General features: G+C 39.6%; 17 protein-coding genes and 1 non-coding gene across 25 annotated transcripts; 10 read left to right on the top strand and 8 right to left on the bottom strand.

The window, feature by feature from the left end:
- Nucleotides 1–2,798: 2,798 nt before the first annotated feature.
- LOC135649406 (pantothenate kinase 1-like) lies at nucleotides 2,799–30,035 on the top strand. 2 transcript variants are annotated; one of them, XM_065167718.1, is made up of 18 exons: nucleotides 2,799–2,911; nucleotides 3,075–3,214; nucleotides 3,348–3,467; nucleotides 4,802–4,842; nucleotides 8,781–8,897; nucleotides 9,390–9,509; nucleotides 9,603–9,697; nucleotides 9,775–9,868; nucleotides 15,087–15,218; nucleotides 18,169–18,281; nucleotides 18,486–18,615; nucleotides 19,852–19,974; nucleotides 20,070–20,164; nucleotides 20,237–20,330; nucleotides 23,166–23,291; nucleotides 26,400–26,512; nucleotides 26,714–26,909; nucleotides 29,609–30,035. In XM_065167718.1, exons 2-18 carry the CDS (start codon nucleotides 3,085–3,087, stop codon nucleotides 29,756–29,758), a joined length of 1,989 nt encoding a protein of 662 aa, XP_065023790.1. In that variant the 5' UTR covers nucleotides 2,799–2,911; nucleotides 3,075–3,084; the 3' UTR covers nucleotides 29,759–30,035. The 2 variants fall into 2 exon arrangements, with proteins under 2 accessions (XP_065023790.1, XP_065023789.1); XM_065167717.1 differs by lacking the exon at nucleotides 2,799–2,911 and having other exon boundaries at nucleotides 2,965–3,214.
- Nucleotides 30,036–36,755: 6,720 nt separating this feature from the next.
- LOC135648891 (uncharacterized) lies at nucleotides 36,756–38,347 on the bottom strand. Its single transcript, XM_065166897.1, has 3 exons — nucleotides 37,321–38,347; nucleotides 37,158–37,237; nucleotides 36,756–37,068 (listed from the first exon to the last, which is right to left on the bottom strand). Exons 1-3 carry the CDS (start codon nucleotides 38,230–38,232, stop codon nucleotides 36,975–36,977), a joined length of 1,086 nt encoding a protein of 361 aa, XP_065022969.1. The 5' UTR covers nucleotides 38,233–38,347; the 3' UTR covers nucleotides 36,756–36,974.
- A 642-nt stretch (nucleotides 38,348–38,989) lies between these two features.
- Nucleotides 38,990–45,808, bottom strand: LOC103999185 (E3 ubiquitin-protein ligase RING1). Of its 2 annotated transcripts, none has more exons than XM_009420852.3 (2): nucleotides 44,663–45,808; nucleotides 38,990–39,200 (listed from the first exon to the last, which is right to left on the bottom strand). In XM_009420852.3, the coding sequence occupies exon 1, from the start codon at nucleotides 45,695–45,697 to the stop codon at nucleotides 44,687–44,689; it is 1,011 nt and encodes a 336-aa protein (XP_009419127.2). In that variant the 5' UTR covers nucleotides 45,698–45,808; the 3' UTR covers nucleotides 38,990–39,200; nucleotides 44,663–44,686. The 2 variants fall into 2 exon arrangements, with proteins under 2 accessions (XP_009419127.2, XP_009419126.2); XM_009420851.3 differs by lacking the exon at nucleotides 38,990–39,200 and adding an exon at nucleotides 39,536–39,862.
- A 125-nt stretch (nucleotides 45,809–45,933) lies between these two features.
- TRNAS-GCU (transfer RNA serine (anticodon GCU)) lies at nucleotides 45,934–46,015 on the top strand. Its single transcript has one exon. It is a non-coding gene; the product is annotated as a tRNA-Ser (tRNA).
- Nucleotides 46,016–53,468: 7,453 nt separating this feature from the next.
- Nucleotides 53,469–54,535, bottom strand: LOC103999184 (cell number regulator 10). The gene is made up of 4 exons (XM_009420850.3): nucleotides 54,306–54,535; nucleotides 54,145–54,216; nucleotides 53,851–54,063; nucleotides 53,469–53,738 (listed from the first exon to the last, which is right to left on the bottom strand). Exons 1-4 carry the CDS (start codon nucleotides 54,469–54,471, stop codon nucleotides 53,662–53,664), a joined length of 528 nt encoding a protein of 175 aa, XP_009419125.2. The 5' UTR covers nucleotides 54,472–54,535; the 3' UTR covers nucleotides 53,469–53,661.
- A 4,301-nt stretch (nucleotides 54,536–58,836) lies between these two features.
- On the top strand, nucleotides 58,837–60,399 carry LOC135650129 (vacuolar iron transporter 1-like). Its single transcript, XM_065169292.1, has 4 exons — nucleotides 58,837–59,178; nucleotides 59,518–59,603; nucleotides 59,676–59,790; nucleotides 59,856–60,399. The coding sequence occupies exons 1-4, from the start codon at nucleotides 58,910–58,912 to the stop codon at nucleotides 60,154–60,156; spliced, it is 771 nt and encodes a 256-aa protein (XP_065025364.1). The 5' UTR covers nucleotides 58,837–58,909; the 3' UTR covers nucleotides 60,157–60,399.
- Nucleotides 60,400–61,388: 989 nt separating this feature from the next.
- On the top strand, nucleotides 61,389–66,571 carry LOC135650127 (E3 ubiquitin protein ligase RIE1-like). The gene is made up of 5 exons (XM_065169290.1): nucleotides 61,389–61,922; nucleotides 64,082–64,201; nucleotides 65,107–65,239; nucleotides 65,350–65,508; nucleotides 66,129–66,571. Exons 1-5 carry the CDS (start codon nucleotides 61,438–61,440, stop codon nucleotides 66,276–66,278), a joined length of 1,047 nt encoding a protein of 348 aa, XP_065025362.1. The 5' UTR covers nucleotides 61,389–61,437; the 3' UTR covers nucleotides 66,279–66,571.
- A 2,505-nt stretch (nucleotides 66,572–69,076) lies between these two features.
- Nucleotides 69,077–74,415, bottom strand: CAD1 (probable mannitol dehydrogenase). 2 transcript variants are annotated; one of them, XM_009420847.3, is made up of 6 exons: nucleotides 74,289–74,415; nucleotides 73,949–74,107; nucleotides 71,106–71,219; nucleotides 69,846–70,359; nucleotides 69,593–69,746; nucleotides 69,077–69,495 (listed from the first exon to the last, which is right to left on the bottom strand). In XM_009420847.3, the coding sequence occupies exons 2-6, from the start codon at nucleotides 74,071–74,073 to the stop codon at nucleotides 69,293–69,295; spliced, it is 1,110 nt and encodes a 369-aa protein (XP_009419122.2). In that variant the 5' UTR covers nucleotides 74,074–74,107; nucleotides 74,289–74,415; the 3' UTR covers nucleotides 69,077–69,292. The 2 variants fall into 2 exon arrangements, with proteins under 2 accessions (XP_009419122.2, XP_018673792.2); XM_018818247.2 differs by lacking the exons at nucleotides 71,106–71,219; nucleotides 74,289–74,415 and having other exon boundaries at nucleotides 73,949–74,097.
- A 701-nt stretch (nucleotides 74,416–75,116) lies between these two features.
- On the bottom strand, nucleotides 75,117–76,160 carry LOC103999180 (16.0 kDa heat shock protein, peroxisomal). The gene is made up of 2 exons (XM_009420846.3): nucleotides 75,754–76,160; nucleotides 75,117–75,666 (listed from the first exon to the last, which is right to left on the bottom strand). The coding sequence occupies exons 1-2, from the start codon at nucleotides 75,893–75,895 to the stop codon at nucleotides 75,371–75,373; spliced, it is 438 nt and encodes a 145-aa protein (XP_009419121.2). The 5' UTR covers nucleotides 75,896–76,160; the 3' UTR covers nucleotides 75,117–75,370.
- Nucleotides 76,161–80,688: 4,528 nt separating this feature from the next.
- LOC135650128 (plasmodesmata-located protein 8-like) lies at nucleotides 80,689–81,841 on the bottom strand. Its single transcript, XM_065169291.1, has one exon. It carries the CDS (start codon nucleotides 81,837–81,839, stop codon nucleotides 80,874–80,876), a length of 966 nt encoding a protein of 321 aa, XP_065025363.1. The 5' UTR covers nucleotides 81,840–81,841; the 3' UTR covers nucleotides 80,689–80,873.
- A 1,536-nt stretch (nucleotides 81,842–83,377) lies between these two features.
- Nucleotides 83,378–85,364, bottom strand: LOC135580791 (probable peroxygenase 4). 2 transcript variants are annotated; one of them, XM_065167058.1, is made up of 6 exons: nucleotides 84,998–85,364; nucleotides 84,827–84,931; nucleotides 84,661–84,746; nucleotides 84,260–84,354; nucleotides 83,749–83,874; nucleotides 83,378–83,677 (listed from the first exon to the last, which is right to left on the bottom strand). In XM_065167058.1, the coding sequence occupies exons 1-6, from the start codon at nucleotides 85,020–85,022 to the stop codon at nucleotides 83,527–83,529; spliced, it is 588 nt and encodes a 195-aa protein (XP_065023130.1). In that variant the 5' UTR covers nucleotides 85,023–85,364; the 3' UTR covers nucleotides 83,378–83,526. The 2 variants fall into 2 exon arrangements, with proteins under 2 accessions (XP_065023130.1, XP_065023129.1); XM_065167057.1 differs by having other exon boundaries at nucleotides 84,827–84,952; nucleotides 84,998–85,165.
- Nucleotides 85,365–88,964: 3,600 nt separating this feature from the next.
- Nucleotides 88,965–90,751, bottom strand: LOC103999177 (nudix hydrolase 21, chloroplastic-like). The gene is made up of 5 exons (XM_065166011.1): nucleotides 90,543–90,751; nucleotides 89,850–89,967; nucleotides 89,593–89,676; nucleotides 89,359–89,487; nucleotides 88,965–89,257 (listed from the first exon to the last, which is right to left on the bottom strand). The coding sequence occupies exons 1-5, from the start codon at nucleotides 90,614–90,616 to the stop codon at nucleotides 89,144–89,146; spliced, it is 519 nt and encodes a 172-aa protein (XP_065022083.1). The 5' UTR covers nucleotides 90,617–90,751; the 3' UTR covers nucleotides 88,965–89,143.
- Nucleotides 90,752–96,269: 5,518 nt separating this feature from the next.
- Nucleotides 96,270–97,352, top strand: LOC135648392 (uncharacterized protein At3g17950-like). Its single transcript, XM_065166049.1, has 2 exons — nucleotides 96,270–96,441; nucleotides 96,523–97,352. The coding sequence occupies exons 1-2, from the start codon at nucleotides 96,367–96,369 to the stop codon at nucleotides 97,045–97,047; spliced, it is 600 nt and encodes a 199-aa protein (XP_065022121.1). The 5' UTR covers nucleotides 96,270–96,366; the 3' UTR covers nucleotides 97,048–97,352.
- A 1,375-nt stretch (nucleotides 97,353–98,727) lies between these two features.
- On the top strand, nucleotides 98,728–103,559 carry LOC135648393 (uncharacterized). The gene is made up of 2 exons (XM_065166050.1): nucleotides 98,728–99,387; nucleotides 103,165–103,559. The coding sequence occupies exons 1-2, from the start codon at nucleotides 98,932–98,934 to the stop codon at nucleotides 103,318–103,320; spliced, it is 612 nt and encodes a 203-aa protein (XP_065022122.1). The 5' UTR covers nucleotides 98,728–98,931; the 3' UTR covers nucleotides 103,321–103,559.
- A 3,185-nt stretch (nucleotides 103,560–106,744) lies between these two features.
- Nucleotides 106,745–109,663, top strand: LOC135649116 (ABC transporter G family member STR-like). Its single transcript, XM_065167226.1, has 4 exons — nucleotides 106,745–107,095; nucleotides 107,176–107,355; nucleotides 107,431–107,699; nucleotides 107,827–109,663. Exons 1-4 carry the CDS (start codon nucleotides 106,745–106,747, stop codon nucleotides 109,430–109,432), a joined length of 2,406 nt encoding a protein of 801 aa, XP_065023298.1. The 3' UTR covers nucleotides 109,433–109,663.
- Nucleotides 109,664–110,142: 479 nt separating this feature from the next.
- LOC135649679 (ABC transporter G family member STR-like) lies at nucleotides 110,143–121,195 on the top strand. Of its 3 annotated transcripts, XM_065168313.1 has the most exons (3): nucleotides 110,176–110,907; nucleotides 119,899–120,477; nucleotides 120,720–121,195. In XM_065168313.1, the coding sequence occupies exons 1-3, from the start codon at nucleotides 110,359–110,361 to the stop codon at nucleotides 120,762–120,764; spliced, it is 1,173 nt and encodes a 390-aa protein (XP_065024385.1). In that variant the 5' UTR covers nucleotides 110,176–110,358; the 3' UTR covers nucleotides 120,765–121,195. The 3 variants fall into 3 exon arrangements, with proteins under 3 accessions (XP_065024386.1, XP_065024384.1, XP_065024385.1); XM_065168314.1 differs by lacking the exon at nucleotides 120,720–121,195 and having other exon boundaries at nucleotides 110,143–110,907; nucleotides 118,516–119,928; XM_065168312.1 differs by lacking the exon at nucleotides 120,720–121,195 and having other exon boundaries at nucleotides 110,170–110,907; nucleotides 119,899–120,591.
- A 5,051-nt stretch (nucleotides 121,196–126,246) lies between these two features.
- Nucleotides 126,247–130,432, top strand: LOC135649759 (uncharacterized). 2 transcript variants are annotated; one of them, XM_065168516.1, is made up of 6 exons: nucleotides 126,247–126,655; nucleotides 127,870–127,955; nucleotides 128,072–128,194; nucleotides 128,277–129,077; nucleotides 129,154–129,364; nucleotides 129,481–130,432. In XM_065168516.1, exons 1-6 carry the CDS (start codon nucleotides 126,340–126,342, stop codon nucleotides 130,041–130,043), a joined length of 2,100 nt encoding a protein of 699 aa, XP_065024588.1. In that variant the 5' UTR covers nucleotides 126,247–126,339; the 3' UTR covers nucleotides 130,044–130,432. The 2 variants fall into 2 exon arrangements, with proteins under 2 accessions (XP_065024588.1, XP_065024587.1); XM_065168515.1 differs by having other exon boundaries at nucleotides 128,069–128,194.
- Nucleotides 130,433–134,182: 3,750 nt separating this feature from the next.
- On the top strand, nucleotides 134,183–135,045 carry LOC135648486 (gibberellin-regulated protein 5-like). Its single transcript, XM_065166231.1, has 3 exons — nucleotides 134,183–134,429; nucleotides 134,536–134,566; nucleotides 134,656–135,045. Exons 1-3 carry the CDS (start codon nucleotides 134,367–134,369, stop codon nucleotides 134,835–134,837), a joined length of 276 nt encoding a protein of 91 aa, XP_065022303.1. The 5' UTR covers nucleotides 134,183–134,366; the 3' UTR covers nucleotides 134,838–135,045.
- The last annotated feature ends 1,288 nt before the right edge of the window (nucleotides 135,046–136,333 follow it).

The raw sequence follows: 136,333 nt of genomic DNA, 5'->3' as shown, positions 1-136,333 counted from the left end.
TTTAAGATAAATGATGAAGTTTTGATTCCAAAACTTTATGATCCAGCAGAGTCTTAGGGGTCAAAATTAGCTATGCTTTTTGAATACGTGGAATAAAGATTTAAACCCTGTCAGTGTCCATAACTGAGTTGGCAGAAATATGTTTAGTATGACAATCAATTTCCATCATCATAAATGATTTCGTAAAATTGTCATTGTGATCTATAAAAGTTACCATCATGATAAATGAAGTCTCTTTCAACCATGTTTAAGGCATGGGATTAAATTAGCTCGGATAATGGCTTGTTAGTTTGCTCAACCACAGCTCATGATCTATATAAATTACAAGTTCTCACCACCAACCAAAGAGTAAATGTACACATGAAGCTGCTATGTGTTCCTCAGATCAATCTGCTGAATATTATATTATACTATTTTCATTTGTTGTTTGCTAAGGGATTGGGTTGCCTCTCACTATCTTGGTGATGATATGAATGATGGAATTGGCTCTCATGTTGGGGACTGCCAGCAGAAGTCTTTTAAGACTCCCAAGTTTCTTCCCTAATTAGCTAGCATTTCCATTTACATCAATGTTCCCAACATGTAAGTTGACCTTGAATTGATAGTTAGAGACAATGTTGTTTACTTCTCTCAGGAACTATCAAATCAATTATATGAGAAGTGTTTAAAACTATAAAGTTTCTTCCCAAATAGCTACCATATTCATTTATGTCAATGTTCCCAACATGTAAGCTGACCTTGAATTAATTGATGAGACAATGTTGGTCACTTCTCTCAGAAACTAAGTCAAGTCAAGAATATGGAAAGAGCAGCACTCTAACACAGGTGTTTTGGACAACCAAGTTTCTCCCCAGAGAGAGCTAACATGCCCATTTATTTCAATGATCCCAACATTTAAGTTGACCCTAGAAACAATGTTGTTCACTTTCTAAGAATTGAAGGCAGGAGTATGGGTAGATTGAGATGGAGCTTTCAACTCTGTTTTTGTTTCTCAAAACATGACGACTCCTGCATGATGGATTGGAGTTCACTCATCATAATGTGTGATGAGCATGGCTGTGGCAAACAAGATAAGCTGAACATATCTTGAGCTTCTCATAGACGCCAACATAATTGCAGTTTATATCATTCAATATACATGCAATACTCTGTCACAGTTTCATTTAGATTCTTCCTGCCTTAACAAATATAGTTTCTATCACAGTTTTGTTTATATACTTCCTTCCTTAACAAATATAGTTTCTATCATTGACATTCAATGATGGTTGTTTTTTCTTTTTTATAAAGGTAAGTGAGAAGATCCTATAATTTTACTATTTAATATCTTCGATTTAGTTTCTTTCATGCTTGTATTATTATTATGATTATTATTATTATTATTATGATTATGATAATAATAATAATAATAATAATAATAATTATTATTATTATTATTATTATTATTTAAAATAAAATATAAAATAAATATAAAATCGATTTAGTGATTAATGTTGGAATGTTAGAGTTATTGGTATTGGATTCAGTGTATTCATTCCAACTAATAGAAAATGCCTCCCATGCAACTTAGTTTTCAATTAAAAAAATCTAAAAATTATTTACCAATTATAACTATTTGATATGGATAAGAAAGTTTCTCAAAATTTAATAACTATTTTCTTAAAATTTTTAATATAATATATTTAAGGATAGCCAGTGATTTAATGAATTGGAGCTTTTAGAAGAGGGGAATTTTAACTGAAGAGACAGGAAGAGGAATTTGAGGAGAAGAAAATAATAAAAAAAAAGGTTCCATCCAAGAAAAACTCAAAATGTATGGTATTTCCCTGAATTCACTGACACATATACCCCTGCAAGAAAAACTAATATATTTTCCCCTTAATATCCCTCTGAAAAGCCTAGTTAACCACCATTAAATGTGTTTAGTATATATATATATATATATATATATATATATATATATATATATATATATATATATGTATATGTATATATGTATATACATACATGTATGTTTAGAAATATGCTTATATTTTTAATATGCATTTGGATAAGAAGACTTGAGTGAATGTGTTTTTGTGAAGTGCTTTGAGTGATTGGTAAATAATGAATGAAAACTATATTTTAAGTATGTACTAACGTAAATGTTGTTTGACAAAATTATATTTTAAAAATATATGAAATATTATATGATAAATTTATCCTTCTAATATTTTAAATATTTATTCAAGAGTGAATACATATATTTTATTTTAAATTAATAAGTAAATAAAATTCATATGACCTAGATATATAATAAATAAAATTTTAACCTTATAGATAAATATAAAGAAAAGTTTTAAAAATAAATAAATAAAAATTTTATATTATAGAATATATAAATCATGTTCATCTTGGTAATTTTGTAATTTTAGATAATATTAAGTGAGGTAGCATTTGTAATGTAATATCCAGGTTATATATATATATATATATATATATATATATATATATATATATATATATATATATATATATATATATATATATATATATATATATATATATATATATATATATATATATATATATATATATATATATATATATATATATGCATTGAACCATATTTGATTTTAAATGCATTGGCAAACGCATGATGGGATGTGCGATAGATGCAGTCTGATTCTTCTTTCTTCCCCGCATTTACTTGCCGTCAAAGCGCGTCTGATCGCACATGCGTTAATTGGCTTCCAGAAATGTTTCATTCGGATCCAAAACAAGACTTATGCTATCCGATTTGCTGCAAGGGGATGTACTCTTTGACAACTGTCTTCGACCGTACGGTTGCCTTATTCAGAAGGGTTGTGTCCGTCGGTCAATGCTTGCAGCGATCGACTGTATTTTTCTGTGCATGTTGAATTCAACGATGTTGGTAGGTGCACCTTCTCGGTTCTTATCTGCTTCCTATTAATATGATGATGATGATGATTACAGAAACCCTACTTCCACCGTAGTTGTTTGGCCCGCTCCTCTCCATTTCGGATCCGATCCGCTGATCGCCAATGCCACCAAACTAATAATTGTTCTGTTTCCAGCTCTGAAATCATGGCAGGATGTCCCGCGAATCTCAACCTCGGCGGCGCGGAGATTCGTGGCGATCTCGACGAGAGGAATCCTCCTATCTTCCTCCCCAATCAGCCTCCGGATTCATCCCTCCTTGCGCTCGACATTGGAGGTAGCTGCAATTGATTTCTTGGCATGCTTTGGTATTTGAATTTTCGATCCTAGCGTGGATTCGCATAGTAATCAGCCTCAAATAGGAATCCCCCTATCTGAATTTTTTTGACATGATTTCTTGGTGACCGTAGGGACTCTGATTAAGTTGGTGTATTTCTCGGAAGGGCTTCTACATTTTGTGAAGTTCGAACGGAGGCGCCTTCATGATTGCTTGGATTTCATCCGGTCCAAAAAGCTTATATCCCCCAATGGTGTGATTTTATTCTTTTCCTTTTTACAATTTTAACCTTTTTTTTTCCATATTACAATTTTACGTAAATACGATAAAAGGGTATATAATATGACAGCATGTGATGCGCACGATCACGTCATGTTTTGTTAATACATTTTAGTTTAAAACTTTAGTGAAAATTCAATTAAGATGTGCCAGGAGTGTACAATTTTCCTGGCTGATCTATACGATTCAAAGCTTGGTTAGCTAGTATAGAAAGATCCACTAATTCTGCAGTTGAAGATAATATGAATGAACTAATGCAAGTAGCCAAATATCCAACAAAAATGTGTAAAATGGATTCTTTCACAAAAATCAGCATATAACAAGAAGAGAACTACTAAACCTCAGCATATTTACACAAGTGGTTGCCCTGAGTCAGTCAAATTCTAGTTGTCTCTTATGACCAATTCCAGAAATCTCAACCTGCTTCTACGAAATGATTTATCACAGTTCTTGAAGAATTCTGGACGACTGTATAACTGTATTTTGGCACTCTTTTCCTCGCCTTACAAGAGAGATGCATGTGGAAAATGGCATCACTGATTCACTTATATGCATGATGATAGTGAACCAAGTGGATTCTAGTAAAAATGAAGAGACTTGCAAAGCTGCAACATAGATATAATGAAGGACTGGAAAACGCATGATCCATGCTACATCATTGAGGAAATCAACAAATTGCTGGAGGTGTAGTAATTACCAATGGGCATATCAACTTCATAATGGAATAAGATACTGAATTATAAATGGTATCATTAAAATGCAGGATCTGGAGGAATCATCGAACTAGAGGGAGGATTCTTTGTTAATTCATTGATTTTCTATTAAATAATTTAAATGTAACCTAGCTCTAGAGAGAATTAAAGAATTAAATGCTAGTATATTTGGTAGTCTTGAGTTGGAAATACTCAGTGTTTGTACTTCTTAACCTGTTATTTTCATGCAGTCAAACATATCCTGTCCTGATAGTTCAGCAGACAAAAGGTCATGCTCATAAGTCATTTTTTTTTATGTACATCTTCACCTTAGCTCACCAGCACATATTGTCAGATATCCCCTTTCAGGGATGCTTTGATGAAGCCATATAAACTTGGTAAGGACCCAAGCAAGTTGTGTGAGACATGTATTCCCATGTTCTTCTCCAAGTATCACAAGCTTCTTTTTTTCGGTTTATATCATAATTTTTACAGTTAACGCAACCAGAATATGTTTGTTCTGCTTAGTGTTTTTATTGAAATTTTCATATGTCATCACTCATTAGTTTGTGATACAGTTTGCTGAATACTATTAAGTCTTAACTCATTTTGGCAGGTTTTTCTGCGGAACCATCAAATGGACATGCAACAATAAAGGTTACACACTTTTTTGTCTCCTTTTTGTATTTTTGTGATTGTCATTCTCCATACATGATTTACAATCTCCTTGCATGAATCATGATGGAGCAGGATGTTTCACATGAGGTTATTGTTTTATGTGTTACAGAAAGCAAATAAATTTTCCCTTTCAAAATTTCCATATAGAAATTTGTTATGTTACATGAAAAACCAATTACTAAATTATTTCAATTCCTTGTATAAATTTATTTTGCTTTTTGGAACATAAATTTTCTTGTAGAACCGGTTGTGTGATCGAACTAGTGTTTGGTGGGATTTGAAAAAATTGGTAAGGAATTTTATCTCGAGAAATGTGATCTAGATTTGACAATTCCTTTAACAAGATTAATTGTTAATTATAATCTATCATAGGATGTTAGTCTATTTTAGTGCTGAGTACTTTTATGCAGGATAGATACTGTTAGGATGTTGATACCAAGATTGTACAAGAAATTAGTAGTCAAACTTACTTTTGTGAGGGTGAGCATTTCTGTAACTGTAAGGTTGTTCTTTTACAATCTGGTTGGCCAAGGTTTGGATTCACAGAAACATTGCTTCTTGTAGGGGCCTACACTGACTTTCCCCAACATCACATTGGTGGATAACTCATGTACTATGTTATCCTCTTCTAGTTAAACTTACTTTTGTCTCAGAAATTATTCAAAAACTCCTGCATATGAATGTTAAATATTTTTTACTTATTCTCTTACTAGTCTTAGATAAGCTTAATATATTTAAAGGTAATGTAAGGATTATATTATCAGCGACATGTCTAGATAATGTTGTTATTTGTAGTGTAAGGTAAGGATTGCCGAACTGGTCTGTACCAATGTATCGACCATGTGTCGGTACGGCACATATCGAGGTGTACCAACATTTAATTGACCCAATATGGGTCAAATTTTGATATCATCATAATTAAAGACACTAATCACAGCATTAACATAATTAGTCCTCTTTCACCACTATAAACATGTCAAACATCCTAATAGGTATTAAAAACATTGAATTGACCCAATATTGATCAAAATTTGATTAAATCATCATTAAAACCACTAATCACAGTATTAAAAATCTTAATTAAAATCTAATTACACCTATTATATCATCACAAACATATAAATCACCTTAATATGCATGAAATACAAAGATTTGACTCATTAAGTGTCTAATTTCGAAAAAATAAGCATTAAACACACTAATCACAACATTAAGCTTAATTACTCTTTAATTAATACTATTCTATCACTAAAATCATATCAAACAACATATTAGACATTAAGTCATTAACAACATAGAATAGGCTTAATCATCTCATAAATCAATAAAAATCTAGAAAGAGAATACATATCTCTTGATTAGAGTGTTCTTCCTCTTAATCCTCCCAAATTAGCCTCCCAAATTTGATCTAATCCATAAATCATAGTTTTGTTGAGTTTAGGAGAGTGAAAATATGAGAATGAGAAAGAGATGTAAGTGAGAAAGAGTTTGAGAGAGTTGAAGAGATTGAGAGAGTGAAATGAGTTGAAAGAGTGGGGAGGAAAAGGTTTAAAAACCCTTTTCAATGGTTCAAACGGTCAATTTGACTATTTGAAATAGGGCAATCTCAGCCCTTGGTCGGTAATGGTCAGATTTTGACCGTTATTGACTAGTACAGACTGTGTATCGGATGATATGGGGTTATGTAATGGTATCGCCTAGTATACGGCGGTTCGCGTACCGGTTCCATGTTGGACCATTATATACCACCCGTACTAGGCGATATGTGTCGGTACAGCAAACCCTGGTGTAAGGAAACAAACCTAACACATAAAGCGAGTTATTTCTTAGTTGCTGGCTTTTAGATAATGAAGACTAAGGAAATAAGAGAATATTTTCAAAAGCAGCAAATGTCTCAATAATAAATTTTTTTCAAAAGAAAGTCTAGCATACTTTGATCCTTGTAATTGAGATGCATGACTATAGATTGCAAAACCACGTGGACTGCTGTTGATTTATCAGTTCGTTCAGTTGCTAGGACATGGACCAATCCTAACCAGATGGGCGGTTCAGGTCTGGTACATGGTTCACCTCCAGGTAAATCCTATAAACAACGCTTATCACCTAGTACAAGCCCAGTAACGAGTATGTATTGGGCGGTAAAAACATACCTGGTAGTGACTGTTCTTCTAAATAGTTTGGAGAAAGTTCGTTAACCTTTAGTGTTCACATGACACAAATTATGTGATATGTATGAAGAAACAAGTAAAGAGAAGTATCATGAATAATATATATATATATATATATATATATATATATATTTCATGTATTCAACGATAAATATATGTAGATTATTATGATTCATGCACCATATGCTAAGTGTAGTATGATATGTTCACTCCAAAGCCATATATTGCTGAAATTGTTGCATAAATTCAACTTTAAAATAACAGGTAGTTGTTTATATCCTTACATGGTTTTGTTTATTTTCCTTACTTAGTGTCTTGTTTTCTGGACACATTATCCATCATTTTTTTCACAAATGATAAGTGGTGAGAATATGATAAGACTCAATAGACCTTGTTATGAAACAATAAAAGTCTAACTGACATCTTCAAAATTTTCAGGTAAGGTTCCAAACCTTCAAGTTTTGTTAAGTGGATCTAGCTCCACTACCATTAGATCAATGTATTTTAAGTGTACATTATCCATCATCAAGTTATGTTCAAAACTTTGACAATTAAGGCAACACATAGTAGCAAAGAGAATGCATAAAAATAGTTTACACAGAGAATCTACTTAGAAAGACAACCATAACCAAGGATTGCCTTTTTGGGTACCAAACCCGTTTCGGCTATTTTTGGGACCGGTGAGTACCAGTCTATACCGGTATATTGACACATGGTATGCTGGTGTGTATCAGTGGCTTGGTGAAGAAGAAAAAGGGGGAGAAGGGGAAGGGGCGATGGAGGAATAGAGGAGGAAAGAGGGAGGAAGGAAGTAGAAGAAAGAAGAGAAGGAAAAGAGCAGAGTGAAGTGGCAGCGGCAAGACAACGGTAGTGTCAAAGTGGCAGCAGCAGCGGCGAGGAAGCGTCGAAGTAGTAGTGGTGAAGCGGTGATGGCAAGGTGGCAACATCTTATGCAAGAAGAGGGTTCGCGAACGCAAGCCCTAATCCTTTTTTTATTTTTATTTTTTAAGGCTGCTTTGGATAGGGCCCCACCAATTTTTTGAATTTTTTTATTATTTTAACTAGATTGCCCGAAACAGGAGGTCCACATATCAGCCTATGCCCGGATTGGTACGTACCATTTTGGGTGATACAGCAAACGTAGACCATAACAAAGAATGAAAATTATGACATTTTGTTCAGAAACAGACATATGCCAGATTGAACAGAACTAAACTTTCATTTGTATAAGAGAAACTTTACGAACACATAAAATAACATTTATAATGTTTCACCCCTGCCCATATTGACAATGCTAAACTTTCAATTATCACAATTGTCACTGACTAACTAGCCCTTTTCCTTTGTTTCTTTAGGACCTTATGCATGTAGGAATAATCTGTATAAGTCGGACTCACAACAATGGCACTCAATTAATTTTCATATAAATTTTGATAAGATACACTGGTGTTCTCAATTGGCATGCTCTTGAATAAAGAAAGTAGAGAGAATAAAAGTTGACATGATCTATGCTTTTTTATTTTCCACCATTATTGAGTCTCTTATCAAGCAATCTAGTAAAAATCTCTCATCTCAACTTTAAAATTGGGACACCTAGACATGTTAATAATGGTAATTGTTCAACATAGATTTTAAATGCTTAAATGCCTCTCTTATATTAGAATATTGCATTCTGTTCTCCTTTTAAAAAAATTGTAGCCGAGTGATTGGACCTGGTTTTCTATTAATGTGTTCTCAATGCTTGATTAGGCTACAGGTGGTGGAGCATTTAAATTTACTGGCAGATTCAAGGAGATTCTAGGTGTCAGTCTTGATAAGCTGGATGAAATTGATAGTGTTGTAGCCGGAGCCAACTTTTTGTTGAAGGTCTACTGCTGAAACTCTCATATGATTCTTGTGTTACTGATTTGCATTACAATATAGTAGTCAATTCTTTTACTAATGATTGATCAGGTTGATTATCCCATTAAATGAGCTGCGTCTTCTTTCTTTGTGAAATTGATGTGTTTTTGTATTAGTATTATACTTTTAGCATTGATGATAACACTTAGAGACTGCAGGTCTTCTCATTGCATATCATGTTGTACTGTTAAACATGGTGAGTGGAATGTCAGAACTCAGGTAAGCAAATTTAAAGCTGAATAACTCTGCTTAAACAACTAATGTATTTGTTATACTGCTCTAATCATAACTTTGTAGATCAGAATTTTTTTGCTAAAGTAATGTTTTTCTACTACTTTGCTGGTACTGTATCAGTCAAATAAGCATAAATGTTTCTACATGTATGATATTGGAACAATTCTTCAGGAGTTTTGATAGCTTCTTTAGATTAAATCATTAACTGTTATTTATGGGCAGGAAATCCCTGGAGAATCTTTTACACACATGGATGGGAAAAGGCAAGCTGTAGAAATTGACAGAAACAACTTATTTCCCTACCTCCTTGTCAATATTGGTTCAGGTGTCGGTCTCATAAAGGTAACTTGCATATGGTACTATTTTGTGATACTTCAACCAACCATTTGCTAATTGCATAAATCCAATAAGGTGTTTGCATATAATGGTATGCAGGTTACAGGAAACAGGAAGTTTGAACGGGTAACCGGAACACATATTGGTGGTGGCACAATGTTTGGTTTAGCAAAACTTTTAACAGGTTGCTTGAGGTAATTTTGCTTCCATCATATGCTTTTATTCAAAGGTTTTGATTTGGTTTTGAATCATGTAACCTGAATGTGTACAGTTATGATGAATTCTTGAAGCTGAGTCAGCAAGGGGATAATCTAGTACTTGACTTAATTGTGAAGGATATCTGTGGAGATTTAGTTAGTGAACAGGTATGAGATTATATAATAAAGTTTGCTAGTTAAAGTATGATGGCCAGTATGGTTGCTGTACCAGGCATATCATCAACTTTAATGGTTGAAACTGGAGGCACCGAACAGTAGGTCCACTGCTTGATACCCCTATCATTTTTAATTTTTCCTTGAAATTTATTCTTTTTATTTTAATTTTCTATCTTCTTATGCTCCTCTCTCTCTTTTTCATTCTTTCTCAGTCTCTTTCATGGATCTACAGTACCCACCCCACCATATCATTGCCAATACCCCACTGCATTGTTGCTTCCTCCTCCGCTTCTAGTGCTCCTCGGTTTCCTCCTCCTTACCTCCTGTCTCCTCAATACCTCCTCTGCGATTTCTTCGTCTCTCTCCGCTTCTCCTCCTCTACCTTTTCCTCTTTCAACTTTGCCTCTCCTTCATTCTCTGCTTCTCCCCTTCCACCTCCTCCTCCTCCTCGGCTCATCCTTGCCTTTTATCAATCCTCTTCCTTCCTCCTCTTCTCTCCTCCTCCCCTCCTCTCTCCCTTTTTCTCTTGGTCTGGGTGATACCAACTCACAGTAGTGTTGGGAGATGGGGTTTAGATCATGATTTTAGACCTTGTGTTTTATTCTCATTTAGCATGTCATTGTTTGTTGTGAACTTAGAACCAAGGTATGCAATTTCGAATAATGCCGTCCGGTACGGGCGGTATGTATCGGTCCGTCAGCTTATCGGTACACGGACCGCTCGTTACTAGACGGAATGAAATATATATATATATATATATATATATATATATATATATATATATATATATATATATATATATATATATATATACCAAGCGGTATATCGCTCGGTATACAGTTTCATACCGTACCGAGTGAACGTCGAAACTCCGGTACGATACGAAATTGCATACCTTGCTTAGAACAATCTAGTAACATGAGAAATAGTTTATAATCTTGTTAAGTCCAACAAATGGACCATGACCTTCATATATAGTTGCTTAACTGTTCCCAAACATCTTGGATCAGTTATACACAATTTGTTGTTCCCTAATATCTTGGATTGATTATATGGACTCTTTCTTTCTTTTAATATCTATTGAGGTCCATGAAACTGGACAATCCAATTGTCATCGTATTCTTTACTAATTATCCATTTGATCTTCTTCTACCCCTCCTATTATCTCTGATATCACTGTCCTTGTCCTATCAGTGCATTTGTGGACCCTTAATAGATGTTTTGGTCAATGTTTCTTGTTCCAGAGAGTTATCTCAACATCCTCATCTATCATAAATTATCCCTTCCACTATCAACTCTTACCAAAAAGAATAGATTGTTATATAACTGATTAGTGAAACTTTCATTTTAATCTAAGGTGTATTCTACATTGTACTTTAACATTTTAAATATCTTAATTTAGAGAAGTATTTTTTTGTTCAATCTTTGCATATGAAAATTAGTTCCTCAATCTCAAACTATAGTTCCTAGTATCAAGCTTCTTTTTTCTTTTTTTTTCTGAATTTACTTGACTGCATATTTTAGATGTGCTCTCTTTCTGTGATATAAGTTAAACTTAGATCCATCTTGGTCATTAATTAAATCCGTTGTCTACCAGAGTAATTTAGAGGTTCTTCTAGTATTGGTGATTATAAAATTTTCTTTAATGAAACTGTGCACTATGGGACTTCATCATAAACAATTCTAATTTTTATTCACCATGGATAAGAAGGTAAGGGACTTGAGGTTTGCTCTTGATACAACCCTGTAATAATAGAAATTTTACTCATTATCACATTTTCTTGTTTTTACAATAGCAAAAACTTGTTAATTCATGTTACGATTACAAGGATGTTTTATTCCTCTCTAGATTAAAATTTCTCTCATTATTTCTTTAATAACTATATTAAAATTTTCCATGTTTGTTAAAATAGTTTAAGATTTTTTACTTCTCTTCTATCTAAATTAACAACACAAAATTAATTTTGGAATAATTATCGTTTAATCTTGGTTCATTCACTCTCAACCAAAGTTATATATGATTGCCCAACTTAATTGCTTGATGAGTTGTGAAGCTCTATGTATCCTTTGTTCTTACAGTATACCCAAATGCTACACCTTCAATTGTAAGGTGGCATCCTTTGTAGTTGTTTAAATTTTGATTGTAACTACTTAAGCAAATTGATTTTCAATCTCGTAAACTTTTGTATGGATAACATCAAAAGCTAGGTCCTTGATAGTTGCATCTTATCTCATAATTATTGCACCTCCTTGATCTTAGTTTTAGCACTTAATAAGTTGATGTTTAACATTTTCTTTATCTTCAATTACATTTGGATTTTATCACTCGTTAACTTTTACACTTTCAAGATGCTTCATTACACTTATTTTCCCCAAGAACTTTAGCCAATTTTTAAAGTCTTTAGTCATCAATCTTCACACTATACTAATGTCAGCTTCTTCCAAGTTTCATCTATGCTAGGAAGTTGGGCTATATTATAGTCTTTTGTTAGGTTTGTTTGAGTCAGATCAGAGTTTGATTGCAATCTTTATAAGTTCAGAAGGTTTTAAATCTTAGTTCGATACTGGATTTGGTGATCTACTAGACTGACATAATACTCGTGTACTTCATAGTTCATAACACCTATTATTAGCTGAAGAAAATATTAAAAATTTAAATACTGATCAGTACCAGACCATATGGTCTGATGTTGATCCTTGCTTGGACCAGTAAATACCAGTCGGTACATGATCCTTGCTCAGACTAGTAAACACTGGTTGCTACAATACATATCAACCAATATTTGAAACCTTATTATTGGTAATATTTGGTGTGATTTTTTTGATATTTTATCCTTCTAAAGTATAAGATCTAGTGGATCTTTATTGTAAGTGAGTCTGTCTTAGACAAGTTAAATTAAGTAAAAACTCTATCTAATTATATACTTGCATTTTGAAGAATTTTAGTTAACTTAAAGCTGAAGGAATCATTTGTTATAAATGTCATTTAACTTCTCTTGTGTTGAGTGAATGGCACTGAGACCATATATGATGTTTAAGTTTTCTTCATCATTGAGCCCTTCTTTTGATTGGGCATCTCTCTCTTGTCCATCCCTATCTTTCTTGTTTTTTTTTTTCTCTTCTCTTCCTCTAATTCATAGGCTCTTTCCTCATTTCTCCATTGTAGATCCAAAGAAACTGCATCAGAAATACATGCTCCAGTGATTGATCAAACATATGGTCTCACCATTCTCTTCTTTTTAGCCCAGAATGTAAAAGAAAAACTTTACCAGAAGTAGAAATGCTAGTGTAGTATGGTTCAGAGAAGATAGGAAAGCAAGCAGGTGGATTGTAGCTCCGAAAGACAAACATATTTTTGTCCATTAGCTTTCATTCTGCTTCTAAAGCTTCAAATATTCTATCAACACATGGCACATGGAGATAATTGTTTCCTATGAAGATTCTTATTTCAGTTTGCCTGAACTGACTCACTTTTATGTAATAGAACTTTTTTTAGTCATGGTTCAAAATTTCAATGCTGGACAATTACCAAATATTAGTCCTTTGTGGCGGCCATGGATAGGTGGACATATATGATGGCCATGGATGGTGACCATGAGGGTCTCGGGGATGATGCCAACATTGATTTCGAGCTTGTAAGAAGAATTTGTGGAATCTTGAAAGCATCGATACATGTATGAAGTGGTCATGAGACAACATTCTAGAGATTCTTAATATTAAGACAATCCCTGATGTGGAGAGACTTGAACCATATCTCTGTATCATTAATTGAAGATAGGACACTCAAATATCTAGAGACTCTCCATTTCATTCTATGAACATAGAATATTCACATTTTAATACTGATCAATATATTGTGTTCGTCATGTAGGTCATCCCAATGAGGATGATATGAAGTGCTAGAAGTCATCCGACAGCAAGAGGGAAACAAGAGGTCTACCACATGATTAAATTGATGAATTGAATTCTAAGATTCGGAATCAAATTGTTCAATTACTAGTCAAGATGTTACAATGTAAGCTGCTTCTGGTTAAGGGACCAAATTCTTATAGTTTGCCTTTCTAAACCGAATTTATCTATCATAGATGAATGCATATCTCAAGGTCACAGAGATCAAATTTTATAAGGTTTGTTGTGTTGGTTGCAGATGAAAATTAGTTGTTCAATTCAACAGATCATAGTGCATGCACCACAATGCATTATTGATTGCTGGAGCTCCTTGTGTTGATCATGGACTTAGACATGTGAATATCTTAAGGACAAGATAGTGAATTATGCAAATCGATTACATCTATATTAGGTTCGTTTACTGTCTAGTTGGATCTAAGTTGAGTTCATTTGAGCTAGATCTGACTTTGAATTTTTTTTTTATTTCTAATGATTTTAGGGGTTGATTTTGATGATACTCTTGTTAAGTTTTGACAGTGATATTAAAGAATGTAGAACTTTTCACCATAGAAATAGGAGTCTGTCTTAGGTAGGTGTAGACTATGCAAACTTTGTTTGATTTTGTTTCCTTCTGAAAGAGTTAAGTTGGCTTAAGAGCCCGAGAAATCTAATAAATGGGCATTCAGCTTCTTTTTGAAACATGTGATTTATTTTGACATTTATTATGATTCAATTCAGTCATATCTTGAATTTTTTTACTGATTTTATATTTTATGTTTCTATTTTAAATTTATGATCTTGGACTAACCTCTCTAATGGCAATCCTCATGCTAAAATCTTAGTTGTCACTGAATTTGTTCACTAATGTTGTGGGTCACATTTAGTGTGTTTTGAAATGTATTATTGATGCAACATGTTACTTCATAATGATGATCTTGCTCCATTGTATTTGATAATGGTCTATTTTTTATGTTTGTTTTGACAAACTTTTATGCTAGTTCCCAACTAACTACTGTTTTGCTGCTGGGGACAGCTCTGAACAGATATAAAGTTGCAGATAAAAAATAGAACCTAATTCTATAAAGGAGGAAGACATGTTATTATATTATGTCATGGATGCTCAAGATAGTTATGCTATCTAGTAACGTATTGGATGTCATGAAAAGATGCTTAGTTTCATAAATTATCTGGTGAATCACTGGCTCAAAATATTATATATATATATATATATGACAAGTGGCAATTTATAATACTTATGGTGGTCCAACATCGTCTTTTTTGTACTTATCTAACTGGGTTATGTCTAACCAAATTGCCCCAGCAAGGTCTTTCTGCATCAACCCTTGCTTCAAGCTTTGGGAAGGTGATAACATCAAAAAGGACACTTTCAGATTACAAACCTGAAGATCTTGCTACTACATTGTTGAGTGCTTTTACTTATAATATTGCACAAGTATGTATGGCTTTCTCAGTTTATTGTATGCTTGAGTAAATATTTTCTTTTTGAGGAAAGGTTGATCAAGCCAGTCAAATCTTGATTTGAGATTATTATTCTCACCTACTTCTTTTCTAAACATTGAAATTAAGTTTTGATTAGTAGGTAGTATTTTAGGTTTATTGCATGTAATTCATGTTCCAAGAATTTTGGTACACACAATTTTAGTTTAACACTTTGTCATAAAAGCTTATCCAGTTTCTTGCACTTGATTATATAGTTTATCTATTTTGAACAAAGGCCCTTGCTTTGGTAAAACCTCAGTCAAACAATCAGCCTAGAATTTTCTTTGGCTTTTAGTCAAGTGTATGAGTCTCTTTATTTTTTTATGGTATAATCCTTGCATGCCACAACAATTCCAGAATGCAACAGAAATGCATTTGCCAAAAATAGAAACCAACATAATACCTTGAAGACTTGGACACTTTCAGACAACAAATATATTAGATTTAATGTTTTCTATCACACACCTTGTTTTTGTGTTAGAACATAATTATTCTTTTCTTGGCAACTTTTACAAATTATACCTCTATATCTTCTGTTTACTAGCTACTCTTGATTTTTTGACAGGTATTCTCTTAGATTTATCCACTTGAATTTGTGAATCTAAATAAATATTTCCATGAAAAAGATGAACTAATACATCTATCAATTCTGATGGCATATAGTAGTTCATTTTAACTAGTGGTTGGCCAACTAAAATATTCCACAAGGACTTGGCAGAAGATAAAGATAAAAGGAATTCGGAAATTAAGTATATGTAGAGGGTGGGCTTTGATACAATAAAGTTGTTCCTTTACAAACTGGAAAACAGAGACCCTCCCCACACCTCACATTGTGGGAGCATCGTGCACCGTATATGCCCATCACAATCTGGAGAGATGAAATGAGACCAAATTTTTTCTTTTTGTTTTCTGGCAGTAGTTCTGTTAGATATTGTTGAGTACTAGATATTGAAGTTATTTTGCAAGTATGTTAACTTTATCATGGCTGGTAAAAATTTTTCATGTCCAGAGAATCATCTTTCCTTCATAAACTAAATTGACTTGATTAGATATCAAGGCAAAGACAAGAACTTTATTTAATTCCATCATCTCCTTTATTAAGAATGGTTAATTAAAAAGTGAACCTTTGAAGATATTTTACTATGTATTTTTTAAAAGCACCTAATAGCTTTTTTTCAAGCTTCATAGTTTGGTGATACTAAGAAAAAGATCCTGCCAGATCTAATACGTCATTTTCCAACATTCTTCTTTTAAGTGTCTAGGAGCTAGTAATTGTTTCATGACGAAGCATGTACCAACTTGGGCGGTACATACCTGTTCGACTCTCCACTAAGATGCAGCTCGCTCGAGTCCCCATCGGCACACCCCGGCATATCATGTGTCGGTACACTAATATAGATTGGTATGTATGGTGCCAACAAATCTCCAAGATGGGTCTGGTACCCGAAATGACAAACCCTACAGCTGCAATAACTATATTAAAGGAATGATTATCTAGCTAAATATTCAGAAGTCTTTTGTTAAATTAGCATCCAATGTCTTATTGGAACTCCCCAAAAGCTATATTTTAAGAAATAAGTAGAAAAATGAATTGAACTATGAATTTTGCTCCCAAAACATGTTTCAATCAGTGAGTCAGCTGCAAAATAGTCTCCTACATGAAGAAGATTAAAACAAGGTGTCCCTATTTCCCATTTCCATTTTCCTATTTCCCAAAGATTAAAGGAGTTCTTTCTGTGAGACAATAAAACATTATTAGAGATTTGGGGAAGCATAATACTTGATAAAATATACTCTTTTTGTAATTTGTTGATGATACACTTCTTTTTGCTTGGCCTAGAAGGATTAAAATATTGGTTGTACAGGTATGTGCTGACCCCTAATAAATACCAAGTGTACGTATAATCTTGTACTTTTCTATTATACATCCTTATTTATTTATTTATTTATTAATGCCTGGTGGTTCAGGTCAATATATATAGTAGCATATATTGACCTACAGTCTAGTAGGTCATTGAAACTGGTAGTGCATCATAGGTAAATTTATGTTTGAGAAAATTATCTTTCTTGGCTATGGGAGTATCCCAATCTATCCCTAGGAGACCTACATACTGTAATTTCCAACTTCAAAATGTGATACAAGAAATGGAGGCTAAAGTCTCTATTTTGTGCACATTTGAAGGCTAAAACAAAATAAATTAGAAAAAAAATGAGGTAACAGAAATACATCCAATCGGAAAGATAAACAAAGAAAATAACTCTTTTTATAAGTCTGAAGTGTGATACAAGCCATAACTATTATGTGATTGTCCTAATCCATTCATAGGAAACCTACAAAGTGTAATTTCCAACTTCGAGCAATAAAGGAAATGGTAATCCCTGTTTTGTGCACATTTGGAGGCTCAACAGAATAAATTAGAAAAAAAATAATGAAGTAAAAAAAGATACAATCAGAAAAAACAAGAAAAGCAGAAAAATGAAAAACAACTTGTATATGTCCGGCATGAAGAATGTGATACAAAGCAAAATCTATTATGTCTGAGGATGATATCTTCTGTTCATCTTTATATCTGTAGATATCAGATTGCTTTTCTTGTAGCAGCATTCTTAATCTATCCATGTTTGAGAAATGATCTCTCTAGGCTATGAGATTGTCTTAATCTATTCCTAGGAGACCTACAGTGTAATTTCCAACTTCCACCAATATAAGAAACAATAATCCCTATTTTTTGAACATATCAAGGCTAAAGCAGAATGAATTAGAAAAAAAGTGTAGTAAAAAAGAATACAAGTCAGAGAAAAAGAAAGAAAGGATGAAGAATGTGATAAAAAGACAAAAATATTATGTTAGAGAATTGATCAAAGACTAACTTGTGTTTTTCTTTATGATGTGTACATTTCAGGTTGCTTTTCTTGTAGCAGCGCTCTTAGGTTTTAATAGAGTTTTCTTTGGAGGATCTTACATTCGTGGACATCCCAGCACAATGGACAACATATCTTATGCTATTAGTTATTGGTGAGTATTCTATTGTGTCTCTTAGGACATTAGTTAACGCTGTTCTTTGATCATCCAGCAATGATACTTGACGTATCATTTCTTTTTAATTTTACGTATTTTTACACACATGAATTTTTTTTGAGAGCAGCTTATAAAATTCTGAGTTGGAGCCTTGGAGGGATTATGTTTTTCGCCGGGCTTAGATTTTATTTTTGTGTTCAGGTCAAAGGGTCAAATGCAAGCAACTTTCTTGCGCCATGAGGGATTTCTAGGAGCTCTTGGTGCTTTAATGAGTTATAAGGAACTTGGTATCGAAGATATTGAAATGGTAGATGTACATTTGAACGATAAAGTAAGTCTCATTACAAATTAAAAATATATCCATTTTGTGTGGATATTCTCTAGATTATGTTTGTCATAGATTAGCATTGGCTGATGAAAACTGGCTTATGCTTAAGTTTATACTCGTTTCTTTAAGTTAGTTCATTTGTTGACATCTTTATTTTGACTGCACTGGTTTGTTCTGGAAAATGTCTTGGAAGATAGAGCCCCTCTCTCTGTAGTTTTGCAGCATAATATTTCTGTAAAAGTTTAAGTTTCAATATCCTTGAAGATATAAACAAAGTAGGGATTGAAATGTGGTTGTACTATCAAGATTGTTTGTATTATTTTCTTTTTTGCTCTCTTTATAGTACTTTTAGGCAATAATTGCTTCTGCTTCAGTTCTCTTGATTTTCCCTTCTATCTCAGTTATAGATAGTCCAAGTGCATTTTAAGATTCTTCCAAGCAAGGTTCGTTGTATCGTACCGTACCGACGTTTCGACCCGGGCTCGGTATGGTACGGTACCGGTATACCGGATGGTACATCAGGGCGTACTGAGCGGTATGCCCTGGTGTACCGAATATTTTTTTATTTTTTCATACTATAGCAGTGCTACAGTATAGTACTGTAGCACTGTAGCGATACCGGGCAGTACGCGTACCGGTAACCTGTCGGACTGGTACGTACCGCCCGGTATGGGCGGTACGCTTCGGTATGACAGATCTTGCTTCCAAGAACAATTAACAGTACCAATCTGTTTGATTCCAACAAACTGGACTCATTTGTTTTTGGTTTTCTGATTTCTTTAGTTATTGGTAATTATGCTAAACAAAGCAAGATTCTCGCTTAATTACAGCTTGTGTCAATGGGCTTGATTCTTTAGATTAATCAAGCTGAATGTGGTTATCAAGTGAATGATACCTTCTGACTCATAGTCCTTGCTTAAGATATTCCTTGCCATGTGAAACATGGAGCATTGACCATAATAACTTCTAGGTGCTCTTTGATTTACGATTTGGGAGTATAATATTATGTCTGTTAATGTTGTCCTTTTATCCCCTTTTTGTATAGAGCATGTTTTACGTACGGAACTGAAGCAATGAATGTTATGTTCTGCATGTTATTTCTCTTCTTAGTTGTCTTAATCGTTTGGTACTAATATTATTAGTTAAAACTTAAAAATATAATTGATCATTTCCACTTTAGGAAAATAAAGAAAGCCTTAGATATGCTCTTACATTTTAGTTTTGTCCCTATTTTGACAGGAAGATCAAGATTTACATGAACCTTCCTCAAATTCTGATGAAAGTGTGACAACTGACCCCAATGAACACAACATATTTCCATATCTTCTTGTCAATGTTGGCTCAGGTGTTAGCATGATTGAGGTACTTCTTTAATATGAATGAAGTAATAGTTTAAACTTCTATTGATGTCTAAGTTTTCTTTATAACATAGAAATTAATGCGAAAGCATGAAGCAGGTTATCGGGAAATGGAAATTTGAACGTATTATTGGGACACATCTGGGAGGTGGTACTATACTTGGCCTTGCAAGACTGTTGACAGGGTGTACAAGGTAGCGTTTGATTGAAAAGTTCCATTCTTTATATTATTTTGCCTTTATGTATTCCTTATCTCCTTTCTGCAGTTATGAAGAGTTCTTGGAGCTTAGCCAGAGAGGTAATAATCTAGCAGTAGATTTGACTGTTGGGGACATATATGGAAAGGAGGGTTATCCAAAGGTATATTTCCCTCAGTATCTTCATTATAAAGCAGTTATGATCTACTAGAAAAATAGGTGATTCAGTATTAATCACTAATAATGACCATCATCAATTATTTTTATCACTTATATTAACAATACAGGTGGCTTAATTAATTGCTCTATAAAAATTGAAAATAAAAAGCTCTTGAGACTTTCTGCAGTTTTTTTCGCATACCAAGTATTTCAAATTATATTGTAAATCTTCACCATATGAGATAGGGGTGAAATTCGGTCGGATAATACTCATCCAGATTTGTTTCCATATCCAGTTAGAGATGGATATGGTTGCATAAGTTCATGTTTTGTCACATTTGTTCTATATTTGAATATAGCTATCTGAAATTTTTTGGAGATGAGCACAAATATGCTTCAGGTTCCAACCTCTTCAAGTTTCCAAATATATGAATATACCTTGCAATGTTGAATTTAGCCAAATTAATTGTAGAAAAGCTGTTATTTGATAGGTTTGTCTATGCACACTATATGTACTATTTTTGCATGCTTCTTTTGCTTTTTGTGTTTGCTTTAATTTTTTTCCCATCTGAGAACAATGATTGATAGTTTTGAATAGTTTCTTAATTATCTATATAATGTTATCGCGGACTCATTTGAGACATATTTTAATCCCATTCCAATTTGTATCCATTATATATCCAGTTCATATTCGAGGCCATTTAAGACAGATAAGGTTGCATCATTTACTATGCTTTGCTATGAGTAACCAAATTCATATCATATTAAAAATGGATGATGATATGTTTCTTTTCTCTATTTAATCCATATCACCAATTTTTCTACTACATGGGGTACATGGCCTGCCATACTAATTTTGATATTTTGATTTTAGCTCCTTCAACATGATGTAATTTTTATCTCATATTTTGAATGGAGAATAGAGCTATTTCTCTGAACTTGGTAAATTATATCTCTTCTCATTTAGTTCCTATTTCATCTTGGTTTTGATGAAATTTTAGAGATGCTTGTTTAAATTTAAGAGATGATAGTGTAACACCCTTGATTAGTCCCACATCGAAAGTGGGCAAGATTAAGATTGGCTTATAAAGGTCTGATGAGTGTATTACTATAAACTTCAGCTTAAGCATTTTGGTCAGCCGACCTAGCATTTGGTCGGTGAGGAGTCCGAGTAGAAAAGGGCTACCCGTAGACGAAGTCAGTGGACTTGTCACGGCGTGGAGCCACCACTAGGCTATGCCTCACATGCACTATGCTAGGGCCTGATCTAGATTATGTTGGGCCTTGACGAGGACGTCAAGCCTTTGAGTGGAGTTGATTGTAACACCTCTGATTAGTCCCACATCGAAAGTGGGTAAGATTAAAATTGACTTATAAGGGTCTGATGAGTGTACTACTATAAATTTCAGCTTAAGCATTTTAGTCAGTGGTTTAGACCAAACGAAGTTGATAGGCTAATTAGCCCATCAGGCTCGGGTCGTGACAGATAGTGTCTTCATATTACTATTCTATTAACTTTTTTTTGGCACCCAGGATAACCTCACCCCAGAATGGGATAGAAACCTAGTAGCTTTTCAATCAAATCATATTTTGTTTTGGCCACCCCCAACTTAAATTAATGGTCCCAAAAACATAGTTTAACCTGAATGTCATTTTGTTTTGATGGGAATTTGTTTTATATCTTTTGCAACACTGTGATATTGAGTTTCTTTTGCCTGTTCATTCTGTCTCTAAACTTTTGATATTTCTTTTCCTTTCACTGAGAGGCTCTCTCATTAAATAAAATGTGATTATGAAAATTTTGATTTTTTTTTCTTTTTTGAGACTGATGTCGAGTTTCAATTGCCCAACCTACTTTGTGAATTTTTTAGACACCTAACTAAAGCTCATCCTACAGTAGTATAAGATATCATTAGCTTTTCAATTTAATCATGTTGTACTTTGTCCATCCTCGATTTTAATTGATGACCCTGATATCATGTTTTGTTGGGAATTATGACTGCCATATCTTCTTGATAGGAATTTGTTTCTTCTTCTTCTTTTACTAATTGAATCTCATTTGCCCCTTCTTTCTATGTCCAAACTTTTTGTTTTTTTTTGTTCTGTTTGTTTTTTTCTTTCTCCCTGGGAGATTCTCTTGTTAAATAATATGTTATACTTAAAATGCATAGGATGAAAACCTAGGAGCAATGGCATTCCGAGTACTTCAAAGGAAATATATCAAAAGTTAATCTCAATGTTCTTTTCCTTAATTAAATTCTTTCTTCAATGCTCCAAAAACAGCCAAACCCAATTAGTGATGTCCGCTCCACATAAATCTCTAAAATATTAATAACAGAATTCATGCCTATATCCCTTTTTTTCACTATTTTCCATTGAACAACTGAAAGAGGATCCTTCCTTGAAACACTAAACTCTTCAACTGTGACAGCCTTCATTTTGTCAAATGATTTTCAAGAATCCTACCCAAATAGTGTGAGATTATGGAAAAGCTAAAAGCTTATGGGATTGTGCTCTTCTACAACCTATATTGATCATTATTAGCTTATGATGGTCCTTATTGTTGGTATCCAATTCACCTTAGAGGCTAACATTAGTCCTTGTTTTTAAGTTCATAAGTAAGCAAAAGTGGTTGTTCTAGACTACATGACAACAATGACGCATTGGAATCAATCACAAAGAAACTTCTGTTTTACAGCACTTTTGCAGGTTCTTTTTAATTTTACAGATGTATATGTTATGAACCAAACCTAGCAAGTTTATGTGGTGCATCAATCATTTGTTCTTTTCTCTTATCACGTTTATCCATTGTAACTCACTTTTTCTTATAAAATCATAGCATGGTCTTCCAGCATCAACAACTGCATCTAGCTTCGGGAAGGTAACTTCAAACAAGCTTTCGGATTACAAAGCAGAGGATCTTGCTGCAGCTCTCTTGAATGCTTTCACATATAATATTGGACAAGTAAGTATAAGATGCTAGTCACAGCTGAACTTTGAAAATACCAGTAGGTTGATTTTACAAGCCCATAGGGAAATTCTTATTGGAAATAAGCTGTAAAATTTAGCTAGAAAGTAAAAAAGTGATGCCCAGAGGAAATAATCCCATATGCATCTTTCATCATATGTAACTTCTGTTTACTCTTGCATCAATATGGAAGTTTTCAAATTGAAAAAATTCAGCTCCCAGTAATTTGTTGCAAAGATTGTCATACCAAGCAGCTGTATTGTCAAGTCCCATGCTAGAAAGATAACAGTACATGCCATGCAAACCTGTGATAGAGGTGCAAACACATGACTAAACAAAATTTTTATCTGCAGTGTACTGATTGGTGCGTGGACATGCTATCTAGCATGGCATGCACTTTTACAATGCCTGAAAGATATTGGTATGCTTTCATGTAATGGTACAATCATCCTCGACTTATAGATCTTCCAGCTTGTGTAATTTACCAGTTCCTTGAAAAATTATCTTCGGAAAAATGTAAATCTTGAGATTTGGTTCAATAAGCTTAACATAATAGCGCAAGTCAACTGGCATACAAGTGATTGAATCTGATAAAATGTCTTGCATTTACAAACAAGCATGTTTATGTACATAAAACCAAGCTTTTAAGATTTGATACTAGAACACTACAAGTAACTTGGCTAACTTGAGAGGGTCTAGGAGAGAATTTGAGGGGAAGTAGGTTGGGAGAAAGGGAGTGAAAAGATACAAAACTAGGGTAGAAAGACTGAAAGAGGGTGAAAAAGGAATTTTATAGGGAGGTCAAACAGGCCCTTAATAGGTACCTGTTGGATACAGTAACCAGAGGTAGGCCAGGTAGACGCTTCAATAGTCTAAACCTGGTGGTAAGCCAGGTTGCTAACGTTACCACCTAGCAACCTAAGTTTCAGATGGGACCAGGAGAAGTTGCTTGGTTCATGTCCCATTCGTTGGTCGGACTTGTAAATACATGATGGTCTGATCAGTTTTTGAGATATTGCAGAAAACTTTGATTTCTTCCTAAAACAATGTAATAAATATGTTTTTTTTTTTTTGAATCATTGAAAAATATGGTCGACAAATGATACAATGCTGCAGCACCCTTTGGGTTCATTCTTTGGAATCTTTTTGAGCCAGATCAGCTCAAGAACTCTTTGAGTTCATTATGGCAATAAGACAACAGCTTAGGGTGTACCTTTTTTGTTCTATGATTTTTTGATGCATTTTCATTGTTAATTATAGTAACTCTTTCAGAGATTGAAGTCTTTTTAGACACAATGCTTAATAGCAGGAAATGATCCATGTAACTGATTCCAGACGCGGTGTTATGGCTTTTAGTTGTTGTGTATAGTATTTTTTGGGTTTATTAATGTGTAAGAGTCCTGATATGGTTATAGGACATGAGAGTTAGTTGCTTAGCTATTAGCAGTGATAATATTTGAAGTTTCTTAGATGTTAGTTTTGTTTTAATTTGAACAGTAATGAGATTACCAGCAAATTGTATATTTCTCCTGCAAGTTCTCTTCATTAACTATATATATTGATGTGAACCTGAGGGCTCAAACTTAGATGTTCTCTTTATTTTCTATGCAGTAAAAATTTATTTTTGTAGATAAATTGATATTTTCTTTGTCTTCTACACAGTAAGTTAATTTATTTTTGTAGGTAAATTCTTTAGCTTGTAATTCAGGAGGCCTTTTCTCCTCGAATTGGAGAAAGACTTGCTGGAGTCTTAATTTTGACATCTTGGTATTAAAGCAAGATGTTCTACCCAGCTTTTTGAATGTTCTTATCTTTCTCAACATCCAATGAGTGTTGCCAAAACCATATCCACCATGCCAGTGTCAACCACTGTCGTCACCCTAGTATCTTTGTGAGGGCTTCTTCATTCAACCAGCTTTGGGTAGCAGCGGATGGCAGAAACAGTTAACAATAGATGATACAATGAGGGTCTTTTACTTTTAGTGTATATATCTATATTTGAGGAATTATGCTAGACCAGTTTGGTTTTCGAAGCAGGATAAGAGTATCGGGGGCATTAGTAGCCATTTAAAAATAGGCATGTTTCTCGTCTTCTAGTTTAGTTGAATTCATATTAGTTTAGTAGTGATCTTAGAGTTGATAATTATTGGGAGGATTCTTATCGAAATTGAATCTGAAAAGCAGTTGCAAAAGGCCATTTTTAACAATTCACTCTAGGTAAATTGCATTCAGGTTGAAGATTGAGGATCTGAAATATAAATACATCTTTCTGAGTTATGATTTATGGCATGTGTTTCTTTTTAGTCTAATGGATTTAAATTGTTAAGCACTATGTGGTACCAATAGCTCTTGAAATTTTATTTATCAATTTTTCTTTGAAGATATTAGATTTCAGCAACTTATATACTGTAACATCCCAACCTTTTATGTCTAGTCTGGTGCCCATCACATATTCTCATTTGCAGCAAGAACTATGCTGCGTAGACTCCTGAAACAAAATTTTTAAAATAATTGCTACTACAGGCTGTAGCCATGCCAGGTTCAACAATATGCACGTGGAGAAAGCTACTATGTCCTTCTGAAACCCAAGGCACCTATTTTCCGAGAAGCTAGCTCCTCTTCAAGCTATTTACCTTGCAAATCATAAAATTCGTGCAAGGGGTCAATCTGTAATCTGAAAGAAACAAAACCTCATACAAAATAGTGGATGTTTTCCAGGAAACCATAACTGACTGGAGAAAACTATTTCAGGAATTCCTGTAAAAGATATTATCAGAGTCTGCTTAAATTTGTTAAAATTATAGTGGTCATCAATATTTTTTCTTTTTTTTTTTTCTGTTGCACATTCTCCTTGTCAAAATGATTTAGATTGGTGAATTTTCTCTTATTACTAAAAGAAACAAGAGACTTCATTTGACATTTTTTATTCTAGTGTTGCTTCATGCAAGTTGACATGATTATGTTACTTTAATGCAACTTAAGACCTGACTTTAGATTATTATCTTCTTTATTTTTCATCATACCTAACTGGTCAAGGTGCATTTCTTCAGCTCTCTGGCAATTTTAAGTGTGTTCTCTCACTTCTAAGCTATGAATCTGTTCCAGATATCCTGTTTTGTGGCAAAGCTCTCAGGGCTCAAGAAAATTTTCTTCCGAGGAACTTACATATGTGGTCATGAAAAGATTATGGACAAGATTTCTTGTTCAATGAAATATTGGTAATTCACCTTTATCCTTAGAGAATTGATTAGAGTCCTTTTTTGTTCTTTAAATATCTCTTCCACTCATTCTGTTAAATTTCAAATATTGACTACTAGTGTTAATATAACAGTTTCTCAATCATTTATTAGATTATATTTTTTAAGCAAATTTTTTTAATGTTTATTCATCATATATATAATTTTTCTAATATCCTTCAGGTCAAAAGGTCAGCTACAAACAACCTTTTTATGTCACGAAGGGTTTTTAGGAGCTGTAGGTGCATTTTGGAGTTATGAGAACATGGGTATTGATGACTTCGCAACAAAGGAAGTCATGAAACAAGTTTTGCTAGGTGCTCCTTATATTGGAGGAAACTCTCCATCTTCTTATTCACCAAGACAGATATTTAACAATGTAAGTGATGAAACAGAACTCGTTTTATAATTTGTGACATTGTCTTGCCAAATAGCTCCATTTTGTTTCTTCATAACTGGAATCATATTTAGATGGTTTTTATCATTTCTTGTATTATGTGCATCATATACTCCAAGCTTTCAACTAGTGCATATGCAATTATTGATATTCAAAAAGTGCAGAGAAGTAACTTGATGACCAAATTGTTAGCTAGTTGTAGTGGAGGACATGATACTTTTATCAATGAGTTCGTATTTCTGAGATTGTGTTAAAATTAGCAAATCTTAGGTATGCTATATCTTGTCTAAGTTTATAAGATGATCTTTGTTCCTTGATATATTCAAATATTGTTTAGATAATTTGTTTTTCCTCGTACCATGATTGTCGATCAAATGAAGATTCACACTGGGTAAGTAATGTAAATAAATGTCAAAAGTCTTTGTCCATGTTTTTGCCTTCATCGTCTCTTTAGTTGTATAAATTGTATCCCAGTACCTCTCTCATGAATGTCAAGTTGTTTTAAGTCTCGTTTTGAAGTTTGAAAAAATCCAAATTCTAGAAAATAGATTTACTATATAATATATATGGGTGCGAAATATGTTTCTCTTTCAACTGGAAGGCTACAACATGCTATATCAGATATGAAGTTATCTATGTTTGAAAGGATTTTATGGTGCCTAGATAATTCTTGATGAAATTATAAGAAGCCCTTAATTTACTGGCTTACATAATTATAACCAGGGGTCCTCAGTCATGTCTATTTATAAAGTTTTCTATGTTTTACAAAAATAAGTTGTAAGGGCATGTTTGGCTTAACTTTTGGAAAGGCCTTATCTAGCTTTTGAAGCAAAAAAAGATCCTTTTGCAACTGTCTGTTGTTTAGTAACACACTTTCAGTATGGCTTTTTGGAAAAGAAGTCGAAAATTGAGTTTTAGTATGAGGTCAAAATCATTTCTGGACTTCCCATGACTTTTGATGGATACCTTTTGATACCTGGTATTTGTTCAAACTGTTAAATATTGGTTTGTATGTATTGGTACGACTGGTATTTAAAATCTTATTTGAAAGCTTCTATATTATAGAATAGACATGGAATAAGGCTCGTGCATTAGAACTCCCTTTTTCTCGTGGTGTAAACCATGAAACAAATGAGTTTCACAGAATATGAATGAATAACTGGAATACCTTCTAGATATAGTTTTATTACTCTGTTTCTCTTAATTGAGGCTTTAGGAAGTGGGTGCCTAGAAAACTGTGGTTCAATAAATTTGAAAGAACTTGCTAATCTTCAGGATGAGTGTGGGTTCAATTTGTTATTTGTATCTTCTAATACAAAAGACTGCATACTAACCAATACAGTGCCGTAATGATTGCATGGTCTCGGAATTCTAATATCATAGTGTAGCTGAACTAATTACAAGTTTGTGCAAGGTCAAGATTTGGGGCCTTCCCAAATAACTTCTCTGAACTTTATATGTTGAAGTAAAATTATGCCTGTTCTGATAACAAAAAGATAACAAGCTAAAGAAGCAATTGAGAGAGAGAGAGAGAGAGGGAGAGAGAGGCTATACCAGTTGCACATAAATCTGAAGTTACAGAAGTTAGTGAGAAACTGAAAGTGAGGAAGTAAAAAGAGTAAAATATTTAAGAATCTTTGTACAATTAGTTACGGAAGTAGCATATGTTTGTTATGTATATTTAATATCTCAATTATATATTGATTCCCATTACTTCCCCAAACAATTCATGTAATGCTATTAAAATTTGCAATGTATCGATGGTTCTCTTGAGTTCACCATTCATCTTTTATTATTCTCGCTAACAACCTCTTCCTCTTCTACATTCTCTGTGCAAAGAATTCTAGGCTGTCGTAGAGTTCTTTGGTATTGCTGGCTGAATATTTTTGCTTGTACAAACACATACCTGAACAAGAGTGGACCAGCATAAAAAGGATGAAACTAATGCACTAGACTCTAGATTGTATGGTGTCAATGTTTTTTTAATATCATATAGGCAAGCCTCTTTAAGACCGGCTTATTCTTCTTGTTGCTCTGATTTATTTCTTATTCTTCTTGTTGCTCTGATTTATTTCCTTTGTGTTTCATCGTTTCTAAAATATTTCAAGAATTATGAGATCACTTTAGTGTAATTTTTGTGACAACAAAATAGCAAATGTTGGTCACACAAGTTTTTGCTATTAGATTCCAAGGGTAATCTATCTTAATAGATCTTTTGTTTTGTATTTTTGTTCCCCCTAATTTCATGTTCATTTTCTAATCCATGCTTATAGCAAGCTTTTGTAATTAGTAAAGTTATCTGTAAGATGATAAATTATCCATTTGTTTATTTTCTTAGCTTTAACAATTAGTAGGGTCAGGGTCTGCAGTACCGAATTGTACCGCCCGGTATGAACGGTACGTACCGATCCGATCGGTTGTCGGTACGCGGACCGTCGGTTACCGATCCGAGTGCACTGTAGTACTGTAGCAGTACTACAGTACTCAGCACACCTAGGTGTACCGCTCGGTATACCGTACCGTACTGGTACCGAACCCAGATCGAAATACTGATACGGTACGGTATTGCGAACCTTGAATAGGGTTATATTTTAAAGTAAAAACTAGGTACCTTCTTTTTTACTGTATATTTAAGTTGGGAAAATATGAGTAAAATTTCAACTTATTCTTTGCTTGTTCAGGGTGGTAGTATGAACTTGAAGAAAGAAGCGGAGAGGTTACAGAACGAGAACACAGAACTAAATGCTGAAGTGCAAAGATTGCGAAATGAAAATGCCGAGCTGAGAGCCAAGTTAGAGAAGTTGCAACAGGACAAATCGCAAAGCTCTTAGACCATTACCATGAAATTTATAGTAACCAAGCTTGCGTTCATTAAAAACATAGGTTCGGTGTCATATCTCGTCTTTAAGCTTTTAATTGTACTCTTATGGTTAAAAACATTAGAGTTGTGGTCTCTGGCGATATTCTATCAATTTTCATGCAAAACATATGATTTGTCTCATGTGCGTACTCAAGCTATTTTGTTCTCTTTTTTATTAAAGACATATGATTTGTATATCTCATTCTTTAGAGAATAATGGACAATGTTGAAGACTATTATTTGGTTCAGTTATCAATCTGGGAACCTCTTCACATTAATCCGTAGCTATTTTGTTCTCCTTTTTATTATTGTATATATCATTCTATAGTGAATAATGGACAATGTTGAAGACTACTATTTGGTTATCTATTTGGGTAACCTCTTCACATTGATCTGTGTCCAAAACGAGCCACTGTAGTGGTTCGATACGTTGCATCTCTTTCAATTGTTGTTATTTGGATATGACTTTTGACGACGGAAAATATTATTGATGTCTTGATCAGTATGGATTGAGTTGTCAAAAGAATTCAGCCTCCTCATTTCATATTGAAGATAAGCTTTTATACTTAGGTTAAAAATGAGCATAATATTTCGTGAAATATCCTATAGGGAGGTAGTCTCTAATTGCTCCCAACGAATTTCTCGTAGTTTTTTGTCTATGTGGGCGACAAAGGGGGGGGATAACCCCAAATTGCTTGCCTTAGACATGTTTTAGATTCTTGTTCACGTAAGTAGACGGATGGAAGGTCACCTAGATTTCACATAACGGTTACGTATTAGATGATGATTAGTTGACAGTATATTTTTTTATCATATATCACCCCCTCCCCAAGGCATGTGCTTCAGGGCTCTTATGAAAGGGGTTCGAAGTGCCACGTTTAGTTCATGTGACATGAGGACGTATGGGATCTCCTCACATGAGTCGGGTTTTCTCGACTCACGCTTTGGGCATATTTTGTCATGTGTCTCCGTCATGACAGATTTTTCTTCATAGAGTCGAGTTTTCCTTACTCACGCTTCAGGTATGTTTTGCACTATGCATCCATTATGACGGATTTCTCTTTACATGGGTTGAGTTTTTTCAACTACATGCCTCAAGCATATTTTGACTTGCATCTCCATTATGACGGAATTCTCCTCGGGTATATTTTGTTTTGTGCCTTTGTCGTGGTAGATTTCTCATGCAAGTCGGGTTTTCCTGACTCATACATCTCGGGACACCTTTGCCATGGAGGATTTCTTCTCACGTGAGTCGAATTTTTTTGACATGCACCTCATGTATATTTTGCCTTGTGCCTTCATCGTTGTGGATTTCTACTCATGCGGGTCAGGTTTTCACAACTCACGTGCGTCAAGCACATTTTGCCTTCTGTCTTCGTCATGACGAGTTTCTTCTCATGCGGGTTGTATTTTTCGACACTCGTACCTCGAGCACATTTTTGTCTTATGCTTTTCACGTTGCGGATTTCTCCTCATGTAGGTCGAGTTTTTTCGACTCACGCACCTCGGGCATATTTTGCTTACGCCCCAACTATAATGATTTTCCTAACTCACGTGTCTTGGGTACATTTTACCTTGTGGCTCCATCGTGATGGATTTCTCCTCACAAGGGTCGGGTTTTCTCAACTCACGCACCTCAAGCATATTTTGACATGTGCCTCCATTATAGCGGATTTCTCCGCATACAGGTCAGGTTTTCCCAACTCATATGCCTCGGGCACATTTTGTCCTACGCCTTTGGCGTAGTAGATTTCTCCTCACGCGAGTTAGATTTTCACGACACATGCCTCAAGCACATTTTTCCCTGTACCTCTATCGTGGTAGATTTTTCCTAATGTGAATCAGGTTTTCCCAACTCATATGCCTTAAGCACATTTTGCCCTATATCATTACTATGACATATTTCTACTTATGTAGGGCAAGTTTTTTCGACTCACGCGCCTTTCCCATATTTTGTCGTGTGCTTAAGCCGTGGTGGGTTTCTCTTCATGCGGGTCGAATTTTTCCTACTCATGCACCTCAAGCACATTTTGCCCTATGCCCCCCATCATGGCAAGTTTCTCCTCACGCGGGTTAATTTTTTTCGACTCACGCGCCTCGAGCACATTTTGTCCTATGCCTCTATCGTGGTAGATTTCTCCTTACATGGATCAAGTTTTCCCTAGTCACACACCACAAGCATATTTTACCCTAAGTCCAAGTTACGTTGTTGTCGATAGCCTCGGGAGCACGTTCTTGAGGAAGTGAAGCTTGAATTCCCTTGTGAGCTAAGCAAAAGAACTAATAAAAAGTGACTTCAGACGGGCGTGCCATTCTCGTGCCAAGCCTTTTAATGTGGTCGGGAACGCACGACACATCAAGGCGTTTGAAGTGCTATACAATGACATTTGAGCGTAGAAAGCGACAATGTGTTCCATCGGGTTAGCACTACCATCAAATGCCTCTAATGATGGGAGGCAGAAGTTTGTTAAGATCGATTCCTCCTAGATTTCCTAGGTGAATAGCGACCGACCTAAGGTGGGTTCAACTTGTTGTTCCCTTCTAAATTGTTGAAATTCTCATCGTATCTCCTCCAAACGTCAGTCCATTTGTCGTAGCTAAATTCATAGGGAATCCTCCATCAAATCTACCGACTGAGTCTCGGATTCAAGTGGGGTACAATGAAGATATAGTCCGCTGAACTCCATAGTTGAGGACTCTTGGGGCCGGTGATTCCATGGGCCTCGAGCACTCTTGGGATGTTGGCATCACATCGAGTGGAAGGACCCCTATGAGCATTGGTGCTACTGGTGATTGACCTTTTGACCATAGCTAAGCTAGTGGCATCGTTTGTTGGGCTAGCTACGGTAAAAGTGGAGCGACGACTTGTATCATGCTTATTAGTGTCTAAACCTACTAGGTGAGGTTCAAGAACACATCAAAAAGGTCAAGCAAGTGGCTCGAGGTCAACCCCAGGAGTGAAAGGCCTGAGTCGTTGAACAAACGCCACTAACACATCGACGTTTAAGCTAAGGTGGATGCGTCAACATGCGGAAAGAGTGACTATTGCCCCCCTTTAAGCAAAAGTACTATGGATTTGGCAAAACCTCATCGCTCAAGCATTCATTGAGAGGGTTGGTTGGTGAGCGTTCTTGTAACATCGGACCCTCCTTCTAGTGTCAATATAATGAAGGAAAATATCAAACATCTTAGTCAACCCAACATAATCCAAACTCATATGCACAAGGTTGCCCAAGGTAGCTTCGAGGTAGAAACGTAGCACTCCCAAGGTATCACCTACATTAAGAACGAGATTAAAAAAAGTTTCTCGACCCGATCCCGCTAATACTCGAGTTAGTAACTCAAAATCCTAGAGTGCAAGCACGAGTAATAAAAAAAAAGTCAGCCTCTTCACCTTGTATTGAATACTAGTTTTTATACCGGATCTCAAAGGGACATATTCCGTGAAATATTATATGAGGAGACAATCTCTAATCGTTCTCAACTGTCGCAAATTATCTACTTTAAACTCCTATCGATCGATGATTGACATACTATATCCAATCAACTATCTTTACAGATCAAGAGAATACCAATACCAATCTGCATCTCTTTTTTTTGTCATTACTTGGATATGGCTTTCTTTAAAGATCAAAGGAATACCAATTTAACAAGCAAACAACACCGTTTACTCGACCCACATTGAAAATGAACTCTACAATAGAATACAGGGCTTACATGACACAAGGCAAAAGTACCGCTCCCTGGGAAGCGTTTCCTCGTTTCGAAGACGATTTGGTGCCACTATTTAGTTCTGCACAAATAATGCGAAGAGTAGTCAGGAATCATACCAAGTGTAGTCCGCCGTCCATCTTGCAAGCGTCCTCGAGAACACTGTTTTGTTTTTCGAGGTTACTTAAAACAATGCGAAGTTCTTTTGTCTCTATAAAGCAGTAGTTCGTGTTGTTGTCCCTATTCATCCTTTATCCAGCCATGAATTCTCTCCCGTCCGTTCTTGGCAGGCATTAAAAACATACTCGACTCCTCCAATACTCCAATCAGAGTTATCCAAAGAGTAAAAATAAACAAACTTCTCCCATTCTTTACTCACGTCCTATAAAAGTTGGCCTGCTTTGCAATATCCACTACTCCTACCCCCCTTTCAACATGATTTTGCAGATTCACAATCGAAATCATGATTGTGGCCATAATATGGATCAAAGAAAAGCTTAAACTAGATTCAAATTGTAAATCATAAAATTGAATTATTTTCCTTTTCAAGCTTAAAAGTTTCAAACGTGGATCAACAAGAAACTAAATAATAATATCGTCTAGCAATAGTCTATTAAAACAAGCTTCATTTTCTTGTCACTACAAGTTAGCAGATAATCAAGAACGGCGACTAATGAAACTAACGAAATGATCTAATTGAATCTATATAGACATAATACATAAAGCATACATGAAAATTTCTGTTGGATTCAATCAGGGACAAGAAACCATTTGGGACCAGTTCTGATCCGGCCAAATGAAGAAGAGTTTCTATCAATAATATCGCCACAACATTGAATGATAGTGTTGCCAAAAACATTTAACATATTCAGAATCAAAACAAGAAAGAAAAGTTAACCATTCTCCTGCATAATAGTTTTTTTTTATTTTGTAATTCACAAATCTTGACAAGAACAAATATTAATGTATGATAAGAATATAAGAAATTTGAATTCATATAGGCTGCATTATATGAAAAATATGTAAAGTTTTATGACTTAATACTATCTCCATCCTAGCTCATAATTTTGATATTTCTTTTTTGTCTTGCAATTCACAAACTGAAATGAAAGTAACTTTGAATATATTTGCAATTTAAGAGAAGCTAGTAGAGTGGGTAAAAGATCAAATGAGAAAAGATTGACCATTCTGGAATCAAAGAAAGAATGATTAGATGCCAGTAATAATAATATTATAGGACCTTAATGGATGGCCATTCGACTTAATTTGTGAGTTATGTTTTGTTCATGAGAGCAGACAAATGATTAATAACTCATGATAAATCCATTCATATGAAAAAATTAAAAATCCAAACATCAAGCAACCAAGATATTTCATATTTGTTAAGAGGAAAATCACCTCAAACAACAAGTCTAATGAGATGCTATACAAGTATATAGTGAAAAAGAAAGATTCACTCATGGATGCTTTATAAGTATGTAATAATGTAGTTGAAGGGAAAATAACATTGTTCTTCGTTATCCTGTATGAAATTTCCATGTTGATGTACCTGCCAGATTTTTAGAAGGTTTGACTAATGCTTTGGATCTACTGATGATACCAATCAACAATTAGCTGTCTTTCAAAGTTCTACACATTGCTTCAACTTGCCACTTGCTTCAAATAAAAAGAACTCGATACAAAGTTCAAGCAGGTAAACATGCAACTTCTTTTTCTAATTAAAGCCAGTCAAATTCAGGTACCGCCTGTAACTTCTCTCTATTTTTTTTATGCTTTTTCTCTTCTTTTTATCTCTCCGATCAGTCACTGAATCAATGCATTTAACGAATGCACAGCTCCACCAGGAATGAGGAAATAGCCTAAAAGGATTTTGGAATAGCAAGTATCCATCAACTGGCAGGATCAAGTCGAGATCAACCAATCTGCCAAACATGGTCAAAAGCAAAGAATTCAATTTACCAGTCCATCTCAGGCGGTTCGACCCAGTTTTTTCTTTTCTTTTTTTTTTTTTTAAGATGTTAGGTCTGGGATTTTCCTTTTTTAAAGGACCTGAACCAAACAATGGGTGCTTAGGGCTAGGTTTTTCCGACTCAAACCAGATGTTTTAGGGCTTGCAAGCAGTCATGAGCCCTTTCTCCCTCTTCACACTGTCACGCAACAGCCGCCATGCGTTCTTCCTCCCTGTGCTGCTGCACGTCCATGGCCTGTCAACCGCCAACTGCCTCATATCCAATATTTATACTTCTCCACCACTGTCTTCTTCTTCCTCTTTTTTTCTTCTTTCATTCTCCCTTCTTTCTTCCAACATCCCCCAGAAGAACAGTACCATGGTACATCTTGGTGTACCACACATTAGTGCATCGACATTAACCCATACGGTCCTGCCATCAACCAGTGTGGGTCTGATGCTAAAAATCCATTCCTTGATCTCCAGGAAATAAAGGCATCCCCCAGTGTGGGTCTGATGCCATTAACCAGTGTGGGTCTGATGCCATCAACCAGTGTGGGTCAAATATCAAGTAAAGGCATCCAGTTTGGAGAAGTAGAATATTGAATGTGTACATCGGAAAAAATGAACCAAAAGGGGTTAAGAACATGTATATTTCTCTATGTGGTGATTCATTCCATCGTGTCTCATATAATGCAAAAGAAACAAAGAATTCTAGTGGAACGTAAAAAAATATTAATTTCTTACCTATAATCATTTGAAAGCAGCAGAAAATTTAACCATGTTGCACACCTTTGACTAAAATTCAATGTTTTTTGAATTGGTTTGATCTACTTACAAAAGGTCTGCATGTCAAACTCTTATTTCATTTGGATGTATTTAAGAGAAACAAGCCATCTTCAACAAAGCCTTCAATTAAAAGTTTCTATGTTGTAAAAGTGAGACAGCAAGCACAATAACTAAACATATTCGCTTATATTAACTTCTTGATCATATACTCCCTTATTTCCTCTTAAGTGTAAGCATTATCACCTAGTCATGTCTCAAGGAGTGTGGATTGAGACATAAATCCATTGTTCTCTAGTGAGTATAAAGTACAAATGTGAAACATGATTGTTTGTTATTTGGTGTTTTCTTTCAGAGAAAGGTAGGACATCTTAGAAGACAACATGATACATATAACTGAAGAGTCATCCAAATAGAAAGACAAATTTCATACAAAAACCAAAATGGTGAAGATGGAAACAAGGAAATTCGCATACAATAGGATGAATGCGTATAAAACTTCACAACATTTAAACCATAAAAGTCATAGTAAACAAGATTTCAAGTCTCAAGTTTCCGATTATCACAATAAGGGTACACCGATAGTGAGCAAACAAAAGAAAGATGTCTCAGGTTTTCACAATAGTCACCATGTTAACTAACAACAGAGGCATATCAAGTCCATGCATTGCTGAATGTTGCAGTTCAAAGGCAGTAAGAAACAATGAAATGACAACTTGTAAATAAAAGAAAAGAGCTGCTTCTACATTCCAAAACCAAATACAGCTCGTATCTTGTGGAAGATGAGATCCCTCCATCCTCTTTCTGTGTTTTCCACAACCGTGGCATTCCCATACCTGTAAACAAACCCAAACAAATGATATTAGATAAGAGACCATACATATGCTAAACAAGAGGATGCTGTTATTGTTAGAAAGAATCTTACTTGTCTTCCTCTGGCACATTTGTCTGCGTCAATTTCACAATAGTAACTCCTTGCTCAGGCTCATCAAAAGTCAGCCTCACCTGCATTCCATTAACTTATCAAATCCCAAAACCCAATTACAAGTTCAATAGATCAGAAATATAGAGCTGAAAAATGCACTCACCGTTGAATGAACACCCTCTGGCCAGCTTCCAAATCTCCACTTCTGAACGATCAGCTTGGCTTCCTGCAGTTCTTCATTGACCCCAGTGATCGATCCATCAAAGAGGCTGAACTGCCCACCAACTTCCTTGCTAATCCTAACATTGCTCTGAGTGAAACCCTTCCATCGGTTCTCATCCATCAAGATCTCATAAATATCCCTTGCCCTACAGTAGAACTTCTCCGTCAAAGATATGTTCTTAAAGCCCTCTTTAGTCTTCTTCTTCTCCTTCGTTGCCACCGATGCATTACCCGCTACAGATGCGGTCGGAGCAGTCTTCCCTCCAGCTGCAGGGGAAGCCGCAGACTGGTTTTTTCCAACAACAGAGGGAGGCTTCTTGGTCTCGAGCTCGTCCATCGCGGGGCCACCCTTGGCCATCGCCTGCACGTAAGCCCGAAGCTTCTCCAGCACCACCGGCTTGCCCTTGGCAATAAAGGCGTCCTTGATCCGGCGCCCGACAGGGCCGTCATCATCCCGGATGGTGATCCTGACCTCGGGGTCCTCTCCGGCGTTCTCATCGGCGAGGTAAGGCACCTCGACGGATCCGGAGACCTTGACGAGAGGGTCGCCCCCAGCGGTAGAGTCACGGGCCTCGCCCTCCCAGGATAGGGAGAGGGAGAGCTCGTAGCCCGGGATGACCTTGCCCTTACGGATGTTGACGTAGGCCTCGCCCTCGAGCTTATCGAGTGCCTTGGTGCGGATGGCGAGGCCGCCCTCGCCGTCGAGAATGGTGAGGCCGGAGAGGAGGGAGGAGAGGAACGAGCGGGACCACTCGATGCAGTTGCGCTCCGCCCAGTGCCAGTTGTGGACGTTGGTGCCGTCAACGCGCTCTTCGACGATCCACCGCTTGTCGCCCTCACCAAACTTCGCCATGGCTAGATTTAGGGCCGGCGACGGCAACACTGGAATTAGGGTTCCACAGATACGGAAGAGAAATGACGGCCAAGCGTTCCCGAATAGCAAATTATGCGGACGGCTAACAAAGTGTTATGGGGAGGGGATTAATACACGCGAACAATCGAGAAAGGGATTCTGGAGTCTTCGATTTGGAACTGTCTGGAAGTTTACGTGTTTTTAGTCACGTAGATGATCGCATATTTACTATTTTATTGGAAGACATGCAACGGAGATGGCGTATAGGGGTGCAATGAAATCGAACTCGAGCTCGACTCGAGTTAGAAAAATAGGGTTTCTGGAGTCTTCGGTTTGCAACCGTCCGGAAGTTTCCTGATCTCCTTTTTAATGTTTTTATTATTTTATTAAAATATCGGCTCACCAGTAGCTTATCAAAAGAGTCAAATTTGAGCTCGAGACAGAAATATGATTCAGCAGACAAAGGAAATTACAAAATCAACTCCCAATGATGTAAGAAAAACAAGTCTTCAACAACAAACACTGCACGGGCAACAAAAACTATAAATCCTATGAACAAGGTGAGGTACATCACCAGTGAGCACCTGAAACTGTCTTCAAGTACAAACAAGATCCAATGACAACGCCAATAATGCGCCAGTAGCACATTTTGAAGCTCATTACGAGCTACCAAATATTGGCTGCCCATTAAAGTTTCGGATAACATCAGTCATCGAGACTGAATTCAAAATATAAATCAATTTGTTAGAGTAGTAGCTAGCAAAAGAAACATTATTATCAAGCAAATTGTATGTGATGAATGTAAAAATGACATCCAGACCATTATTGTACAATGTAATGTGCTTGGCATGTGTACTATGAACCTAATGCATGAGACCACTAATATAGACAAGCACACAAACTGCATACATTATCAAATCACAAAGTGCAAATGCTTCTTGCCGACCCTGGCTTTAGGCAATTGGTGACTGCATTGTACAAAAAAAAATTAGGGTCAGAACTGACAAGTGAATAGTATAAAAACGAAAAAAACAGGTATTAGATGTAATCTCATTCGAGTACTCTATCAAGTAGGCATCATGCAAACCATAAACACAATATCTGTCATAAAAAATAAATATACCATGCAGACCATAGATAAACAATATGCCATAACAATATATATATATATATATATATATATATATATATATATATATATATATATATATATATATATATATATATATATGAAAGCTTACGCATCAGATCAAACAGTTAACAATCCTTGTAAAGATCAGATAAAACAGATACACAGGAACAATTGAAGTTTCATGTGAAGCATTCACTTCTGAAAATCCAAGTAACATCACTAAGATGCTCATGTGTCTTATCTGTAAGGTATGTCCACATGGTAAGAGAAAAAATAGCTTACATGGTTACACAGAGGTATGTCTTAATCAAGTAATCCACAAAAATATGATGGTGCATTAAGTTTATAAAGTAATTTAGAGCAACATAATTTTCCTTGGCTTCAGATTCAAGTTTCCTTAATCTGTTGGAATTTCCTTTTGCTCTGGCTCTTCAACACTTCTTAACCATCAAATGGCTTCAAAGACATCCATCCAGCATTTGGAAAGCCCTAGCTAACCTGGTGAGACCCAAATTTAGTTAAGATCATATTCCTCAACTTTCACGAACATTTTAACCATATCCAATCGATACTTTATATACTACAGCATGAATGTCCAGATGCAAAAAATTCTTTTACTAAAATTAAGACTGAACCACGTGGGCATCTGCTACTTGTGGAAAAATTATTGGAACAATATATTCTTATGGCTGTAATAAGAGAGCAAAGACAATCACTAATGAGACAAAAGTTCAAATATATATACATGATCAACAGGTAAATGAACAGGCCTTGCAGGTTTTGCAGATAAGAACAGAGAAGAAAATCAACTATTGGATCTCAGCATCATGATGGATGATCTTCAATAGAAACTTGCCAGCTGACTATTCAGGATCATATAGATTTGATGAACAAAATGGAACACCAATACTGTCAAGCTTATTACAAGACCTAGCCTAAGAAAACCCAGGAATCCAATTCACTGTACAAGTAATTATACTTGTTTTTCACATTAGTTGTACTTGCATTTTTTCTTTTCCCAAGTGTGGAGTACCATCAACACACATAAGGCAGAATAAAAATGCTACAGCATTTCCTTGGTCAACCCCAACTTTGTCAAAATAGATCATGATATCTTTAATATTGATGTGAAAAATGCACCATTCTTTTATGAGACAACCGTCCAGAAAAGGCACAGGATAAATCTCTTCCAATTTGTCTAAGATCTTAAAAGGCAAATGATATCATGGGCAAGTCCGGAAAAGAAATTATTCAAAAACTCATAACAAATTAGACAATTGTCTATTCAAAAGACTGACTAATATTCCTCTTGAAAAGCCAGAAAATATTAAAAGGATCCTGGAAGATTGGCAAGATATCTATGTTTACATGGAAACCAAAGGAATTTACTTGAATGCAACTGTGGGTACAGGTGAAGAAATTATCAAAAGTGCAAATTTGCAAAGAATTAGGAGTTCATATCATAATGCATGATTATTCAAGTGCTTAGTAAAAATTTTTTTTAGCTGGAGCAATTAGAAACTTTAATAAGTCAGAATAGAACTAAATTATAAATATTCCAGAATGCCAAGGAGCATGGCCCACCTAGCCTCACCTAGTTCAGCCCATCAAATTTGTGAACTATATTAACCTAATACCTCAAGCCTAATCTCGGTTACTTATTAGAGGTATCACATTCTAGTGCAACCACACCACTATTCCCCTACCCTGCTATCAAAAGAACTGAAAAAAAAGGGGAGAAAAATCAGAGAACATATCAACTAATGAGAAACCAGAAACTAGAATTGCTTTAAAATTACTCTACATCTACAAGCAAAAGTGATCAATATACAGAATCCTAAGGTTATGCACAACAATCCCTGATACAATAGATTATCCAAAAACGGTAGAAAATTTCCTTCCACATCTACAGATAGGTTGCCTCACTATCAAGTTTAACTATTTTTTACATTCAAATATATTGAACAATTCATGCTACCATCAAGGAATGTTACTAAAATCAATCCTAAATCCATAACGTTCATCTACACAGGCATATGAAAGAGAATTTAGTATGTCATACAAATTCTTGAGAATTCAGTAATGTCATGCAAATTTTTAGATTTCAGTATGCCATACAAACTTTTAAGAATTCAGTATGACATACAAACATTCGGCTCGCCACAGGTCTTCTGTTTTCCTGCCTAAGAAGCAAACCTTCAGATGGACCAAACCTTTAGCACAAGGTCATTAGCCAATCTTTCCTTGTCAATGATTGTGGGGTACGCAGGACAGCAGAAGACATACACGTGTGATGCAATATTTTATCATCACATCAGCAACTCATAAGCATTCATGTTTTTGACTGGATCTAGGATTGGATTGTAAAGGTTCAAATGTACATCTTACTTCATGTATTAGTTACCAATCGTTTCAGTTTTAGTTTCTGGTCTATTCATAAATAGGCTGAAACCTAGAGGCCTTTAAATACAATTATATCCCATAAAAAGATAATCCCCACAAAAACAAATGGTCTGATGCTAAACCAGGAAATTATTATCATTTACAAGAGCTGACTCTCTAATAAAAAGAGTCCAGAAAATACTTTGATAATAAAGGAGATATTGTAGTAATCATAATATGATTTTACTAAAATATTCTTTTTTTCCTTTTGGAAATATTTTCTGTCATAAAGGAAATATCGTTTGGTAAAAATTTATTGAAAGAGAAGTTAAAGAGCTGGAAATTAATTGTAAGATTTGATTTATTTGAGAATAAGAAAGGTTTTTTTTTTATTTCTGTGCTTCTCTTACTCTCGTAATTTTCCACTCTCTTCTTTATCTTTTTCGTCATATCAATTTCTGTTGTGCATGTTTTATTCAGATTTTTGTTGATTTCCATTCACATAAAAATATCACATATGATGAAGGTACAACTGCTGTTTTACGAAGGTACAGCAACATAAAGCACTATGCCTGGCACAACAACAGTGAATGATGATTATTATCTCCAAAGTTATTTGAACTTCAACAACATTAAAAATAAAGTTCTATCGACCTCCATACAAGCCTGAGCTAACAAAAAGTAGTTTTCATAAATTAAAATTTTGTTGTCTAGGAACCATCCTTGCTCCTGTAGCAAGAGTAAGGCTAATTACAGATTACACCCTGTAATTAGTTACCTTTATCATCTCAATCCCAATATTTTCAAAAGTTACATTAAAATTTCTATACTTATGAAAGTGAAATATTTAACCTCATTGCTCCAACAAAACCCTTCTTTTCTCTTGATTTTTAACTCTATAAAATTATATTTTTAACCCTGTATAGGGATCTCAATATTTCATTTTCATAAGTATAGGAAATCCAATATAACTTTTGAAAGTTTAAGAACCGGAATGCTAAAGGAGATTAATTACAGTGGGTAATCTATAATTAGCAGACAGGAGTATCCCTATATTTGGTTAATTAACACCTAAGTAAGGTCCTGAATGAAATAGTTGTCCAATATGAAGTCCTCTTCCATAGATGATCAATAGTGTACACCAACTTCACATGACTTTATCCTATGAACTCTTGAATTAGATATTTAAAACAAATAGGACCAACTAAGTTGCATAATTATCTTGTGGATCATGCTTAGCCACATAGTTGCTATGGAAAATGAAGCCTCAACCATCCCTAAATTCAGTGCCAAATGATATTACCATCAAATAACTAAATACATCAAATGAAAAGACCTCCTTTCTTCTTACTTTTACTTTTACTAAAATCCAGAAACTAATGGTTTTAACGATTAAATTAAAAGCATATTGTGATTCAAGAAACCAATACCAGATTAGTCAATATTGTATCATGTCATTTTAATACCAAGGCCTCCTTCCATTATCTAATTTTATAGTTTTAAAGCAATTTTCTTCTTGTCTAAAGTTGCATTAACTGGAAAGTTAAAATAAACAAAGAGGGTAACCAGTTATTAATGGATGGTGCTGAATTTTTGTCCCATTGTTCATCGAGACTTCACAATTAAAGTTATTCACTATAGACAAAATCATAAAAGGAAGAGGCTGGACTAATGCATTACCAAATGCATGTTCTAGATATAGAACTTATGAGATCAATTTTATTAGCAGAAATATTATCTTTGTTATTCTGTGCATATTTTCAGCCTTGTATTATCCGAGCCAAAGTTTAAAATATTGATCTGCCACCGATACTGGTTGGTGGTCACACTGCTAAAGTAATGGTATGCATAGACATACCAATGCTTGATACATGTTGGTACTGCTAACACGAGAGGAAGAAGGAGAGAAGGAGAGGAATAGGAGGAGAAGAAGAGGAAGAAGATAAGAAACCTGAGGAGGAGAACAATGCATAGGAGAAGAAAAGAGGAAAAAGCGACCACAGTGACACAAGGAGGATGTTCACTGGTAGTGACAGAAGATATGGCAAAGGCAGAGAAGAGAGAGGAGACCTGCTTCCCAGTGCCATTGACAGACAGCTGCCACTGTCAGCTGTGCTTTTGACAAACTGTCAATATTAAATATACGAATCATATTTCAATTTTCAACTGGTACTTATGAAACAGGGAATGTACCATCTGATACAACTCATTTCAAATTGAATGCATGAAATCATTAGAATCATGTGCCTATCCCCTGTCAGACCAGTAAATACCAGGCTGTATAGGCAATACACCTAGTAATTGAAATTTTGAACCTTATAATGTTATCATTTCAATGTAATCCTAACATGTACTGATATGTACTAACAAATAATTGTCTAAGCATAAGCTGCAGTGATCAAACAATTGCAAATCAGTGCACACATCATAAGAATCAATCAGACAGTACATCATTATTAGCATGTCACCTAACACCGCAAAGCCTTCAAACTGCATCACTGAATGATTTGGGTGGTTTTAAGTAATACATAATGGTTTACAAAACTCAAACTTCACTTGACGGATTCTCCTATGACTGACAAAGAATTCCACATTTTCATCCTCCATGTGAACAGGCCAATATTTTGGCATACATTGGCTATGATATAATGCTATGAGATGAATCTGATGGTCCCAGTAAAAGTTGGTAGTCATTTAAAGTAATCGGCTTTCTTTACAACTTACCAACCTTTGACTAGTGAGATATAAGTCCAATGTTAACAAAAAATAAGCCAGTTCAATGATCATAATAACCAAGATAACAACACATAAATTTGCAATAGCAATCATGATAGCGTATGTTGGGTTGCATCACAACCTTTTTGGTTAATGGAATTATAATCATGGCAGTGAATACCGTAATAGAACGAACCATACCTCAAAATTTTCCGTGAAGAACCATCAGGGATTCATACTAAAAAAGTTCTCCCTAATTTCAAGCATCATGGTATCCTCGTCGTCATCCACCCTACCTGCCATGGCTGTTCCATCCCTCTCCATTGGAAACTCCAGAGAGGGCGTCTCCCCAGTATTAGCCAGTGCTATATCGACCTGTGCCATCTGAATCAGCGATGCGTCCATGGTGGCAGATGCTGGCGACCGGACCGGGAACGACAGGCGATGCTGCCTCCTCACTTGCCACAGTGCGGCTGTCAGTACCAGCGCTTCATCATCAGCCGCGCCCAGCGCCAGTGCCAGCGCATCCGGATCCCCATCGCCCTCCGCCAAGACTCCCGTGGGATGGTCAGATTCTTCAGCACCGCCGGCAGTTTCATCGGGGGAGGGGAGCGGGGAGCGGCAGATGGGGCAGGAGTTGTGAAGGGAGAGCCAAGGGACGATGCAGTCGGAGTGGTACAGGTGGGAACAAGGGAGGCGGCGGGCACTGGCGTGGAGGGGGAAATCGTCCTTGCAGATGGCACAAGCGGGGAGGGAGGCATCGTCCGAGATGCAGACTATGGGTAGGGCGTCGATGGAGGCGGCAGGAGCGGAGGAGGGGCCAAGCCGGGGGGCGGGTTCCAGGAAAAGCGGGTCGATACGGCGGCGGAGGCGATAGCTCGGGTTAGAGGGAAGGCTGCGGCGTTGGTCGGAGTCGTAAGCGAAGCCTCCGTCGTTGTCATCGTCATCGGAATCAGTGAGGACGAGGGGCAGGGATTGGGGAGGGGGAGCGACGTCGGCGGCGGCAGAGGAGGAGGACTGATGGTCGGTGGGGGGTTGGAGTAGTTCCATTTCTTCGAGGAAGTCGGAGCGGGAGCAATCGGGGCAGATGAGAGGTGGGTGGGAGGGGAGGAGGGTAACGCTCATGTCGCACTCGTGGCACCAGTAGATCACGGGCCGACAGGTGGAGGTAGAGGAGCAGAGAGGTGCGCCGCCCTCGACGGTGGTTGGAACGGGTGGAGAAACAGCGGAAGACATGGCCTCTTTCCTCCGCCTCAATTTTTTCTCGCCCACTCTCCCTGCTCCTCCCCCCTTCTTCTTCTTCCCTCCTTCTTCTTCTTCTTGTCCTACTCGATATGGCTTGGTAAACAGGTAATGGTGGGGTTGGTACGTAAGATGAACGTAAGGTCGGGTGGACTAGCCAATCGACAACGTTTCCTGGACGGAACTATAAATTACTATATATTTATTTTATACCAAACAGATACACCAAAGTCGCTTTGGCCGAGTGGTTAAGGCGTGTGCCTGCTAAGTACATGGGGTTTCCCCGCGAGAGTTCGAATCTCTCAGGCGACGAATTCTTTTCTACTTTTTATATACTGTCATTTTGTGATTGACCTCATCCTGCTAAGTAGGTTTTGTATGATCTTAACATTAGCTAATGTTTTAAGAAGCTATTTAAACTATTAATTTGGATCAAAATTGACCTTACTATTTATTAATTGAACTTTGATCCAACTGCATTGAATTGATTGATTTGTGCCTTATTATATCTATTATTTTTCTCGAATTTCCTTATTATTTCTAATTTTTTTGATAATTCATCTTTGTGAAATATTATAGTTTAATTAATTCAATATGAAAACCAAATTCTCAATTATGCTTGAGAATGAATTTTCTTTTGGAAATTCTATTTTTTTGACATTAATTTCAACTACTTTTTGAACAAAATTAGCCCTATTTTACACAATTTCTCATGATCCCCTCAATTATCAAATTGAATTGAACTTATTATATCATCATTTTATGAGTCGAACTGGTTTTCCATGATTAGGTAATATTGGGGATTTTTATTCATTGAATTTTGATTAAGACCTAATTAAGTATATATATGTATATATATATATATATGTATGTATATATATATATATATACGATTTTTTGAAATATAAATATCTAAATATGTTATATTTATATCTAAATATAAATATTTAGAAAATATTTATATTTTAGATATTTGTCAGTTGATACCTCCCATTTTATTTTTTTCAAACAGTACTATTAATTTAAAAATATTTAATATTCTGATCATTATAACAAAAATACTAGAAATGATATAAATAAAATACTAACTACAAATCTAAAAGTATAATATTGTAATAATCAATGAAGAACGACAACTAAATAGGAACGATATAAGCAATGACTACAAAGCTACTAAAAATATTATTTTTTTATATTTATAAATATTTTTAATATATCAATAAAATATTATAAATTATATTGAAAAACAATGTAACGAGCCAAATAAAAATACTATAATAGTTAAAAATTAGTAAAAAATAAACAAAAAATTGATAATAAAACTTTTGAGGGGTATTATTTGAAAAAAAATAAAAAAAGAGGGTAGGTTTTAAAAATATCCAAATTATGAGCATTTTCTAAAAAAATCATATATATAAATATATATCAAACATTATGTGATATAGATAATATTCATTTATTCGACACGTGACGACCACATCATTATAAAAATAATAAAAGGTCTTATCACTTCATTGAATTTATATTGAAAAATATATTTTAGTTTAATAGAATATTTTTCTTACGGACCAAGCATAAAAGATAAACATGAGTATAATTAATGTCGAACTCTTTTATATTTCTTGACATTGATCTTCATGTTCATGTCAGAAGATTAAGACGTCGATCGAGACCGGAGTACCATATACAAATTAAGAGATCAAAATATCTGAGCCAAGTTGATCGATCCTAAGTCAACAGACCTCCGATCATTTAAAAAAATTTAAAATAAATATAGTTTCTAACCAATGATCCATATTATGATAAATATGATCACTCGTACCAATAATAATATCTGAAGCTAAAAATAAAAAGAAGAACCAAATTCCCCATTCGTGTTCGCAGCAACAGATGCTTACCCATCTTTGTCTCCCCGAGGACGTGCAGCACAAAGTTGGATGTGTCCTACTCGCCATGGCACGGAGAAGTCAATGGGGCCTCTCTTTTCTGCCATCGACAAATTAGTCTCTCAAGTTCCAATCACCTTCCCATGGCGTGAGCGAAATGGCATTGCCCTCTCGAGGATGGGACAACGCCATTAGGCCATGTCTTCTTGTTAGGACTTCATGCACGTCAAAGCTGACCCTCCTCCACCTTTAGTAAATAGTCACGCTAAATGCCATGTCTGTATCACCGTCACCGGGCCGCGTCTCTTTCTCGATGACTACATATCTTCCATGGTTTGACGCAGACTTGCCACCTACTTTCTTGGTTTCCATGGGTGCCAAATGGTTCCCATTTTTATTGCTCACGAATCGAGGAGAGGATCGATACAAAGAATACGTCAAATCACGATGTGTTTTAGGTCAACAAATGATTTAGAATTTTTCTTTGTTTCCAAAGTCATATGAGATCCATTTGATGAGACAAGAAGGAATGCTAATGTATTACTTTCTTCATATATTATTTGAATAAATATGTTCGTTGCATTTTGATGCAGTCGGCCATCTGACAAATATACATAGACAAAGACAAAGATGACCGGCATCTGAATCATTCGCAGCCAATTGCTTTCTTATCTCTTTGCTCGTCCATGTCACATTCAGTCATTTATTCCAGGAAGAGAATTTCCATGGCTATTTTGTTTCTCGTCTCAAAGGTTTTTTTTTTTTTTCTTGCTATGATCACTCAGAGAGTCATTAATATTTCTTAAAGAAAACTTAGGAATGATATTTCGGATGAGACTTACGCTATAATTCTATGTTTTTATATGGATGTGGGAATTAAAGTCAGCTGCCTGACAAAAACATGGCCAATTGAACGATGAAGGAGGCTCCATTATCTATGTCTTAGAAGCCAAGCATCAATAATTATTTTTGAGGTGGATCCACCGAAGACAAGTTATCTTCTTCTGACAGGCCAATGTCACCCTAATCAATTCTTCCAAGAAAGTTTCATCTTATTGTGGCAAGCTCAAAGTGTTATGTTCTTATGATATTACAAACTAAGTTAACTTGTTTAGCTGATGGTTAAAGTTTTTTCTTTTTTACTAAACAGAAAATATGTATTAAGTAATGAGAAGCATTACAGAAGTCACTTCTAATATTATCAGATCAGAGTAAAACAATAAAGAGTCTCACTCCCCTATCAATAATAATAATAATATTTATATACAGATTGTTGTTTAAGCATTGCCATTAGGAACTTTGACATTGTCATTAATGACCCAATAATTAGATTAAAAAATATTAGAAATTAAAAGTTTAGAATTATTATATAAAATCTCAAAATGTGCCCATCATAAACTAGTGACAGAAGAACAGATTTCAACAAACCAACCTCACCACCAAGATTCACACCCTAAAAAATCCAATTCCAAGAACACCAAACAAAACGAATGACTCTAAAAGAAGCTAAAGGGATTGAGAAAACCTATAAAAGAAAAATTAATATTTTAAAAATTCAGAAACAAAGTCACACATGAAAGAAAGAAAGGCTCCCATAATCTCACCTGACAAAGTCTATTGGTTAAAGAAATTTAAATTGAAAATCTTAATAGGAGATAAAAACTAGTAATGACGAAAGTTATTTTTGAGGTTTATGTATTTATTGTATATAGAATATTTGAATTAAAATACAAAACTCCATGTGTTGAGTGTTTGGTGGAAGCAATTGACTTCAGCAATGGATCATCATTTGTCTGAATAAACTTCAATGATTGACTTGAGATCCAACCTTAATAAACAATAATTTTTATTTGAGTAAACCTAAATGACCATTTTTTAGTCGATAATAAAAAATAAAGAGGATTATAACTATATAAAGGAAACATTACCTTGATCAAATAAATCATATTGATTTATTTGAAGACCGTATAGTTTTTGCTTATTGATATCCCATATGCTTGTTCTATTGTGTGAGAAGCAAGAAGGATCATAGGAAAATAACAGTAACTTTTGATCTCAACTTGCCTATCAAGGAAGGATTGAACCAAGAAAAAACAAAAGTCAATAAAGAAGAAAAACAAAGACAAACAATTGACATAACTATTATATTCCCTCTTAAGAGGGAAGGAATTATCAAAGTATATGATGTTTAGAAATCAAATAGATTGCACAAAATATTAAGATATACGCCTATACAAGTAAAAAGAAACAAAACACATAATGATCTGAACTAAATGTTCTATCATCTTCCGAGAAGAAACACAACAAGGTGAGTCATGCTCTTTATAGACACATATTTATAGAAGAGAATATCTTAAATTAATTTGAGGATCCGACGAATGGTTTATCTTCGATGGCTAAATTAATTTGGTTATATATGCTGAACTAATTAGTTTTGAGGATTCATAGGTTGTGCCATTTTTGGTGATCCATTTAGGTTTGAGAATCCAATATATGAGTTAACCTTGATGACCAAAACATTTGGGCTAGCCAAATTAGTTTTGGAGATTTAGTGAATGAGTTGTATTCAATATCTAATAGATAACACGATTTTTTAGAGTTCATTCAAACAAATCATCAAGATTATTTCTTGGTTCCTTTTTCCAAATAGGATGTCTTACTTTGTTTAGTCATTTACAACAAATTAGTATTATGCAAATTCTTGGAATGAAATCATTAAAATAAAATCTTAATTCTAATAGCCATATGGTATATCAAAATTGATTTTTTTGGGATTGATTTTTATTTCATTATATAATTAATATTATCTCTAAGATTTAAATTATTTAAATTACTAATAAACCTTGATTGACTATTATTATGGAAAGAAGTTATTGACGTCTTAGTCAGCCAGAGGTGGTCCGGACCCGTGTGTAAGGTTGTTCGAGATGTCTCCAAGGTAAAAATATCGAACTCTTAAGATGTCACTCGTATAAAGACTAATGCCAAGAAAGGCTTTCCGACTTAGTCCTTCTAACGTTTAAAGTAGTAACTCGAGAAATGTAAATAGTCAAAAAGTAATCATTCACTTTCATTGTATCGAAGATGAGCTTTTATATTTAATTATAAAGGGATAGAATAAAAATCTAATCACCTCTAATAACCTCTCATTTATCTTTTATCCATATAGGCGAGAAGGGGGGACAATCTACAATCACATACCTTGGACCCTTATCCATGAGCTAGGTGAAAGGTGATTTTTGTCTTCTCCTTCTAACTTGGATACTATGTGAGTGTCACATATTAGATGACGATTGATTGACGTTGTTCTCTCTATCATTTGTCCCTCCCTCTAAAGTATTTTTTGGGGGCATTCACAAGAGCGATATGAAGTGTGGCATCAAGCTTATCTGACATGCTAAGCTTATATCTCTTTGATTGATTCTCGGATTTTATGCATCAAGCGGATGCTGATAGTGTCGAGAGTTCTTAACCCACCCCTAATTGACTCTCCACCCCTCGATAAGAGGTCATTGTCCACCGATGGGCACTCCTCGATAACAAAACAATCCTTGCTGACATAAACCTAACCCTCCTTCGAGCATGGAGGTCAACAACTATGGGGGTTGGTTTCCCAATCTTTGCAACTCGATGACGGAGAAAAAAGAGAGTTAGGTACTAGATCTTCATGCCTTGGGTGGAAACTCCCTTAGGGTACTTCTCATCTCTCCAATGCTGGCCCTCATCAGGAACTTTATCATCATGTGATAGGTTGATACCATTGCCCTCAATCTATTCAGTGTTGGTTGACCTATTATTGTATTGTATGCTTAGGAGATATTTATCATTATAAACTTAGTCAGTATTATTTTGGAGCAAGACTTATCTTCAAATGTGGCTTATAGGTTCACGATCCCAAAAGTCATATGCGTAAGATTGTTTGTTGACAGCCCATTTTTGAAAAGCATTAAAGTAGAGAATATTAGTAGAACTACCTATGTCAATTATGACCCTTTTCACCTGAGTGTTGATCACCCTCTTCACCCATGATTTTTTTAAGAGCCTTGTCACTTTTATTTACAAAAAAACTTAACTTTTAGTCATATTTAAGGGGGTCAATTTGGACCTTGAGCGAGGTAACTCGGGTCATTTATTTCTCCTTCACTATAGTGATCTCAAGGTCGGGGCTAATTGTAGTCACTCCTACATGGGCCTTTTACATAACTCCTTACACTTATTCAAGACCATTATCTCGACGATAATGTATTGATTAACCCTTTAAAGTACATTTGGTGTAGTCATCGGTGGTCTCTCTATCAACGACTAGAAGTGGCGAGAGGGCTTGAGCCCCATCATGAAGGTCTATATTATGTGTAACGGATAGGCATCTACCACACCTCAAATCTTATTCATGAATAGAGCGATGAAGTCTGCAAGTATTTCCTCCCCCCCTGCGTAAGTCAGAGGAGCTTTATCATTGATGGCCACAAGCATATGTTTTTGAGGAAGTGGAATTTGAACTCCCTCACGAGCTGGGTAAAAAGACTAATGAAAAATAGCTTCAGGTAAGTATACCATTCTCGTGTTTGGCCTTTTAATGTGGTTAAGAAGGTACAATGCATTAGGGTGTCCGAAGTGCCATACAATGATATTTAGGTATGAAAAGCTATAATGTGCTATATCATGTTGGCATTGTAATCAAATGCCTCTAAGGATGAGAGACGAAAGTTCACTAGAATCGATTCCTTCTAGATTTTCTGGGTGAACGATGATCGACCTAATGTGGGGTTGACCAATGCTTCGCCTTTGACTATTGGAACTCATGTCGCATCTTGTCTAAATATTGATCTTCTATCGTAATTGGATCTATAAAGAATCTTTCATTGAATTCACTGACAAGACCTCGGATTTAAGTAAGGTAAAGTGGTAGTGTGGTCCGTTGAATTCCATAGTTAAAGATCAAAATGCCCCCTTGCTGACGATTCGATAAGTCTCAAGTGTTCCTGAGATGTCGGTATTACATTAGGTCAGCAAACCTCAATGGGTGCTAGTGTTAGTGGCAATTGAGCCCGGGATTGCAAATGAGCTGGTGGCATCGCCAATTAGGCTAACTTGAGCAAAAGCGAAGCGATGACCTATATCATATATGTCAGCATTTGCACTTGCTGAATAAGGTTTAAGAATACCTTACTGAGTAAGAGATAAGCAAGTGGCTTAGGGTCATCCTTAAGGATAGAAGACATAAGTCATTGAATAGATGCTAGTATCATATCAGCGTTTACATTGAGATGGAAGCAACCATTTGCGAAAGGGTGGCTACTGCACCCATTTTCAAAAATGGTGGCTGCTATCCTCTTGGGTGAAACTATTATAGGTTGAGGGCAAAGCATCATCTTCACTCGAGCATTCATTAATACGATTGACGATATATGTACCTATGACATTAGGCCCTCATTTTAGTACTAAAAATATTTTAAAAAGAAGTCATTGACATCTTGGTTAGCCCGACATAGTCCGGACCCATTTGTATAGAGTTGTTCGATGTACCTTTAAGATGGAAATATCAAACTCCTTAAGTGCCACCTCTACGATAATCGAGGTCAAGAGATGTTTCTCGACTTGGTCCTGTCGATGCCTAAGTTAATGACTCAAAGTAATTATCTTCGTTTGAAATTTACTCAGGTTATAAATTATATTAATTATCTTTATTTTCTACGTACATGATTGAAGACGGAAGCATGTTTTAAATTCATTATTCAAAAACAAGTTATAAACTAGTGCTTGTCAAGAACTTCACAGGACTACATACATTATCATCAAGATGACTTTAAATGCTATTTAATGATGCAAATGTTTCATTACACTTTTCCTGTTGCATTTTAATAAATTCATATGCTTCGTTGAATAACTATTAAAATGCATATTAATAAAATCTAATTTGGGTACTTACAAGCAGATCCCCTTATTTGCAAAATAAACAATAATTAAACATGCAAACAAAAAAAAAAACCCAACAATATCACATTCCAGCTCAGCAGTAATAATAGTAACGAGAGGCCACTTGGGCTCGCTTCTTCCACGTCAGCGCATGACTCAGCGCCACATGCCACCTTGGGGTGCGGGGGGTAAATTGGCAGCACGTGCACGTCTTCCCATGTTCTCATGCCACCCTACGCAGACACACAGCGGAATCTCTTCATAAATTGGGGAAGATCTGATTCGATTTCCGATCACATCATCGAGCACGGATCTTGAGAAATAAGAGGAGAAGGCAAGGGTTACCTATGGTCATGTCGAAGTCACGATGCTTGAGCTCCCGGTACTCCTGGCAGAGGGCGCAGGGCTCGCAGCAGCAGTGGACGAGGCAGTCGGCGCAGGGGCTCTCCGGCAACGAGTACTGAGCCCTCATCTTCGACCGATAGCAGCATGAGTACACCCAGTGGAAGCATGTGAAGTACTCCAGCAGACAATACAACGCTCCGCTCGTGCCGCAAGCTGCACTCCATCAAAAGACACCCTCAACGCGATGCTGACAGCGGTTAGCATGGATGCTCATAGCAGAGGAAGAGGACTTACAGGCCGATCCTTGGTCTACGATCTCGGCGATGCGGCCGAACGTGACACACGGGCAGAAGCACGTCATGCAGCCTTCATCGATCGGTACAAACACCAACATGATCAACAAAAGAATAGCGACGTCCGACGATTACGATAAAGAAGAGTGGTCAAGAGCTTACAATTGCCGCAGTCGTCGGTGCAGTCGCAGAGGCCGGTGGACCATGGCTGAAGACCCTGATACGGAGGAGCTGTCACCGGGTGGGGGAATCCCAGCGGCGGCGGAGGCGGAGGCGGCACATATTGGCCGGACGGCGGGTAGTACTCGTTTGGCTTGGATGGATACATGGCTGCGACGACGACGCTGGAGACGTGCAAAGGATTGTTTGGAGAGCAGACGGCATACTGCTCTCTTTGTAGACCACAATGTCATCGTTTCAAACGATGACTCGTCTCGCCGACACGGTTGCTTGAATGAACCAAGAGAGAAGTCCTCCTTGCCGTCCGCAATGGACAATGTTAGCTCATTCAATAGGGTGCGGTGGGATAGTTTTCTCTTTCGGAAAAGCGACCACCCAAACGTATTCAGATTTCAAATACAAACCGGATTAAAATCCATCAGAAAATTCTACATTGCATAGACGACTGGGTTGGGGGGAACGCGTCTTCGACGTCCATTGAAATCTTCGTTTGGAATCGTCTCGTCAAAGTTGGTGATGGTGATGGAGATGGTGATCGAGGTTCGTACGCCATCCTGAGGTGCCACGAACCAACGTGCCAACTAATACAAGAATTGGTTGTAAATTTATATGAAATAAAAAATATATCATAAAAATCTCATTTAAATTATATATTAATTGATGTTATGTGATCTGTAAGAAATCAGGACAAAAAAATTAATGTCAGGACACTCATTTCCTGAAACGATCTTGAAAACGTGTTGCTATAAATCCGTAATCATAGCCATCTCATCCGAATGTAATGGTTAAATTTTTTTGTGTGTAATATAGAGTGAATTAGAGTGAGAAATAATCATTATATATTCATTCTAAAGCTAATTATAATCGATTTTAAAAATAATTATATATTTAAAATAAAAAAAAATTGAAACTAAATCATGTAAGATTATATAACTAATCATTATATATTCATCCTAAACCTCGATAAAGTTGGTTTTCAAAAATGATAATGAAAAAATGTCAACTCATTGGCCCTTTTCGCGTTTTTCAAAATCAAGAATCGAAACTAAATAATATAAGATAGGTTATAGAACTAGAACTATCGATACTAGCTTGAGCGGTTCCGATTCAGATTCAAATCATATATATTTTTTAATTTAAAAAAAATTAAAATAAATTATGAGGTGAATGCTTTATTTTTGAATAATTTTAGCTCCTCATGATGATCACACATAAAAAAGTAAGGCACTCAAATTTACTACAATATCCTCTATGTATTTCTAAGTCCTGAAAATTACAAACATTACATCGATTAGCTTCCGTACTAATAGTCCATGGAGGGACCTAATCTTCTCATACTTAACTTGAGTTGAAGTTGTTGGTAAACTTTCGTGTCATGGTTGAGAAGTTAGCATGGCTTAGTCCGCAAGTCGATGTTCGGAGCTCCCGGGGGGTTGGCGACACTTCTCTCGATTGGATGGAAGATTTGTCGAGGGTGAGTTGGATTGATGGTCGAGTTGGTCGCACCTTCGAGGGTGGTCGAATTCCTACACACTGACCTTGATCGGGGTGTTCTCGACTTGAGTCCCTCTAGGATTAAGTCAGTGATCTTTTTGTTCTGTTTTTCCCTTACCCCTAGCCGGGTGTCGGCTATGATTTTTTATACTACTACCCGAGGATCGATCGTATGTGGATTTGGCACGACAATCGACTCTCGAGTGATGAGATGGTATTTTTGTATGGGTGTCGCCTGGTATGTGTGGAACGACATCATACGGCGTTGTCTCGAGCTTTTCGGGATGGAACTTATCGAGAGGGTGCCTCCCCGTACAGGCTTCGGTTCGACGTGGGAAGTCAACCCTTATGCTAACTTTTAAGGACTGAGTCGACAGAAACGTGACGTGACGTGAGCCATAACATGGTCGATATCCAAAATATACACTATTGGAAGTCATGGACTCCAAACTTATGCTTTCTTGCATCATTACCTTTTTTTTTTTTTTTTCTTTTCTCTTCTTTGTTTCTTCACTTCCTTCGTAAAGTACTCGTGATGTAACCATCAATATTTCAGCTGCTCAATCTTATCATGCGAATTCTGGCGGCCGCACTCCATCATTGTCTACCTTATTCTTTCATGAGTTATATTGATCATTGTGTCTCATCATCACCCACCCACCAAATGTCACACTCGACTCATCTCTCTCTCTCTCTCTCTCTCTTCTCTTTTATTTAGTTTCATGACTCGAGATAACTTGTTCTCTAATCTAAATGAACTTCTCCATTCAAAGCATATACTGCAGTACTTTTCATCAAACAAATAACTAATAATTGTTGCCGTCCCATCTTCCACTTTTGAAATAATTTGTTGACTTTATTAGTCATTTTTTGCGTGCTTGAACTTATTTTTCTTTTCTTTCATTTATGATAACGTGCCGGTGAATAGAAAAATGCTCGACATCATTGTTTATCGTTAGATGATTCGATCTGCGGACAACAAGTTTCACCAAATCAGTACCATATGCAGTAGTTAAAATATGAAGCACTAAGTCTTTTGTCGCAAAGGATTGTTTCGAGACACCAATTTACTTGTACGTAATATTATTGCATCGTTCAACTTGTCATTGTTCTTTGACAATGACAAAGAGAAACTACAAGAGTTTTATGTGTGATGATGATAGGCAAATAATTACATCTTCCGTGTTGATGCACTTGTCGATTGTATTCTCATAGAAGTTCCTAAACAGATATAATGGCTTTAATTCAATCAGTGCTTTTGGATTTATTATTTTTGACTCAACTCTTAAACTAACTTAAGTATCAAAGAGACTCGATACATCTTGAGTTCGATCGTTTCTAACGTCAATAAAAGATAAACGATTGATATCGAATTAGCATCCCTATCAATCAATCAAATATTGTTGATGAGTAAACGGATGGATATGTAATCGAGATCACCCAGTGATGGTGCTATGTGAGAAGTTGATGACTGCTGCCCGTGGTTTCATCACCTAAACATAGAGACACTATTTAATTGGTTCCGTGAAGAACACGCGCTTGACAATGACTCGCACTGCAACTGCCACTGCCTGCTTTGATTGCTTGCATGCATGCATGTTCGAAGGACCTCAAAATATTTTAGCTTTTAACTTCTTTTCGTCACATAGTTAAATATATAAATGAGATTGCATGCATGCATGTCTAAGATCAAGCACCCAAATTTCTCTACTCGACTAATTTATGGAGTTGGTAGCTGGATCTAAGTTCCGTACAAGCATCATAATATTAGATTTTGATTGTCTTATCTAAAGAGTTACTCAAATTCAATTTTTTTTTTTTTAGAATATCGTTGATAAAAAAGGTCATTGAATCTCTACTTATTGTAATGTCTACTCTAAGCCTAATATCGAGTTCATCGTGAATCATACATGTTAGAACTCCTTCTGATTTAGTGAATTATTATGAAATTATTTGACTTATCGACTATGGATATAGTAAACCACTACATCGCGGTCTCCAAACGATATAGAGAAATCCAATTAATTAAATCTGTATGTTCTTAATCAAATGAGAAAAATCAAAGATATAGTTATGAATTTATGACTGATCAAATTTGTAAATGATAGGTGCGACGAATTTTAAGCTCATGCGGTCACTTCAGACTTCACCGATCAACAATGGAAGTGTTGGCCACGTATTATATTGCTAAGGTGTCCATCATGATATTGATAATCCAACACGTGTCAGTCAATCTAGCTTTATACCGAACGGCCCACAACCTTGGCCATGTGCTCGTCAACCCCAAATGGCCACATCCTTCTGATGCTCGTGTATACCGAGTTGTCAAGTTGGCCTTTTCTTTTGTCTTCGTGTCCGAGTCTTCATCCAACAGCTCTGCTGGCAAGCATTAAGCCCACCTTTTGCTGAGTGGCGCGCATGCCCGCACTGTAGCCTCGTGGCGGCCACGCGCCCGTAGGGAGTGGCGCAAGCTAATGGCTTCGGACATTTATGAAGGTGAGATCACGGAGGAGACGATAAGATATTTACTTGTTCTTCATATTTCAACTTTGTGACCCCAAGTTTCCTAATTTTTCTAGTGTGTTCTGGAAAATTGGTTGTGTTGGTAGATGCACAAGAACACAGTTTATGTTCGCTAATCTAAGACTATATTGCTCTCGCTGTAAAAAATCCATCAAATATATGGAGGTCATGTATAGGAAATTCCACTGAGTAGGTTTAGATATGCGACAAAGAAAGAAAAAGAGGTGTACTCAAATCCACTAGGCATGTGCAATTGCTGTAAACAGTGACTCAAACCAATGGAAAACCTCCCAAATGCTCACTATGATTGTCATGTCTTAGATAATAACTAATAAAAATTCAAGTCACTATTTTTTGGTAATAGAAAAATACTTTTTTATTGGCAATGAATTGGAAAAAAATCTTTAAAAGAAGATGGCACTATGGTAATAAAGTCACAATATTGTGTCTTATTATCTGACTTCGCAATATAAGAGTTCCCCGTCCCACGAATCCGACCTCAGTCTCCAACACTGCCCTCTCGAGCTTTGACAAGGACACGAGAAAACGCAGAACCAGAGATCCATCTAATGGCGCCGGAAGACGGATGGGCGGTTGGCCGAATCATGTCATCGTCGTCGTCGCCGGCAGCGACGGAGAAGCTGTTGGCGCAGCACAAGGAGAAGCACTTCACGGCGGGGGACATGGTGCGGGACGTCATCATGGGCGTCTCCGACGGCCTCACCGTCCCATTCGCCCTCGCCGCCGGCCTCTCCGGCGCCAACGCGCCCTCCTCTCTCATCCTCACCGCAGGCTTCGCCGAGGTCGCCGCCGGCGCCATCTCCATGGGCCTCGGCGGGTCGGTAACTTCTTCCGCCGTCCCCTTCTTGGCTGTTGCTTTAATGTTTATGCATATACTTTTTCCGAATATAACAGCAATTTATTGCGTATATTTCTTTCACCATATTATTACCCGAATTATTAATAGTTACAGTTGATTGGAAGATAATTGCATATGAAATTGCTATATATATATATATATATATATATATATATATATATATATATATATATATATATATATATATATATATATATCCGAAAATGGAACGTCATCGCCGCTTATCGTAACGGCGGGCCAAGCACTCTGTACCGGGCGATCATAGAACGCACGGCTGATCGTCTCTCCACGTGGCAGGTACCTGGCGGCCAAAAGCGAGGCGGATCACTACATGCGGGAGCTGAATCGGGAGCAGGAGGAGATCATCACCGTCCCCGACACCGGTAAGTGCAGCTACGCCGTCCCATCAGTATGGGCCGTTAGATGCTGATCAGGCGGTGGTTTCGTGATCGCAGAGGCAGCGGAGGTCGGCGAGTTACTGTCGCAGTACGGCCTGGAGCCGCACGAGTACGGTCCGATCGTCAACTCGCTGCGGAAGAAGCCACAGGCCTGGCTCGAGTTCATGATGAAGTAAGTGCTCCTCATGAAATTTCTTTATAGAGGCATCATTTGGTGTCACTAATTTGTGGTTTCAGATTTGAGCTTGGATTAGAGAAGCCAGACCCGAGGAGGGCACTAGAGAGCGCAGTAACGATCGCTGTGTCGTACGTGGTGGGCGGCATGGTGCCCCTCCTGCCCTACGTCTTCATCCCCACCGCCCTCCAGGCCATGTTCACGTCCATCGGCCTGACCCTGGTGGCGCTGCTCTTCTTCGGCTACATCAAGGGCCGCTTCACCGGGAACCGCCCCTTCCTGAGTGCAGTCCAGACCGCCTTCATCGGCGCGCTCGCATCCGCCGCCGCCTACGCCTTGGCCAAAGCCGTCCAAGCCGTCTGAGGGCCGCCCTGCACGCGGTGCGCGGCTCCTGTGCACCCCTACGTATGGCCTTTAGACTTGAAGGTGCTTGCCGCTTGGAGTGTTGTTTCATCACGTCAGTTGATTCAGTAATTGAAGGCTATGATATGTAAGATTACACCATGGGATGCAGTAGTCCTGGTGCTTTTGTAGTTGACAAGTAGGACAACTCTGTTGTTGGCTATCGTGGACAAAATAGAAAGCTATATTAGCCTTTTGCTTGGACTTGGTATCTCAGAAAATAAACTTATGAATGAAGGATTACCAAAGGGGCATGTGATTTGCAAAGTAGGGGATGATAACTTATCGTATTGATCAGGACATGGCCACCTCAACAGAATATTTTGAGTTGGGAGCTCCACTGAAGAACATAATTAATTTATTGTCTCTGGCAGTGCACATACGAACAGAGGGTGTGTCTCGATGGATCTCTGGCTTTAACTGTGAACATATATTGTGGCCTTTTCTGGTGAGAATCTCATCCCAATGCCGCATGCATCACGTGAAGAAGATGACTGTTCCTTATTTCAGACAGAAACGTCAAAGCAGACAGCAAAGAGGCCTCAAGATGAATGATGTCTCTTCATGGGCAATAACTCTACGTTGACTTAGCAGAATCCAACACTATATGGCCATCGGAGACTGGTCAAGTATGACAAGCGGCCCTCTTTCTCATCCCAGTTCGCGTTGAAAGTGACCCACTCCAACCCTATTCATTCGGGCTAAAGCCCAAGTGTTGTAATCAGTGCTAATCCTCCGCTGCACTATCGGATTCCACGTCGACAAGGCTACGGGACGCCGCCAACCGGTGGGTGCATTGAACCCATAGCAAAAAATGACACCACCGAGATGTCCTTTGACTCGGTCAAGCGAATATTTAAAGCATGACATGTCATTTGGATCTATCTTACTTTAATTAAATCGATCCAGATTAAATAATTTTTAGTTTATTTCGAATCGATCGTTAATGATTCGATTCGAACCGATTGAATCGATCAGAAAAAGATCGATTAAGCTCGATTCAACCATTAATGGTTCGATGCGAACTGGTTTGATTGAGTGCTTTGCTCTCCTTAATTTACATGGACAAATGATGCTGCTTTCTTCAATTGGGGCACCAAATCGAACCTCTACGTATCCATCACATCACCATCAACTACTCCAATAATTTTTCCTCCAAAAAGAAGCAATCCTTCTCGAGTTATCTACGCGCACACAATAAATTCATACATGTCGGTCCAAAAGAAGGTCGTCAGAAGGTGAATGGAGCCACAGGAGTCGTCGTCGTCAGACTCGGTCCGCCTCCGGCCGGCCCAGCCAACCCCGCTAGCTGCCCTACTCGGCCGCGCCGCCGGTCCCCGCGGGGGCCCCTCCGTGCTGGTCCGTGGAACGGCCGCACTCCATCTCCAGGAGCGGCGGGCCGATTGGGCTTACTCCCGGCCCGTGGTGGTGCTCGACATCGCCTGGAACCTGGTCTTCACCGCCGCCTCCGCCGCCGTGCTCTGCGCCACCACTCACGAGCGGCCCAACACCCCGGTCCGTGTCTGGCTCCTGGGATACGCGCTCCAGTGCTTGATTCACGTGGTGTTCGTCTGGGGGGAGTACACCCGGCGGCGGCGGCGGAGCGGTGGAGAAAGGAGGCTAGAAGGTGGGGGAGGCGACAGGGAGCAGACGCTGTCGGAATCTGATGCGATGGATAGCGAGGACGATGCAGCTCCTCCTGAAGTTGGAAGTGGACGCCGTGCTAGGTATTGCACATCTACATATGCTTGACTCTTGATAGAACTAGTGATTTTGTTGTGGCAATTGTTAAGGATTAAGCTAAAAGACTTTCTTCTGTTGTGAGATTAGAGAATTGTGGCCATTGCGTGTGTTAAACCTTGTTAGTGCTTCAAGGGTTTATAATTAAATCTAATGCATGGTGAAACTTTAGGGAAAAAGGGAATCATGATCATCCCAACGCAATGTTCCTCTAAAAATGCAATTTTTTGTGCGTGGACCACAAAATAAGTTAATTTTTTAAAGTGTTTTTAGGGCATGCCATACATTTAAATCGTTCGATTATTTTTGCTCTAGTTGATTTTAGTGTTAGATGCTTTAGGTCTGAGTTTCAAGGAAAACCATTCATGTGGTATATTATTTTGTTTTGTTGCTAACAATAATGTCAACTGAAATTGTTTTGTTATTTTTTTCTTGAACTTAAATGTTTACAATGTCATCTGATATTTATATCAAATGGAACTCGGACTCTTGTAATTACTTTATGTTGGCCCTTACCATTTCCATTTTGGAGTTTGGGCTCTACTTGAAATTCTTGGTAAAATCCCAGGAATTCAAAACTGATGCCTAAACTACCTAAGATCTTGAGATTTACACGTTGATTAGTCTCTTTGATTCATTTAGGATGTGAATTGACCCTCTGGAATTCATGCTTGGGATAATCAGCTATTTCTAACGAATGCTGTCAACAGAATTTTTATTTTATTTTATTTTATTAACTACATTGTTTACATTTTACACCATTTGAAACTTTCTCCTAACTGATACGTGGTGTCTTCAAAGTGACTCTTAAGTTGGGTCTTATAAACCATTTGTCAATACGTGTATGTCTTTTTCCTTGAATCATAGGTTGAGGCCCTTCTGTTGATGTTTTCACTAGTTGGAGGAGAATAATTTATAAGAAGGAAAGAGTTTATCTATAGGGATAATTGTACCCAAAAGTTCTGCCTGGAATTCAGTGCTAGTCCTCTCTAGATAATCTATTCTTGACATGAGAAACAAGCTGAAAATAACTAATTATTCAAATTAAATCAAATCCATTGATTTTGCTTCAGATTTTTTCTCCGTTATACAACTGAGCAACCATAATTAGAGCCCAAATAATAATGCAGACTATGTGGATCATGGATTCAGCCACGAAACATGGCATACTACTGCTTTGATAGGGGAAAGGTCCTTAAATCCTCTCGCTATCTTTGGGTCAAATCCTTGTCTAATCAGCCTTTTGGAATCAAATCCTTGTCCAATCCACCCTCCTCTCCTTTCAAATAAGGTTTCAAAGCTAGTTTTGCTTTCCTAGCATGCAGAGAACTTTTTGTTCAAGCTGTTTCCTACTTTATCATGTACTATTTCGAAAAACCTTCTGTCCATTATTATTTAAAGCTGATTGTATGAATCTTAAGGCTCAAAAGTATTTTCTTGGTCCCATATTTTGAATTTGGTTGAAACTTAGCTAGTTTGACTCAATCCAGAGTTCAAATTGGGTCTATTCTGCACTGTATCTAATTTTCACCCCTCAAATTGACCTTGTGACCAAAGTGGATGTCAAAACTCTTTTGCAGGATCGCTTCCTCTATTTACAACCCTGTCCTTTCCAACTTCTAGTTTTTGGAAAGGATATCAATGTTGGTGAAGAAAATGAATTTGTTTTTTACATGGAACTAAGGAATGTAATTGACACCAATCGATATGTACCGGCTGTTAGTTATTGGGGTCCAACTGTGAACACGGTTCTTTTTTTATCTTTTTATGTCTTTTTCCTTGATTAGCTAATATTGATTAAGTGTTTGCAGTAATATTAATCACATGACATGTTCTGAGTCCCCCAACTACTAAAGAGGGTGATCCAGTTCACAAGGCTCCCACAACTATGGATCTGGGGAGGGTCAATATATGCTATTACTTCTGTAAGCAAAAAAACAACTATGAATCCCACAATCTCAACTGTACTTAAAAATTTTAAGTCCTTTTATTATCTCAGTTGATAAAGGTAAGTGCTATCTGTCTTTTATTTTCAATTCTTCTTTAAACACTCTGGCAAATGAGCAAGTGTTCATTATATGAAGGCTTATAAAAGTATTCTGATGTTCATTCATTGTTCCTAATGTTGATGGCGACCGGTGCACAGCATTTCCAAACGATGTGAATCTATTAATACTATGGCTTCCTTTATTTGGTGGATTGTTGGCTTTTGTTGGGTGGTCTCTGGTGGTGAAGCTCTCTTAAAGAATGCTCCAACACTCTACTGGTAAATCTACCAAATATCATTTCCTTATTGCCTTTTCTCTTGTTTGAGTAACCCATACTAGTTTCAACATCATTTAACTTGTTATTGTTGAATGATATGATATGGCTAAGCCTGCATTAATATGATTTTATACCACTAACATCATTTAACATTTACTCCCTTTTTTAATATACTATGGGATGATGTAATTCTCTCTTTTTGATATGAGAAGATTTATGAGCCGTCAGTCATCAACCTAAAGTAGCAACTTGGCTTGTAAACATGTCTACGGTTGCTTTTGGCTTTGTTCCCGAACCGTATGATGCAACCATGACTGAAGACATTGATCTCGTCAACTGGTGTTCAGATAGCACTTTCTTTTAGCTTAGTCTGTCTATTAAATGGAGCTTTACAGGTCACAGATGACTCAGAGTTTTCTCTCACCGGGTACTACAAAATTTTAGTTTTTTTTATTTGACTTGAGAACAATCCACAGTTCTGACGTCAGCAAGTTCTTCATTTCATGTTTACCATGGCAATGCCAATATTTCTGATGCTTCTAATAAAAATGATAGTAGTCACAGTTCTTTCTTTTGCTAAGATTTAGTTATTATCTGGTGTATCCTTTAATTCCTTGAATTTGCTAGCCTTTTACCTATTTTGAAGAACTTCGTGTCATTTTGACTGGCAATTAATCTGAGCAATCTTATTTCATTTTCATATGATTGCTTGAAATCCTCTCCTGATCAAAATTGATGATCAGTATATTTATATATCAGGTTCACAAGTCACAGTTTCTCATTCACAATTATGTGACTTGAGTGACTGATAAATTTGACCATAATAGAACCTAGATTTCTTTGAGAAGTCAGATTCTGTAAAAGCGAGGTAAAAGGTTTTTTTGTCTACTTCATGGATTTGGACAGGTTGACCGTGGTTTTTCTCACATTTGATGCACTCTTTGCAATCTTCTGTATTGCTTTGGCCTGCGTCATTGGAATTGCACTCTGCTGCTGCTTGCCTTGTGTCATCGCAATACTTTGTGCTGTGATAGGCCAGGTGAGAATGGAAGTTTTTTGGTTTTTTCGCTGTTCAAAAGGGTGCTTTGGGTACTAGCTTGTTTTTTATTCGGCTAATCTATTTCCATGGCTCCCTTTATGTGTACGAAGGAAGGTGCATCGGATTCAGATATCAGCATCCTTCCAAGATATAGGTATTCTGAACCTTGTAGTGATGGGCAGAAGACATTCGAGGAAGGATTAATGGTTCCAATTTTGAACAACCATGATATTTCGACGGGTGAACGTGTTCTTCTGCGTGAGGATGCGGTAAAAAGTTTAACTTGTCAATATTTCCCTTTTATCCATGATTTGATCTCTTTAAAGTAGACTTCTTGCTTACATTTTTCCATCATGATCGTTGTTAGAAATCATGTTGGCCAGTTCTGTAGGCATATTTGGCAGTAGAGCTTCATACTTTCAAGTTATCCTACCGTTTATATCTGTTGTAGATTGATGGAAAAAATGTTCAGACTGTCATCCATTTAAATGGGAAGCTTAATATGTCTAGCTCAAACTGATAACAGTCCTCTTTGGAAAGGACCATCATGTTGCAATTTCAAAGTTCCATTATAACTACACTTGTCTATCACCATTAGTGACTATTTGGATCATATCTGGATAGTTCCTCAGATAACCATCAACTGCCTTCACAGTTTGCATTTTTTTTTTTTTTTGTATTTAGGTTATTATAATGTCTCTCTTCAATGTGTAATGTGTGGTAGTGAACCACTGGAGCTTATTTACAATTGTTTGCTTGCTAAAATCTGGAGTATCAAATAGTATTAGGTTAATCTTTATCATGGGTGGATATTATCATTTTCTAGTCATAGCAGGGTGCTAAAAAGTTAGGTTTTCTGTCTTACTCTTTTTTCCCTTTATTTTCCTAGGACTGTTGTATATGTCTTTCTTCATATGAAGATGGAACACTATTACTTGCTCTTCCCTGCAATCATCATTTCCACTCTTCATGCATTGTCAAATGGCTTCGTATCAATGCAACTTGCCCTCTTTGCAAATATCACATCCTCAATGGCTGACTATACTGATGGACTAGAATCAGCTTAATCATGCTGTTTCATGGTGTAAATACTTGGTAGCAAATGTAAAGCCTCTTCTAAGATTGAAGAGAGAGTTTCTGAAAGGCCGTAGACTTAGCATGCTCTCTAGCTTATAAATTTCTTCTATGCAAAAGGCCCTTTCTCCGAGAAGAGGATATCTACAAACTCTTTATGCATCTTTTTGGTATTCCAAAACCTTGTATTGTATGACTGTAACATTCCAGTGAGTTAAGGATGTAAATAGATCTGTTATACATCTTACGTTTCTGTTACTTGTGGTCAAAATGATTGTGTTTAAAGGAATCTTTTTGGTCTTGCTCTTACACCTATTAGCAGTTGCAGAACTGCTTGAAATTTTAGCTTTGACAAGACACGGATATCGTGATTTACCGTACTGAAGTTTATATAGTTTATCGAGATATACTGAAAAGCTGCACTTGAGTTTCTTCGTTTTGTGAAATTACTTTTTCAGCACAAAAAGAGTGAATGATATATTTACGTGTGCTCGAATGATTTTTCGAAGTCCATCTCATCTTTGTACCTTGTTTGGTATGTGAATGATTCAAAACTTCTGCTGCTGCTTAGCTCTGCTATCAGAAACTGCACAAGATACAATGCTATTAGTTGGCTGAAATGGTTCAGTCAAATCAACTGCTTCAAGCCCAAGTTGAATCTAGCATGGTTCACTTCAGGCGCACGCCTGAGCTCAAGCGCAAGCACGCACCGGGGGGCCGAAGGCAAACGCCCCGAAATGACACTGGTACCCTTAGAGTCTAGATTGGCATATTTGCTCCTTGGTGAATGGGTGAATGTTGATGCAGAGGAAGAATATATTTTTAGTGCAAGAGTAGTAGATTGCACATTCTTAACACTTTATGGTGGATAGCCACGAAGAGAATAGCAATGACTTTTTGAGTGTCCTAATTTGCCACAATGTTCATACTGAAATCCAGCAGCAGTAGTAGAATTTTTGGTGGCTAAACTTGTGCTTGACAGACGTAGCAACATTTGGAGTGGGTGATATGCAGAGCACACATTGATGTTATTCCGCAAATACAAGCTTGTAAGCCTTGTTAGATGAAGATGAGTTACACATCAAAAGAACTTAGCTTCTAGTAGACAAATATGTCACCAAAACCCACAAGCAACCACATGACTTTTTCAAGATAGTGGAGAAGGTGAAAACATCTTTTGTTATACCTAAAACATTAGTCTGATGGTAATCTAATAAATTCATCTATGAAAGTTTGATATATCAAACGCCATGAAAAGCTTCGTAATGTTGCTGCAAGACGAAGGTACGACTTCAGTGGAATATGAATGAGAGTGATAAATAATACCATCCAAAAAAACAAGCTCGTATTTAACAGATAGATCCATCTTGATAGGTCAACGCCAAGTGCTACAATTGTCTCCATTAAGGAAAGTAGGAACCACAAGATTAGCAGGATTGTCAGATGGATGAGAAAGAATACATCAATTAAGTTACACTGATCAAAGGTTTGCTAATTCTAAAAAGTTACGTAGAAACAGAAAATGATTTTGATATCACATAAAACTTCAAACCATCTATCGGTGCAAACTGTCAACTGCAGACATGCATGCATATTAATAGATGTACATGTGATATCCTCTTGCACGTACCAGCAATCCCATTTTCATTAGTTTTTATTGATAAACAAAAGTTTAGAAATAAAATTATTTAGAAATAAATTATCTAAATAGTAGAATATTTTATCTTCATAAAATGGTGCAAAGTGTCAACCAACATAACATATAGAAAATACCTAAGTGGCATATGCCTGGAACTTTTAGGGTAGTGTCCAATATTGATTTCCTGTCTGATTCTACAGCATCATCATGTGGGCACTTATGAGTATTTTTTATCTTGATAGATTAATTTGGACCATTTATTGTATAACCGTTGGGAAGTCTATAATTTTAATTGCATTATTTGTCAATTATTTGCTGAAATGATTATTTGCAGATCTCAAGTTGAACGTTTCCTCAAACTCGTCTTCTCTTTTACATAATCTTAAGGGATCATAAAAGATTTTAAGAATATTAACATTTTGTACACTGATACATAAGGGTGTTGCATGATTTAGGTAAGACCAATTAAATTTTTTATATGATTATAAATAAAAAATGATATATATATATATATATATATATATATATATATATATATATATATATATATATATATATATATATATCAGTTGTGATATTTTGATCATAAACCCCCCAAATATTATATAGTACATAGGTCACTAGTGATAAATTCAAAACAAAACAAAAAGTACTCTTTGATAGTTGATTTAACCTAAGGTGGAAGCTCAAATCATACAGATGGAGTTACAGAATAGTTAATATTACATGAAAGTTCTTCTAACCAACTTGTTTCAGGCTAAATTTTTAGTATCAGTTAGATTCAAGACACAAGACAGGAACATAAATACAGTACTATCCAGTAGACAAAGGAGATAAAAAGTAAACTACTTCAGCAATATGGTCTTGATGCACACAAAATTATCCTACAAATTACTTGTGTTTATGCATCTGATCTTGACAACCCCTCACCATCCGAGGAAGTCAATGCTAATGTTGCAGTGGGAGGGAAAAAAAAAGGTGCAGTTGATAATTCAACACATGTCAAACATATTTGGTGCCTGCAATGGAGTGGATGGATTATTATGATGTGCATTAAATTCCTTTCCAGTATAGTTTTCTTTCTTTTTAATAAATGAACACATCTCTCTTTGTATTCATGTATATATATAGCAGCAGGCAAGTTTTCAGTTCATATTAAGAACAAAGACAACACACAGTATCCAAATTAACAAATACAAACATTTATCCCAAAAGCATGGGAAGAGTGCTTTCAGTTTGAAGATTCAAATTGTTATTCTAAGAACCTTAAACAATACACAAGAACAAGCAGCAGCACTCATATTCAATAACATATCTAGTCATGAAGATGCTTAAGAGTTCTAGGCAGTAGTGAGAGTGTTTGCTACATCAATGACGAATCGATATCTGACATCACCCTTGGCAAGTCTCACCATGGCAGTGTTGACATAGTCCATTCCGACAACCTCAACTTCTGCAGTTATGTTGTGCTTCCCGGCAAAATCTATCATTTCTTGGGTATCCTTCATTCCACCAACACTACCTCCAGCCAACATCCTCCCTCCTGACAATATCAAGAGAAAGATATCTGCAAACCATCTGATCCAGGCCACAAAAAAGTACTTTAGAAGCTGTTCTGTAAAAGGATAATAGATGCATACCCTGGATTAAGCAGAAGGATGGTAGCTCCAGTGGCTTGTTTGGTGCTCCCACCAGGATCATCCTTCCACGAGCCTTCAACAGGAAGAGCAAGGGTGCAATTGGATGAAAGGCAGAGACTGTATCAATGATGCCGTCCATAGTGCCAGTGGCAGCCTATGCCACCCAAAAACCATAAGAAAAAATTTGTAAGTTTGTAACTAAAAGAAGATACTTATCTATCCAATTTATTCCTGTGTTTATAATGCATTTTACCTTCATTTGGTCAGGATCACTGCTCACCAAAAATGAGTCAGCTCCTAAGTGCTGGATTGCTTCCTGTTCCTTGTTCCGCGATGTGCTAATCACCGTAACTTTCATACCATAAGCCTTGCCAAACTTCACAGCGACATGGCCAAGCCCACCAAGCCCTACGACTCCTAAGTGCTTTCCAGGCTCATTGAGACCAAAGTGTTTCATTGGGCTATATACTGTAACTCCGGCACACAACAATGGTGCAGTTTTTTCCAGGGGCAGGTTATCAGGAATATGTACTGCAAAATGCTCATTGACAACTATCATATCTGAGAATCCTCCATAGGTTGTTGCCCCATCATGGTAGACACCATTGGATGTTGTTATCATTTTGAAGCAATGGTTTTCATATTCCTCACTGCAACTTTCACAAGAACCACAAGAGCCGACCATGTAGCCAACACCAACTTTATCACCAACTTTGAACTTCTGGACATTGCGCCCAACATCAATGACAGTTCCCACGATCTCATGTCTGTGCAAAATAACAAATTCAGAAATCCTTGCAAGAGTCTATTACCAGAGCATATTCTTTAGAAGATCAGACTGGTCACCAATTGATTGAGAGCAAATGAAAACATCCAGTTTTGTGAGTGCATTGTTCAAAGAACATGTGTTAAAAATAGTATGAACAGAAACGCCCAATATGGGTGGTAAATCCATGTAGCATAGGCAGAATTATATGGTGCAAGAGCTTATCTATATTCTGCAGTTAACTACACAGAATATATCTGCACCATCCCAAATTTGTTAGGAGGTTATTTACTGAAACTGCAGAAACACAATAAATCACAGAAAGAAGTCCCATTTCCTTATTGAATGACATGATACAGAAAATGTTACATAAAGAACGTATTTCGTTACTGCTCTTAAGTAGGTGCACATTAAGCTAAGGTTTTATGCACTAAAAAGAAGGTTTCAAACCTTGTGGAAGGAGGAAAGCTGACATACAACCCTGCAACTAGGTAAGATATACTGTTTTGTTCCTGAACTTGACACCAGTGGTACAAATGATCAAAGCTTAGATCAATAGTTAGTGCACTAAATTCAATTCTGCAGCTGAATCTAGCAGATCAGATCTGAAATGCTTGGTGTCAAGACCAAAGAGTCGTACACACAAGGCATGAAAGAAGCAATACCAAACAATGGACCACTCGAATAAAAATTTGCTGGAATTGGAAATGCAAATGAAAAAAAAACACAGCTAAGTAAGATTTGTACCCTGGGACCACGGGGTACATGGCATTTCCCCAGTCATTCTCGATAGTGTGAAGGTCTGTATGGCATATTCCACAATACAAGATCTTTAAGGTAACATCATCATCCCCTGTGGCCCTAGAGAACAGCATAAGTCATATCATGTCATCACATCAGTACTATATAATTCATGAAACAGATTATTGTCCTCATGATCTTCACAATATTAAAGTATTTATTTTGATAATAAAAGCAGGGAATAGATTATTTTCAATCTAGATCTAGTTTTCTGGAGTGGATTCAATAAATCAATATATCGCAGTAGTTTAATTTTCATATTGTCTCTAACTGACCCTTTGCCAGAACATGTAAAGAGTCACATTTTCTGTGAAATATTTTGATTTATTGTAAATTTTCAAAACATAGATCTAAGAAACATAAGAATAGTTGGTGTTAGACTACTAACTTGTAACATTATTGTGAAGTCACTTCTATAAAAAGCTTTAGTTGTAACTTTGACAAGTTGCACAGAAGCTAAGAAACATGACCTAAAATTAATGAAATTTCGATTCAATGGTTAAACCCAAGGTATGCAATACTGTACCGTACCGATGTTTCGAGGTTGGCTCGTTACAGTACGGTACCGTGTACCGCTCGGTACACAAGGGCATACCGAGTGATACACCAGGGCGTCCTGAGTGGTTTTAAATATTTCTTCCTCTTACTATAGTACTGTAGCAATGCTACAGTGTAGAACTGTAGCACGTTCCGTCCAATGACAGACAGTCTGCGTACTGATATGCCGTCAGACCAGTACGTACCATCTGTACCGGATAGTGCTATTTGAAATTGCATACCATGATTAAACCCATCACTATTTGTACTGTTCTTAGTGCTGCTATTTCTTGAATTGGCCAGAGAGGTTACTTGATGTTGAAAATGCATTCTTAAATGATGTTTCAAAATAACCAATTTACAGTCACCAAGATTTGTGCACTTTTTATTTCCTAGTCAAGTTTGCCAGTTAAAGAAGGCATTGTGTGCTTTCAAGAAACCACCCAAGTCCGGGTTTCAAGAATTCATCAATTATCTATTTGCATCTGGTTTTCGATCCAATGTAATCAGTTCTGTTTCTTAATGCTGATAGGAGTAAGTTGTCAGTTCTTTAATTGTACATCAGCAAAAGAGTTTGCGATCAAAGATTGATTTATGCATATTTTCTTATAATGCATTGTTCTTATGTCAACACAAGTATGCAACAAATCTAACAACAGCACACATGGATGTTACTAAGATAATTAAGTCAATTTGATGGTTCACCATTGAATGATCCTAGAGATAATAGGAGCAACGTTGTTGCACTATCTCATATTTACGAGGCTTAATTTAGCTCGTTATATCAACCTGGTTTCTCAATTCATGCATCAACCCATATAAGTCAAATCTTCCTATGACAAAGTCCATTCTTCATTATTTTCAAGGCACTTTACACTATAATATTAACCTACATCTCAATTTCTTCTTCAAGCTTATTCTGATATTGGTAGAAAATTTCAGTGCTCCAAATCTGGATTTTGTATTATTCATGAGGCCAAATTTGTTGTCTTGGTCATGTAATGAAGAAGCTACGTGTTGCTTCTTCTAAAACTAAGTCCAAATATAGAACGGTGGCTCATGCATTCACTGATGTGATTTGGATAAAGGGATTGGGAGGAGAAATTTGAGTTTTCAAACCACAGGAAGTGCCAATGAACTTCGGTACCATCATCACAAAGAAATGGATATTCATTTTGTGTCAGAATAGGTGATTGCAGATAAGTCTAAGGTTCACTTTACACTCCATGAACAGTAGATTGCTGATGTGTTGTCCAAATTATTAGGGATTCTGCCCTCTTTCAAAAACTTAGACTGTCCTCAGTTTAATTATTAGGGATGTTAGACTATTAGCTTGAGGTAAACATCATTTTTAAGCAATATTGCACAAGGACATACTTGAAACTTTACCAAATGACATAAATGCACCTCCACCACATTCGGATCAGAGTTACCCCAAACTCTCATTTGAAAACATTCTGTGAGAAATAGGAAGATGGATAGAGTACTAAGAAAGGGGAACCCATTGTACTGGTTTCACTTGTCAATAACTGTTGAAGATTTGAAAGGGATAATTCACAAGTTTCCACCTCATTTACGATGAAATTCTTGCTTGTGACTTCTAATTGTCAAGATTATTCTTGATAAAAGATTTCCATTTCACCTATAGAACAAGAAGATCTAACATTCAGTTAAACTAACTATCATCGGGAAACTAGTTCACAGCAACCTCTATAAAGGATGAGAAAACAGAGATGTAGAAACAGGGCAAAAACACCCAATGAAACGAACAATCATGATTTCTAGGCTCTACAAAAAGCGGATACTTGACACATCTAGTAGGACCAACCTTTGAAGGACAACTGACATAAACAAGGGAAGAGGTTCTAGTTAGGATGACGATGATGATGATGTTCTACATCAAAGTTTGACCTAACTCTTGCTCCAACCCCCACACCACCGACACAAAATCGATATTCCAGACCAGGCTTGGGGGTGATCCTAAGACAGCAGTAGCTACTGGTGAGCCAGGTTCAGGTTCAGGAACAAGTCGAGGGATCCTGTCCTTATCAAGTTCATATTTTGCAGCAAGCCGTTCTTTTTTTTGTGGGATAGGTTTCAAGAAACCTCCAAAATGTATCATCCTTCCATAAATCAAAACAGAACGCAGCCTCTACAAGACAATACAAGGTGAGGAAGAAGCATGTGAAAAGCACTTTGGTTCTATTTCAACAGTACCCAGAATACTCGATCGACAAGAGAAAAGAGAGTACCTTCTCGAGAAAGAGAAGGGAGCGAGGACTCTGGATGCGTCCCTGGCGGCCCATCCAAAGGCTACCTGTGGCTGCTTCTCCATCTCCAATTGTCGTTCGGTGTATTGGAGGAGCTGAGGCAGCATCTACTTGTAGGTGGGCAGTGGGTCAACAGTCGCCCTATTCAATAGGAAGGTTGATTTCTTTATGGATATATGTCACGTTACATGAACTCAATTATTAAGATTGAAATCTATAAAACAAACATGATGGCCGGTGAGGGTCAGTGTAGATGATCTCAGCAACACAAACAAAAAGATTTGTTTCTGTCATCTCAATGAGCATAGGCACTCGAAATTACTTGTGTTGAAGCTTTGATTCTCCTGCTTAGCTTGTGTTCATTCATCAACAATATTAGAATCAACAAGCAAAGAACTCTAAAAGAGGGAAGAAATCTATTCATCATCAAATCCGTTTGTATGATCAAACAGAATATTAAGTTCCCAGTGAGTGATGTACGAATTTAATGTGAATGTATGCATATACACACATTAGTTGCATTGATCATTCTCGACGGCACACAAAAGATATTTTGAGTGGGGCATGAGCATCCAAAATATTTCGTTGTCAAACGATACCAATTGTCTTCTAATCATGCTTTTCTTTATCGTATGATGGGACAATTCTTATCTTATCCTGTGATGAGACAAACTGATTACGATATCAATTAGGTCCGTCAAATCTTTAAAGGTATTTTTTACGATTACATCTAAATCGAATAATTTCACGTGTACCTTAGAGTCAATTATATCCAAAAACTTGGGTAAAATTAAAAGTGACTAATTAGTCACTCGATTAATACTATATTTTTATTGATTTAAAAATATAGATTAATCCAAACCTATATTTGTATCATAGATTTACAAAAAACTTTATTCATAAGAGGAAAATCAAGCTATTCATATCAGATTGAATCAAAAAAAAAAAAAAAAAAATCCAAACTCGATTGCATTTATTATCTTTGCAAAATTGATCAATCACTTTATGATTTTATTCCCTTCATAAAAAATAAAAAAACATAAGATACGTTGAAACTTTTAAATCCTAAATTGTTGGGCATCCTTTGGTTGATAACTACTACCTAACAGAAAAAAAACAATAAAAAAAACAATCTTTAATTTTCATAACATTCGAAAAGAATTATTATATATATTATGATCCTAAAAATTATTATAATTTAATTTAAACCATCCCATATCTATCTCAGTTTTCCCATTTAATACACTTGCGACATCCATCTGAATGTTCCCATACAAATTCTCTTGCGACATATCCCAATCAACACAATCAAAACACTTTAGCGTCTACAGGAGTTGATACCATTAAACCAACACTAATAATTTCTGACATCGATTTGATTTACTCGTGGTCTTCTTCGATGCATCAGAGCTTGCTGGAGACGGCGATCGTCCTCGGCTTCGGCTTGGGCGGGATCGGCTCTTTGGGGACGACAACGGTGAGGACGCCGTTCTCGACGTGCGCCTTGATCTGATCCGCCCTCACGTTATCCGGCAGAGCAATCTGCCGTGAGAAGCTCCCTCTCCCCCTCTCCGCCACGTGCCACACCACCTCCTTGAGCTGCTGCTCCTCCTTCGCGGCCGTCGCTGATGAGCCCTCCGACCTGATGCTGATGACGTTCCCTTCCTCCAGCTGCACCTCCACGTCGTCTCTCCCAGAACCTGAGCCCCCAAGTTCCAGGATGCACTGATTCCAAACCCTAGAAGAAATCATCCAAGGGAAAAAGACGAAGAGGAAAGAATCGGTACCTGGGACGTCGATCTTGAAGATGTGGGAGGAAGGCGTCTCGAGCCAGTCCATGGCGGCGGGGGCGGAGGGTGATCCGGACCAGACGAAAGGGCTCCAGAAAAAGCGGCGGAATGGATCACCAAAGAAGGTGGAGTCCGCCATATGCCTTCTTCTTTCTTCTCTTCTTTTCTCTTCGAGGATCGGATTGGGCTTTTCACATCGGCGTTAAACGGGACGGTTTCGTGTCATAAAGGGCCGGGGAGGAAGAGGATTCCAGAGAAGAGGAGGGTAGAAGCTTCCGGATTCGCGAATCCAGATCCAACGAGATCGACCGAGGAACGCGGACTGATCACGCAAGGTTTGAGCCGTGGTGCGAACCATTAGCGTCATCATCAACCGTCTTGTTAATCGAACAACAGTGACTCAGTTGCAATATTAATGTCGCAGGAAATGCTTTCAATTTGTTATAATATTTTGTTGAACGCAAATATATTATGTTTATGGAAAGGGAGATTAGCAACGCTACTCGGTTCGACAATTTTGCCATACAATATAGAAATCCTTTTTCAAAAGTTTTGTATTTCTTTATTTTAATTCTAATGATAATAAATTTATCAATTATTAATGTTCTCAGAGGTAGGGATTATTGTTTCATTTGTTTTCCCTGGCTTGTTTTGTTTATTAATTATTTATTAATTTTAATATATCTTATTTTGAGAATTGTATATTTAAAATATATCGTGTATATATATATATATATATATATATATTATTATTAAGAGTAGATTACACCCCTCCTTTTTTTTTAGTTTCAAAACCTTCAGTAGAAAATTTATAGTTGTGATCAAATGAAAATGTTACTTGCACAAGAACATTAGCTCTTATATTATAGTTAACTCTGACAACAACAAGGTCAATCACTGGGAAATATATTAATGATTAATCGATATCCGACACATAATCATCATATAAAGTTATAATAAAAGTAAAAGATTCAGATAACTCTCCACCTATCTACCTACGTGGATAAAATTTTAAGGTCGATCGTTCTAGGTTGCCTCTCCCCTATTGTTCATGTAGATAAAACGTTAAGAGGATGACATTAAGACAATTAATAAATTATCTCATTCAAGGATAGGTATAAAAGTTAATCTTGGCGTTACACCAGAGGGCTATTTTTTAAGAAACACTTATACGAGACCTTGATCACTAACTTGAGTGTTAGATAAATCGAGTCAAAAATTTTCCCTTAACATCAATTTTACTATAGATGGCGCCTTGGGAGCTCGACACTTCTACCTTGAAGCCACCTCGATCACCACCTCGAATACTCCTACACCCTCAAGTTTGGATCATGCTAGGTTGACTTAACATCAATGATGATTTTTTCTAATATTTTTTGTGCTAGAAGGGCCTGATGTCGCATGAACATCCACTTGTCAATCCTCTTAACAAACACTCTAACGAGGAAGCCTTGCCTATAAGAGATATTATTTTTTTACTCAAGGGGGTAGTTGTCATCCTTCACTCACGTGGACGTGTTCACTTCGATGTAAACGTTATTGCGGTATTGGCGTCTATTCAATTACCTAAACCTTTCACCCCCATGGACGACCTCATCCAATAGGTGCAGACGCTAACAGACATGATGCAAACTATCGCCCTACTCTTGCCTCAATTAGCCCAACAAACAATACTATCATTTTAATTACGATCAATACTTCAACTTTCACTAGCACCGATGGATCCACCCATCCAATGCGGTACTGGCATCTAAGGATCGTTTAAGGCTCATGAAATTCAATGTATTGCTACACCATAACATTACTTTACCTGAATCTGAGTCTCAGTTAACAAATTCGATGGATGACTCCTTGATGATCCAATTGCAACAAATGAACCAATGCCCAGAAGAGATGCAACGAGATTTCCAATAATGTGCAAGAGAAAATTTAATCAATCTCACCTTGGGTCAGTCCTTATTCACTCGTAACATCTAGAAGGATTTAATCCTGATGAACTTTCGCCTTCCATCACTGATTGCCTTTGACAATAGTACTAACCTAATAGAGCATATTATCGCCTTTCACACTCAAATGTCACTGTATAGCATCTCAAATGTCCTTTATGTGTTATACTTTTCTAACAACACTAAGAGACTCAATAAAATAGTATACTTGCTTAAAGTTGCTCTCGGTTAGCTCTTTTGCTTAGCTTGCAAAAGGAGTCTGAGCTCTACTTCTTTGGCTTCAATTCTTCTCAGACTCAATCAAGAGGAGAAAGAAATACTCTCTAATTTCTTTACTCAATTCACTAATGAGATATGAGGCATGTAAGAAACCCATATATCACTTGTGATATAGGCTTTCATGATAGGTCTCAAGCCCTCTTACTTTTTATGGTCGTTGGTGGAGATACCACCAGTGATGATACCCGAAGTGCTCCAAAGGGCCAACTAATATATTGTCACAGAGGTAATGGTCTCAAGTAAGTACAAGGAGATGCACAAAAAGCCGAGATAAAAGCGAATCAGCCATGACCCCGAGGTCACTATAGTGAAGAAGAAATTATCGACCCATGCTGCCTCGCTTGAGGTCCAAGTCGACTCCCTTGAACATGATTGGAACTAAAGTCTTTTTATAGATAAATAAAAAATGGTTCTTGAAAGACCCTCAACCGATAAAAACACCACTAGAGAGGAGGGATAAATCCAAATACTACCTCTTCTACCATTATTATAGACACAACACGGAGGACTATCATGATTTAAAGAAGCAAATTGAAGAACTCATTCGTTGGGAACACATTGGAAGATTCGTCCTAAAGCATCAGAAACCTTAACTCTGACGATATGTGCCAATAGAGAGGTAGATCAATATCATCATCGATGGACCTAACTTGGGAAGAGATAGCTCCTAAGTCACAAAATCTATGCTTGAGCTATTATCGAAAAGTGCTTAAGGTCAAAAGATGACTCAAAAATAACCTTTAAGAAAAAAGATACTGAGTATCTTGACTAAAACTATGATGATGCCTTAGTAGTCTCCGTGAAGATGATTAATGCTTGAGTAAAAAGGGTCATGATTGACATAGATAATTTTGCTGATATCCTCTACTTTGACGCTTTTCAAAAACTTGGACTCTCGACTAATGATCTCACCCCTATAACTCTTCGTTAATATGTTTCATTGGCAATTGTATCTCCCCTCTTAGGACTATGAGCATGTATGTTACATTTGGGAATAAGATCTGCTCCAAAATGATGATGACCAAATTCATAATGATCGATATTCCCTTGACATACAATACGTTCATAGGTCAACCCATGACCTATCACATGATGAAATTTTTAATAAAGACTAACATCAGAGAACTAAGAAACAATCTTAAGGAGTCTACTATCTAATGATGGTCTCCTTATTGAAGGAGGCTCGGCTTGAGGCATCACCGATGGACCCTCAAAATTTTGCCAAATCTATTTTACATTCGAAGCCGATGGAGTCACTAATTGAGGTACCTTTGGACAAGACCTATCTTGATTATGTTGTTAAGGTCCAGAGAATACTTCCTGAGGATAAGCAAGTGCACCATATCAATTTATCAAAGAGAATGCTAAGATATTTGCATGGTTATTAAGAGATATACTAGGAATCGACACAGATGTGGTATAGTATCACTTAAACATCTCCCTGAGGCTTGACCTATGAAGCAAAAGCCTCGTACGTTTGCTCCTGATCGTTAGTAGGCGATTAGAGATGAAGTAGACAAACGGTTAGAAACAGAAATTATTATCGAGATATAGTATTCCCGATTAAAAAATTAATATCTCTCCTCCCAATGGATCACTAGCGTTACAAACAGAGAAGATTATCAAGAAAAATCAGCCACCTGCAAAGCAACAATGACATCATTGCATGACACTCGATCATAAGGTTTTCTTTTTTTATATCTAACTTAAAAATAACAAAAGGGTCAATTGACCTAAAATATTAGTTATATCATTTGTTACCCATTACAAAACTTGTTTGTACAATAGTGCAATGCGCATCTCAAGATTTTGACGAGTGTAACCTTACATTAAGAATGATTAGAAAGTGTCTTAAAGCCTTTGTTTAAGGTGCATGCCTTGGGTGTGATTAGGACGTGATTATATAGGGTATTAGGGTGTATCAAGTGTGTCACCTTTTCTTTGTTTTGGACACCTTTAGGAAACACAGATGCTTTGGCCACGAAGGCCACATCAAATGTTTCAGATCCTTTGCCTACTTTCACCATATCGAGCATAAATGCTACATCAAATATGTTATATAATCTTTTTACTTTGCCTAGTTATGATAAGCTGAATGCGAAGAGAGGTTTTCGTTATGAAGGTCATCTCGAGTGCAGCAGCCAACGTAGGCAACCAGCTTGCCTACGGAGGAGCAGCCGACTCGTAGAGACAATCGACTTTGAGAGAACGACCGCCTTGAGAAAGCAACCAGCTTGATAGCGTGATCGTCTTGAGGAAGTGGTATTCTAGCAGTGCAACTATGTTGATCTCATAATAGTCTCGAAGAAATGGTCGACCTGTGGGTGCCAATTGATTCATGCTTAATGAAAGAAGACAAGACCGGCATAATACAACTAGAAATTTGAAGATGGTATTGAGTTAATCTTCTCATCACTTGCGGATCTTGCTGTTAAAGTTTGAGTGACCAAAAGTAGAACACGGCTCCCATTCAAAAGCCAAATGAGTAAAGCTTGAGTGACCAAAAGTAAACGAGGCTTCTTCTTTTCCTTTATTACTTTGCTTTGTTGGTTCCTTTTTGGAACAGAGGTATGTTATAAGGCCTGGAGAAGGCACTACAATAATAATAATAAAGTTAATGGCTAGTTGGCCATCAAAAGGCACCAATGGCCAAACTGGTCACTGCAAGATGATAGATTGTGAGTTAAGTCAGATGTTAGAGGGAGAGGGAAGAATGGATTAATGGGAGAGATCTTATGAGAGAACAAACATTGTTCATTGGTTTATTATCACTGAGTACATACAAACCTATGTATATAGAGACATGCAGACACCACACCCAAAACAACATAAAACATGAAATGTTTTATGTGACAGAAGCCTATTCATCAAACCGTCATCATCGACACAAACCTACACACAGCCCAAAGTGGCAACACTGAGAAGGCACAAGAAAGCGATGACGGACCAGCGACGACCACCGGAAGGCCGATTCCCGTGATGGTGACCCGACGTATCGGCCGCATCGGACCAGTAGCGGACGTAGCACTTCCCGAGGTAAGCATCTCCGGCGTCGGCGACGCCACAGATGTCCTTGAGCTGCGCCACCGCAGCCGCCACGCAGCCGCCGCAGTCGTTCGGGCTCTGGTCCCCGACGCACTGCGCCAGGCCCCGCACGCTCCCGCCTGTGCCCAACCGGTAGTTACCTCCCCCTGACGCGAGGCCGGACAGGGCGGTGTCGCGCATGACGAGGAGGTCGGAGCTGTGCTCGTCAGGCGCGACGGATCCGCACTTATTGTAGAGGAGAGTGGTGTCGGGCTTGCCGAGGAAGGGTTCGTCCCCGAACCGGAAGAAGCAACCTTTGAGCTGGACGGTAGCGCCGGTGGAGGAGGGACAGAGGGAGGAGAGCTGGACGAGGGCGGAGCGGACGCAGGAGGCGCAGACGGAGTTGGGAAGGTCCGTGCGGCACTGAAAGAGGCCGTAGGCAGGGCTGGTGGCGGAGGCAGCGGAGGAGGTGAAGCTGTCGTAGGAGGATAAGGCGGCGGCGTTGGCGAGCGACGTCAAAAGAGAGTCTACGTTGGACTGGTAGGGAGAGCCGGAGACGGACTTCGTCTGCGAGCAGCCGACGTAGACGAAGGCGGTGTAGTCGTCGGAAGAAGCCATAGCCATCGAGCAACGAAGGGAGAAGAGAAGAAAGAGGAGAAGGAAGAGTTCGTGCGTGTCCTTCATACGGTATCTATTTCCCTTTCTTCTCGTCGTATTCGTTGGGCGCTTGGGGAAGGAAGGGAGTGGGGTGCTTCTTTGAGCGGAAGAGGAGCGGAACTTAACTGCGCTGAGGAGTATGCTTGGCAGCGAAGGTGGGATTGCGGGAGAAGGCATGGGTTGTGCGATTGGGCCGGCCAAGCACTTTACTGGTACGAAAAAGACATGGAATCTGCGAAGACTGTTCGTCTCTCTCAATCTTCGAGTTTTTACTTGCTTCCAAAAATCTAAGACGGTAACATTCGAGTCCTCTCGGCTTTGATTACCGGAATCGTAGTCCACCTCAAAAGATTCTTAAAAGGACAGTAACACCATAGATTATGTTGTCATGGCAACGCATCCCATCTTTTGATATGACCAAAGCTTAAAGTCTATGAACGAACTCAATTGCAAGTAACTCGATGTTAACTCGTTAAACAATTATTTAAACGTTTGATTCAGCTCATTTAGGATTGTGAATTGGGCTTATAAACAATCTCGTTAATAAGTTTTTCATGATTAGTTAATGAAGATATTAGTAGTTAGTTTATCGTAAAATCCTGAGTTAATAAAGTTTGAATCCGACTTTCGCCCCTTATTTTTTAAATAAATAAATAAAAATAAAATATATTTTAGATTTAAAATTTATTTTGACAATTTGATAATAGAAGATAATATAAATTCAAATCTAAATTAATTCACTAATGGTTTGATTTTGAATGTTATAAATGGTTTTGGTTTAGGATTACTCTCTTTTGGTTCGATTAATCGATTTGAATAAAACTAAACTTATTTTAATTTATCAATCTATCTTCACAAATAAATATTCTATTAATAATATTTTATACTTCTAAATATAAAAAAAAATATTTTTGATCGGTTGTTCCCTTCTCATCGTAATGGAATCGTAGAAAATAATTTAAAACATAAAACTTGGTGTAATTTGCAATTATTAGGAATAAATTCAGATTTTTTTTCTTTGGAGACTGTTTAGGTACTTAATACAATGATTTGACCGTACCAAATAGTCAACGCAAAAGCTTTATCTAATGTTTCCACAGGGAAAACCGTCCTCCATAAACAGTCACTGCAACTATTTGACGTTGCTTTCCGAGGAACCCACCACAATATCATACGAAAAACTTAGAAGACTCACAGGCTATACATCCAATACAGAACAGTTCTGATTGCCTCCGTGAATGGACATTTCGAAATGGCAAACACAAACGTTGAACACATCCATCTTTTGAAATGCTAAAGCTTAAAGTCAATGAACAAACTCAAGTGCGAGAAACTTTTGTTAATTTATTAAAACGTTTGCCATTTGGGTTACAAGCATAAAAAAAATGATAATATGTTAATATCATGATTGAAATCAAATAATATTATATTTGATTCATGATACGATTCAAAAATCACGGTGATATAGATATGCAAAAAGAATTATATTCACATTCTCCTATTTAGATATAGATATGTAAGAAGAATTAGACTCGTATTTTCCTCTTTAGAATTAGAGAAGTAATATAGATATGAAATAAGATATAGATATGTAATCTTTAATAATATCATGTATCTATGTCTCTCCTTTGGAGGTATATAGTTCTAACACAAAAATAGTTCTGGTTGTGGAGATTTCGATTTCTGTGAGATGCTTTGTTCAAGTATTCCATGAATTCTATATAACTTCTCAAACTAAAAGGATAACTTCAATCCACACTGGACATACATATTATGTATTATGAATATCCTCAAGTGCATTCCAGAAACCAGATTTATTTTTCATGAACAAGCAGTATAATCCAGATGTGACGACCGGTAGCTCTCATGCTTTCTTTTTAGAAGATTTCCGCTCCGCTTCCATTTTAAGAAAGATACTTCCATCATACAAAGCTCTTATGGTCTCCTTCTGAAGCAATCCTTCTTTGTCTTTGCACAGCATGTAGAACACCTTCCACTCTGTCCAACTTGCCAACCTGAGATAAGATCGAATATATTGAGTCAGCAATGCTGCCATATCGATAGCTATCGAGCCGTGAAAGCTCACCATCCACTGTAGTCTTTGGGATCTCGATTGGCCCGAAGCATCTCCATCAATTCTTTCGATGTCAGTGCGTTCGGATTCGACTTCGCATGCTTCTGAAAAATCTCCTCGAACTTGGAAGCGACGAACCTGAATACATAAATCGGGTCGATTTCGAGATCAATACAACCTTTTGGTTGTATTAGAAATATGACCTTTTGGTATACTAATTTTCTGATAATTTACTTGCTATTTTCTCCTATATCAAAAGACTAGCGATGACCATTCTTAATGGAACAGAGTCTGGAGATATATATTTAGCACCTCAAAATAACTCCTCCTAATTCTTCAATGGTTTTATGACAGAATTATTTAGGAAGTACTAAGTCCAATATTCAAGATGAGAATTAAGTCAGCTATGCTTCCAAATCATATATAAGAAAATTTGTTATTTAGTTATGATATCTAAGAAATTGGGAGAGAAATATTAGAACATTTCAACCATTAAGTTACTAGGAAAAAAAAGAAAAAGTACCTCCCTTCACTGTCATAGACACCTGAGTCACTTCCATGCTTCCCTTTGTAAATATTCTTCACATATATTGGAAGAAGAGGAGATGGAATTTTTCCCTGCGTGCATCCAAATTGAATGGTGAAAAGAACGATTAAATACTAAACAAAAATATATTTTTTGTTGTTTATATACTAATATAGAAAATACCTCGATTTGACGTACTACTACAAAATAATTGATCAAAATTCAACTACCTTATTGAAATAATAAGCATTTAATTCATTTAAAATAAATCTGTAAATTAAATTAAATAAAAAAAATCAAGAAAAGCAATTGATCATATCTCTCGATCAGCAAAGAATCAAGAAATCAACACATCCAACAAGGCAACGAGAAGGCATCAAGGAAGAGCATAAACTCACAGGACTAGTTTTGGGGGAGAGGAAGCCATTGATGAAGAGGGCACTCACAGCAGACAAAGCAACGCCACTCCCGATTGCCCGAAACCCTATCAGATCAACCAGTAACCGATCGAGAACAACCGGGATCAAAGAGAATAGAGAGAATGCCGAGAGGGAGAGATGGGACCTCGGTAGGTCTCGGAAGGATAGATGACGCCGTCGTTGTTCCTGTCGAAGAAGGCCACGTGCTTCTGCAGCGGAGTCATCTGCATCTCCTCCTCACCTTCGCTTCCTACCGAAACAGAAACCTTAACTGGCGAGACCAGCGTGGTTGCAAGGGAAGAAAGCAATCACCTACCGGAAGAGGAAGACGAGGAGATCATCGTGTTCGGATGGGCGAGAAGGTTGCGCAAGTGGAGAAGACAAGTTTGGTTGCGATCCAATGTTCCCTAGTATAGGGGTAGGGAGAACACAAAGCGTGTCCGTCACTTGGCGAAGACAATTTTCGTTGCGTTCGAATGTTCCTTACTAGACGATGGGGGAGAAAGCAAGCGTGTCCGTCACTTCGCGTCGGATGCCAAAGGACTTCAGTAGGATTTGTTATTGGAACGGCGTCCGGTGTGTCCGGCGATTCCTCCGCGGCGCCCACCTTCTGTACGTGGCAGCGAGTCCAACGATGTGGTTGTTGAGTAACGACAACAAATATCACTATATGAACATAATAAAATATATATATATATAAGTAAATGAACTTGTCATTTGCCGGTCCTGCGTTCACATTGTATATTATTGTATATATAACTGCCCTCATTTGTACGTAAATAATATTTAGAAAATATAACTGCCGTTCATGCGTTCACATTGTAGCATTTGGTAGGTAAACGTTGGCAATCACGTGTACACTTAATACCACGTGGAGGTTGACGTAGAAAATAGAAAATAGAAAATAGAAAATAAAAAATAAAAAATAAAAAAATTTCAATCACCTTTCACATGTCCCTTCTCATAAACAATAATTTATGGAAGATAATTCAATCATGTGTACATTTAATACCATGTGTATATTTAATAGGTTGGCATAGAAAATAAAAATAAAAAATTTCAATCACTCTTCACTTGTCGCTCGTCATGGACAATAGGTTGACGTAGGAAATATAAAAAATAAAAAATCTCAATCACTCTTCACCTCTCTCTCCCCATGGATAATAGTTTATGGGAGATGATTCAAACGTACGTTTTTCTTATCATTCACGTGAATAAAATGTTAAAATGAGACATTAGAGTAGTTAAAAACTATTACGATCATATATAAAAGTTAACCCTCAGCACTATACCAAACGATTCTCTTTTCGAGGAAAACCCATATTTTAAAAAATAATTTGGATTAACTTGAACGTTTTGGAGTGATCAAATCAGAAAACTTCTTCCGATATCGATCTTAATGCAAACGATACATTGGAAGATCGAATCTCCCACCATGGAGCTATCTCAATATCATCTCAGATTCACTCAAGAACCATCTCAAAAATATTTCGGAGGCTCTTACACTTTTAGATTTGGACCATGTCAGATTGACTCGAACGTCATCGATAATTTTTCCAATATTATTATAATATCTATTTTTTAAATATTTATTTTATTTTTTATAATTGTATAAATATCTCTAGTTAATATCCATAGTTAATTGTCTTTGTACTAACGCAAGATCTCACTGCGAGACTCCATCATCTCTATATTGTTGCTCCCATCGCAAGACCCTTATCATCTCTCGCTATATCGATCATCGAACTCTCCTCACCGGAGCTCCCCAACCTGAGCCCCCGCTGATGGTAAGTATTGCCCTCACGCTGCGTCGCCTTATCCACCTAGTATGTACGTTCTGATCAGTAGTCATACATTCAACGGTTGTACGAACTTCTTTGTCTTCGTCGAACACTTGTGGATTCAATGATTCTACTACCTTTCTTGGTACGTTGTGGCTGAAACTTCTGCGACGTATGAGACTTGCAGACCTAATAGTAGCATTGTCGGAGGTACTCGCTAGAAGAATTCAGTAACGCCGACATCTTTATTTATGATGAGGGCAAGAGACGACATCGATCACCTTCGAGATTGGAACAGCCTCGTGCCTTTGCCACGGATCGGAGGCAACCACTGATGGAGGCGACTTTGGATCGGAGCGTGCAGCGTCGTTGTCGATGCTGGACGATTGATGACGAGGTGGGGTAACGCACTGAATGGGTGCTCACTTGAAACACTTGGGTGGTGCATAGACATTGACGTGCAATGAAAAAGCACGAACAAGAGAGTTCAAAGCTTGATAGAGAATAACAAATGGTGGTGGGACTTTATAGAGGAGGAATATGGAACGATGGAAATAAAACATCGATTTGATTCGGTATCTGATCTACTCTTTTTAATCCATCCGACAAGAACAAACTATGAATTGCGGCATTGGAAAACAAATTTATTATTACTTGGAAAAAAAGTTAAAATAAGATTTACTTTTAAATTAAATAAAAAACATATCTAAAATATTAGTATGATGATGATGAAGGATTGAAGGTTCCTAATCTTATCTAATATATTATATCTTAATACTTATTTTTAGTCTTATAAATGTCTTTAGTAGAACCACAGAGAGTGTTGAAGTACTGAAATAATAGTTTTCGGCTTTCCTTTTCATTATATTTTTCTCACTCGGCAGAAACTTTGATTGTTTCTGACAAAGATAAAGGTGCCATTGCAACTTTAATACTTCAGACTGCATGAAGGCATATTTCACTTTCATCTTGGGGTGTTAGCCATCTGAACAAAAATCTGAAAAGGATGCACACCTAAGTTCTTTGTTTTACTTTTGTTTACATTAGCACAAAGATCTGATTTATGGATCCAAATATTAGCAGCATAGTCTTTATTGTTCAGCTCTGCTCCTTTCACACTCGCCAAAAGCATCTCCATTGCTTTGAGTGCACGGAAAGAAAGGAATTGAATGTTTTGCTGATACGCCTCACCGGAAGGGTGGGTAGAGGCTATAATCCAAGTGTTCTAAGACTCTTGGAGGACTTGTAAGGTTAGAAATTTACTTACTTACTTACTTACTTCTCCATTAATATAATTTCAAGAACAACGTGATCAATATCTAACTCAGCAAATAATACAATAAAAGGTTCACATCATCAATATTAATCGCAGTTCGATTCAAATCAGAACCGATTTCATGACGGTTGATCGATGATTCGATTATAATTTCTGATTTTTGAGAATTAAAACCGACAATCTCAGTTTTGATTTAAATCGATAGTTTGTAATTAAAAAATAAATATATGTGATTTTTTTTCTTATTTTAAATTATATTTAATTAAAATAAAAAAAAAAAATAAGACCATCCATCATAAAGAATCTTTTCACTTATTTGAGGTATTCATACTGTTTCATTTTTGGCCACTTATTATTATTTTTCTTTTAGAGGGAGGATTTATCAAGTTGATTTTTACTCCAACAATTATACTCACTTTCTTTTTTTTACTTATTAAATATTTTTTTTTGTAAAAAAAACTAATTTCATCCTTAACAACAATTATATTTCTTTGTTGAAAAAGCACCGTAAGAGATTATCTCACTATACAAATAATCAATATACATAAGAACTCAATCAAAAAGCAACTCTAAATCTCTTCGTCTTCGATAATATTAACTACCACCACAAAGACCAAAGATAGCCAACTACTCTTTTGTCGGTCAAACACACATAAATCATGTCAACAACCATTACCTCAAAACCTACATCACCAGAAGTGAGAACACTTCACGTACTCTTCCATCGACATTCAAATCAAAGGCACTAACCTTAGCAATTCGATCCAAATCGAAGAAAAATACCTAAGTAATTGATATGAAGATAATGCCATGATTTAATGCCTACTTAGCCCTTTTATGCACACGGGAGTACTAATATTCAGATAAGAGTGAATAAGCGACTAATCCAAATTATATTAGAATTATGCTTATATTATTATACTAAAAATGAAATTTGAAAGACCTCTGAAATCCTATTTAGATTCTAATCGGCTTCCGAAAGCCCTACCATTGTTGTAGTACAACATTGACCTGTTATTTTGAGGATGATAGTTTGCAGAATATCCAAAGAATCAAAATGATTTATATAATTTTTGACAGAATTATAGATAATGAAAACACTGAGAGTTTTATTACTCAACTTTTGAAATGATACTCTTAAATTTCAAACTCAAACATGAGTAGGTCAATATCATTTTATATATCAACTTGTAACATTATTGGATATCTGTTTTATCAAAGGTGTATGAAGGGAAAATTCTCATAAAAATATAATTAACTTCAGGCATAGACAAATACAAGAATGATGATACAAGAATAAAAGAATGATCATTTATTTGCCTATTCCTTTCTTTGCTTTGTAATCTGCCCAATATATCTACAGGAAGAGCTACAGTTGATTGCAAGTGCAGTCGCAGGAGGCGAGCTATGTTGATGTCATCTCCTCCAAGCTCGAAGTCGAGAGCCGTTTCACCAGTCGATCCAACGCTTCCTTCATCCACGACTGGTTGCACTCCGCCATTGCTTCTGCTACGTTGATCTGTTTCACCAGGTCAAAATGAGCAACTCGATCGGACACCTAACCTCGTCGTCTTATAATGGAAACACAAGTGAAGAAGAAGAAGCTTCTCTTGTACTTACCCATTTCCGAGTTCGCACAGATTTCTCAGGCCAGTAGTACAGCTCCTCCGTAACATTCAAAGGGAACATGACAGCCTCATGAATCTTATCATGGCTTTTGCTCTTGTATCTCCATTTGCCAAGACTATCCTGTGATCATGAAATATACACACTGTTACTTTTGCTTCCAACTTCAAGAAGATAGGAAGAGAGAGAGAGAGAGAGAGTTTGATTAAGGAGGTGTGCAGAACAGACCTCGACGAGTCCTTGCACTCCAGCTTCCTCAAATGCCTCACGACGAGCTGCTTGTGTTATCGTCTCATCAACCTCCCAACCTCCCTATATAAACGATGACAGAAAAGACATTGAGTGCAAGTGGATCGTCAAAAGAAGGGACAGAAAAAAAAGGAAGGAACGGTGCACACTCTTTTCTCTTTGCTTATCACACCAAGTATTTTTCTTAGGGTTTACATGTTTAGATGCACGTTAGCGAATTCCTTGGTTACATCTACCTTCGGGAACATGATTTCTTCTCTCGCCTTCTGGGAGGTGACAACAAGAACCTCGACGACTTGATTGATGTTATGTTCACATATCCTATCAATCTTCTTGACCTTGTAGGGAATGCACCTGCTCGAACAAAACAAGACATATTAGGCGAATATTACATCGTAGAGGAGATTTAATGCATTTTGTGACATATAACTAATTAATCGACTGCTCATGGAGGAATTGATGTCAAACTAATCGATTAACTACTCATGTTATGGCTAATAAATTTTGTGGTCTTTGGAGGAATTCGTTTCCTTGGGACTTTGAATCCTTTAGTTTGTGGTAAACGCGAACAGAGTTGTTCTGAGAAAGGAAAACTTATTACTTGCCACGTCATATATGGACGCTATGTTATGACTTGTACAAACGAAAGGATTAAACTAATGACATGAGGACCACACACGATTGGCAATAAGAACGAGGCAAATGATGTATGCTTGGCTAACGATCATTCAAGATTCCATTTCTCTTTCGTAATCATTGAGCAAAATGAATCGATCAGAGTTATTTTCTGGAGAAAACAGATGCATCAGGATTCTGAATCAAGATTGCTTGGAATCAAGATGAGTCACGATTCCGGTCTTCCCATCGATTAGGGAGAGAACAGCTAAAAGAGCTTGAAACTTTTGAGAACTAAGAAGATCAAAACGCACCCGACGATAAGACGTTTCCCGCAGCTGGTGTAGCGCTGCAGCTGCCTTCCTTGCCGAGACACCAAAGAGACCATCTTCCCTTCGCAAAACACCAACGACTGGGAACAAGCTGTTCGTCCCAAAAATGGAGCAAGGAAGAGAGGCAGGTGCTGGCCTTTGTCTGTGTTATCCTTTCCAAAGACAGGGATCGAGATAGCTGAGATGCCTTTTGCTGCACTCGCTCTCTCCAAACGGTGAGGTTTATATAGGGGCAGAGAGAGAGAGAGGATAGTATCGCCACTGGTAAACGAGTTCCTGTGGAAAGCGTGGCAGCTGAGATGGAGGACAGTGGGCTCGCCGCGGAGAGGGCGAGTGGGAGCAGACACAGTGGGGCCAGGCGTGACTCGCGTGCGTTCCCGCAACGCTTATGGAATCCAACGTCAAATTTTTGCGGCCACCAACCAGTCTCCCGTCTTGAACAAGACGACACACACACTTCCACTGACCACTCCTCGGCGCCATCCACCGATACACGTGTCAGATGCTTTATGAACGATCGAGATGCCTGATGTCAGACACAGAGGCTAGATCGCACCCCTCGGATCGACACGTAGACTTCAAGTCGTCCTAATAATTAAAATACATTATTTTCTTCTCCATTTCTGACAATTGCGAAATGAAGAAGAACAGTGACAAACTAAGACAAATTCCCATTTTCTTCATGCATCACACATAAAACATATAATGGAAGGTGTTCGAGCGTCTCATCCACTCTGTCGGCAGCTCGATGGTCTCACGCTACACCAGAAAGAAATTGAGGATTTAAATTAAGGTCAACTGAGGTGTGCATAAGGTTTCTCACCATCGTATTGTATTGTACGTACATGGGCGAAATGGCATTCACCATTATGATCGTGCTCGAAGAAGGATCTGTTCCTGATTGTATCTTTGCGATGATCTTAGGATGATTTTTTTTTTTATGTCTTTTTTGTATTTTTCTAATCTTTCTTCTCGATTTCAATCTTGTTTCGTTGTACTCTTTAATCAAAATGATTTTTATTTAGTCTTGCTCTAACAAATTAAAGAACTTATTGTTGGAAATATAAGATCAAAGCATCAGCTGAGGACATAAACTATCGATGTCAACTCCCAACACAAATTCTGTCATCTGTTTGGAGATTATATGTTCCTCGCCACAAGGTAGAATTATATGTTCATGCGCTGCCTTTGACTGTGGTGCGGTTCGTTCGGTCCCTCTTGTTGATGATGTGATGTGACCATCATAGGTTTGGAGGTTTCCACCCATTTGCTCGAATCTTCGTTGTTGCTCCACTTATCCTCGATACTATGGTAGAATATAATTATTGGGTTAGGCTCTATCCTTTGTCTTTCTCGAATGTGTATGTTAATCTAAGACTCATCACTAATGCTACAACTCACTAACCATTGAGATAGCTCAATACATGAATGAGACATAATAGATTCGATTAACTTTCTCCGTCACAATTTGATCGACAGACAACCTGACGACAAAATGACCCGATCGACTATAATATAGAAATTTACGTTGTTTAGATTATCTATGAATTCCATTGCATGTAGTCTAACTTCTCTACCTTTAATCACCTGCGACTAACATTTAATGTGATATTTATCTTCGTGTCAATTCTAACATTTTTGGTTGGAGCTCCCATTCCCTGTTGAAATCAAATTGATTCTACATAAGAATTATGTGAACAAGAAATAACAAAGAGGAGAGAGAAAAAGAAAAAGCAAAGAAAATAAAAATTTTAGTCTTAATTTTATTCACAATCATCAATTTTTAGGACACTAATACAGTGTCGTTAGCTTCGACATATTGAGCTCGTTTATGAGAGTTAATTATAAATTATCTCTTGTAATTAATTATCTTTAGTATTTCGATCTTTATACTCTCAAAAATTATATTGAGATCTTTATATTATTAAAAATAAAATATTTAATCTTGTTTTTCCTCATGCGGTTAACGAAAATACCATAGGATTTATCCTTGAGCACTCTGTCTCACTTTGATTTATCACTGAACAATTATAATATTTTCATCAACATAATCAATGAAATGAGGAGAAATAAGATTAAATATTTTACTTTGATAAGTATAGAGATCCCAATATAATTTTTTAAAATATAAAAATTAAAACACTAAAAATAATTAATTACAAAGAGTAATACATAATTGACCCCATTTATGATATATTATTTTTGAGATTATGACCTTAAAGTTTTATGATGGTATCATTTTCAACATAGATTACTTTGGATATACTAAGCTCAATTGTCATATGATCCAATAGTTGATGAGCTCACAGTCATATGATCTCCATGACATCGTCAACATGATAAGCTCCTTTGTCGACCCGTGTAATCTTTTTCTGTCTCATCTCATTGGCATCGTATCGATTGATTCCATTCAAAGAACAAAGTAAATCAACAATTCACTGCAGGTGTGGCGGAAGACTGAGTTCCAGAAAAAGTACTGTACGTAAGAGCATCTCCATCACAAGGGCGAAGGGACCTCAGTGGGCGCACCGTCACTCATGCCTTCCGCGCCATGCATAGGCTCCGAGGCCGTGACTCATCCGTTTGTTTGGGATAGAAACCTTTCATCCGCCCTTTGATAGCTCTGACAAGCATCATTGCTGATGCAGCAGCTGCTATACGGAGGAAGAAGAAGACTAATGGGTTCCGCGGGGTAGCTGAGGAGCCACGGCAAGCACTCCTGCCATTATCATTGAGCCAAAAGGGCAGACCAACCGGCACTCGCCCATGCTTGTGTCAGAGCCCTCGTCTTTGCTTGCGCTTCCCAGCACCGGCGTGCACATCCAGTTCCCCTTTCACGGGCGACCAACTCCCATCATTAGGATGCCCATTCACTCAAGACCCCAATGACTTCGATCAATCTCATCTCGGGATCTCTCACAATGTAGGATGCCCTACACACGAAAATGTGCTTGACTTGTAATCCTCGATCGTCTGTTAGACTGAAAGGTCGATCGCTGACTGGAATCACGACGAGGATCTAACTTGATTTCGAGTCCAGGATTGATGCAAGAGCTGGGATCGTACTTCTTTCCCCTCTTGAGGACTGATGAGGGGCAAGACGAAGGATGAGGATCTTAGAAGCTGAATCGACTATCCGGAAGGCTTTCGTTCTTGCAACATGTAAGACCATCATTGAAATGTATTCCTAACTCGGTGCACTACAGGGTTTTTGGAAGTTAGAAGCGAGGAGAGTACGAAGAGAGAGAGAGAGAGAGAGAGAGAGGAACTCGGTCTATTGCTTACATCTTCCTCGCCGATTCTTTACATCCGTTCTCCCATCATTTATCTTGATGCAAAACTGATGGTCTTCGCTGTGTAATTAATAAGCTTCAATCCTTCTAAATCTATTGCATATCCTATTTTGTTCGTAGATAGCCACCATTGAGCTAATAATAAAGATAATTAACTATCTTTATTATTTTTATTTTTACATATTTAAATGTTACTTTGATGATTATACGTAACATGAGCTAATTATAAATTACTTAGATAGTTAACTATCTTATTATTTTGATCTTTACATTTTTAAATGTTACATTCGCATTCCAATAATTATGAAATGTATATATGTAAAATGAGTTAATTATAAGTTACTCAGATAGTTAAAGCATCTAACTTTGATAGTTTTATTAATAAAAATATAAAAATAAAGAATAAAAAGATAATTTTAACGTTCCAATTGATAGTAATAGATGATAACTCTGTTAAGAGTCATAAGTGGCTATTGTGGATAAGGAGAGTGGCGATGAAATATAAAGATCACTATGTATTTGCATCGATGATTCGTTCACTGCTCAGCAATTACATTGGTATCAATGTAATTGTCGAATAGTGAAAGAGACGCTCACCATTTATATTAGTGTCGATGCAGATGTAGAGCGGTGAAAGGGTCGCTCGACAACTATGCCAATATCGACATAGATATATAGCAACGTCATCATTTTTCTCATTCACAATAGCCACTTGCGATCCCCGACGATGTCAACGTCCACCATCACCATTGTCATTCACAACCATCCATTGAAACATTAAAATTATTTTTTTACCTTTTATTTTTATGATTCCATTGATAAAACTAATAACATCAGGGTAAATGGACTTGGATGTTTTTCTTTTATAATTATAAATATATCAATATAACTTTTTTAAACATAAGGATTATGATATTAAATATAACTAACTACAAGAATAATCTATAAGATAATCTATAATTAGCCCTATAACATGATGTGACTCAGAGCCTATTATATGTGGATGTTTGAGAAGAAAATTGATCTTCCATAAGAAAGTAAATCTTTTTTCCCTTTTATAGATAGTGTATTCCATAAGAAAATTGATCTTTTCTTTACTACAAAATATAAGATCAAGAATATACAATTAAAAAAATTAGAATTTCAAATACATATTAGTATACATTAAAACATTGTTGATGATATACGTAACTCATATAACTTTAAATTTCATCCAATATATTTGAAGGTATTAGCTAATCTAATAGGTAAAGTTTATTATAAGTTCCTATATTATTCTAATTTATCCTTTGTATAAAAAATAAAAAATAGATATATAAAACTCATGTTAAAATTATCCACATACATTAAGGCAAAAAAAAAATCTATCAGATTAAGGGACCACAAAGAATTGGTTCAATGGAACAAAATAAAGTGCTTTATATTTGTCTTGTGTGTTTATCCGGATATGTGCATAAGCGAATCTTTATATTATGAATAACCTTTTTAACTCAATTAGTCATCACTTCATGTTGTTTTTACTGTTCAAGTCTAAAAAAAACTAATAATAACAAGAAATTCTAAACTTTTCTTGTCCGTTCGATTATTTTAAGATATGAAATCAAACAAAGTGCAAATCCTAATCACAAGTCTTATTCTTTTTGTCGGCTTCAGGAGATCCTCAAACAAACGAAAATGCTCCAACAAGTGTTATACATATAAAGAAAATAAATTATGGGAATCAACATGCATAATACCACATATTTTTTAAATAAGATAAAAAGAAGAGCAAAAAGTGTAAAGGTGAACAATATCACAATATTGATTGTGTTTGGTTGATTAACCAATAAAAGATTATAGATCAAGGTTCGTCGTACCGTATTGTACTGACGTTTCGATCCGAGCTTGGTACGGTATCGGTGTACCGATCGATACATCAAGGCATACCGAGCGGTACACCCTGGTATACCGAATAATTTTATACATTTTCATACTGTAGCAGTACTATAGTATAGTACTGTAGCAGTATTGTTGCTACAGTATTGAGCAGTCCGCATATCGGTAACCTATCGGACCGATACATATCACCCGGTACAGGCGGTACGTTTCAGTATCACAAACCTTGTTATAGATTATAAAGAAATTTATAATGGAAATAAAAAAAATTAGAAGGATAATATTTAAAACAAAAGATTTTTGACATCAATATTTAACTTAAATTTATGGTTTATATATATATATATTTTTTCAAATCTTATGAACTCGGATAAAAGAAAAAAAGAAAGAGAAATTAATATTTATTGTGGTTGTGGTTGTTATGGTATGGAAATAGAAAGAGACAAAAGCCCTACTTGTGCATCATGCAAATAAGCCCTACTGCTTTTGGACTGCTAACTGCTTTGCAGGGCAAGTGGCCGCTCTCTCAAGCAACAGCAAGGCTGTTTCCGTCATTTCGTGCGACACTCCTCTCATTACTTCGGCGTCGACCCCTCTCCTTCTTCTTCCATCCGGAAGAAGCTTTTCGACAGAGCGACATGGATCGGGACACCGACCTCATCCCTTCGTCTCCCTCCAACTCCTCCCTTTCCTCCTCCGATCTCGACACCGAGGTACGCATAAGCGGCGGAGATCTAACCTGTCGAGTTTGGCTTTTCCGATACTGACGCTCGTGTCTCTTGGTAATGACGCAGTCGACGGGGTCCTTCTTCCCCGACCGGAGCACCACGCTGGGAACCCTGATGGGCGTCACCTTCCCCGAGGCCTCCGCCAGCCCGGCGAGGCTGCCGTCGCGGCGGGACCACGGCCTTGGCGGAGGTGGAGGCGCCGCGAGCGACGCAGGGAGGAGGACGAAGCCGAGGGCGGCGGAGCGGCGGCGGCGGCGCCACCGGGGGCGGAGCGGGTGGTGGCGGCTTTGCCGGGACGACATGGCGGGACCGACCTCGCTGGGGGAGTTCCTCCAGGTGGAGCGGCGGATGGCGGGCGTTGAGGTGGCGGACGGGCACTACGTGTTCGGCGGCGCCGCTCACGGGGGAGGCCCCCCGGAGCACGTGGCGGTGGGCGGCGGGCCGTTGTTCGCGGACGGGAGGGTACTGCCGCCGGCCCCTCCGGCTGAGCGCCGGCGGCCGCAGCAACGGCAGCAGCAGCAGCGGGCGGAGTCGGTTGGGCGGCTCCCCGTGCTGCTCCTCACCGGGATCTGTAGCGGTGGAGACGGGTAGACTCGTCATTTTCAAGCGGATGCATAAAAAATAAAATAAACCATATTCGCGTGTTGTTTTCTCCCCAAATTTTACACTCATTTTGTTTGCTTTTACCTTTTTATTTTCTTTATTTATTTTGGTTGTGACGTAAGAAAAAAAAGAAAGAAAAAGAGGAATTGTGATGTCGGTGGATTGGATCCAAAGAGCGGAGTACTAACTGGACAATATTGTAATTACAAAGAGATTCTCTTTGTGTGTGTCTTGATGCTGTTGTAATGGATATCAGTACACATCTCGTTGATCTCATCCCAAACGTACTTTCATCTTCTGTTGTCCAAAAGTATAATTATGGAGTATAAATACATGTACATATATACACATATTTAAGTGATTGAAGTGTGATCATAACCGAATATGAGCATTGAATACCCAAAAAAAAAATCAAAAGAAATAGCTTTACCGAGTCAGCTCATTTGGGGTAACATCATTAATGCACGAGTTGACCAGAGGCCGTCTCTCTGTTTGAAGTGTCCGCTTGAACTCGTATAAATGGAGACTTAATGTAGCTTACAGGCAGTGCTTTCATGAACGTGAAGTTGGATGGTTGTCACTTTCATGGCATGTTGGAGTTATAGTTGATTCCATCGATCTTATCTCCATTCGCGTCTCTACTGGTTCTGGTTGCAGGCTTATGCTCAAATATAGCCCAAGCCTACATCTTATGACTGCTTATGACAAACTTAGAAATCAGATCTAGCATTGTTGATCATGAAATGCCCAGTTGTATGTGCACTGAAGAGGCTTTTTCCCTCTTTGTTTAGTACTTTGACCAGCAATTCTGCTTTGATTTCAACCATAATATGTGTTGGTCATCTAAATCTTTGCAAGAATCACGATCATATGATGATCGAGCCAACATTAAGAGAAGGTGTGTGTTCGCATTAGTTTATAGGCTTTTGCCATTCCTACTATGCTCTTACACTTCAAATATTTTATCGCTTGGTTTGGATCAAATTTATATCGGACTGCAGGTACGTAAAGGTAACGTTTCTGATAGGCTAATGTTTGTGGGCCATGGCCACGCCTTCACCGAACTGTGGGCCTAGGTCGTGACCCTTCCCACGAGCAGTCCGAACCCCACCCAACTCCTCACTACCCACTCTCCTCGTCCGACAGGTGACGGTGGCTCCCACCCTCCATGTCGGAAAATAACCCCTGCCTTTCCGTGGTTTTCGTCCATCGCCTTCCCACCGAGGAATAAATAAGAAATGAACAAAAAAAAATCCACGCAGGACTAAATTACCATTCGTTCAATATAGTGGGCCCCTGCCGGCCTTCCAATCATAAATTATTCCTACCAATACGCAAGTCGCACGACACGGCCCGTTTTCCACGTCTTGGTGAGTGGCTTTGCGAGCCAGTTGATACCTCCTCGCCCTTCTTTTCCGGTTGGTAGTAGAACAGCGGTCCCCACCACCAACAGTGCAACAAAACTACTGGTAGTGCAACAAAACTACTGTAACGAGCCCAACACACGACTTCATGAAATGTAAATCCGTTAGCTATATTTTCTATCTATGTGTATCCAAAATTGAGATAATGAACACACGATCCGATTGAAACGGATCAATAGACGACGCGGTGGCATTCCGGTAAATTTCGGCCGGTCGCTTGTCACTATCATCTAATTTCTGTCTGGTATCTCGATGCTCGGATGAATCCCAAGTTCCAAGTCCTTGGCCAGAGGGCGGAAGAGGGCAGACGAGACGGAGGAGGAACTCCTGACACCGCGTCGCCCGCGAGCGCCGCTCCCACCGTCTTCGGTCGATCTCTCTCCTCCTCGGTCTTGGGTCCTCGTGGAATGCTCCATCGCCGCAGCCGCCGCGTCCGCAGCATCGCGCGATGAGAGGGGCGGCTAAGAAGGCGGCGTCGGAGGAGCTGGAGCGGCGCAGCCAGTACCTGAGCTCGCTCGTCCAGCGGACGAAGATCATGGGCGACAACGCCGCCGCTGCCGCCGATCACGACAAGAAGGAGGTGGTGGAGTCGACAGCGGCCAAGCCGGAGAGACGGGAGCAGCTCCGCCAGTGGTCCCAGCAGCGGATGCAGGAGAAGGAGGTGGTGGAGGAGAGCCGGGAGAAGAAGAAAGGCGTCGGAGATGGAGATCGCTGTGTTGGCGACGTTCGCGATCCGCCCCAGGGGCAGCAGCAGCAGCAGCAGAAAGAGGAGGAGATGAACGTGAAGGTCAGGGCTGCCGACATGTCGCTTGCGTTGCAGAAGCATGCGTTCCGGTGCGCCCGCGAGACGCTGACATCCATGCCTAAGCTCGAGAGCAAGCGGCTCGCCCTCGCCCTCAAAAAGGCACGCCCCCGTCCCTCGATGCCTTCTTTCCCGTATCGAAGTAGTGGATCTATTAGAATTATTTATTTCTCTTTCTTAAAATGGGCTTTGGTTCCGCTTCGTTCTGCTTTTAGTGTTAGACATTTCTCGATCGCGCCGAAGCGGCTTACATTGATTTTTCATCTCAAACAAATCTTGAACATCTTCTTTTTGATCTTCAAGTAGGCTAAAGACTCTTTGTTCTTCTCACGGTCTCTTGTAGATTCCTGACAGTCATGTTTTCACCTAATCATTCAAATCATATATGTTGGTCTACCTGTATCGTTGTGGTTTAATATCTCAATCAAGGAATCGAAAGTAGGGTGGAGCCAAGTATGCCCAATTCAGATATTTTGTGGTCATTCCTAGCTAAAAGGTTGAGGAAGTTCCTTGATTGAATAAGTCAAACTGATTAAATGACTCAAGGAACACAGAATGGATGCAAAACAGAGACCCTTTGGATAAACGCTACTTCTATTTGATAGTTGACTAGTTACAATGGAAAATGAATCCGTAAGACTTTTACCGGTAGAACACAGAAGGGTTTATCTGAATGAAGTGCTGATCCTTGGTTTAGTTGTTCATATCCATTTTGTTCAATCACATTACAGGCATTTTAATTATTTTTTTCTAATTATTGGATGCATAACCTGACTTTTTGTCTTCGCACCTAGGATCTCTTTCGTAATTGGTTGGAAGTCAATTGTAATGCATATGTCTTGTCAAAGTTTGTGCATCCCATTTACAATCCAAAATCCCCATCTTTGTGTTTGATTTGGACTAAACTCATCTTTGGTGGTGAACCTGCCCTTTCTGTTCAAGGGCCCCAGTTTTCTTGGAATGATTTAATGATCAAGATTAGTCGACTTCTCAAAGAAAATTACCTCTATCATCCTTCCTACTTTTGCTTATTTCTGTCACTCTTGCTGGAATTTTAATCTGGCTATAGTGATGTTCCTGTTTGAAGCTCAAATTTCCCTTAATTTGTTTGGTTTCTCTACAAAAATTCGCCGGCAAGATTGTGATCCACTTGCTAACATTAGGTTTTCTGATTGTTTTAATAATCAGTATTTATCGATTTGAGTAAGGACATTATCAGAGAATATGGTCCAGAACCAGCCGGTATTTAACTTTTTAATATTTTCTTTGGTTGACACCCAGACAGTATGGGTCTACACTGATACTGTACTAGTCCAGTAGAATACTGAAACTGGTACTGAATCGAGATTTAAAACCTTTCTTTCAGGTTTGTCTTCTGATCAATCAGTTGGAAGCAAATTTTGATCTTCATATGTATGACATGTGACCCCTCTCTTGGACTTGAAGGACGTGACCATGAAAATTGTGGTGTGATTTGAAATGTTATAAGTTATAGAAGTTGTCAACAATAAGACATTAAAGCAATCATCAAGCTTCCAGCCAGATATTGCAATGAAGGTGTGAGTTGTGGGCATAGCATCTCAATATATGGGTTTACTTTCACCTAACATGACACTTGATTTCAGTATGTTAACTACAAATATGAGTAGTGGCCATCTATAAGCACAATCTGATAAACCCAACAATTCTACTATTTGATTATTTTTTTCATTTTTTAGCAACACTACAAGCTTTGTTTAATTGAACACCTACTGAAATTGTTGTATCCTTAGATTGTCTAGAAAATTTTGAGGGTTCCTCTTTTGGCTTAGAAGCAAGAAGCCTCCATACATGTCGGTCTTGAACTCCAAAGCTGCTGTATATAAGTTCCTATTTTTATAATGCAACATTTCCTTTGCATATCTTGTTGGTCAAATTATAGATTAATTTGGCCATTGTGTTACACATCTGTTATTAGTTTCTTTGTATTTTATAATTTAGCAAGCATGTTGTATTTTCGTTAGACTTATAATTAGAGGGCTTTGATGTATAGTGCAGTAATGGTGATAGACATCAAATTTGATGATTGTAGTGAAAAGATTAACAGCATTGTCTCCTTTATTTCACATGGACAGTTAAATCTTATGGTTCATGGTAGATAATCTGAGACACCCAACAATGACATCATTGAGATGGTCAAAGTAGAAGCAACTAACTTTGATGGTAGACAGGAACCAAAAGCTTTAATTGATTGGTGTGGATGACTATTTTAATTGGTATGACATGTCAGAAGGCCGTCAAGTATAATTTGCCAAAATGAAACTCATGGGCCAAGCCAAACTCCTTTCGATCAATGTTGAAAGACAACCTCAATGTTCAAGTCAAGATCCAACAAAATACTGGGATGCAATAAAAGAAAAAGATAGAAGTATATCCTAGTGTTCAAGAGATTGCTTGTCAAACCATATTACGATCTTGAACTGGATTAAAGAATGAAAGTAGAAAAGTGTTAATCTCACATGGCCTACGTATATAAAGCTCACATGTCTATGAGGTTTGGTCCTCAAGCCGGAGAGTTAATCTCATGTGGAATCACTGAAAATGATAGGCCTTGAAGAATTACACTGCAATCACTATAACTTGATTTAGCGATTAAACTTGTGAATGTTGCTAAGATAATAAAGGAAAAGCCATTGCTGTAGATTATTTAAACAAAGCAGCGGCACTGTTTGTTGCTTTAACTACCACAAGTCAGATATTTTGCACGTGAATGTCCATCGAGAGCCTTCATATAGGAAATGATTTTGAAGATGAAGACATAGTCTAGGAAGAGTTAGATCACGTTCCTAAATAAATTGCTAGTGATGAAGATCACTTAGCTGATGAAAACAGTGTTGAACCACTTACTATCATGAAATGCATCTTAACCATGCCTAACGACAAGGGATAACCCATCTAGTGGTGGAGACTGATTCATACAACTTAGTGGAGATCATTAACAAAGATAAAGATCCACCCTGGAAGCTTTTCAACTTGTGCAAGGACATTCAAATTCTGTCTGAGAAGTTTGAAGCAGTCATCTTCAAATATATCTTCAGAGAAGCAAACAGTGCAGCAAACTGGATTGTGTGGTTTGCTAGGACATTCATGTCCACCTTTTTGGTGGTAAGAAATCTTCCTCCTGATTTGTGTAATGTTGTTACCTCTGATGCAGAGGGTTCTGTTCACTTCAGATGTCTGAGATTGTAATCTTCTTTTTTTGGAAAAAAAAAACCACGCCTAACATAGAGGATGATTACAGAATTATCAATATTTTTTACATATATATCAAAGTAGATGATAAGAGTTGTAAGATGATCATTGATGAGGTAATAGTACAAATGTTGTATCTAGGGGGCTTCATGAGACCTTACAAAACTAATTGTTTCATGGTCCCACCACGGTCACCTCGGACCAGCTAAATAAGCCAATGATAACCTACTAGCACATTAATCAAAAACCCTTAACATGCCTCAAAAGGAAATTTGGAAGGATAGATTACCTACTTGGGTGTATTGACAAGATGGCACTTCATCCTAGAAGTGACTACAGTTTTATCGACTTTGTTAGACTTTGAATCATCTTTTAGGCCATGGGAATAGGGAGGTGGAATTTGACTTTGGACTAGAGACCTGGAACATGATGTACATAGGAGAATGTTTGGATGAGTTAATTGTCGATGTGTAATCCTTAGAAGTACACGTCCAATATATAGTGTGTTCATTCAAAAATGTTTCAAGGGATTTGCTTTAAAGGTTTTAAATGAAAAGAAAAACAAAGAACAAAAAGGTCCATAGTTGTTGAGAAAAATTGTTCACACCTTACAGAAAGATCATCTGATGTTTTATTTTCTGTTTGCAGGAATTCGACTCAACATATGGTCCAGCTTGGCACTGTATAGTTGGAACAAGCTTTGGGTCCTACGTCACGCATTCCCTGGGAGGTTTCTTGTACTTCTCCATCGATAAGGTCTACATTCTCCTTTTCAGGACAGCTGTCGAGCCAGTAGATCGTTGAAGATCATATTTCAATCAATTATTTAGTAGTTCTTAGTGAGTATAGATGCTTGAGACGTTGTAGCAGCAGACATGCAGAAAATGATCCTGTAAAATTGTAATGCATATGAAGACATGTAAGCATTGCCTGTTCCCCTTTTGTGTCTGTTTAAATCACTACTGTTGATGTTTTTCTTGAGATTCAACACTTGCTAAAGGCATCTCCCATATCAGGTTAATGCAGGTTCAGATTTCTGTTCACTCTTGGCCTTGGTATTTCATTTCACAGCTTCATGAAATCCTTAATTATCTTCACCTTGTGCCTGTCCAGTTTGTGATCTTGCTGCTCAATTTTTAGCTTTATATCCTTTGAATCTTTTTATATCCCATCTATTTGAAGTTAATTTTGAAGTCAAATGTAATTTCTGTTTCTTATAATTATAGATTATCTTATGTAGTTATATAGGATTAGCATGATTTAAGTAACATTGTGATCTTTATACTTGTAAATATAAAATATTTAATTTTAATTCTCCTCGTATAAAAAGTAGCATTGTGAATGAAATGGATAAAAAAATAATTTCATATAAATTTTTGGCTTTAGCAAGAATGCATTGGTGCAAACTTTACGATCACCTTTTTGTATTCTTTTGGATTTCTAATCATCGATTAATACTTAGGTGACGTCAATTTATCATATATTTATTTTCATAAAAATAAATATAATCTTAATTTTTATATGATATCATGTATGTGTATTCTCTTTGTGTCTATGCACTTGTCAATATTAATCTAGTCCCGACGGATGAAGAATTGCTAGGCGTGGTTGGTGACCTATGTTGATGTTCTCATCTTAGTCTAGGGAATGTCATGTTTTTGCTCTTCTCCCTTATTCTGGGCAATCGATTGTTGGTGATATCACGTGTTGCCATCGGACTTATTGTCGCTCTTATCATTATTCTGTCACGAACTTAGCTGGTTTTGTCTAGATCATGTGGCACCCTTGTATGTTCGTCCGCAAAAGTCAACCTCCTATGACCTCTTAGAACCTACAAAAGAAAAAAAGTGGATTAGTAAAAATGTTTCACTCAAGATCCATAAACAACCATTGTACCAAACACTTTATAGACAATATAAATTATAGTTATAGATTTCACAAACTCTAAACGGTTACACAATAAAGGGTCCAATATGATCCACTATAGATCGAAATGCCCACAAGTGCTCACATAACACAATATTCGTTTATAAGTCTAAATGGCCACCAAAGCTAACCAAAATGAGACTGCCAAGCTTACGACCAGCCCCCTCCATATTGTGGAAAGTATGAACAAAATTGAAAAACATGAACATACATAAACATTACATCAAACATCTCATTTATGATTTTGTCCATGATATTCTCTCCCATTTATTCCTTCAACGTCCTTGTTGAAGCTTTTGTAGATACTACATCTCCTCGCTTTTGCTTAATTTTTAATCTTCCGCTCTAACTGCAATGTGTCTCTTGGTTCTCAATTGCTCTTCATCATTGTTGTTGAGTAGTTGAACTTTAATTCGCCATATTGCATCAACTTACCAATGACTCTTACTTTAGTGTGGGGTCAGTTAAGTTGTGTTGATCCTTGTTGGTTCTTGCATATCTTTCAGATGAAAGAAAAGACTTCCTTGTTATGTGTCAATCTTTCAAACACATTATGCCGCTTAAACTAGGTAGATACCTATTGGAGCTTTAAATAGCATCACCTAACAAACTTTAAAGCTTTTTGGGGTCCTTCCGCAAAATTTGTCCATCGATTCTTCTTCTACTTAGTTGTCACTTCCACTTTCGATTGATATTCTATTGGGAAATAACGGAGAAAATATACTCTTAGTAGCATTGATTACCATTGGTAAGAATTTGATAACTATTATCTTCTATTAAGTTTCTTCGAAAGTTATTTGAACTTATATAGAGCTCCTCTATTGGATAAATAAGAGAATGTAGGTATCCAGTTTCGCTTATTCTCTTAAGAGTTGAGAAGACAAAGATTACTCAACTTCGCATGCCTCATCGAGGGTTGTGCTCTATGCATCGATATGATTATTAGCCTTCATTTGTTTTTTACTCACACTTTTGAATTACTCGAAGTGTTTGCATTCCTTGCGTTGAGTTAACTATTATGATTCGTCTTTTCATTACCATCAAACTTTTAGAATGCAAGAAGTTTTGCCCAAAAAGAGCAAAATTTTCACCCTAACTTGAAGTAAGTCTCCACTAGTTTTGGTCACCTCTGGGATTTTACCATCTTTTCCATCATATCTGTCTTCTACTTCTCTAAGTAGCAAAGGTATAATATCATGCACTGCTTATTTTGTTCCTTGGTTGAGCCCTTTTACATCGACCCGAAGTCCTCTACTTTCGATTATATTAATAAGAAGCTCGTTGATACTGATCTTATGAAGTTCCCTAGCTTCTACCCTTCAGCCTTATCTCAATACTTGAAGTTTGTCTTTGCATTCTCTACCTCCTTAGCCCCTTTCATGACCAATGCTCTCTCTTCATGAGAGTAAGGGATTGATGACTCTATTAAAGTCTCGCTTCCATGGTACCATAGCGTTGCTATGCTCATGGTCATACTATCCATCACCTTGCATCTATGTCCTTTTCTTTGCGATCAAATAGATTCGCTTTCCGTGGCCTCGTGACACTCTTCTAAGTCCACTTTCATTTTAACCAATGCTTGGTTTTAGTAGCTAAGTCCCTCTGGACTCATCGTTGCTTCCTCACTCAAGCTCGCAATGATTTTATTCTCTTTAGCTTCCTTGATAGCAATGTTCACTTACTCAACCTTGTGCTCTAACTTACTAGGCTCCCTTAAGCGAATATGAGCTTTGGACCAATCCAACTCTCTAATTGCTCCAATCATATCTCTTATATGATCAAGTCCCCCTATAAGTCAAGCTCCCAACGTGCCACTTATACTAAGACCAAGATCAAGAGGGGTTTCCTAACCTAATCCCTTCTATGCTAAATTACTAACTAGAGACTTATGAGTACAAATAAGTGATAAAAAAAAAAGATAAACCTCAAATATGAGTTTTTATATCTGATAACGAAATGCATAAAATATCTTGTTAGATATTAGACTTAATGTGTATTACTTATCCACTTATGCCACACATGCCCAGCTCTTCTCGAACTTATTTGCTATCATTGAGGCGTCCGATTCCATCTCCCCAACATTAACGTCAACACAAACACCAAAATCTTCCTGCGCTACCAAAGCTGAAGCAACATCAACTCCGAAGTGCACGAGAAACGATTCCATGCTTTTGTTGCTCATCGTGTCCACACCACATCAAAGACATCGCCCTCCTGAAGCTCCAAACTCTACACTCTTTAAATCTATCAGCTCGGCATAATGAAGAGAATATAATTTAGCAGCAACTCTCGGAAGCGAGAAATGGATCATCTCCGGCGGACAGATACTAACAGAAGCCTCGAGAGCCTTCTCGACCAGGAACATCCGGCAGCCAACCGGGAGATTGCGCCGCCCCAGATGGTGGTGTACCCCGGCCATGGACTAGAATTCCAGAACCTGTCCTACAGTATCATGAAGCAGCAGAAGAAAGGTGGTGTCTGGATCAAAAACGAGGCTTACCTACTCAACGACCTCTCCGGACAAGCCCTCCGAGGCCAGGTCACCGCCATATTAGGCCCCAGCGGTGCCGGTAAGTCGACGTTCCTCGACGCCTTGGCCGGCAGGATTGCTCGGGGGAGCCTCGAAGGGTCCGTCAGCATCGACGGAAGGCCGGTTAGTATCAAAATGCTGTCCTTGCTGCCGACAGGAATGGCATGGATTGGACAATGATGCATAGCAATTGGTTTGAGCAGGTGACCACCAGCTACATGAAGAGGGTCTCGTCGTACGTGATGCAAGATGACCAGCTCTTCCCCATGCTGACGGTGGTCGAGACGCTCACGTTCGCTGCGGAACTCAGGCTTCCTCCCTCTGTTTCCAAGTCTGAGAAGAGGAAGAGGGTGTGGGAGCTACTTGATCAGCTTGGTTTGCAGGTCGGTCAATTCAACCCATTGTCCAACTCATGTTTCTCCTGTTGACTTATATCGTGATGGGTGATGCATATATAGACGGCTGCGCACACTTACATCGGGGATGAAGGGAGGCGCGGCGTGTCAGGGGGTGAGCGTCGGCGGGTGTCGATCGGGGTCGACATCATACACAAGCCATCTCTGCTGTTCCTGGATGAACCCACATCAGGTCTGGACTCCTCCAGTGCTTACAGTGTGGTGGAGAAGGTGAAGAAAATCGCAAAAGAAGGGAGCATTGTGCTGATGACAATCCATCAGCCATCTTTCAGAATTCAGATGCTTCTTGATCGGATTATTGTCCTTGCAAGGTGAGCATGGAATCTTACCATCGAGTAAATGCATAAGCTGGAATTCTCAATACTAGTTGGACAGCAGAAAGAGTGAATTATATTCATAGATTTGAGTATGGCACAATGTGTTGTGACTCTGTTTCAGGGGAAGATTGATCTACCTCGGCAACCCTACTGCTCTTCCAGAACACCTTTCGGGATTCGGCCGACAGGTTCCCGAAGGCGAGAACAGCATCGAACATCTTTTGGACGTCATCAAGGAGTATGACGAATCCACTCTTGGACTCGAGCCATTGGTACTTTACCAGCGTGATGGCCGCAAGCCCAACCAAGCTGCAAGAACCCCAATCCCGAAGACTCCCAAGACCCCACGAGCGCCATTCCATAAATCCACCACTCGCATCCCCCCTCGGATCACACTCCACAGCGGTCAATTATCAGACGGCGCCTCTACGCCAGGAGTGAATCCGAACATGTTCGAGCCGTACGATGATGACGACGACGAAGACTTCGACAAATCTCGAGAAAGGAAGAAGATAGCACAGACGCCCTTCCGCAGTGGAGGAAGCAACCCGAGATTAGCCTCGCATTTCTACAAAGACTTCTCGGTCTGGCTGTACCGTGGCGTCACCAACACCCCTCGACGGCAACCAAACTGGACTCCAGCTCTGACACCTGGCCGCACCCCTGCCAAGACCCCTGTCTCGAGCTACTACACTACCGCCCGCCCACGGACACCACATGATGCTTCTCCTATTCCTCCTCCGACGACCCCAGTCTTCATCAGTGCGCCACCGTCATCTATTGACCCCGACGACCCTGAACCACTGGACGGCTACGAGGAGGGAGCAGAGTACGCCAACCCGTGGATACGCGAAGTATTGGTCCTCTCGCACCGCAACGCGCTCAACGTGGTCCGCACTCCCGAGCTCTTCCTGTCTCGCGAGATCGTGCTCACCGTCATGGCGGTAATCCTGTCCACGCTCTTCCACCGTCTCAACGGCGACGACTTCACGACCATCAACCGCCTACTCAACTTCTACATCTTCGCAGTCTGCCTCGTCTTCTTCTCCTCCAACGACGCCGTGCCCACATTCATTCAAGAGCGCTTCATATTCATCCGCGAGACGTCCTACAACGCCTACCGCGCCTCGTCCTATGTCGTCTCCACTCTACTGGTTTACCTGCCTTTTTTCGCCGCCCAGGGATTCACCTTCGCCATCATCACGAAGCTGATGCTGAGACTCAAGAGCAGCCTGCTGTACTTCTGGATAATCCTGTACGCATCGCTTATTACGACGAACGCGTACGTGATGCTCGTCAGCGCGCTGGTGCCAAGCTACATCACGGGCTACGCAGTGGTGATCGCAACCACCGCGCTTTTCTTCCTGATGTGCGGCTTCTTCTTGAAGCAGTCGAGAATTCCAGTCTATTGGCGGTGGCTGCACTACATCTCGGCGATCAAGTACCCCTTCGAGGCGTTGCTGACGAACGAGTTCAAAGGAGATCGGTGCTACTCTGGGAGCTTCAGTGACCTCTCGCCGGGCCCGCTGGGCAATATCAGCTTTAGCGACCTTCACAGGCATCTGAAAGTTGACTGCCCGTTGATCGGGGAGGACGTGCTGTCGACCATGGACATACATTTCGAGAACGTGTGGGCCGACGTCGCCATACTTCTTGCGTGGGGTGTGCTCTATAGGTTCTTCTTCTACGTGGTGCTGAGGTTCTACTCCAATAATGAGAGGAAGTGAAGCTCTACAGTCCTACTAATTTCTTCAAGATCATGGAAGGAATTCTAATAAAACCAAATCTACATCGAAGTCTCAACTGGTGGGGGAGGAACATTGTATAAGCCTCAAACTAGAGATGCTTCATGTGATACCAAGATAAGATAGAAAGACAAAAGCCAGTGTTACCTTCAATTTATAGTTTCATATATTATGTTGGGTTTGTAGATTATTTGATGCAGCAATAAATACAAAATTAGTACCGTGTCATCGGCGAGGCCCATCGCGCGCTTCTGATGGGGGAAGCGAGAAGCCGAGCCTTGTCGCCATGGTGATTGGGTACGTTGAAGAAGATTTCCTGTACGGGGACGCACGCAGTGGGTAGAAGAGACGTGAAAGCGAGCCTTTATATATATATATATATATATATATATATATATATATATATATATATAATCACACCCACAAACGTTATAATATGAATACGATTGATGGGACGAGTTGTTCAAGTCACCACGCGAAATAAAAGCTTCCCATCACTGCTGCTTCTCAAAATCTCACCGTACATTCATGTGAGGTGACACGTGGGTGTACCATAAGTACCGAGGAATACTGAAACCCAACATCCCATGTGAGGCTTAAGATGGTAGTACTAGCCTTGATCAGGAAGCATCTCCACAACAATGGAGAACCTTTCGCATCAAGGCATTGCTTGCTTGCATCGTGGTGGATGCTGTCAAGTGTCCTTTGCCTACACATGCAAGTTGATGATCCATATTATTATATGAACCTCAACTTGGAAGACCTCGTCGGCACATGCACCATTTGCTTCCAGTTTGCCCTCTAGTTTAGTCCACATCGAACAAGACCTGTCGCTACCTCATCGTCTTTATTTCCTTGCTTCTCCTGATCTATCGAAGCCAAGCGAGAAGCAGGGCGAGGAAGAAGACATGGGCAATGCTTTGGGTGGGAGGAAGAAGGCTGCCAAGATCATGAAGATAGATGGCACCACGTTCAAGGTGAAGCCTCCGGCTCAGGCGATTACCGTGCTCCGAGACCACCCGGGCCACGTCCTCCTCGAATCCGACGAGGTCAAGCGCCTCTCCCTCCGGGCCAGGCCGCTTGACCCGGATGCGCAGCTCCAACGAGGGAAACTCTACTTTCTCGTTGAGCTCACCCAGCTCCGGGGCCGAGGAGCGCCACGGAGGGCCTGGTCCGGGCAGCTCCAGGTGGGCGCCAAGGAACGGCTGGAGAGCCTCAGGCTCACCCGCCGCTCGATGTCGGATCTGTCGCTCGCCGGTAGGTGCTCGGTGGACGTCGAGGAGGCCAAGGATGGGGCGGTCCGCCTTCGGGTGAGGCTGCCCAAGGTTCAAGTGGAGAAGCTGATGCAGGACAGCAGGGACGCTGCGGAGGCCGCCAACAAGATCATGCAGCTGTGTGTGGAGAAGGACGGCGTTCAACAGAAATTGCTGCAACCGACGGCCGATCGCCGAAAGGAGGTACTCCATCTCCCTCTTCCTAGGAGCCTTTGCTTGCCCTCTGCTGCACCTCTTAGTTAAGCACTCTTTTCCTTTCTCCAAGAAAAAGAATGCAGTCTTCCATTTCCTGTTAAATATCTCACACCCGACATGAATGCTGTTACGGTAAGTAACTTTTTTAGCCGTGGCCTCGGGGCGTCGCGGCTCGGTTCGGGTCCGAAAGACGGTGATCTCCCTGGGGGCGTCCCTCGGGGTCTCCCGGCGGCCGAGCTCGGTGGTTCGGGTAGGGAGGTCGGTTCGGCAAGTCGGGTCGGCGGTTCGGGTCAACAGTTCGGGTCGGGAGGCAGCTCCGCCGCAGCTTCGGGAAGAGGCGACACCGTCTCGCACCTGCACACAGGTCGGGCCGGGAGCTTGGTCCGACCCCTCCGACGATCAAATTAGAGAAAGATGTGGAGGGGATAGTGGATGAGGCAGAAGAAGAGCCTTTGAGTGTTTTGTGTCTGAGTGAGTTCCTCTCCCCTTTTTGTTCAGGGCTTCGGGGTATTTATAGAGGAGGTTTGATGTTACCTGACGTAGCTGTCTGCAGGGCAGGACTGTACCTTTGGTGGCGTCTGACATTGCCACTGGGGCTACGTGGGAGATCGGGAGATCGCAGGGTATGGGTGAGCTTCAACCGTTACCTGCTTCTGTCTCGTCCGACTGTGTTGGGTCTGCCATTTTTTGTCATATCATATGCCCCCCCCCGAAAGGAGCTATGCGTCGGTTCTTGCATGCAGGGGATCCGATGCATGGCTTTTTACTTCAGGTGGGCTGGTCATGCATATCCGAGGCGTATGACGTAGGCGGGCTAGCCGCGCGGACGTGTCTCGTGCAACATGGGGCCGAGGTGCGCAACTCAGTCAGGAAGCCGAGTAGGGTTGGACTCGGGGCCAATGGAGCCGATGAGGGCTGAGGAGCACAGCGTAGGCGGGGTGACCGCGCAGGTGTGGTCCCGGGATGGCGTAGAGCCGAGGGTCGAGGAGCACAATGCAGGCGGGTTGGCCGCGCAGGTGTGGTCTCGGGAGGCGTAAAGCCGAGGGTCGAGGAGCACAACGCCGGCGGGGTGACCGCGCAGGTGTGATCTCGAGAGGCGTAGAGCCGAGGGCCGAGGAGCACAACGCAGGCGGGGTGACCGCGCAGGTGTGATCTCGGGAGGCGTAGAGCCGAGGGCCGAGGAGCACAACGCCGGCGGGGTGACCGCGCAGGTGTGGTCTCAGGATGGCGTAGAGCCGAGGGCCGAGGAGCACAACGCAGGCGGTTTGGCCGCGCAGGTGTGGTCTCGGGAGGCGTAAAGCCGAGGGTCGAGGAGCACAATGCCGGCGGGGTGACCGCGTAGGTGCGATCTCGAGAGGCGTAGAGCCGAGGGTCGAGGAGCACAACGCCGGCGGGGTGACCACGCAGGTGTGATCTCGAGAGGCGTAGAGCCGAGGGTCGAGGAGCACAACGCCGGCGGGGTGACCGCGCAGGTGTGATCTCGAGAGGCTTAGAGCCGAGGGCCGAGGAGCACAACGCAGGCGGGGTGACCGCGCAGGGGTGATCTCGGGAGGCGTAGAGCCGAGGGCCGAGGAGCACAACGCAGGCGGGGTGACCGCGCAGGTGTGGTCTCGGGATGGCGTAGAGCCGAGGGCCGAGGAGCACAACGCAGGCGGGTTGGCCGCGCAGGTGTGGTCTCGGGATGGCGTAGAGCCGAGGGCCGAGGAGCACAACGCAGGCGGGGTGACCGCGCAGGTGTGTTCTCGGGTGGCGTAAAGCCGAAGAGCCGTGGAGCACGACGCAGGCGGGTTGACCGCGAAGGCGTGGTCTCGGGTGGCGTGAAGCCGAAGAGCCGAGGAGCACGACGCAGGCGGGTTGGCCGCGCTGGTGTGGTCTCGGGATGGCGTAGAGCCGAGGGTCGAGGAGCACAACGCAGGCGGGGTGACCGCGCAGGTGTGGTCTCGGGATGGCGTAAAGCCGAGGGCCGAGGAGCACAACGCAGGCGGGGTGACCGCGCAGGTGTGGTCTCGGGATGGCGTAGAGCCGAAGAGCCGAGGAACACGACGCAGGCGGGGTGACCGTGCAGGTGTGTTCTCGGGTGGCGTAAAGCCGAAGAGCCGTGGAGCACGACGCAGGCGGGTTGACCGCGCAGGCGTGGTCTCGGGTGGCGTGAAGCCGAAGAGCCGAGGAGCATGACGCAGGCGGGTTGGCCGCGCTGGTGTGGTCTCGGGATGGCGTAGAGCCGAAGGCCGAGGAGCACAACGCAGGCGAGGTGACCGCGCAGGTGTGGTCTCGGGATGGCGTAGAGCCGAGGGCCGAGGAGCACAACGCAGGCGGGGTGACCGCGCAGGTGTGGTCTCGGGATTGCGTAGAGCCGAAGAGCCGAGGAACACGACGCAGGCGGGGTGACCGCGCATGTGTGTTCTGAGGTGGCGTAAAGCCGAAGAGCCGTGGAGCACGACGCAGGCGGGTTGACCGCGCAGGCGTGGTCTCGGGTGGCGTGAAGCCGAAGAGCCGAGGAGCACGACGCAGGCGGGTTGGCCGCGCTGGTGTGGTCTCGGGATGGCGTAGAGCCGAGGGCCGAGGAGCACAACGCAGGCGGGGTGACCGCGCAGGTGTGGTCTCGGGATGGCGTAGAGCCGAGGGCCGAGGAGCACAACGCAGGCGGGGTGACCGCGCAGGTGTGGTCTCGGGATGGCGTAGAGCCGAAGAGCCGAGGAACACGACGCAGGCGGGGTGACCGCGCAGGTGTGGTCTCGGGATGGTACGGAGCTAAAGGGGGTGTCCTCAAGCATTAAGCGACCGAGGAGGCCTCGGGCATTATGCGACCGAGGTGGCGGCCTCGGGCATTACGCGACCGAGGTGGTGGCCTCGGCAAGCATGGAGCCGAGGCACTCTGCGCAGGCAGGCTGCGGCCGAGGGATGTAACCCAGGTGGGCAAGGTAGTGGATATGGCCGAGGAGTTCGGCGCGGGCAGGCTGGTCGTGCAGACGTGTCTCGGGGTTTATGGAGCCGAGGGGCACGACGCGGGCGTACTGGCGGCACTGGTCTGTCTCGGGAACATGGAGCCAAGGAGCACGACGTAGGCGGCTGGCGGTGCAGGTGTGGTCTCGGGCATTACGCGACCGAGGAGCACGACGCAGGCGGGCAGACCGCGCAGGCGTGGTCGCAAGGGCCATGCGATCGAGTAGCACGATCAGATGGGCAGGACGCGAGGACGTGGACTCGGGCACCACGCGGCCGAGGAACACGACAGGCGGTCGGGCCGCGCCGAGGTGGGTCTCGACAGAGATTGGCCGAGGTGCTCGGTGCGGTCAGGCTGCGACCGAGGGACACCGCTCAGGCGGGCAGGCCGCGCTGAGGTGGGATTTCGGCAGAGAGTTGCCGAGGTGCTCGGTGCAGGCAGGCTGCGACCGAGGTACACCGCTCAGGCGGGCAGGTCGCGCTGAGGTGGGATTTCGGCAGAGAGTTGCCAAGGTGCTCGGTGCAGGCAGGCTGCGACCGTGGTGGTGGGCTTGGCAAGCATGGAGCTGAGGGGTTCGGCGCAGGCAAGCCGCGGTCGAGGGGCGTGAACCAGGTGGATAGGGCCGTGGAGCTCGGCGCGGGCAGGTTGGCCGCGCAGACGTGTCTCGGGGTTTATGAAGCCGAGGGGCACGACGCGGGCGTACTGGCGACACTGGTCTGTCTCGGGAACATGGAGCCAAGGAGCACGACGCAGGCGGCTGGCGGCGCAGGTGTGGTCTCGGGCATTACGCGACCGAGGAGCACGACGCTGGCGGGCAAACCGCGCAGGCGTGGTCGCAAGGGCCATGCGGCCGAGTAGCACGACGCAGGCGGGCAGGACGCGAGGACGTGGACTCGGGCACCATGCAGCCGAGGTACACGATAGAGGCGGACAGGCCGCGCCGAGGTAGATCTCGGCAGTGATTGGCCGAGGTGCTCGGTGCAGGCAGGCTGCGACCGAGGGACACCGCTCAGGCGGGCAGGCCGCGCTGAGGTGGGATTTCGGCAGAGAGTTGCCGAGGTGCTCGGTGCAGGCAGGCTGTGACCGAGGTAGTGGGCTGCTTGCTGCGCATGAGGCCGAGTGGCCAAGGCAGCGTGCTGGCTGCACACGGGGCCGAGGGGCCGAGGCAGCGTGCTGCTTGCTGCGCATGAGGCCGAGGAGCCGAGGCAGCGAGGCTGCTAGGCAGCGTGCTACTTGCTGCGCATGAGGCCGAGTGGCCAAGGCAGCGAGGCAACAAGGCAGTGTGCTGGCTGCGCATAAGGCCGAGTGGCCGAGGCTGCTTGCTGGCTGCGCACGAGGCCGAGTGGCCGAGGCAGCAAGGCAGCGTGCTACTTGCTGTGCATGAGGCCGAGTGGCCGAGGCAGCGAGGCAGCAAGGCAGTGTGCTGGCTGCGCATGAGGCCGAGTGGCCGAGGCAGTGAGGCTGCTTGCTGGCTGCGCATGAGGCCGAGTGACCGAGGCAGCGAGGCAGCTTGCTGCGTATGAGGCCGAGTGGCCGAGGCAGCGTGTTACTTGCTGCGCATGAGGCCGAGTGGCCGAGGCAGCGAGCAAGGCAGTGTGCTGGCTGCGCATGAGGCCGAGGAGCCGAGGCAGCGTGCAGCGTGTTGGCTGCACATGGGGCCGAAGGGTCAAGGCAGCGGGCTGCACCGTCAGCCGAGCAGCTGACGCGGGCTGGCCGCGCATGGGGCCGAGGTAGAATGTTGTGCCGTTAGCCGAAGAGCTGACGCGGGGTGGCCGCGTCTGGGGCCGAGGCAGCGAGGCTGCTTGCTGGCTGCGCGTGAGGCCGAGGAGCCGAGACAGCGAGGCAGCAGCGTGTTGGAGTGAACAGAGCTTACCTTAACAGGGTTCTTGGGGGAGAAGAAGGACGACCTCCAGTTGTTGATGAGGCCTTCATCAATGATGACGAAGCCTTCGATGTAGTCGAACCTTTCGCTCCGGTGGGCGCTGTGGAGCGAGACTAGGAGCTCCTGGTCTCTGGTGAAGGCCGCGAAGTCGGAGTACAGTACTCGGATCCATCTCACCCCGTGAGGAGCTGTCTCCAGTGCAATCCGGGCTCTGATGATGATCCCAAATTGTCCCTGACCACCGAGAACTCCATGGAACAGTTCTGAGTTCTGCTCTTCTGAGCATGTTATCAGCTCGCCCTTGCCTGTGACCATATCGAGCTCGTGGGCATTGCTGATCTGAGGTCCGTGGTGAAAGGTTTGCCCGCTTACGCCGGCGTTGGAGAGAGTGCTGCCGACCGACAAGTAGAGGTAGTCGGTCCACGACTTGGGCGCGAGGCCGTCGTTGGCTAGCGTCCAGTTCAACACATCGACCTGGAGATCACCCCCCGAGGCGTCGACATAGTACTCGCCCGTGGACGGCGAGCACGTCGGCTCCGGGCGGGGCGCGATCCGGCCGCGACTCATCTGGACCACGACGCCGTCCGGCGAGAGCGTCTGGCCCTTGATCGAGTGGCTGTGTCCCCTGGCGGAGACCGGCAACTAGCGGGCCGCGCGCGTGGGATCGAGGGGCCGACGCGGGCGGAGGCGCGCGGGGGCCGAGCCGCGCGCGTGGGGGCCGAGGAGCCGGGACGCGCGGGCTGGCCGCGTGCGTGGGGCCGACGCAGGCGAGGCGCGCGAGGCCGAGCCGCGCGCGTGGGGCTGGTCGCGCACGGGCGGATTGGCCGCGCGCGTGGGGCCGACGCAGGCGAGGCGCGCGGGGCCGAGCCGCGCGCGGTTGGATTGGCCGCGCGCGTGGGGGCTGAGAAGCCGAGACGCGCGGGCTGGCCGCGCGAGTGGGGCCGATGCGGGCGGATTGGCCGATGCGCTCGGGCTGGTCGCGCGCGTGGGGCCGATGCGGGCGGATTGGCCGACGCGCTCGGGCTGGTCGCACGCGTGGGGCCGGGGGGTCGAGGAGCCGAGACCAGCCGCAGAGGTCGCTGCTGCTAGTGCAGGTCGACTGCAGTGGAGCAACCAAGGAGAAGACTAACGTACCGTCATTCCGGGCCCTCCTTCTAGCACCATTCTGTTACGATAAGTAACTTTTTTAGCCGTGGCCTCGGGGTCGTCACGGCTCGGTTCGGGTCCGGAAGGCGGTGATCTCCGTGGGGGCGTCCCTCAGGGTCTCCCGGCGGCCGAGCTCGGTGGTTCGGGTCGGGAGGTCGGTTCGGCAAGTCGAGTCGGCGGTTCGGGTCGGGAGGCAGCTCCGCCGCAGCTTCGAGAAGAGGCGACACCGTCTCACACCTGCACACAGGTCGGGCCGGGAGCTCGGCCCGACCCCTTCGACGATCAAGTTAGAGAAAGATGTGGAGGGGATAGTGGATGAGGCAGAAGAAGAGCCTCTGAGTGTTTTGTGTCTGAGTGAGTTCCTCTCCCCTTTTTGTTCAGGGCTTCGGGGTATTTATAGAGGAGGTTTGATGTTACCTGACGTAGCTGTCTGCAGGGTAGGACTGTACCTTTGGTGGCGTCTGACATTGCCACTGGGGCTACGTGGGAGACCAGGAGATCGCAGGGTATGAGTGAGCTTCAACCGTTACCTGCTTCTGTCTCGTCCGGCTGTGCTGGGTCTGTCATTTTTTGTCATATCAAATGCATCGGGTGGAATCTTCCAGAACACCTTTCGGGATTCGGCCGACAGGTTCCCGAAGGCGAGAACAGCATCGAACATCTTTTGGACGTCATCAAGGAGTATGACGAATCCACTCTTGGACTCGAGCCATTGGTACTTTACCAGCGTGATGGCCGCAAGCCCAACCAAGCTGCAAGAACCCCAATCCCGAAGACTCCCAAGACCCCACGAGCGCCATTCCATAAATCCACCACTCGCATCCCCCCTCGGATCACACTCCACAGCGGTCAATTATCAGACGGCGCCTCTACGCCAGGAGTGAATCCGAACATGTTCGAGCCGTACGATGATGACGACGACGAAGACTTCGACAAATCTCGAGAAAGGAAGAAGATAGCACAGACGCCCTTCCGCAGTGGAGGAAGCAACCCGAGATTAGCCTCGCATTTCTACAAAGACTTCTCGGTCTGGCTGTACCGTGGCGTCACCAACACCCCTCGACGGCAACCAAACTGGACTCCAGCTCTGACACCTGGCCGCACCCCTGCCAAGACCCCTGTCTCGAGCTACTACACTACCGCCCGCCCACGGACACCACATGATGCTTCTCCTATTCCTCCTCCGACGACCCCAGTCTTCATCAGTGCGCCACCGTCATCTATTGACCCCGACGACCCTGAACCACTGGACGGCTACGAGGAGGGAGCAGAGTACGCCAACCCGTGGATACGCGAAGTATTGGTCCTCTCGCACCGCAACGCGCTCAACGTGGTCCGCACTCCCGAGCTCTTCCTGTCTCGCGAGATCGTGCTCACCGTCATGGCGGTAATCCTGTCCACGCTCTTCCACCGTCTCAACGGCGACGACTTCACGACCATCAACCGCCTACTCAACTTCTACATCTTCGCAGTCTGCCTCGTCTTCTTCTCCTCCAACGACGCCGTGCCCACATTCATTCAAGAGCGCTTCATATTCATCCGCGAGACGTCCTACAACGCCTACCGCGCCTCGTCCTATGTCGTCTCCACTCTACTGGTTTACCTGCCTTTTTTCGCCGCCCAGGGATTCACCTTCGCCATCATCACGAAGCTGATGCTGAGACTCAAGAGCAGCCTGCTGTACTTCTGGATAATCCTGTACGCATCGCTTATTACGACGAACGCGTACGTGATGCTCGTCAGCGCGCTGGTGCCAAGCTACATCACGGGCTACGCAGTGGTGATCGCAACCACCGCGCTTTTCTTCCTGATGTGCGGCTTCTTCTTGAAGCAGTCGAGAATTCCAGTCTATTGGCGGTGGCTGCACTACATCTCGGCGATCAAGTACCCCTTCGAGGCGTTGCTGACGAACGAGTTCAAAGGAGATCGGTGCTACTCTGGGAGCTTCAGTGACCTCTCGCCGGGCCCGCTGGGCAATATCAGCTTTAGCGACCTTCACAGGCATCTGAAAGTTGACTGCCCGTTGATCGGGGAGGACGTGCTGTCGACCATGGACATACATTTCGAGAACGTGTGGGCCGACGTCGCCATACTTCTTGCGTGGGGTGTGCTCTATAGGTTCTTCTTCTACGTGGTGCTGAGGTTCTACTCCAATAATGAGAGGAAGTGAAGCTCTACAGTCCTACTAATTTCTTCAAGATCATGGAAGGAATTCTAATAAAACCAAATCTACATCGAAGTCTCAACTGGTGGGGGAGGAACATTGTATAAGCCTCAAACTAGAGATGCTTCATGTGATACCAAGATAAGATAGAAAGACAAAAGCCAGTGTTACCTTCAATTTATAGTTTCATATATTATGTTGGGTTTGTAGATTATTTGATGCAGCAATAAATACAAAATTAGTCCCGTGTCATCGGCGAGGCCCATCGCGCGCTTTCGATGGGGGAAGAGAGAAGCCGAGCCTTGTCGCCATGGTGATTGGGTACGTTGAAGAAGATTTCCTGTACGGGTACGCACGCAGTTGGTAGAAGAGACGTGAAAGCGAGCCCACAAACGTTATAATATGAATACGATTGATGGGTCGAGTTGTTCAAGTCACCACGCGAAATAAAAGCTTCCCATCACTGGTGCTTCTCAAAATCTCACCGTACATTCATGTGAGGTGACACGTGGGTGTACCATAAGTACCGAGGAATACTCAAACCCAACATCCCATGTGAGGCTTAAGATGGTAGTACGAGCCTTGATGAGGAAGCATCTCCATAACAATGGAGAACCTTTCGATCAAGGCATTGCTTGCTTGCATCGTGGTGGATGCTGTCAAGTGTCCTTTGCCTACACATGCAACTTGATGATCCATATTATTATATGAACCTCAACTTGGAAGACCTCGTCGGCACATGCACCATTTGCTTCCAGTTTGCCCTCTAGTTTAGTCCACATCGAACAAGACCTGTCGCTACCTCATCGTCTTTATTTCCTTGCTTCTCCTGATCTATCGAAGCCAAGCGAGAAGCAGGGCGAGGAAGAAGACATGGGCAATGCTTTGGGTGGGAGGAAGAAGGCTGCCAAGATCATGAAGATAGATGGCACCACGTTCAAGGTGAAGCCTCCGGCTCAGGCGATTACCGTGCTCCGAGACCACCCGGGCCACGCCCTCCTCGAATCCGACGAGGTCAAGCGCCTCTCCCTCCGGGCCAGGCCGCTTGACCCGGATGCGCAGCTCCAACGAGGGAAACTCTACTTTCTCGTTGAGCTCACCCAGCTCCGGGGCCGAGGAGCGCCACGGAGGGCCTGGTCCGGGCAGCTCCAGGTGGGCGCCAAGGAACGGCTGGAGAGCCTCAGGCTCACCCGCCGCTCGATGTCGGATCTGTCGCTCGCCGGTAGGTGCTCGGTGGACGTCGAGGAGGCCAAGGATGGGGCGGTCCGCCTTCGGGTGAGGCTGCCCAAGGTTCAAGTGGAGAAGCTGATGCAGGACAGCAGGGACGCTGCGGAGGCCGCCAACAAGATCATGCAGCTGTGTGTGGAGAAGGACGGCGTTCAACAGAAATTGCTGCAACCGACGGCCGATCGCCGAAAGGAGGTACTCCATCTCCCTCTTCCTAGGAGCCTTTGCTTGCCCTCTGCTGCACCTCTTAGTTAAGCACTCTTTTCCTTTCTCCAAGAAAAAGAATGCAGTCTTCCATTTCCTGTTAAATATCTCACACCCGACATGAATGCATCGGGTGGAATCCACTGCTCTGCAGATGCAGAGCACAAGAACTACCATTTTGAGCTGTTTTTAATCTGCTGATTTGTGTTTCCATCATCAATCAACTCCTGCAGAAACGAACGAGGTTCGTCGTCACACCAGATGAGATCATCGTATAATTAGCTCTGCCGTGCTTCTTCCATGGGTGATGTTTAGGCCACGGAGCGAGCCCAAGGAACAACAATGCGGCAGTCATGTAGTCGAGGTTGCGGGTTGAGCATGAGAAGCTGCTGGTTGCTTCCTATTTTACCCGGCCATGGAAGCTTCTTATTATCTATCTTCTTTCGTAGATGGAATGGAATCTCTGATGGGTTCTTCCCATGTGATGATCGAGTCATGGCTTCGTTGCTACCAGCAAATAATCTCTGTCAAACATGAGTTCTCTCTTCTCTACCGTTTTACTCACAATCTCAACCCTTCTCCCTGAGGACCAAAGAGAATATACTGTCCAGGTCCAACATGTAGTTGTTTTCGCATGGAAACTGTGGTCCGTCTCTAACATGCTCTACGTTGGTACTTTTGATTGATGAATACAAAAATAATTAGCAGTTGGCGTTATCTCCGTTCGAACGGGAAGGGAAAGGAAGGGAAGAGGAAAAGAAGGAAGATGAGGAGTACCATAGAGGACGGGAAGGAGAAACTGTCCTCCTCTCGTCCTTTTTGGGTCTCACCTGTAAACGAACCATGGCTGTTTAAAGTCACGTATAAGCGTTATAGATATCATTTGATCTAATGATTTTTTTTCTTCAATTTTTTTATTAAAAAAATTATTGAAGAGAGAGGAAGAAAATTTAATAATAGAAAAATAAAAAAATAAATTAAAAAAACCATAATCTATTTCCTCTTTTTTTTTTATATAGACATCGAGTTTAAGAAAGAAAAATAAAACAAAAATAAGGAAAAAGATCATATATAATCTTTAAACATAATAAACATTCTTGATTTGATTTAGAAAATAATATTCTTTATTTAGAAAAATAATATATTTCATCAAGAAGAAGCTTTCTTATAGAATGGAATCCTCAACCAGATTCAAGACTTATCTCTTTCCTTTTTCCTTATAATATTTAATTACATATATTATTGTCCACTACCTTTTGTTTAGCTTTTACTTTCTCTATTATGCATAATATTGCGTAATCTATATAAAATTATGCTATCATGTGACAACATAAATAAAAGATAAATTATGGATCATGTTATATGCATCTTTCTAATTTTCCATTATGTGATACTCTTTTGGACTCATTGGATCTCTGATGATTTGCTGGCCAAAATTGGGCCTTGAAAGGAAATCTGGGCCACAAGAGAAGAAGTAGGGCTTCATGATTACCCACAACATTAATAATCACTCTAATATATAAAATCATTAATGACATAAATAAGAGATCAATCATTATCTAAGATTCAAAATATTTATAAATAACCATTGTTTCTTCATAAAATAAATTTTGAGTCTCTCTGCTGCCTAATTCAATCACTTTAATCAATCTACACATTCATATTACCTCACTACAGTACCATTAACATGAGTTTGATGGCAGGTTCTTACCACTGGATGACACAAAGGCATGAAGTCACCCAAACAAGCATGCATGTTTTAGATCTGGTCAAACAAAGGGTAATGGGGCACAGAGGAGAGAGACCAAAGGGGGAGGAGGGGATGAATCGCAAAGCTGCAAAAGGACGTAAACCGAAGATTAGAGCAGACTAAAGCCACTCATGTCCTGTTCTTCATCTCCTGTCATGTTCTCAGATTCCTTTTCAGTGATGCATGATGATGTGTGTATTAGACTCACTTCCCATTGACGGTGCTCGATCCGTCTATTATTGGGCCTAATAAAGACGTCATTGGAGGGTGTCATCCGGTTATTATCTATCTGACTTTGCTCATGTGGCCATTGCTTTGTATTGAATAAGAATGTATGATAGTGATACCATTTAATAGATTTGTAAGTTGCAATCATCTGCAACTGATTTGAATTTAGTTATTTTCGGTGGGCAACCATGATTAAATCCCATTTTATGGGAAAAATGATATGTTATTATCTATGTTTTTGTCCAAGAAAATAATAAAAAATTCAGCTAAAAAATAAAACATTCCCCAAACAATAAGTGATAAAAGCTTTTAGTATGCTTCAACTTTATCCGCAATGAAATTAATTTTTTATTATATAAAAAAAATAAAATATAAGAAACAAAATCTTAATTTTAAGTATAAAAACTTAAAATATATTTCTCAACATTTCTAGATATATTAGAGAAAAAATAATTTATTGGTGATAAAAAAAAATATGAATGATGTCTTGGTCAGTCCAACATGGTCCAAACTCGTGTACACTGGAGTGGTCCGAAGTACTTCTAAAGTATAAATATCAAACTCTCGATGTGTTACCTATACGAAATCAAGATCAGGAGATATTTTTCGATCCGATCTCTGCGACACCCAAGTTAAAACTTCGTAGTGTGTGTGAACGCAAGTAGTCAACAAAAATATCCTTCTCGTTACAGTAAAGATAGAATGTTTATAAAATATTTGCTAGGTAGCTGAATAGTGATGGCTTCTTTAAGAAAGATATTTAGAATCTAAATGTAAAGAAAATATTCCATTCTGATATGATGTTGAGATGATGAATGAGTTGACCAATACACAGTGGATTTTGCCATGCTGGCATCCTTCATGGCTCCCAATTTCATGTGTTTGTATTTTATTGGGGATAAAGAAGAGGTACAAAATGACGACAAAATATGATCAGAAAAGATCAAAGAGATTGAAGGACTGGTGTGCACAAAGGATCACAGCCATGGCCTTCTCTCTCCGGTAGACAAGCTAATAATACAGAATATGAATCCGGAAAGCAAGCTGCGAGTATTCAATCAATATCTAACTGGTTGGAGGCCACTAATTAGTTTGGAAGAAGTGAAGTCAAAACTCAGATTTGCAAATGACTGTTCAGCACAAACATGGAATTATCTGCTTCAAATATAGTCTTTATCTCGCAGAAAATTATTGTCAGAACTCATGAAGATGATCAGAAAACTCTCCAAGTAACTAAAGCAAAAAAAGGTGGAGAAAAGTTTGCTGCAACACATTCTTCACAAGGCTGTTTGTCCCGAACTCCAAGCAGGCAGTCTTGTATCATGGTATATGCAAGAAGAAGAAGAGAAAGAGACTCTAATCCATTGCCAAGAATCGAATACTACTGAAGCTATCATGAAGCAGTTTACTGACCACAACCTTGTGGAAATTGCAGGTTTTTAAAGGAGTTGGGATGTTCTCAAGTCTTTCCTTTCTCAATATTTTTCTCATGCATTTGGTTGCTTCCCACTCATTGTGTAGTTGAATTGTTATTGTTTGTAGGGATGTTTAATTGATGGCTCTTATTATAATAAAAAATAAAGATCATGAATAAAATAGAAGTGGATGATCAATCATCCCTTTTCATTACTAGGCTTCAATGACTATGAATTGAACTCCAAACTGGTCCCAACAAACAAAGTAGGAATATTCATAGAATGTGGCATAATATACCATAAATCTTAGAATTACATTCTTGGAATTAGATAATGTAAAAAAATCTTGATCAACTACTCTTAAACAAGAAAACAATCTTAATGGGAAGGAATTTACCTAATGACAAGGAGAGATGGGAATATGTGTCGAATGAATATAGGAAGCTGCTTCAATTGTCTACGGAGAAAATACGAGAACTTTCGATTAAAAATTAATATATAATAATATTTTTAGATTTTTTTTGAAAAAACCTATTTTTTTGAAATTTCCTTATAATGCTTTTGTGTCTAATTTTTTCATTTGATACTCATTTTTTACTTAATATTTAAAATATCTCTCATTATCGTCTCTTATCTTTGTTCTCTCCATTATATCACTTAGCATTTACCTAGTTAAAATAATATTCTCTCATTATTTTCTCTTTATTGTGATTATTTTTCCTTGTCACATTCATCTTCACCTATCATGAGGGGCTTCTTAATAGGGTCGAGGCTAAGCGATGAAAAGTGATAAGGGGTATTTAAGATATTAAAGAAAAAATTGATACTTAATAGATATATTAAAAATTCAGGGCACATTTTGATAAAAACCTAAAAAAAATAATTTTTTTAAATCACCCAATATTTTTTAATATTTACATTTCAATTTCTAAGATATATATATATATATTCTATTTTGATACTCGTCTGATTTTGATAATTATTATACGACCTATAGTTGTCAAATAGATACAAGCACTTGTCTTGTCATTATTGTAGTGGTTTGTTGTCCTCGTTGATTAATGGAGAATCCATTTGTAATCGATGGATACAATACTCTCAAGTACATCAACTTTGGATTACATGGAATCCATCTTATAATTCAAGACTTCTTATCATTTCTTAGAGTCTATACTCAACCTTGTAGGTTTGAGGATCAATATTCTCAATATCCTCTTTTCTAATATGTCTCATATATCTTACTCTATTAGACCTACGTAAAGTCGAAACTTATAAGTAATAGTTATAATTTATTTAAAAAATTAATCTAATTACAAATATCAAGGTTTGTTTTCTTGAGTTTGATACGGTCTTAAAAAGGTATTGCATGACAAAACAAGTAGTCCGAAAACAAATAAAAATATATATCATGGTGTTAAGAATTTATTAATAAATATAGCTTGATAATTGCTAAAAAATTTCACCGTGACTTGTTCTAATAATAAATATGCTGATAAGAATACATGATCGAGATGTAGATAGAGTTTTATTTGGCTTTTATTTAACTGAGACTTGCACATATCTATTATTTGTTGAAAGTAATAGTTATCATCCTAAAAATAAAATAATCCTAATTAAGATTGTGATGTCCATTCCTAATTGCATCCATATTCAAATGTATCTGTTTATTAAGGCAGGCATCTGTACCACTTTAACTTATATAAATTAGATTGCATCAAATGTAATTAAATTATGTAACATTAAAGCCGAGGGTTTCAACCAGTGGATCAATCATTCTTATTCCCTGGACTTACATTAGAGGAAGTATGTAATAATAACAAATGATGGATCCCTATCAACGGTCGGGATGTGATGTTGAGTGGATGGAGGGACAAGATGAAAGAGTTGAACCGACAAATTGGACCGTTCGGAGACGAGCGGTTCAGATCGGCGCCATCCGGTCGAACAGAACCGGAAACGTGGGAGATAAGGGACAGGCGGCTGGATTGGATCAGCTGTTCCGGGCTGCAGACTATTCAAATCGAAATACTGTGCCACGTAGGATACCTACGTACAATGACCGAAGAAGCACGCGGTTTCTGACGTAATCAACGCGGAGAGGAGTCACCAATTTGGCAGGCCAACGCGTCACTCACATGTTTCGTGTTTAGCGCCAGGGACCCGATCATTACCGGATGGCAATTCCGTAGTTTTCTTGATCTGTGGGGATAAATTAATTACTTTGAGGTGATTGCGCCGGCATTGACGACGTGGGCGAGATGTGGTCCGTTGAATTCATTGCACTCATATCTCTCTCTCCGTTTCACTAGTTATAAAGAAATATGAATATAAAAAACCTCTTTTGTTTGGGTCTCCACAAGAACTGAGAGAGATAGAGATAAAAGAGAGGGAGAAGGAGAGAGCGAGGTCATTTCCTCCAAGGTTAGGGCTAGGGCTTGGTTTGTGAACCTGCGGAGGAGGATGGAGGGGGCGAACGGGGCTTACGTGGCGTGGCAGGAGGTGGTGGTGTCGAACGACAAGGGGCGGAGGGTGGTGCACTACTACCTCAAGGGTGACGGCGGCGGGGCGGATCTGGCAGTGGTGGGACGGGAGAAGAGCTTGCGGCACATGTCGTACGCCGTACCCAGCCAGTTCGTCAGATCGCTCAAGGCGAGGCCGCACCTCCTGCCCTCTTTGCCGTCCTCCTCGGCACCTCACTTGCCGTCGGCGTCTGCGTTCCCTTTCAAGTGGCGCTCGAGGAGGGAGGTCATCGACTGGCTCTCGTCTCTAGTCCAAGGTACGCTTCATAAACTCTCCGCCTTCCTCTTAAATCGATGGATTTCGGGAGAAATAGGCGAGTAGTCTGAAATAGCTGAAAAGATGGACTTTTTGTATGGAAATCTGTTTGTGCGCATGGAGTATGGGTTTGTGGATGGATCTGTTTGGCTTCTGACGTGATTTTTCCGAAAGGTGTTTCCTTGTGGACAGATTGGTAGGTCTGGGGCGTTAATGTGGGGATCTTCTCCTATTTTTGTGCTTTGGTCAATTATACGTTATGTTTAATTATGATGATTGTTTAAGCGATAGCAATAATTACCGTATCCAACAAAGATGGGTGCTTTTTTGTGGACAAGTTTTTGGTTTGTTGATTCTTTGATGAGTTCTTTTGGAAGGTTGTTTTTCTCTTTTGTCCTTCTTATAACCCTCTTATCTAATCTATATGGCAGCGCGAGTTTACGCCTTCTTTTATCTCTTGGCGTTGAACGATAACAAGAAATAGAACGGAGTGCAGGGAAAAACACATATAATCATTTTTACGAGCAATCTTCCCACCTCCATCCGTGGATTTTTTTGAGGCGTGCCTGCTGTTGTTATCTTTTTTTTTGCTCTCGGGTTCTATTTTTAATGTATGCTCTGTTCAAATTTCTTTGTTTAGATCCGGAATGATCTTAGCGAAATATTTAGCCCCTTTTTAATTAATTTAATTTTTTGTTTATTTCCCGTCTCCATCTTGGCAATATTTTTTTAAATTCAATTTAAGAGTTCTTATGTTCTTGTCATCGTCCATGGTTTTGGTCCCTTTGGGCGTTCTATTCATTTCTGTGTCGTCTTAGATTCCATATGTTTCTTTTTTTTTTTCTCTTAATATCATTGGATGATGTTTTTATTCTTATGTGATTGGTCCTGTTAACCAAGATATTTCTTAAAGCATTAAGTTTTATTTGTTTTTTCCCCTCATTCTTTTTTATCAACATGTAACGCTTTATAACATTTTGTTTTTTTGTTATATTTCTCCATAACCACAATTCTTTCTGCTTAGCTCTTTTGGAATATGTGCTGGTCCTGTTTTTGTACTGACTTTTTCTGTTCACCTTGAGTCTCCTTTTTCGTTGCAATAATTTTTTGGGTGTTACCCTTTTTTTATTGTTATTACATATTTTTCTGGATTTATTGTCTGTGATTTAATTCGGAAATTTTGTTTGGTTGATTGACCTGGTTGTTTATTTGCAGAACCCACCGCTTATGAATCTCCTACCACAGTAATTAGATACGGGGACGGTGAAGAAGCTGAAACTGCAGATTTGCCTAACTTTAAGGTACCGAAGATAGTATTATTGGATTTTTGATTAGTTATTATATGGTAATCTTGTAGTTAAACTATCAGAAAATTCATTTCCATTCGTAATCTTTGTTAGTTCTGTTCGTCCAGCAGGTTTCTTCTTCAGGAAAAACAGGGTATGTTTCTAAAGAGTTTTCATGGTTAGGTGCTTCATGGCTTTGCCGGAAAAGAAGAAAGCATTATCGGTCCTTTTGCAAGAATGGAGTTACAATTTCTGTAAGCGAAATCACATTGTTTTCTTGCTTTCAGTATTATCTTCATGTCCTGTTTTACTGAATGCTTTTCTTTTTTGGCCTAGGTCCATGATTTTGTTTTTGTTATGGCCGAAGAAAACAAAAGGCTTGTTGCTTACGTGGAAGATTTGTACGAAGACTTAAGAGCCAACAATATGGTTGTGGTACGATGGTTTCACAAAGTTGATGAAGTTGGTATTGTTTTGCCCCCCGACACTAGTGACAGGGAGATTTTCTTTTCTCTTTGTCTTCAAGATCTCAGTGTCGAATGCATCGATGGATTGGCTGCAGTGCTGAGTGCTCAACATTTTGATAAGTTTCTGAATGAGGCGAGATGCTCCAATTGGAGGCCTTACGTGTGCCACAGGCAGATCGACAATGATGATGTCAAGCCATTTGATATCACCCAACTTCAAGGCTACTGGAGCCAGGAATTACTTAGGTCCATGTTCACATCTCCCCTTAAGTTACGGTTGAAGATAACCCGTGGTGGTTCTGATATATCTGGGGGGAAAAATGGTGATATATCAATAGATGATTCCAAGAGGAAGCACCTTTTGGATGATGGTGATATTTGTGTTGCAGAAACTAAAACTCGAGTTAAGATTAAATCTAGAAGCCTACCTGTTAGCAGCAAAACTGGAAAGAATATCACAAGCACCCGTTCTGATTCTTTGACGAGTAAGGAACTATATCTGCAAAAACTTCAGCAACAATTGTATCCTGGATGCCATGTCGAAGTGCTTTCACAGGACAGTGGAATAAGGGGTTGCTGGTTCCAATGTGTTATCATTAGGAGGCATCAGGATAAGGTAAAAGTCCGTTACCTTGATGTACAAGATCCAGATGAGAGTGGCAATTTACAGGTAAATTTTTTATCTTTTGTTTTGGTTGTGTTTTTGCCATGTGGGTTCCTATGCTTATATGTATATTCTTTTGCAGGAGTGGGTTTTGCTGTCAAGAGTTGCAGCACCTGATAAGCTTGGCATTCGCCTGTGTGGAAGACCCGTTGTTCGTCCATATCCCGCAAAGAGAGTCAAGAAATGTAGCTTCAATGTTGGTGCTTCTGTGGATGCATGGTGGCATGATGGTTGGTGGGAAGGAATTGTGATTCGTAGGGAATCTGAGGGACAAATTCATGTATATTTCCCAGGTAATACTGGTGATGCTGCTAATGATTGACATCAGACCTTATGTTCCATGCATTCCTGTTCTAGTATGAGTCTGCTTTGTTGCTAATATCAGGTCTTGTTAATTTGGATTGTGCAGGGGAAAAGCGTACCAATGTTTTCAGCGAGAGTGACTTGAGGCAGTCGCAAGATTGGATCGATAATAAATGGAATAGCATACAAGATCAGATGGATATTGCAAACTCATTGTTATCAGATGTGATGAATGATTCAAAGGATTTATCTAATGATCATGGGCGATTCCTTCTTAAGACACTTGTTACCGAAGATCGTCATCGGAAAGAACCTTATGATAGTATCTCACCATCTGACACAGACCAAGATGAGATCACACCAAGTGGAGGTTATACATCGACCGATGGAGAGGGAGACATCCCAGATCTGACCAAGGATCCTCAATTCAAATGGAATTCATTAAAGAAGAAAAAACGCAGAAGGGAGCTGACCGAAGATTCTTTTTCTCATAAGAAACAACGTCGTGAAGCTAGCAACAGCAGCAGCCAAGACCTCGAGGACTCTGATGCCTGTGGGGGGTTTGTGCTACCTAAATCGCTGACTGTTGATCATGAGAACTGCAAGATTGGAGGTGATCCTATGTTCAATGCGCCGATGACACTTACCAACCTGGTTATGTCCCAATAACACTTTATAATTGTGCAGTCCAACTGGCTTTGATCAAGAATGCAACTGCCGTTGTAGATCTTGGTTTTCTTACATCTCCGTGTTCTCTCCTCAGCCCAGGCTTTTTGCAGGATGAACAGATCCCTTCAGCTGGCACGGTCGTGTGTTTCTTAGTAAGATGCCAATGTATCCCTGTATTATGTCTAGTTTTAGAATGTTGTTGTTGGGCCACGCTTCTTTGGGATGAGGATGAGACGATGATTGACCCTTTAGATGTATCCTAACCCAAATTTTGCTGACCATTCATTTTGAATGACACATCCCATTCCAATCTTTCCTGTACACTATCGTTTGCATTTCTTGTTCAGCTGACAAGGAAAATGAATGATCGGCTGCGTTATGTTTGCCTTCGTCTTGACTTATTTGGTTGCGTTGTATGCATATGTAAATCTTTGACCACGTTATAAATGTGTTGTGATGGTAAGAAAATATCAGTCGGCAAGAAAGAATCCTAAATTATGCTTTCGTTTGTGGTTGGCATCTCTTGAAGAGATAGATAACAAGCCGACTTGTGTTTGGTGCAGACTCGGTCGTATTTGGCTGCTGGTTGTCTATCTTGACGTCTGCTGGTTGGCAAGTTCGACAAGGCAACAAGTTGGAAAGTGCATTGCTGGCTTGTTTACCTGCTTCCCTTTCAAGCTTTGACTCTGTCACCCAATCGTGGCCCATCGATTAGCCCTTGCATGTCCGCATTAAATTGACAGTGAGCTCAGTCAAAGAGAAAAGAGAGTTGCCGGCGCAGGCAGCCGAGCCACCTTTTCTCTCTGTTCCAAGGCAATCTGCTGCTGTTACACCTATACCAGCTGCCGAAACCAAACCGGAGTAGCTTGTTCATCGAAGCTATCGAGTTCTTAATGACCATTAGTTCTTTTGAGAAACACTTGGAAGTACCCCTTCACAGAGCGATGCATGTTTTTGTTGCCATCACTATATCCGGCATACAAGCGTACAAGTTTCCAACAGAAGTGACAACAATTAGATGTTTGGTTTCAAATGGATGTGATCGACTTGAACTAAAGGTCTTGAGCCAATTAAGACCAATATGATCTAGTAAAGTTGTTCTGTATCTTCTAGGCCACAACACACTGATCATGTATGTTAATAGCAATGATTGAAGCCCTTTATCCTTATTCTTCTTCATGCGGATTAGCAGAGCTGTACATGGCAAGCAAGCAGCAATGGTTTAGAATCTGTTCCTCCCATCTCTAGAAGAACCAACTCTACCCACCCACCTCAACAATTTCCATCTCCTCAAGCACTCGCATCCGATGGCGTGTCACTTCCGTTTCTCGACAGGCAGCAAACATGAAATGCCTTTCTCCCATTGGTTCCCGCACGTGGATCCCACACGCATCACTGTGGAACTTGGGCTTAGGAGCCAGCGGGAGACGTCCCTGCGGTGCTTGGCCTCTCGGCCAAGACAGAAGAGGCGAGCTAGGGGGGCAACCCCAAGAACAAGGCAACCCAAGCCTCCTGACTTCTAACTGGAATCCGATTCTATCGCACCCGACTCAGAAAGGATGACCCCATGGATAAGCAGACGAAAAAGAACCCCACCACCTTTCTCTTCGTATTCCTTCGCACCCTAAAATCAATCCCTTCTTCAGCTTGCCTGCTTGCTTCCTTTTCAGACATCCAACCCCGAAGTAGCTCTCTGCCATACATCTGTTCTTCATGTCACACAAGGCAAATTGGGAGCTTTTAATCCCATGATTCATTATTACGGGTCACGCAGCTTAGTGCCTCTTCTCTGATATTTCAGTTCTGCTGCATGACCATGAGAATAAACATCGACTGCAACGGATGCTATCGAAAGATCAAGAGAATCCTTCTCCAAACGCAAGGTTTTATCTACCCATAACTTACAGCTTGACTTCTGTTCTCTGTCGTGACCTCCTGCTGCTTCTGTCTCTGGGTTTCAAGGACTGGAGAGCCATTGGATAGAGCAGAAGCAGTGCATGGTGAGCGTGTGCGGGGTGTTCGTCCCGCAGGACATGGCCATCAGGTTGAGGAAGAAGACCAATCGACGAGTCGAGATCTTGGAGATCAAGGAGGTGGACATCAGCAACGATGGCAGCATAACTCAGAAGCCTCCATGACCAAAACTGATCCATATCTGTATCACGAGCAGTCCACTCCATGCAAAGATTGATGATGACAGTAGATTTCACGTTGTAATAGGCCAATAGAAGATCTATCACTTGATATGTGTATGGAAACCACTTGAAACAAGCTCCAAATCTCATGTGTTTGCCTAAGATTAACCAAGCTAACAGAGATCCGAGGATGGTGAAAGAAACCGATACTTGTATCTCCTGTCTCCATCTGTTATGGAAAGGGGGTATTCAACCATGGCCATTCAATCCATTCTCCACTTTTGCACTCAACTGAGAGGTAATACCAGTCTTCAAGACTGATGGAGATGGATTGTAAATTACTGTTGATAAGGATATTTAATCTCAATGAATAAGGGAATCAAGGACATGTTGGCTCATCCTTATCTTTAATAATACATTTTTGAGACTCACAAGCTTTAAAAAAATAAAAATATATGGACGTATTTAAAACGGATAATTTTTCGTAAACTTACGGGGACGCATCAATCACTTTCAAATATTGATAATCTAGCCAAATGGATTGAGCTCACGATATAATTTTAGATAATTAGTTTGAATTGAGTTGAAAATAATATCACTCATCCTCATCTTGAAACATGACTCATCCTTATCCATACGAGTAATCCTTTCTATTAATTATGTCACAGATATGTTAGTTCATGTATGAATGATATTAAATGAACTTTGATATGCAATTCACATTGGACCACAACATATAAGATTGATGTCATAAGTTTATAGATTGGTTAAACACTAATACTTGGTTGCTTAGTGAATGTATTAGCGTATCTAGTCAAATTTGAGAATTATTTTCCCTTAAATTTAAAATTGGACCTATTAACTATAAAAGATTTGAGTTAAGACTTGACGGAGTCTATTTGACAAGAAGGGCTTTATTCAAAAATATAATTAATTTATCAACTGTTTGAGTTAAATTAAATAATCATAGACATAAATCTAGTTGATATCCATTGCATCTTTAGTACCTTCAAGATATTTTGATGAGGTTTTAAACCTTTCATCTTTGATAAATGTGTTTGATACATCGATACTAAACTAATGTAATCGATAAAAAAAATAAAAAAGCAGTTAAAATATACTTAAAAAATAGATATATTAAAGAAGATGATTTAGAATGTACATCATATTTTTAGGAGAGATTTGTACCTCTTTTTAAATACCATAAAAGTCTTTGTCTCTGTATCGATTACTTCTTTTATCATTATTGACGTTATCCTTTCTTCAAGGATGGATGGTGGGAAGGAGGGAGATGGGGCGAGCATCGATGATAATACGAGAACATAAGTGGTATGTCTCTTATCTCCTTGTTATTATCCGTGATGCTTATAGTCTCTCTCGACTCCCATCTCATGTGTATGTTTTATGAGAATAAAATAAAAAAATAATACTATTTAAGTTAAGAGAGGGGGGAAAAGTATTTAAGTTATGGTTGAGGGCAGATAAATTAGGCGAATCTACTGGTAGATAGCGTAGACAAATCCACGGATCAAGAAGACCGACAGTCTCTCCTCCTTTGACTTAAGGAACCATCTCAAGTCCAATAAAAAACACTCCATCGAGACGCGTAATTTTGTACGCATCCACACCCAATTACTCTGCCGACCACGCGAACAAGTTAATATTTATTTTAACCGTCAACAGAAACAGTTGGTAAAAAACAACCCATGTGCATCGAAAAGCGTGCTCGCAGAGCCCTTCAAATCAAGAACTCGGAAGTCGTCTCTCGGGCCCAGTATTCCACGTTAAGGTGGCCATGTGGTGGAGCAAATGGCGGAAACCAGCCCTCACATGGTTGTAGTCTCCACCCTCGTCACCACATGTCCCAATGCTTGCTTCTGCCGGATTAGTCGCCGCTCGTCTGGCACGCACCGTCTGTTTCTTGTGGAGAAGTTAAGGACCAGTGTGATTGCTTATAAAGTCTAGCAATACATCGAGCATCTTAAGTCCATGTTGGTGAAGTAATCTATGCTTGAGAAGGAAGTGTCCACTTTGTTTCTTATCGACTGATCTGTCTACCACTCACATGCAAGTTCTTCCAGTACCACAGAGGTACAGTCTCCTTGGCTCTATTTAGGTGGAAGCCTCGCAGATTCCACAAGCGCACTCCACACTCTCGGCTTCTCATCACCTTCCTCTTCTCGTTGCAATGGCAGCACGGCTTCCCTGCACTTTGCTTCTGGTGCTCCTCCTCACACTCTCTTTCACCGAGGTGCGTCGATCAAACTCTCATCTGCATGCACTTTCAGTAATCTCGCAATATTGCTGGTGTTGTACACTGACAGTAGTGTCTTTGTGTTTCTCGTTCGGCCCTCTAGAGTGTCAGAAGTGGTTCTCTCAAGCCTTCAGGTACTGCTACGTTCTGAACTCATCCATTGTGTTTGTGTTGGTGTGGTCCTGTGGCCGGAGGTGTTACAACCTGTGGGTGGTCATTGCAGAATGCAATAACAAGTGCGAGTTCCGGTGCTCGGCGACGTCGCACAAGAAGCCATGCTTGTTCTTCTGCAAGAAGTGCTGCGCCGCGTGCCTGTGCGTGCCGCCTGGCACCTACGGCAACAAGGAGGCGTGCCCCTGCTACAACAACTGGAAGACGAAGGAAGGTGGCCCCAAGTGTCCCTAGTTTTTAATAGTTGGGACGCAAGATGAAGGAAGCCAAACCCACTTCCTTTTTTCTCACTATGATTTGCCAGTCATTCCATCTGTGTTTTTAATTTGCTAAAGAGGAGAGATTCATAATATAAGTGAATCCCCTCTACTATCATTGCCAATATTTGGCAAAGTTGATATGAGCTAAATAAACTTCAACTCCACCACTGGTTTGAGAAGAAGTCAGCAATTTCAAAAACATGTCACTCATTTCATGACACTAGATTTTCTTAATGTATTTTTTAATAATAATATCCTGTTAAAGAACAATTAAGCTTAAAGACAGTTTCATTCAAAGACTTTTCCCTCTCTCTCTCTAGGAGAAAGTGTGTTGTATTACGCCACATGTATTCCTTCTGTCATAAAACCGACCTAATATTTATCGAGCTTAGGTGTAGTAGCTACTCTTTCCTAGAACAATTAGGTTAAAAGCTGGAACATTTTTCAATATAAATAATAACAATGCCATCGTATCATACTTGTCCCAACATTACTTTTATCATGTCATCTCTAATTCAGCACTAGTAAACATTGGCAAGATGCAGTAAACATTGAAAAGAAGATGTAAGATTCTAATATAAGCATAAAAATTATAATTATATAAATTTTTTTAATATTAAAATTAAAATTAAATAATAATATATTAAAATCAAGATTATATGTCTTTTAATGTTATTCAGAAAATCTTTATCTGATATACAAATGTATTATTGTTAGATCCGAAGGCTACAACAATATCGATCTACAATCAGAATTAGACCCATATTTTTTTTTTTTTACTATCATTCTTACCATCACAATGAGCAATAAAATAGGGACTATGAGAGATTCTAAATAGATCTATAATCATAATTTCTAATGATTCATCCCTAGAAGGTCCTATCATTTTATAGATGAAAGCAAATAATCTAGAAGGGTAATTAGGAGAGTCGCTTCTATTAAGATATCTCATAAGGAATTATACTATTATCCCAAAGTCCTCCGACAAAATAAAGTCAGTGAGCCCTTTTGCGGTCACAATTACCCCGATGACATCAATGACATTCCTTCGATGTAGTTCCTATTACACCCATGACTTCAGGCCATCGAGGAAGCTGAATAGTTTATCTTTCTTAAACATGCCATGTATGTCTAGCATTAGTACAAAAAATTACATAATATAATCCCAAGTGGAAGTATTTTGACGGAGTTGTCTAAGCTTTTTTCTTGCAATGAACTCTGTGTTAGGAACTGAGTTCTCAACTTCCATTTCAAGTCCTCCCATGTGTCTACTCGGCATCAACCTTGTTGGATCTCCTCACAACCAGTTCGCTACCAAAGTTTTACATTCTTATTTAAATATATAGTTATTATTGAAACTTTAGTTTCTTTAAAATCGGGCCTCTTAGCTTGAAAATATTGTTCTATATCAAACAAGAAATTCTCGAGCGCTTTAGTATCCCTAGCACCGTCATAGTAATGTGGCTCGGG

The sequence above is a fragment of the Musa acuminata genome, chromosome BXJ3-9, assembly GCF_036884655.1.
Source record: "Musa acuminata AAA Group cultivar baxijiao chromosome BXJ3-9, Cavendish_Baxijiao_AAA, whole genome shotgun sequence".
Taxonomy (NCBI): Eukaryota; Viridiplantae; Streptophyta; class Magnoliopsida; order Zingiberales; family Musaceae; genus Musa; species Musa acuminata.
The sequence above is the reverse complement of the archived record's forward strand: the minus strand, read 5'-3'. Positions and strand labels throughout refer to the sequence as shown.

What these genes read in the sequence shown, in the direction of transcription:
- LOC135648891 (XM_065166897.1), bottom strand. Translation starts at nt 38,232, where the DNA reads ATGGCGAAGTTTGGTGAGGGCGACAAGCGGTGGATCGTCGAAGAGCGC. An exon ending in CAGAGGGTGTTCATTCAACG is followed by an intron (nt 37,238 to 37,320) that starts GTGAGTGCATTT and finishes AATGGAATGCAG; the next exon opens with GTGAGGCTGACTTTTGATGA. An exon ending in AATGTGCCAGAGGAAGACAA is followed by an intron (nt 37,069 to 37,157) that starts GTAAGATTCTTT and finishes GTTTGTTTACAG; the next exon opens with GTATGGGAATGCCACGGTTG.
- LOC135649679 (XM_065168312.1), top strand. Translation starts at nt 110,359, where the DNA reads ATGGGCAATGCTTTGGGTGGGAGGAAGAAGGCTGCCAAGATCATGAAG. An exon ending in CGGCCGATCGCCGAAAGGAG is followed by an intron (nt 110,908 to 119,898) that starts GTACTCCATCTC and finishes GATCTATCGAAG; the next exon opens with CCAAGCGAGAAGCAGGGCGA.
- LOC135648393 (XM_065166050.1), top strand. Translation starts at nt 98,932, where the DNA reads ATGAGAGGGGCGGCTAAGAAGGCGGCGTCGGAGGAGCTGGAGCGGCGC. An exon ending in TCGCCCTCGCCCTCAAAAAG is followed by an intron (nt 99,388 to 103,164) that starts GCACGCCCCCGT and finishes TTCTGTTTGCAG; the next exon opens with GAATTCGACTCAACATATGG.
- LOC103999185 (XM_009420852.3), bottom strand. Translation starts at nt 45,697, where the DNA reads ATGTCTTCCGCTGTTTCTCCACCCGTTCCAACCACCGTCGAGGGCGGC.
- LOC103999180 (XM_009420846.3), bottom strand. Translation starts at nt 75,895, where the DNA reads ATGGCGGACTCCACCTTCTTTGGTGATCCATTCCGCCGCTTTTTCTGG. An exon ending in CTTCAAGATCGACGTCCCAG is followed by an intron (nt 75,667 to 75,753) that starts GTACCGATTCTT and finishes TTGGGGGCTCAG; the next exon opens with GTTCTGGGAGAGACGACGTG.
- LOC135649759 (XM_065168515.1), top strand. Translation starts at nt 126,340, where the DNA reads ATGGAGGGGGCGAACGGGGCTTACGTGGCGTGGCAGGAGGTGGTGGTG. An exon ending in AGAATGGAGTTACAATTTCT is followed by an intron (nt 128,195 to 128,276) that starts GTAAGCGAAATC and finishes TTTTTGGCCTAG; the next exon opens with GTCCATGATTTTGTTTTTGT. An exon ending in AATTCATGTATATTTCCCAG is followed by an intron (nt 129,365 to 129,480) that starts GTAATACTGGTG and finishes TGGATTGTGCAG; the next exon opens with GGGAAAAGCGTACCAATGTT.
- LOC135649406 (XM_065167718.1), top strand. Translation starts at nt 3,085, where the DNA reads ATGGCAGGATGTCCCGCGAATCTCAACCTCGGCGGCGCGGAGATTCGT. An exon ending in ATGTACATTTGAACGATAAA is followed by an intron (nt 18,616 to 19,851) that starts GTAAGTCTCATT and finishes CTATTTTGACAG; the next exon opens with GAAGATCAAGATTTACATGA. An exon ending in TCACATATAATATTGGACAA is followed by an intron (nt 23,292 to 26,399) that starts GTAAGTATAAGA and finishes AATCTGTTCCAG; the next exon opens with ATATCCTGTTTTGTGGCAAA.
- LOC135650129 (XM_065169292.1), top strand. Translation starts at nt 58,910, where the DNA reads ATGGCGCCGGAAGACGGATGGGCGGTTGGCCGAATCATGTCATCGTCG. An exon ending in CATCACCGTCCCCGACACCG is followed by an intron (nt 59,604 to 59,675) that starts GTAAGTGCAGCT and finishes TCGTGATCGCAG; the next exon opens with AGGCAGCGGAGGTCGGCGAG. An exon ending in TGGCTCGAGTTCATGATGAA is followed by an intron (nt 59,791 to 59,855) that starts GTAAGTGCTCCT and finishes TTGTGGTTTCAG; the next exon opens with ATTTGAGCTTGGATTAGAGA.
- LOC135580791 (XM_065167057.1), bottom strand. Translation starts at nt 85,022, where the DNA reads ATGATCTCCTCGTCTTCCTCTTCCG. An exon ending in CTCCTCGTCTTCCTCTTCCG is followed by an intron (nt 84,953 to 84,997) that starts GTAGGTGATTGC and finishes TGGTCTCGCCAG; the next exon opens with TTAAGGTTTCTGTTTCGGTA. An exon ending in TCTCCCCCAAAACTAGTCCT is followed by an intron (nt 84,355 to 84,660) that starts GTGAGTTTATGC and finishes GGATGCACGCAG; the next exon opens with GGAAAAATTCCATCTCCTCT.
- LOC135650128 (XM_065169291.1), bottom strand. Translation starts at nt 81,839, where the DNA reads ATGCCTTCTCCCGCAATCCCACCTTCGCTGCCAAGCATACTCCTCAGC.
- LOC103999177 (XM_065166011.1), bottom strand. Translation starts at nt 90,616, where the DNA reads ATGGTCTCTTTGGTGTCTCGGCAAGGAAGGCAGCTGCAGCGCTACACC. An exon ending in GGGAAACGTCTTATCGTCGG is followed by an intron (nt 89,968 to 90,542) that starts GTGCGTTTTGAT and finishes TTGTTCGAGCAG; the next exon opens with GTGCATTCCCTACAAGGTCA. An exon ending in AAGAAATCATGTTCCCGAAG is followed by an intron (nt 89,677 to 89,849) that starts GTAGATGTAACC and finishes TCGTTTATATAG; the next exon opens with GGAGGTTGGGAGGTTGATGA.
- LOC103999184 (XM_009420850.3), bottom strand. Translation starts at nt 54,471, where the DNA reads ATGTATCCATCCAAGCCAAACGAGTACTACCCGCCGTCCGGCCAATAT. An exon ending in CACCGACGACTGCGGCAATT is followed by an intron (nt 54,217 to 54,305) that starts GTAAGCTCTTGA and finishes CGATCGATGAAG; the next exon opens with GCTGCATGACGTGCTTCTGC. An exon ending in CGTAGACCAAGGATCGGCCT is followed by an intron (nt 54,064 to 54,144) that starts GTAAGTCCTCTT and finishes GATGGAGTGCAG; the next exon opens with CTTGCGGCACGAGCGGAGCG.
- LOC135649116 (XM_065167226.1), top strand. Translation starts at nt 106,745, where the DNA reads ATGGATCATCTCCGGCGGACAGATACTAACAGAAGCCTCGAGAGCCTT. An exon ending in TCAGCATCGACGGAAGGCCG is followed by an intron (nt 107,096 to 107,175) that starts GTTAGTATCAAA and finishes TGGTTTGAGCAG; the next exon opens with GTGACCACCAGCTACATGAA. An exon ending in CGGATTATTGTCCTTGCAAG is followed by an intron (nt 107,700 to 107,826) that starts GTGAGCATGGAA and finishes ACTCTGTTTCAG; the next exon opens with GGGAAGATTGATCTACCTCG.
- LOC135648392 (XM_065166049.1), top strand. Translation starts at nt 96,367, where the DNA reads ATGGATCGGGACACCGACCTCATCCCTTCGTCTCCCTCCAACTCCTCC. An exon ending in CCTCCGATCTCGACACCGAG is followed by an intron (nt 96,442 to 96,522) that starts GTACGCATAAGC and finishes GTAATGACGCAG; the next exon opens with TCGACGGGGTCCTTCTTCCC.
- CAD1 (XM_009420847.3), bottom strand. Translation starts at nt 74,073, where the DNA reads ATGCTGCCTCAGCTCCTCCAATACACCGAACGACAATTGGAGATGGAG. An exon ending in ATGTACCCCGTGGTCCCAGG is followed by an intron (nt 70,360 to 71,105) that starts GTACAAATCTTA and finishes TATTTTGCACAG; the next exon opens with ACATGAGATCGTGGGAACTG. An exon ending in GTGATCCTGACCAAATGAAG is followed by an intron (nt 69,747 to 69,845) that starts GTAAAATGCATT and finishes TGGGTGGCATAG; the next exon opens with GCTGCCACTGGCACTATGGA.
- LOC135650127 (XM_065169290.1), top strand. Translation starts at nt 61,438, where the DNA reads ATGGAGCCACAGGAGTCGTCGTCGTCAGACTCGGTCCGCCTCCGGCCG. An exon ending in GGAAGTGGACGCCGTGCTAG is followed by an intron (nt 61,923 to 64,081) that starts GTATTGCACATC and finishes ACCGGTGCACAG; the next exon opens with CATTTCCAAACGATGTGAAT. An exon ending in AATGCTCCAACACTCTACTG is followed by an intron (nt 64,202 to 65,106) that starts GTAAATCTACCA and finishes GGATTTGGACAG; the next exon opens with GTTGACCGTGGTTTTTCTCA.
- LOC135648486 (XM_065166231.1), top strand. Translation starts at nt 134,367, where the DNA reads ATGGCAGCACGGCTTCCCTGCACTTTGCTTCTGGTGCTCCTCCTCACA. An exon ending in TCACACTCTCTTTCACCGAG is followed by an intron (nt 134,430 to 134,535) that starts GTGCGTCGATCA and finishes TCGGCCCTCTAG; the next exon opens with AGTGTCAGAAGTGGTTCTCT. An exon ending in TGGTTCTCTCAAGCCTTCAG is followed by an intron (nt 134,567 to 134,655) that starts GTACTGCTACGT and finishes TGGTCATTGCAG; the next exon opens with AATGCAATAACAAGTGCGAG.